Below are 120,453 nucleotides of genomic sequence, written 5' to 3'. Positions count from 1 at the left end.
ATACCATAAACTGGTACTTGATTGAATATAGGGCTGATTTTGTTACTCTTCTTTGTTATATATAGGGCTGTGTACAAAGGTTTTGCTTATTTCATACGTCTTCGGTTGTTTTTTGATGCACACAAGGTTTTGTGTGTGTGTGTGTGTGTGTGTGTGTGTTAAGATGACTTAAATTAGAATAATTAGAAGGATTATAGTGTACGTGAATGAAAAGACAATTTGCATAACCATCATACTTTCAATAGAATGTTTTTTCAAGTTTATAGGCCTTATAAAATGTGTAATGCAGTATTTCAAAGGCATTTTTTTTTTTAAGTTTGTTATTAAATTTGTATTGGAGATGTTTGCCTTTAAGAATCGGTTTTGAATGTTCTTCCTCAAATGCTCTCTTCAGGTTATCATAATTCTTTGCTCGGAAAAATAGAGGCGACTAAAGAAGATAGGAAGAAAGGTGGTAAAGAAGGCAGGAAGAGGTTTTAAAAAATCTTTGGCGGAGGATAACCGCGACAATAGCCGCGACTTGTCGCGGCTAAATAACAGCCACGACAAGTCGTGGCTGTTGCTAAACAGCAACGGGGCAACAGCCACGACATTTGTCGTGGCTGTTGTCGCGGCTGATATGGCAACAGCCACGACTTTTGTCGCAGCTGTTTCCGGTTTTTATTGTAGTGGTAGCAAAACAGATCAAAAACGTAAACAAAGAAATAACTTCCTGCGCAAGCAATCGAGAGAGATTGAGCGCCAAGAACAGACGAAGAAAGAAAACGACGCAGAGGATTTTTCCTGGTTCGGATCAATGCGATCCTACTCCAGCTAGGGCACGAGAACTCAAACTCCACTATGCTTAGAAACAATTACACGCGAGAATCCACACAGAAACTGAATCTCAAAGAATAAACCCTGAGTCCGATCACAATCCGATCGTTCCTCAATACAACAATCACTCAAGTGTTTCCCTAAGAACTGAGATCCCAATCTCGTTCTTCTCTCTCTAGAAAACTCTCACAGGTGATTCTCTCTTATTCTCTCTCTGTTTATTTCTCGTGAATGTATCTGATAGCCATCCAAGTCTTCACCTTCTAGTACTTATAGCTCAGCACCAGATCCGAGACAGTTATTCCTAACTGCCTTGCTGACGTGGCTTCGACTTGAATCGTCCACGTGTGATGTGGCTTGACCATAGATCTCACAAATCTCCACCTTGGTCAATAACATCACTGTTGTATTGTTCTCTTGTTCCCGTGCCCTTTCTTGCTGATCTACTCCTTGATCAACTTCAGCAATTCAAGGGCTTCCTTGAACTTGCTGACTGGTACTGCCTTTGTGAAGATGTCCGCTGGGTTTATCTCAGTTGAGATCTTCTCGATGACGACCCGACCACTGTTTATCACATCCTTGATAAAATGTAGCCTCACATCAATGTGCTTTGTTCTCTCGTGAAAGACACTATTCTTGGATAAGTGTATAGCACTCTGTGAGTCACAATGCACAATAGTTTCACGATCACCCAGCCCTAACTCTTTCACAATGCCTTTTAGCCACATTGCCTCCTTGATAGCTTCTGTCAAGGCCATGTACTCAGCTTCTGTTGTTGACAAAGCTACTACATGTTGAAGAGATGCCTTCCAGCTCACGGTATTACCCCCAACTGTGAAAACATACCCTGAAAGTGATCTTCTTTTGTCCAGATCAGCTGCATAATCTGAATCAGAGTAGCCAACAACCTTGCTCACTTGATTCTCATCACCACTGAACACCATCTTCAAGTTGAGACTTCCCTTGATATACCTCACTAACCATTTAGCAGCTTGCCAGTGTTCTCTACTCGGTCTGCTCATGAATCTGCTAATTAGACTTACACCATGAGCAATGTCAGGCCTTGTGCTGATCATGCACGTACATACAACTCCCCACACAGTTCGAGTAGGGAATGTTCTTCATGTAGCTGTACTCTGTAGATTCTTCCCCTTCTTGAACTGACTTCAGTTTGAACTGAGCTCCAACAGGAGTTGTAACACTCTTTGAATCACTCAGACCAAACAAGTCAACTACCTTTCTGAGATATCCTTCTTGTGATAGAGTGAGCTTCCTCTGACTTCTGTTCCTCTTTATATCCATGCCCATAATTCTTGATGCTGGCCTTAGATCCTTCATCTCAAACTCAGACTTCAGTTGAGCCTTCATTTTCAGTAGCTCATCTTTATCTTTGCAGGCAATTAACATGTCATCTACATAGATCAGCAGATACATGTAGTTGCCACTTCTCAGCTTAGTAATATAGACACAGGTATCATATTTACTCCTTGTGAATCCCTGATTCATCATAAACTCGTCAAATCTGAGATACCATTGTCTTGGGGATTGTTTGAGTCCATATAGAGACCTCTTCAGTAAGCAGACTTTAGATCCATTTGAGAAGCCCTCTGATTGTTGCATAAACACCTCTTCATCTAGTGTCCCATGTAGAAAAGCTGTTTTTACATCCAGTTGCTCCAATTCAAGGTCTTGGATGGCTGTGGCTGAGAGCATGAGTATGATAGAAGTGTGTTTTACCACAGGTGAAAAGACCTCATGGTAATCAACACCCTCCACTTGAGAATACCCTTTTGCCACCAATCTAGCCTTATATATTGGCTTCTCAATTCCAGGAATACCAGGTTTCAGTTTGTAGACCCACTTGCAGCCTATGATTATTTTGTTTGTGGGTCTTTCCACGAAAGTCCAGGTCTGATTCTTCTTGAGAGACTCCATCTCTTCATTCATGGCCTTGAACCACATCTCCTTTTGATTGTTGTGTTGAGCTTCAGTGAAACTTTGAGGTTCTTTTTCAATTGTCTCTGCAATGTTGAGGGCAAAGGCAATGAGATCAGCTTCTGCAAATCTTGTAGGAGGTGTGATTCTTCTTCTGGTTCTATCTCTGGCTAGCAGATAATCACTGAGCTCTTCAGTGTCATTTTGGCATCTTTGGTCTTGAGCTTGAACTTGTTCATCTGTTTCCAAATTTTCCTGATCTTGAGCTTCCTCTGGAGGTTTAGCTCTACCTTGATCTTGAATACCTGGTAAATCTGGAATGACTTCTTGTACCTGTGGAGAGCTTTCATGTCTCTGATCAAGATGTGGGCTTGTTTGAGTTTCAGGGTTAGTGTTATAGAAAACAGTTTCATTAAAGACAACATCTCTACTGATAACAACTTTCTTGTCATCAACTAACCACACTCTAAAACCTTTGACACCATCAGGGTAACTTAGAAAGACACCTTTCTTAGCTCTAGGATTGAGCTTACCTTGACTTATATGAACATAGACAATGCAACCAAAGGGTCTAAGATGACTATACTCAGGTTTCTAACCAGACCACACTTCTTCAGGTACCTTAAAGTCTATGGAGGAGTTTGGAGACCTATTGATGAGATAACAGGCAGTGGCAGCAGCTTCAGCCCAAAAGGACTTTGGAAGGCCAGACTCAGATAACATGCACCTAACCTTATCTATAATGGTTCTATTGAATCTCTCAGCAACTCCATTCTGCTATGGGGTATAGGGACAGGTGTGTTTCCTGGATATACCCCATTTAGCACAGAAGCTGTCAAACTCAGAGTTGCAAAACTCTAACCCATTATCAGTCCTAAGGCGTTTCACTCTCCTATTTGTTTGGTTCTCAACTAGAGTCTTCCAGGTCACAAACTTCTCAAAAGATTCATCCTTTGTCCTAAGAAAGTATATCCAGACTTTCCTAGAACAATCATCAACAAAGGATATGAAATACTGACATTTTGATAAAGAAGTTGGTACCTGTGGAGAACCCCATAGGTCAGAGTGAATGTAATCAAGAGTCTCCTTAGACCTGTGAATTCCTTTCTGAAAGCTTTGCCTGTGAGTCTTGCCTAAAATGCAGCTTTCACAGAATTCCAATGCTGTCAGATTTGAGCTCTTGATTAACCCTTGCTTTGTCAATTCTTGAAGGCCTCTGATGCTCATATGTCCCAATGTTTTGTGCCAAAGGGCAGCATCTGATTGGTGCCTTGTGATTGACTCCACCTCTCCTGTTATGGTCTCTCCCTCAAGAACATACATACCATTTTCCAAGTTTCCTTTCAATGCTTGTAAGATGCCCTTGAAAATCTTGATGACTCCACCTTGAGCTTTGTATGAGTATCCTGCTTTATCAAGAAAACCAAGTGAGATTAAGTTCCGGCCTTTTGAGTTCAGGAATGCACCTCACTTCCTTCATGATTTTGATTGAGCCATCTGGTCTCTTGATTTTCACAGAACCAGCTCCATGGACATCACAGATGTGATTGTTTCCCATGAGCACTTTTCCATTGCTGGGTTGATAGTCAAAGAGCCATTCCCTCCTTGGAGTCATGTGGAAACTGCAACTCGAGTCTAAAATCCATTGATCTTTTGGATCATCATCAGAAACTGTCAGCACTTCTGCATAATCGAGTCCACTTGATACATTTGCTGACTCTTCTGATGTGGTTTTCTCTGGATTCTTCTTTATCTCTGGACATTGACACCTCCAATGACCTTCCTTGTTGCAGTTCCAGCAGACAGTCTTTGACTTGGACTTCGATCTTGATTTTGACTTCTTTCCCTTTCTCTTTTCTCAGTCCTCTCACGTTGAGTCCTTCAGCTCGAGCATTCTTGGGGTTGGCCTTGAGATCAAGCTCCTTAGAGTATGCTGCAGAAACAACCTCATCGAGAGTTAGTGTTTCTCTGCCATACTTGAGTGTATCACATAATTGTTCATAAGCTTTAAGAAGAGAATTGAGTAAGAAGATGGCTTGATCTTCGTCGTCAATCTTGACATCAAGTTCTCAAGATCGGAGATCCGAGCTTGGTGAACTCGTCCACATTTTCATCGATTGACTTCTGATCATTCATCATGAAGCTGTAGAACTTCTGCTTCAGATAGATCCTCGTGGGTAGAGTTTTCGTCATGTACAGTGACTCAAGCTTGAGCCACATTCCCACCGCCGATGCCTCTTTGACCACTTTTCTCAGGATTTGGTCACTGAGACTCAAAATGATCGCATTCTTGGCTTTCTTCATGATTTCTTGTTTTCGATCTGATGTCAGTGTTTGTGACATCTTGGATTCGCCTTTCAGAGCTTCGTCAAGCCCTAGGTTTCCGAGGTGCGCTTCCATCTTTATCTTCCATAAGATGAAATCATTCTTGCCATCAAACTTCTCGATATTGGACTTGGAGTTCGACATTGTTGAATCTTGATCAGGGATTCTTCAAGGTAAAATTCCAGGACCGTCGATGCGAAGAGAAAGCCTTAGATTTCTGAAACTAAGATGAGGAGGGAAGGCTCTGATAACAATTTGTTAGAGTAAACAACACGTAAACCAGAAATCACGCAGCAAAACAGATCAAAACGTAAACAAAGAAATAACTTCCTGCGCAAGCAATCGAGAGAGATTGAGCGCCAAGAGCAGACGAAGAAAGAAAACGACGCAGAGGATTTATCCTGGTTCGGAACAATGCGATCCTACTCCAGCTAGGGCACGAGAACTCAAACTCCACTATGCTCATAAACAATTACACGCGAGAATCCACACAGAAACTGAATCTCAAAGAATAAACCCTGAGTCCGATCACAATCTGATCGTTCCTCAATGCAACAATCACTCAAGTGTTTCCCTAAGAACTGAGATCCCAATCTCGTTCTTCTCTCTCTAGAAAACTCTCACAGGTGATTCTCTCTTATTCTTTATCTGTTTGTTTCTCGTGAATGTATCTGATAGCCATCCAAGTCTTCACCTTCTAGTACTTATAGCTCAACACCAGATCCGAGACAGTTATTCCTAACTGCCTTGCTGACGTGGCTTCGACTTGAACCGTCCACGTGTGATGTGGCTTGACCATAGATCTCACACACACAAACAACCATAATCCAAACATAATCATCCACAACAACAATAGTGCATTGTGGTAATGGAAGCCACACAAACCTTAAATCAAACATAAACATCCACAACACTGTTACACTGGTGATTGAAGGCACACACAAACAACCATAATCCAAACATAATCATCCACAACTGTAGTACATTGTGGTAGTGGAAGCCACGCACAAACCATAAACATCCACAACACTATTATATTGGTAATGGAATAAGTAAAAATATACTATAGATCCAACGGTAGCTAGTAGGAATAAGTTTAAGTGCAAATTTCTTATACAATGAAAGCCCAATTTTCTCTTCCATGTCGATATCATGTTCCTTCATACCGTTAGGCAACTTCCAATCGAAGCAGGACAAGAGATTTGCCAGCGCAAGCTCAACCGTAGCCATTCCTATGAGAGTCCCGGGACAGCTTCTGCGGCCATATCCAAATGGCAAGATCTCGAAGGGGTTCCCTTTGTAGTCGACGGAATTTTTCGCAAACCTGTCTGGAAAGAATTCTTCTGGATTTTCCCAATATTTAGAGTCTCATCCCATCGCCCAAACATTTATTTGAATTAGTGATTTCGGGAGAATTTCATAGTCGAGGAGCTTGAATTGCGACATCGTTTCCCTCAGAATTGGGACAGGAGGGTGTAGCCTTAGAGTCTCATTAAGTACCATCTTGAGATATTGAAGTTGGTGAATATCGCTTTCACTCACTGCTAGTGTTCCTTTAGAAGCCATGTAGCTTCTAACTTTTGCTTTCTTCATCACTTTTGGGTTCCTAGCAAGCTCAGCCATTGCCCAAGTCAAGAAAACGGCACCAGTTTCTACTCCAGCTAATAATATATCCTAATTAATAAGACAAGTAGTTAAACAATTTCAATCGGTCAAATAATTATAGAAAATTTATAGAAAGTGTTTTTAAATAGTGTATTTTTTTTAAATAGGGGCTATTTTAAATCTTTTAAAAAATATTGTTTTTTTCAATTTGAGATTAATTTTCTTATAAACGAAATTATAAACAATAAAAAAAGTTATATAGTTCCCAAAACAATAAACAATTTTTCAAATTAAAGTATGTAAAAAAAATGATAATTTACAACTTGAAAAATACTATTTTCTACAAGAGAATTTCAAATTCTAAACCGCTTTTGTATTTGCTAGATTTATATTAATTAGGAAGTTCAAAGAGATTTAAAAAAAAAAAAAAAAAAACCTGTATTTATAACTATCAATTGGGTGGGCCACTCAGGTCGACCCTTTATTTTTGTTTTGGGTCGGCCCGTCACTCTTCTGAAAAAGTCCGGGTCCAACCAAGCCTGTTGAAAAGCCTATCCTGGGCTTCATGCTAACAGGCGTTCAAAAAAGCCCAACCCAGATCCGGCTCGGACACAATTTGAAATGACTTTTTTAAAATTTATATTTTTATATACACAATGTGTTTTCACGCTTGAATTAAAGATTATTTATATATATATATATATATATATATATATATATATATATTAAAAATATAACTGTTCAAGAAAAGTTAATTTATTATTTTTGTAAAAGGGTCGGGTTTGTGCTTTTTTAGCCCCGGCCCGGTCCTCGATCCCGATGATCAAGGGTTTGGTCTAGAGTTAAGCCTAATTCTATTTCGTAGGCCCGGTCCGGCCTCCAATGAAGGAGTTTTGGTCGGGTCCAAGCGCAGAACTCCCTTGGGCTTCAAAGAAAGAGTTTTGATTGTATTGCTATTCTTAAGCACGGATGAAAATGATTATTCTAAAGAATAACTATTTGTGCATCTTAAATAGATGGAACCCCTCAATAATCAATATTATCTCTTCCCACCTCTTTTTGCTCTTTCAACTTCCTTTTAAAAAAAGAAAAATTATACGAGATAAGCCACTTCAAAAGTGGTAATTGCAATCTAGCCGACGTTTAAACAAACTTTCAAATATAGCCACAAGTGATGACGTGGCCTATATTAATCATGATGAAAATTACATCTTTGTCCATTTTAGAAAAATCAGCTAAAAAAAAGTTGCAGCCCACGTTTGGAATAATTTTTTACAGCCAACGTTTATTATTTTTGAGACTTTAATACACGTCTCTACTATTTGAATTTCTTTCCTTTTTTATAGTACACGTATTTTAACAAAAAATTCTACCATTAAAGGACTAGATATGATTCTCTCTCTCTCTCTCTCTCTCTCTCTCTCTCTCTCTCTCTCTCTCTCTCTCTCTCTTGAAAACAATGCGGCAATTCCAGAAGATTACGAAGCCCATGCTCGCCGCCGTCGAACAAGATTTTAGTTCCTTTATCTTCACCATCGGAGCCGCCCCAAGGAGCCGACCGGCGTCCTCCCTCCATGGCGACGTCCAGGCTGTCGCGTGTGCCGACTGGGACTCCAGCGGGCGTCGGATCTGGTGCGTGGGCACCGGAATCGCGCGGGTCTGCAACGCCAGATGACGACCTCGCCGGAGCGTCTGCTGGGACTCCAGCCCGCGTCGGATCTGGTCCGCTGGCGTCGGGATTGCTCGGACCGACAGCGCCGGTGTGGGGCGAGGTCTTGGCGAGCGTCGAGGCGGGCTTGTGCGTGCTGGGACCGCTCGGATCTGGGGCGTCCGAACGCGCTAGCCGCGCGCCGGTGGGGGGCGAGGCCTTGGCGAGCGTCGAGGCTGGCTTGCGAGCACGGGGATTGGCCGGATCTGCAGCGTCGGGCGCCTCTCTCGCCTAAGAGGACCAGCTCGCCGGCGTTCATGGTGCTAGACTGTCACGCCCCGACGAGTCGTTTATTTAAATGAAAACACGTGGAAATTTTTTTTTTTTTTTAAACATAAACGACACGACGTCGTGACAAACCTTTCGTATCTACACACAACACCATCGTATTGACTTAAAGTCTACATGCATAAACGACATAGTGAAAGAAACAATCTACTTGACCTCTAGGTCTTAGACAGACTTCACAAAACATAACCATTTTCACAAAACATCATTCAAAACAATTTCTTATTAGGCCCATCAGGTCAAAATAGCCCATATACGAAGTCTCGTCTACGTGGAAGCGCTCGCCAGTCAACCCGCTACCGTGTAAACATCTTTTAATCACATCCCTCACCTGTATCACAAAAACGAATGAGCTAACGCCCAATAAGCAGAAACAATGCATATGATATGATTCACTTTAAAAACTCAAGCAAGTTTTTCTCATCTTTTCTTCTTCTTAAATCTCTTCTTAATTGCGCGCAAGGTGTGTGTTGTAAGTAGTTCACTCAGGTCTCTCTCACATACATGTATGACTAACGCCGCAGCTGTAAGGTGCCCAGCACTATACAAACAGCCCGGAGTCGCAACCATAAGGTGCCCAGCACTATTCAAATGGTCCGACGCGACCATAAGGTACCCAGTACTACATATGATTCGCTCCTCGAAGTCATAAGGTTCCCAGAACTATTCAAATGACCCGAGCCTTCGTGAGACCGATCCTATCCCACGGAGTTGTTGCTAACTCCCCGATCCTAGGAGTTAGCCGACCTTTCATGGACGACCCACAACACACATCCTTCTTTAAAAAAAAACCTCATTTCTCGTCAAAACTCTTTTTCTCATTTTTAGATGAGATGCACATGAATGCAAATGCAGTAAATGCAATCATCACATACCCTATCATATAAATGCAAAGCACATAAGCAACACACACAACACATTGTTTTTGTGATACAGTTGAAATGTTTCTACTTACCTGGATACGATTCTTTCGAATCCCGAATCCTTCTCTTCCAACAGAAAGAGTCCTTTCTTTACTTCTCGTAACTTCGTCCACGTAATATCCTTACACTCGCTGCTATCCTTGTAGCAATCTGGACTTATCTATAGAAGAGAAAGATCGAACATGGAGCGTACTCAGTATCTCATCCCTCGACATACTAACGTACATACTTCTACTGGAAAGAAAGCTCATAAGGAACGTATTCAAACGTCCTCTTAGTCACGCTACTCAGAGCATCTCAAACACGAGCAATTAAGAACACATGAGAACATAACAGAGATGCAGAAAAGAATCGATGCCTAAAGATAATAAGATCTTGACATAACTTCTCTGACTTAAGCTAAGAAACGTCTCATACTATACGACCACCTATTCCTTTGACTGGGCAAGACCCACTACTTAGAATAGGTTCCCGAAGTCGAAACTAAAAGAAAAGAACGCAATAAGAAGTTATTACTAACAATCTATAGCATACCGAAGTTATATGAAAATAACTTAAAACGATACTTTTCAAATATGTTCTAGAAAATATTTTTGACTTGTCTCTTTTTATTGACAAGTTATAACCATTTGAGAAAAATGAAGTACATAACGTAAAAATCTTTCATTTAAAATAAACCAAGTCGTTTATTTTAAATATCTAACCATATATAAATGATCTTGGATTCGATTTAATAAAATGTTTATGAAATAACCGAACCCTCGGTTCGTAGTCGAACCGTTCTTTTATTTCTATTTTCGTGCGTAAATAAAACATTTCTCGTTGATATTCTTTTTTTTTCAAATTAAAAGAGTCGAGCTTATAGTCGAACTCGATTTTTAATACTTAAGTAAATAAGAATACTAAATAATTATTTGAATAATCAACGAGTTTAATAATGATAACATACTAATTTCTTTTTCTTAACAACATATATCAAACGGGTTTGACTATAAAACATAATAATAATAACGTACTAACTCGAGCACGAGCACAACTTAATCAAAACTTCGTAACTAACTCGAAAAATAAACTACTTAATAACGTCTTAGACTCGAGTCGGAACTCGGGAAATTTCGACTCGTTAACATTAGGCAGAGACTCCCGTAAACAGCCCCCCGAGAGCCGCCACAGCGTCGCTGCCGTCCCTGGCCCAACAGCTCGCTCCAACCGAGCCGATGAACCACGCTGACCAGCCCCGTTTCGTTGTCGCTCGCGCAGCACCTCCGCCAATCTTCGGACAGCCTCCTCGCCGTCCCGAGCCGCTGCCCCGAGCGCTGTTCAGCCTACCTAAACCGAGCCTAACTCTATAACAAATCTGAAAAAAACATATATCACATTATAACCCATAATTCCTAATAAACACACTTCTCAGATTCTAATCGTCATCACAAACAACTTCACATCATTTCGATCCAAAACACAACAACAAAACGCTTAACAATTCCAGCCAACACAACACTAACAGTCTCGAATCATCAACAATAACTTCAACATACCATCACAAAATCTCCAGCCAACCACACGGCCAACTAACACACCCAAAACCCAGAATTTAATCCAAAATCAAGGTTCTTAGGATCATAAAACACCAATTCGAGCACCAAACCAATTCAAGGAGTATCAAACACGTTCATAATTGAAAAGCCCCAAATTCCAACCCTAACTTCAAAATCAAAACAGGGCAAGAACGAATTCTCACCTTACTTCATGAAATTGGGTCTCCTCAGCGCTCACTCCCTCTTTTCCCGGCGTCTTTCTCGGTCCGGCGTCCTTGGCGTGCTCGCGGTGGCTCACTTCCTCTCGGTCCGAGCGCGCGCGTGAGATTTGGTCTCGGTGGCTTGCTGTCGGCCAAGCTTCTTCTTCCTCCTCAAACTCTCCTCCTTCACTCACTCTCTCGCTCTCTCGCTCGACCTCTCTTTCTCTCCCTCTCTCGGTTCTCTTCTTCTCCTTCTTTTCTTTTTTTTTTTCTTTCGGCCCTTTTTTTTTTTTTTTTTTTTTTTTCCTGGTTGCTGCTGATTCTCTCGGCCAAGTGATATACATCACTTAAGAAGAGGTTTCTAGACACCAATGACGTGGAGAAGATAGGAACAAGTGAAGAAATTTCAAAAATTCTCATTTGACCTTCTTTTCCCCCTTTTTATTTCAAATTGGTCCGAAAACATAACAATTTAGTCCTTCCTTGTTGCACACAAATCCTTTTTAATTTTATTCTTTTCTTGAGAGATGGAAAATATAACGAGAAAATTAGTCCAATAATTTTCTATCGAATTCCTTTAACGTAGAAATTAATTAAGATCGTTAGAATTTATTTTCACGTTCACCATCCTTCTTAAATTCGTGAAAATATTCTAAAACCTTATCGACCTTAATATTCTTAATTTTCCATTCTCGATTGTTTTCTCGTTCCTTCGAGAAATTCCTTAATATTATTCCCGTAACTCTCAAGGACTAAAATTTTCAACGCTCAAGTACTTTCAAAATCCTTTTGTTGACTTTTTATTTATTATTTACATAAATAAAAGTCGGTATCTTACATCCTCTCATCCTTATAAAAATTTCGTCCTCGAAATTTCATTCTTCAAACAGACCTGGATACTTGAGCTTCATTTCATCTTCTCGTTCCCATGTAGCTTCCTCACTTGAATGATTTCTCCAAAGCACTTTCACAAGCTGAATTGTCTTATTCCTTAGTGCCTTCTCCTTCTTATCGAGGATTTTAACTGGGAGTTCCTCATAACTCAAATCCACCTGTAGATCAACAGGTTCCTCCTCCAGCACGTGAGAAACGTCTGACACATACTTCTTTAGCATGGAAACGTGAAACACGTTATGAACAGTTGACAGATTTGGAGGGAGTGCTAACATGTATGCAACCTCTCCAACCCTTTCTAGAATCTCAAAAGGACCTATGAATCTTGGGCTCAACTTTCCCTTTTTCCCAAATCTCATGATACCTTTCGTGGGTGAGACTTTGAGAAATACCTTGTCTCCGACACTGAACTCGAGTTTCCGTCGCCGTTTATCTGCATAGTTCTTTTGACGACTTTGAGCTGTTAACATTCTACCTCGAATTCTTTCAACAGCTTCCCTAGTCTTCTGCACAAGCTCAGGTCCAAGAAACTTTTGTTCTCCAACTTCATCCCAATGGACTGGAGATCTGCACTTCCTTCCGTACAGTGCCTCATACGGCGCCATGCTGATCGTTGAATGGTAGCTGTTATTGTACGCAAACTCTATCAGAGGTAGATATGTATTCCACGACTTCTGGAAGTCCATCACGCACGCTCTCAACATATCTTCCAGGGTTTGGATAGTCCTTTTTGATTGCCCGTCCGTCTGTGGGTGAAAAGCTGTACTAAAAGATAACTTCGTTCCCAAAGCTCTATGAAGACTCTTCCAAAACATCGAGGTAAATCGGGAATCTCTGTCCGATATAATAGATGATGGCACGCCATGGAGCCTTACTATCTCCTTGATGTACAACTCAGCGTACTTATCCATCGTGTACGTTGTCCGAACAGGAAGAAAATGCGCTGATTTCGTGAGTCGATCGACAATAACCCATATAGCATCGTGTCCTTCCCTGGTCTTCGGAAGTCCAACCACGAAATCCATAGTGATTTCCTCCCACTTCCACTGAGGAATCCTTAATGGTTGCAAGGTTCCGGCAGGTCGTTGATGTTCCGCCTTTATTCGCTGACAAGTTAGGCATTGCTCAACAAATTTCACCACATCATTCTTCATTCCAGGCCACCAGTAGTGCAACTTCAAATCCTTATACATCTTTGTCGTACCTGGATGAACAGAATATGGCGTTTTATGAGCTTCGGTAAGAATCTCCTTCTTCAAATCATCGTCCTCTGGAACACAAAGCCTTGTGTGGAACCTTATTACTTCATCCGAGGACACTTGGAAATCCATTCTTTTCTGAGCGCCCACTTCAGTGCGTATCTTTTCCAAATAAGGATCCGAAAACTGTCGCTGCTTAATCATTTCTAGCAATGTAGGTTGCAAAGACATAGCCATTAGTCTTGCAACATTCCCTTCATGAACGATTTCCAACTCAAACCGCTGCATATCCATCCTCAATGGCTTTTGAGTTACGATTAAGGCCGCAACCTCCCCTGTCATTCTTCTACTCAATGCGTCGGCTACGACATTTGCTTTTCCAGGGTGATAGTTAATCACACAATCGTAGTCCTTTACCAGTTCCAGCCATCGCCTTTGTCGCATGTTCAACTCCTTTTGCGTGAAAAAGTACTTCAAACTTTTGTGGTCGGTGTAAATTTCACACTTCTCACCATAGAGATAGTGCCTCCAGAGCTTTAAAGCAAACACTACTGCTGCTAATTCCAAGTCGTGAGTTGGGTAGTTCTGCTCATACTCCTTGAGTTGACGCGAAGCATACGCGATGACTTTGCCTTCTTGCATCAGCACACACCCCAATCCATACTTAGAAGCATCCGTGTATATCACAAATCCTTGCGATGGTACCGGAATGGTAAGTATGGGTGCTGATACTAACCGTTGCTTTAGCTCTTCAAAGCTCTTCTCACAAGCTTCAGACCACTGAAACTTTATGTTCTTGCGAGTCAAACGTGTAAGAGGTGAAGATAACTTCGCAAATCCTTGTACGAATCTCCGATAGTAACCTGCGAGACCCAAGAAACTACGAATTTCGGTAGCGCTTTTAGGTTGAGGCCACTTGCTAACCGCTTCGACTTTAGAGGGATCCACAGAAATCCCTTCCTTTGAGACAACATGTCCAAGAAACGCTACATGCTCAATCCAAAATTCGCATTTCTTAAACTTCGCATAGAGCTGATTCTCTCTCAATCTTTCCAAAACAAGCTTCAAATGCTCTGAGTGTTCTTCCTTCGTGCGAGAATATATAAGGATATCATCAATGAAGACTATGACAAACCTGTCCAAGAACTCCTTGAAGACTCGGTTCATCAGATCCATGAAGGCAGCAGGGGCGTTCGTCAATCCAAACGACATAACTAAGAACTCGTAGTGCCCATATCTTGTCCTAAATGCCGTTTTCGGGACATCTTCTGCCTTGATCTTCAGCTGATGATAGCCACTCCTCAAATCAATCTTTGAAAATAACACAGCTCCTTGCAATTGATCGAACAAATCGTCGATCCTTGGTAGTGGGTACTTGTTCTTAATGGTGACCTTGTTAAGTTCTCTATAGTCCATGCACAGCCGCATCGTTCCGTCTTTCTTCTTGACAAACAAGACCGGAGCTCCCCACGGAGAAAAACTAGGACGAATAAAGCCTTTGTCCAGCAGCTCTTGTAACTGAACCTTGAGTTCCTTTAACTCTACTGGAGCCATCCGGTACGGAGTTTTGGATATAGGAGCAGTTCCGGGAATCAAGTCAATAACGAACTCGATTTCTCTATCCGGTGGTAATCCAGGCAACTCTTCAGGAAAAACGTCCAAGAAATTTCTAACAATAGGAACATCAGCTGGATCAACCTGTGGTTTAGCTTCGGAGTCTACCACACTAGCTAGGAATCCCACACATCCCCCGTCCAACAGCCTACGCGCCTTCATTGCTGAGACGAGAGGCATCCTTACTTTATTAGTGTCCCCGATATACAAGAACTCCTCCTGATTGGGTGGACTAAACGTCACTATCTTCTTTCTACAATCTATGGAGGCATAGTGTTCAGACAACCAATCCATTCCTAGGATCATATCATAGTCTTGCATGTTTAGCACGACCAAATTCACATATAACTCTCTCCCATCCACCATAACAAAGCAATTCTGAAGAAATTCGTTCGAGTTGAGCAACTCTCCTGATGGGGTCGAGACACTATAGCGCACATATAGCTTATCTAATGGGTTTTCTAACTTCCTAGCATACTTCGTTGATATGAATGAATGTGAAGCTCCAGAGTCAAGTAATGTATATGCAAGGATGCCGCATATTAACATCGTACCTGACACAACAGAAGGATTCGCATCAGCTTCCTCTTGGGTCATTGCAAAGACTCTGGCTCTCACATTTTGATCTTCCTTCGGCTTGGTGGTGCAATCCTTTGCAAAATGTCCCATCTTCCCACAGTTGTAGCACGCTCCGGGTCCGTCCATGCAAACTCCAAAATGATACCTTCCACACTTTGGACATTTGGGTTTTGGGGTTGCAGGGGTAAATGACTGGCCTTGGTTATTGCCCTTGAAGCGTTTTGTCTCCCATCTGCCTTGATTCTGCCCTCGCCCTTGAGCTTGAACCTCCTGGTTTCGTTTCTTATTACCAGTATTCCAAGGTTGCTGGCCCCCTCTATTTTGCGAGTAGTTTGGCTTGAAACCCGATCGATTTCCTTTCTCCAGTGCTTCCTTTTCTTTGGCCGCCCTTCTCCTTGCCTCATTTTCTTTCCGCTCTTCTTCGATTTTCTTCAATGATATTTCAGCCTTCGAAGCTCTCAGAACAACTGAAGAATAAGTCATACCTTCAGTTTCGCCAACGTAGACATCTCTAAAAATCTCCGACCTCAGCCCTTCCACGAAGTGCTCAACCTTCAACCCTTCAGTGCAGACCATGTGTGGCGCAAAGCGAGACAACTCCTCAAACTTTCGCACATATTCATCGACTGACATGTCGCGCTGCTTCAGATTCATGAACTCATTTTTCTTGGCTGCTCGAGCTGCTTTAGTGACATACTTAGTCTCGAACAACTCTTTGAATGCGTTCCATGTCATGGCGGTAAGGTCGTGCACCCGGACCATCGTATCCCACCAATAGCCCGCATTATCCCTCAGATAAAAGACCGCGCATGAGACCTTGGCCTCATTAGGAACCCTTGCGTAGTCGAACATTCTTTCCACAGTTCGAATCCAATTTTCAGCCGCCATCGGGTCCGCACCACCTTCAAATGTTGGAGGATTCAACCTCTGGAACCTTTCTCCAGCCGTCTCCAAGGCATCAGGTCTCGGTGGAGGTTCTCGCGCCTCAGCCGCGCGTCTCAGATCCCGCTCCAGAAACCTCTCAACGATTGCAGCGAGTCATTCAACACGATCTCGCTCAGCTGGGCATGTTTCTGCTCCTCCGCCAGAACTAGGTCCTCCACCCTCGGCCATAGTTCTTCAATCAAACCCTATTCACGTATAAGAAGCGTATCTCGAAGTCTTAGACAACAAGGTAAAAAGATTCTTCCAAGCTTCACGCAAGTACAACACTTACTCAAGCTATCACACTAAACTAAAGAGCAAGCTATAATCAAAGTTCATAAACAACTTACATGGTTGACGGCGCGTCTCCATTCGACGGTACTCGTATATGGACAGTCTACAGAATCGATTTATTTTGACCTGGGCTCTGATACCAAACTTTTGTCACGCCCCGACGAGTCGTTTATTTAAATGAAAACACGTGGAAATTTTTTTTTTTTTTAAACATAAACGACACGACGTCGTGACAAACCTTTCGTATCTACACACAACACCATCGTATTGACTTAAAGTCTACATGCATAAACGACATAGTGAAAGAAACAATCTACTTGACCTCTAGGTCTTAGACAGACTTCACAAAACATAACCATTTTCACAAAACATCATTCAAAACAATTTCTTATTAGGCCCATCAGGTCAAAATAGCCCATATACGAAGTCTCGTCTACGTGGAAGCGCTCGCCAGTCAACCCGCTACCGTGTAAACATCTTTTAATCACATCCCTCACCTGTATCACAAAAACGAATGAGCTAACGCCCAATAAGCAGAAACAATGCATATGATATGATTCACTTTAAAAACTCAAGCAAGTTTTTCTCATCTTTTCTTCTTCTTAAATCTCTTCTTAATTGCGCGCAAGGTGTGTGTTGTAAGTAGTTCACTCAGGTCTCTCTCACATACATGTATGACTAACGCCGCAGCTGTAAGGTGCCCAGCACTATACAAACAGCCCGGAGTCGCAACCATAAGGTGCCCAGCACTATTCAAATGGTCCGACGCGACCATAAGGTACCCAGTACTACATATGATTCGCTCCTCGAAGTCATAAGGTTCCCAGAACTATTCAAATGACCCGAGCCTTCGTGAGACCGATCCTATCCCACGGAGTTGTTGCTAACTCCCCGATCCTAGGAGTTAGCCGACCTTTCATGGACGACCCACAACACACATCCTTCTTTAAAAAAAAACCTCATTTCTCGTCAAAACTCTTTTTCTCATTTTTAGATGAGATGCACATGAATGCAAATGCAGTAAATGCAATCATCACATACCCTATCATATAAATGCAAAGCACATAAGCAACACACACAACACATTGTTTTTGTGATACAGTTGAAATGTTTCTACTTACCTGGATACGATTCTTTCGAATCCCGAATCCTTCTCTTCCAACAGAAAGAGTCCTTTCTTTACTTCTCGTAACTTCGTCCACGTAATATCCTTACACTCGCTGCTATCCTTGTAGCAATCTGGACTTATCTATAGAAGAGAAAGATCGAACATGGAGCGTACTCAGTATCTCATCCCTCGACATACTAACGTACATACTTCTACTGGAAAGAAAGCTCATAAGGAACGTATTCAAACGTCCTCTTAGTCACGCTACTCAGAGCATCTCAAACACGAGCAATTAAGAACACATGAGAACATAACAGAGATGCAGAAAAGAATCGATGCCTAAAGATAATAAGATCTTGACATAACTTCTCTGACTTAAGCTAAGAAACGTCTCATACTATACGACCACCTATTCCTTTGACTGGGCAAGACCCACTACTTAGAATAGGTTCCCGAAGTCGAAACTAAAAGAAAAGAACGCAATAAGAAGTTATTACTAACAATCTATAGCATACCGAAGTTATATGAAAATAACTTAAAACGATACTTTTCAAATATGTTCTAGAAAATATTTTTGACTTGTCTCTTTTTATTGACAAGTTATAACCATTTGAGAAAAATGAAGTACATAACGTAAAAATCTTTCATTTAAAATAAACCAAGTCGTTTATTTTAAATATCTAACCATATATAAATGATCTTGGATTCGATTTAATAAAATGTTTATGAAATAACCGAACCCTCGGTTCGTAGTCGAACCGTTCTTTTATTTCTATTTTCGTGCGTAAATAAAACATTTCTCGTTGATATTCTTTTTTTTTCAAATTAAAAGAGTCGAGCTTATAGTCGAACTCGATTTTTAATACTTAAGTAAATAAGAATACTAAATAATTATTTGAATAATCAACGAGTTTAATAATGATAACATACTAATTTCTTTTTCTTAACAACATATATCAAACGGGTTTGACTATAAAACATAATAATAATAACGTACTAACTCGAGCACGAGCACAACTTAATCAAAACTTCGTAACTAACTCGAAAAATAAACTACTTAATAACGTCTTAGACTCGAGTCGGAACTCGGGAAATTTCGACTCGTTAACATTAGGCAGAGACTCCCGTAAACAGCCCCCCGAGAGCCGCCACAGCGTCGCTGCCGTCCCTGGCCCAACAGCTCGCTCCAACCGAGCCGATGAACCACGCTGACCAGCCCCGTTTCGTTGTCGCTCGCGCAGCACCTCCGCCAATCTTCGGACAGCCTCCTCGCCGTCCCGAGCCGCTGCCCCGAGCGCTGTTCAGCCTACCTAAACCGAGCCTAACTCTATAACAAATCTGAAAAAAACATATATCACATTATAACCCATAATTCCTAATAAACACACTTCTCAGATTCTAATCGTCATCACAAACAACTTCACATCATTTCGATCCAAAACACAACAACAAAACGCTTAACAATTCCAGCCAACACAACACTAACAGTCTCGAATCATCAACAATAACTTCAACATACCATCACAAAATCTCCAGCCAACCACACGGCCAACTAACACACCCAAAACCCAGAATTTAATCCAAAATCAAGGTTCTTAGGATCATAAAACACCAATTCGAGCACCAAACCAATTCAAGGAGTATCAAACACGTTCATAATTGAAAAGCCCCAAATTCCAACCCTAACTTCAAAATCAAAACAGGGCAAGAACGAATTCTCACCTTACTTCATGAAATTGGGTCTCCTCAGCGCTCACTCCCTCTTTTCCCGGCGTCTTTCTCGGTCCGGCGTCCTTGGCGTGCTCGCGGTGGCTCACTTCCTCTCGGTCCGAGCGCGCGCGTGAGATTTGGTCTCGGTGGCTTGCTGTCGGCCAAGCTTCTTCTTCCTCCTCAAACTCTCCTCCTTCACTCACTCTCTCGCTCTCTCGCTCGACCTCTCTTTCTCTCCCTCTCTCGGTTCTCTTCTTCTCCTTCTTTTCTTTTTTTTTTTCTTTCGGCCCTTTTTTTTTTTTTTTTTTTTTTTTCCTGGTTGCTGCTGATTCTCTCGGCCAAGTGATATACATCACTTAAGAAGAGGTTTCTAGACACCAATGACGTGGAGAAGATAGGAACAAGTGAAGAAATTTCAAAAATTCTCATTTGACCTTCTTTTCCCCCTTTTTATTTCAAATTGGTCCGAAAACATAACAATTTAGTCCTTCCTTGTTGCACACAAATCCTTTTTAATTTTATTCTTTTCTTGAGAGATGGAAAATATAACGAGAAAATTAGTCCAATAATTTTCTATCGAATTCCTTTAACGTAGAAATTAATTAAGATCGTTAGAATTTATTTTCACGTTCACCATCCTTCTTAAATTCGTGAAAATATTCTAAAACCTTATCGACCTTAATATTCTTAATTTTCCATTCTCGATTGTTTTCTCGTTCCTTCGAGAAATTCCTTAATATTATTCCCGTAACTCTCAAGGACTAAAATTTTCAACGCTCAAGTACTTTCAAAATCCTTTTGTTGACTTTTTATTTATTATTTACATAAATAAAAGTCGGTATCTTACATCCTCTCATCCTTATAAAAATTTCGTCCTCGAAATTTCATTCTTCAAACAGACCTGGATACTTGAGCTTCATTTCATCTTCTCGTTCCCATGTAGCTTCCTCACTTGAATGATTTCTCCAAAGCACTTTCACAAGCTGAATTGTCTTATTCCTTAGTGCCTTCTCCTTCTTATCGAGGATTTTAACTGGGAGTTCCTCATAACTCAAATCCACCTGTAGATCAACAGGTTCCTCCTCCAGCACGTGAGAAACGTCTGACACATACTTCTTTAGCATGGAAACGTGAAACACGTTATGAACAGTTGACAGATTTGGAGGGAGTGCTAACATGTATGCAACCTCTCCAACCCTTTCTAGAATCTCAAAAGGACCTATGAATCTTGGGCTCAACTTTCCCTTTTTCCCAAATCTCATGATACCTTTCGTGGGTGAGACTTTGAGAAATACCTTGTCTCCGACACTGAACTCGAGTTTCCGTCGCCGTTTATCTGCATAGTTCTTTTGACGACTTTGAGCTGTTAACATTCTACCTCGAATTCTTTCAACAGCTTCCCTAGTCTTCTGCACAAGCTCAGGTCCAAGAAACTTTTGTTCTCCAACTTCATCCCAATGGACTGGAGATCTGCACTTCCTTCCGTACAGTGCCTCATACGGCGCCATGCTGATCGTTGAATGGTAGCTGTTATTGTACGCAAACTCTATCAGAGGTAGATATGTATTCCACGACTTCTGGAAGTCCATCACGCACGCTCTCAACATATCTTCCAGGGTTTGGATAGTCCTTTTTGATTGCCCGTCCGTCTGTGGGTGAAAAGCTGTACTAAAAGATAACTTCGTTCCCAAAGCTCTATGAAGACTCTTCCAAAACATCGAGGTAAATCGGGAATCTCTGTCCGATATAATAGATGATGGCACGCCATGGAGCCTTACTATCTCCTTGATGTACAACTCAGCGTACTTATCCATCGTGTACGTTGTCCGAACAGGAAGAAAATGCGCTGATTTCGTGAGTCGATCGACAATAACCCATATAGCATCGTGTCCTTCCCTGGTCTTCGGAAGTCCAACCACGAAATCCATAGTGATTTCCTCCCACTTCCACTGAGGAATCCTTAATGGTTGCAAGGTTCCGGCAGGTCGTTGATGTTCCGCCTTTATTCGCTGACAAGTTAGGCATTGCTCAACAAATTTCACCACATCATTCTTCATTCCAGGCCACCAGTAGTGCAACTTCAAATCCTTATACATCTTTGTCGTACCTGGATGAACAGAATATGGCGTTTTATGAGCTTCGGTAAGAATCTCCTTCTTCAAATCATCGTCCTCTGGAACACAAAGCCTTGTGTGGAACCTTATTACTTCATCCGAGGACACTTGGAAATCCATTCTTTTCTGAGCGCCCACTTCAGTGCGTATCTTTTCCAAATAAGGATCCGAAAACTGTCGCTGCTTAATCATTTCTAGCAATGTAGGTTGCAAAGACATAGCCATTAGTCTTGCAACATTCCCTTCATGAACGATTTCCAACTCAAACCGCTGCATATCCATCCTCAATGGCTTTTGAGTTACGATTAAGGCCGCAACCTCCCCTGTCATTCTTCTACTCAATGCGTCGGCTACGACATTTGCTTTTCCAGGGTGATAGTTAATCACACAATCGTAGTCCTTTACCAGTTCCAGCCATCGCCTTTGTCGCATGTTCAACTCCTTTTGCGTGAAAAAGTACTTCAAACTTTTGTGGTCGGTGTAAATTTCACACTTCTCACCATAGAGATAGTGCCTCCAGAGCTTTAAAGCAAACACTACTGCTGCTAATTCCAAGTCGTGAGTTGGGTAGTTCTGCTCATACTCCTTGAGTTGACGCGAAGCATACGCGATGACTTTGCCTTCTTGCATCAGCACACACCCCAATCCATACTTAGAAGCATCCGTGTATATCACAAATCCTTGCGATGGTACCGGAATGGTAAGTATGGGTGCTGATACTAACCGTTGCTTTAGCTCTTCAAAGCTCTTCTCACAAGCTTCAGACCACTGAAACTTTATGTTCTTGCGAGTCAAACGTGTAAGAGGTGAAGATAACTTCGCAAATCCTTGTACGAATCTCCGATAGTAACCTGCGAGACCCAAGAAACTACGAATTTCGGTAGCGCTTTTAGGTTGAGGCCACTTGCTAACCGCTTCGACTTTAGAGGGATCCACAGAAATCCCTTCCTTTGAGACAACATGTCCAAGAAACGCTACATGCTCAATCCAAAATTCGCATTTCTTAAACTTCGCATAGAGCTGATTCTCTCTCAATCTTTCCAAAACAAGCTTCAAATGCTCTGAGTGTTCTTCCTTCGTGCGAGAATATATAAGGATATCATCAATGAAGACTATGACAAACCTGTCCAAGAACTCCTTGAAGACTCGGTTCATCAGATCCATGAAGGCAGCAGGGGCGTTCGTCAATCCAAACGACATAACTAAGAACTCGTAGTGCCCATATCTTGTCCTAAATGCCGTTTTCGGGACATCTTCTGCCTTGATCTTCAGCTGATGATAGCCACTCCTCAAATCAATCTTTGAAAATAACACAGCTCCTTGCAATTGATCGAACAAATCGTCGATCCTTGGTAGTGGGTACTTGTTCTTAATGGTGACCTTGTTAAGTTCTCTATAGTCCATGCACAGCCGCATCGTTCCGTCTTTCTTCTTGACAAACAAGACCGGAGCTCCCCACGGAGAAAAACTAGGACGAATAAAGCCTTTGTCCAGCAGCTCTTGTAACTGAACCTTGAGTTCCTTTAACTCTACTGGAGCCATCCGGTACGGAGTTTTGGATATAGGAGCAGTTCCGGGAATCAAGTCAATAACGAACTCGATTTCTCTATCCGGTGGTAATCCAGGCAACTCTTCAGGAAAAACGTCCAAGAAATTTCTAACAATAGGAACATCAGCTGGATCAACCTGTGGTTTAGCTTCGGAGTCTACCACACTAGCTAGGAATCCCACACATCCCCCGTCCAACAGCCTACGCGCCTTCATTGCTGAGACGAGAGGCATCCTTACTTTATTAGTGTCCCCGATATACAAGAACTCCTCCTGATTGGGTGGACTAAACGTCACTATCTTCTTTCTACAATCTATGGAGGCATAGTGTTCAGACAACCAATCCATTCCTAGGATCATATCATAGTCTTGCATGTTTAGCACGACCAAATTCACATATAACTCTCTCCCATCCACCATAACAAAGCAATTCTGAAGAAATTCGTTCGAGTTGAGCAACTCTCCTGATGGGGTCGAGACACTATAGCGCACATATAGCTTATCTAATGGGTTTTCTAACTTCCTAGCATACTTCGTTGATATGAATGAATGTGAAGCTCCAGAGTCAAGTAATGTATATGCAAGGATGCCGCATATTAACATCGTACCTGACACAACAGAAGGATTCGCATCAGCTTCCTCTTGGGTCATTGCAAAGACTCTGGCTCTCACATTTTGATCTTCCTTCGGCTTGGTGGTGCAATCCTTTGCAAAATGTCCCATCTTCCCACAGTTGTAGCACGCTCCGGGTCCGTCCATGCAAACTCCAAAATGATACCTTCCACACTTTGGACATTTGGGTTTTGGGGTTGCAGGGGTAAATGACTGGCCTTGGTTATTGCCCTTGAAGCGTTTTGTCTCCCATCTGCCTTGATTCTGCCCTCGCCCTTGAGCTTGAACCTCCTGGTTTCGTTTCTTATTACCAGTATTCCAAGGTTGCTGGCCCCCTCTATTTTGCGAGTAGTTTGGCTTGAAACCCGATCGATTTCCTTTCTCCAGTGCTTCCTTTTCTTTGGCCGCCCTTCTCCTTGCCTCATTTTCTTTCCGCTCTTCTTCGATTTTCTTCAATGATATTTCAGCCTTCGAAGCTCTCAGAACAACTGAAGAATAAGTCATACCTTCAGTTTCGCCAACGTAGACATCTCTAAAAATCTCCGACCTCAGCCCTTCCACGAAGTGCTCAACCTTCAACCCTTCAGTGCAGACCATGTGTGGCGCAAAGCGAGACAACTCCTCAAACTTTCGCACATATTCATCGACTGACATGTCGCGCTGCTTCAGATTCATGAACTCATTTTTCTTGGCTGCTCGAGCTGCTTTAGTGACATACTTAGTCTCGAACAACTCTTTGAATGCGTTCCATGTCATGGCGGTAAGGTCGTGCACCCGGACCATCGTATCCCACCAATAGCCCGCATTATCCCTCAGATAAAAGACCGCGCATGAGACCTTGGCCTCATTAGGAACCCTTGCGTAGTCGAACATTCTTTCCACAGTTCGAATCCAATTTTCAGCCGCCATCGGGTCCGCACCACCTTCAAATGTTGGAGGATTCAACCTCTGGAACCTTTCTCCAGCCGTCTCCAAGGCATCAGGTCTCGGTGGAGGTTCTCGCGCCTCAGCCGCGCGTCTCAGATCCCGCTCCAGAAACCTCTCAACGATTGCAGCGAGTCATTCAACACGATCTCGCTCAGCTGGGCATGTTTCTGCTCCTCCGCCAGAACTAGGTCCTCCACCCTCGGCCATAGTTCTTCAATCAAACCCTATTCACGTATAAGAAGCGTATCTCGAAGTCTTAGACAACAAGGTAAAAAGATTCTTCCAAGCTTCACGCAAGTACAACACTTACTCAAGCTATCACACTAAACTAAAGAGCAAGCTATAATCAAAGTTCATAAACAACTTACATGGTTGACGGCGCGTCTCCATTCGACGGTACTCGTATATGGACAGTCTACAGAATCGATTTATTTTGACCTGGGCTCTGATACCAAACTTTTGTCACGCCCCGACGAGTCGTTTATTTAAATGAAAACACGTGGAAATTTTTTTTTTTTTAAACATAAACGACACGACGTCGTGACAAACCTTTCGTATCTACACACAACACCATCGTATTGACTTAAAGTCTACATGCATAAACGACATAGTGAAAGAAACAATCTACTTGACCTCTAGGTCTTAGACAGACTTCACAAAACATAACCATTTTCACAAAACATCATTCAAAACAATTTCTTATTAGGCCCATCAGGTCAAAATAGCCCATATACGAAGTCTCGTCTACGTGGAAGCGCTCGCCAGTCAACCCGCTACCGTGTAAACATCTTTTAATCACATCCCTCACCTGTATCACAAAAACGAATGAGCTAACGCCCAATAAGCAGAAACAATGCATATGATATGATTCACTTTAAAAACTCAAGCAAGTTTTTCTCATCTTTTCTTCTTCTTAAATCTCTTCTTAATTGCGCGCAAGGTGTGTGTTGTAAGTAGTTCACTCAGGTCTCTCTCACATACATGTATGACTAACGCCGCAGCTGTAAGGTGCCCAGCACTATACAAACAGCCCGGAGTCGCAACCATAAGGTGCCCAGCACTATTCAAATGGTCCGACGCGACCATAAGGTACCCAGTACTACATATGATTCGCTCCTCGAAGTCATAAGGTTCCCAGAACTATTCAAATGACCCGAGCCTTCGTGAGACCGATCCTATCCCACGGAGTTGTTGCTAACTCCCCGATCCTAGGAGTTAGCCGACCTTTCATGGACGACCCACAACACACATCCTTCTTTAAAAAAAAACCTCATTTCTCGTCAAAACTCTTTTTCTCATTTTTAGATGAGATGCACATGAATGCAAATGCAGTAAATGCAATCATCACATACCCTATCATATAAATGCAAAGCACATAAGCAACACACACAACACATTGTTTTTGTGATACAGTTGAAATGTTTCTACTTACCTGGATACGATTCTTTCGAATCCCGAATCCTTCTCTTCCAACAGAAAGAGTCCTTTCTTTACTTCTCGTAACTTCGTCCACGTAATATCCTTACACTCGCTGCTATCCTTGTAGCAATCTGGACTTATCTATAGAAGAGAAAGATCGAACATGGAGCGTACTCAGTATCTCATCCCTCGACATACTAACGTACATACTTCTACTGGAAAGAAAGCTCATAAGGAACGTATTCAAACGTCCTCTTAGTCACGCTACTCAGAGCATCTCAAACACGAGCAATTAAGAACACATGAGAACATAACAGAGATGCAGAAAAGAATCGATGCCTAAAGATAATAAGATCTTGACATAACTTCTCTGACTTAAGCTAAGAAACGTCTCATACTATACGACCACCTATTCCTTTGACTGGGCAAGACCCACTACTTAGAATAGGTTCCCGAAGTCGAAACTAAAAGAAAAGAACGCAATAAGAAGTTATTACTAACAATCTATAGCATACCGAAGTTATATGAAAATAACTTAAAACGATACTTTTCAAATATGTTCTAGAAAATATTTTTGACTTGTCTCTTTTTATTGACAAGTTATAACCATTTGAGAAAAATGAAGTACATAACGTAAAAATCTTTCATTTAAAATAAACCAAGTCGTTTATTTTAAATATCTAACCATATATAAATGATCTTGGATTCGATTTAATAAAATGTTTATGAAATAACCGAACCCTCGGTTCGTAGTCGAACCGTTCTTTTATTTCTATTTTCGTGCGTAAATAAAACATTTCTCGTTGATATTCTTTTTTTTTCAAATTAAAAGAGTCGAGCTTATAGTCGAACTCGATTTTTAATACTTAAGTAAATAAGAATACTAAATAATTATTTGAATAATCAACGAGTTTAATAATGATAACATACTAATTTCTTTTTCTTAACAACATATATCAAACGGGTTTGACTATAAAACATAATAATAATAACGTACTAACTCGAGCACGAGCACAACTTAATCAAAACTTCGTAACTAACTCGAAAAATAAACTACTTAATAACGTCTTAGACTCGAGTCGGAACTCGGGAAATTTCGACTCGTTAACATTAGGCAGAGACTCCCGTAAACAGCCCCCCGAGAGCCGCCACAGCGTCGCTGCCGTCCCTGGCCCAACAGCTCGCTCCAACCGAGCCGATGAACCACGCTGACCAGCCCCGTTTCGTTGTCGCTCGCGCAGCACCTCCGCCAATCTTCGGACAGCCTCCTCGCCGTCCCGAGCCGCTGCCCCGAGCGCTGTTCAGCCTACCTAAACCGAGCCTAACTCTCGACGAGAAACTCGCAACAAAAACGACTTAATAATTCTATAACAAATCTGAAAAAAACATATATCACATTATAACCCATAATTCCTAATAAACACACTTCTCAGATTCTAATCGTCATCACAAACAACTTCACATCATTTCGATCCAAAACACAACAACAAAACGCTTAACAATTCCAGCCAACACAACACTAACAGTCTCGAATCATCAACAATAACTTCAACATACCATCACAAAATCTCCAGCCAACCACACGGCCAACTAACACACCCAAAACCCAGAATTTAATCCAAAATCAAGGTTCTTAGGATCATAAAACACCAATTCGAGCACCAAACCAATTCAAGGAGTATCAAACACGTTCATAATTGAAAAGCCCCAAATTCCAACCCTAACTTCAAAATCAAAACAGGGCAAGAACGAATTCTCACCTTACTTCATGAAATTGGGTCTCCTCAGCGCTCACTCCCTCTTTTCCCGGCGTCTTTCTCGGTCCGGCGTCCTTGGCGTGCTCGCGGTGGCTCACTTCCTCTCGGTCCGAGCGCGCGCGTGAGATTTGGTCTCGGTGGCTTGCTGTCGGCCAAGCTTCTTCTTCCTCCTCAAACTCTCCTCCTTCACTCACTCTCTCGCTCTCTCGCTCGACCTCTCTTTCTCTCCCTCTCTCGGTTCTCTTCTTCTCCTTCTTTTCTTTTTTTTTTTCTTTCGGCCCTTTTTTTTTTTTTTTTTTTTCCTGGTTGCTGCTGATTCTCTCGGCCAAGTGATATACATCACTTAAGAAGAGGTTTCTAGACACCAATGACGTGGAGAAGATAGGAACAAGTGAAGAAATTTCAAAAATTCTCATTTGACCTTCTTTTCCCCCTTTTTATTTCAAATTGGTCCGAAAACATAACAATTTAGTCCTTCCTTGTTGCACACAAATCCTTTTTAATTTTATTCTTTTCTTGAGAGATGGAAAATATAACGAGAAAATTAGTCCAATAATTTTCTATCGAATTCCTTTAACGTAGAAATTAATTAAGATCGTTAGAATTTATTTTCACGTTCACCATCCTTCTTAAATTCGTGAAAATATTCTAAAACCTTATCGACCTTAATATTCTTAATTTTCCATTCTCGATTGTTTTCTCGTTCCTTCGAGAAATTCCTTAATATTATTCCCGTAACTCTCAAGGACTAAAATTTTCAACGCTCAAGTACTTTCAAAATCCTTTTGTTGACTTTTTATTTATTATTTACATAAATAAAAGTCGGTATCTTACATCCTCTCATCCTTATAAAAATTTCGTCCTCGAAATTTCATTCTTCAAACAGACCTGGATACTTGAGCTTCATTTCATCTTCTCGTTCCCATGTAGCTTCCTCACTTGAATGATTTCTCCAAAGCACTTTCACAAGCTGAATTGTCTTATTCCTTAGTGCCTTCTCCTTCTTATCGAGGATTTTAACTGGGAGTTCCTCATAACTCAAATCCACCTGTAGATCAACAGGTTCCTCCTCCAGCACGTGAGAAACGTCTGACACATACTTCTTTAGCATGGAAACGTGAAACACGTTATGAACAGTTGACAGATTTGGAGGGAGTGCTAACATGTATGCAACCTCTCCAACCCTTTCTAGAATCTCAAAAGGACCTATGAATCTTGGGCTCAACTTTCCCTTTTTCCCAAATCTCATGATACCTTTCGTGGGTGAGACTTTGAGAAATACCTTGTCTCCGACACTGAACTCGAGTTTCCGTCGCCGTTTATCTGCATAGTTCTTTTGACGACTTTGAGCTGTTAACATTCTACCTCGAATTCTTTCAACAGCTTCCCTAGTCTTCTGCACAAGCTCAGGTCCAAGAAACTTTTGTTCTCCAACTTCATCCCAATGGACTGGAGATCTGCACTTCCTTCCGTACAGTGCCTCATACGGCGCCATGCTGATCGTTGAATGGTAGCTGTTATTGTACGCAAACTCTATCAGAGGTAGATATGTATTCCACGACTTCTGGAAGTCCATCACGCACGCTCTCAACATATCTTCCAGGGTTTGGATAGTCCTTTCTGATTGCCCGTCCGTCTGTGGGTGAAAAGCTGTACTAAAAGATAACTTCGTTCCCAAAGCTCTATGAAGACTCTTCCAAAACATCGAGGTAAATCGGGAATCTCTGTCCGATATAATAGATGATGGCACGCCATGGAGCCTTACTATCTCCTTGATGTACAACTCAGCGTACTTATCCATCGTGTACGTTGTCCGAACAGGAAGAAAATGCGCTGATTTCGTGAGTCGATCGACAATAACCCATATAGCATCGTGTCCTTCCCTGGTCTTCGGAAGTCCAACCACGAAATCCATAGTGATTTCCTCCCACTTCCACTGAGGAATCCTTAATGGTTGCAAGGTTCCGGCAGGTCGTTGATGTTCCGCCTTTATTCGCTGACAAGTTAGGCATTGCTCAACAAATTTCACCACATCATTCTTCATTCCAGGCCACCAGTAGTGCAACTTCAAATCCTTATACATCTTTGTCGTACCTGGATGAACAGAATATGGCGTTTTATGAGCTTCGGTAAGAATCTCCTTCTTCAAATCATCGTCCTCTGGAACACAAAGCCTTGTGTGGAACCTTATTACTTCATCCGAGGACACTTGGAAATCCATTCTTTTCTGAGCGCCCACTTCAGTGCGTATCTTTTCCAAATAAGGATCCGAAAACTGTCGCTGCTTAATCATTTCTAGCAATGTAGGTTGCAAAGACATAGCCATTAGTCTTGCAACATTCCCTTCATGAACGATTTCCAACTCAAACCGCTGCATATCCATCCTCAATGGCTTTTGAGTTACGATTAAGGCCGCAACCTCCCATGTCATTCTTCTACTCAATGCGTCGGCTACGACATTTGCTTTTCCAGGGTGATAGTTAATCACACAATCGTAGTCCTTTACCAGTTCCAGCCATCGCCTTTGTCGCATGTTCAACTCCTTTTGCGTGAAAAAGTACTTCAAACTTTTGTGGTCGGTGTAAATTTCACACTTCTCACCATAGAGATAGTGCCTCCAGAGCTTTAAAGCAAACACTACTGCTGCTAATTCCAAGTCGTGAGTTGGGTAGTTCTGCTCATACTCCTTGAGTTGACGCGAAGCATACGCGATGACTTTGCCTTCTTGCATCAGCACACACCCCAATCCATACTTAGAAGCATCCGTGTATATCACAAATCCTTGCGATGGTACCGGAATGGTAAGTATGGGTGCTGATACTAACCGTTGCTTTAGCTCTTCAAAGCTCTTCTCACAAGCTTCAGACCACTGAAACTTTATGTTCTTGCGAGTCAAACGTGTAAGAGGTGAAGATAACTTCGCAAATCCTTGTACGAATCTCCGATAGTAACCTGCGAGACCCAAGAAACTACGAATTTCGGTAGCGCTTTTAGGTTGAGGCCACTTGCTAACCGCTTCGACTTTAGAGGGATCCACAGAAATCCCTTCCTTTGAGACAACATGTCCAAGAAACGCTACATGCTCAATCCAAAATTCGCATTTCTTAAACTTCGCATAGAGCTGATTCTCTCTCAATCTTTCCAAAACAAGCTTCAAATGCTCTGAGTGTTCTTCCTTCGTGCGAGAATATATAAGGATATCATCAATGAAGACTATGACAAACCTGTCCAAGAACTCCTTGAAGACTCGGTTCATCAGATCCATGAAGGCAGCAGGGGCGTTCGTCAATCCAAACGACATAACTAAGAACTCGTAGTGCCCATATCTTGTCCTAAATGCCGTTTTCGGGACATCTTCTGCCTTGATCTTCAGCTGATGATAGCCACTCCTCAAATCAATCTTTGAAAATAACACAGCTCCTTGCAATTGATCGAACAAATCGTCGATCCTTGGTAGTGGGTACTTGTTCTTAATGGTGACCTTGTTAAGTTCTCTATAGTCCATGCACAGCCGCATCGTTCCGTCTTTCTTCTTGACAAACAAGACCGGAGCTCCCCACGGAGAAAAACTAGGACGAATAAAGCCTTTGTCCAGCAGCTCTTGTAACTGAACCTTGAGTTCCTTTAACTCTACTGGAGCCATCCGGTACGGAGTTTTGGATATAGGAGCAGTTCCGGGAATCAAGTCAATAACGAACTCGATTTCTCTATCCGGTGGTAATCCAGGCAACTCTTCAGGAAAAACGTCCAAGAAATTTCTAACAATAGGAACATCAGCTGGATCAACCTGTGGTTTAGCTTCGGAGTCTACCACACTAGCTAGGAATCCCACACATCCCCCGTCCAACAGCCTACGCGCCTTCATTGCTGAGACGAGAGGCATCCTTACTTTATTAGTGTCCCCGATATACAAGAACTCCTCCTGATTGGGTGGACTAAACGTCACTATCTTCTTTCTACAATCTATGGAGGCATAGTGTTCAGACAACCAATCCATTCCTAGGATCATATCATAGTCTTGCATGTTTAGCACGACCAAATTCACATATAACTCTCTCCCATCCACCATAACAAAGCAATTCTGAAGTACTTCGTTCGAGTTAAGCAACTCTCCTGATGGGGTCGAGACAGTATAGCGCACATATAGCTTATCTAATGGGTTTTCTAACTTCCTAGCATACTTCGTTGATATGAATGAATGTGAAGCTCCAGAGTCAAGTAATGTATATGCAAGGATGCCGCATATTAACATCGTACCTGACACAACAGAAGGATTCGCATCAGCTTCCTCTTGGGTCATTGCAAAGACTCTGGCTCTCACATTTTGATCTTCCTTCGGCTTGGTGGTGCAATCCTTTGCAAAATGTCCCATCTTCCCACAGTTGTAGCACGCTCCGGGTCCGTCCATGCAAACTCCAAAATGATACCTTCCACACTTTGGACATTTGGGTTTTGGGGTTGCAGGGGTAAATGACTGGCCTTGGTTATTGCCCTTGAAGCGTTTTGTCTCCCATCTGCCTTGATTCTGCCCTCGCCCTTGAGCTTGAACCTCCTGGTTTCGTTTCTTATTACCAGTATTCCAAGGTTGCTGGCCCCCTCTATTTTGCGAGTAGTTTGGCTTGAAACCCGATCGATTTCCTTTCTCCAGTGCTTCCTTTTCTTTGGCCGCCCTTCTCCTTGCCTCATTTTCTTTCCGCTCTTCTTCGATTTTCTTCAATGATATTTCAGCCTTCGAAGCTCTCAGAACAACTGAAGAATAAGTCATACCTTCAGTTTCGCCAACGTAGACATCTCTAAAAATCTCCGACCTCAGCCCTTCCACGAAGTGCTCAACCTTCAACCCTTCAGTGCAGACCATGTGTGGCGCAAAGCGAGACAACTCCTCAAACTTTCGCACATATTCATCGACTGACATGTCGCGCTGCTTCAGATTCATGAACTCATTTTTCTTGGCTGCTCGAGCTGCTTTAGTGACATACTTAGTCTCGAACAACTCTTTGAATGCGTTCCATGTCATGGCGGTAAGGTCGTGCACCCGGACCATCGTATCCCACCAATAGCCCGCATTATCCCTCAGATAAAAGACCGCGCATGAGACCTTGGCCTCATTAGGAACCCTTGCGTAGTCGAACATTCTTTCCACAGTTCGAATCCAATTTTCAGCCGCCATCGGGTCCGCACCACCTTCAAATGTTGGAGGATTCAACCTCTGGAACCTTTCTCCAGCCGTCTCCAAGGCATCAGGTCTCGGTGGAGGTTCTCGCGCCTCAGCCGCGCGTCTCAGATCCCGCTCCAGAAACCTCTCAACGATTGCAGCGAGTCGTTCAACACGATCTCGCTCAGCTGGGCATGTTTCTGCTCCTCCGCCAGAACTAGGTCCTCCACCCTCGGCCATAGTTCTTCAATCAAACCCTATTCACGTATAAGAAGCGTATCTCGAAGTCTTAGACAACAAGGTAAAAAGATTCTTCCAAGCTTCACGCAAGTACAACACTTACTCAAGCTATCACACTAAACTAAAGAGCAAGCTATAATCAAAGTTCATAAACAACTTACATGGTTGACGGCGCGTCTCCATTCGACGGTACTCGTATATGGACAGTCTACAGAATCGATTTATTTTGACCTGGGCTCTGATACCAAACTTTTGTCACGCCCCGACGAGTCGTTTATTTAAATGAAAACACGTGGAAATTTTTTTTTTTTTTTAAACATAAACGACACGACGTCGTGACAAACCTTTCGTATCTACACACAACACCATCGTATTGACTTAAAGTCTACATGCATAAACGACATAGTGAAAGAAACAATCTACTTGACCTCTAGGTCTTAGACAGACTTCACAAAACATAACCATTTTCACAAAACATCATTCAAAACAATTTCTTATTAGGCCCATCAGGTCAAAATAGCCCATATACGAAGTCTCGTCTACGTGGAAGCGCTCGCCAGTCAACCCGCTACCGTGTAAACATCTTTTAATCACATCCCTCACCTGTATCACAAAAACGAATGAGCTAACGCCCAATAAGCAGAAACAATGCATATGATATGATTCACTTTAAAAACTCAAGCAAGTTTTTCTCATCTTTTCTTCTTCTTAAATCTCTTCTTAATTGCGCGCAAGGTGTGTGTTGTAAGTAGTTCACTCAGGTCTCTCTCACATACATGTATGACTAACGCCGCAGCTGTAAGGTGCCCAGCACTATACAAACAGCCCGGAGTCGCAACCATAAGGTGCCCAGCACTATTCAAATGGTCCGACGCGACCATAAGGTACCCAGTACTACATATGATTCGCTCCTCGAAGTCATAAGGTTCCCAGAACTATTCAAATGACCCGAGCCTTCGTGAGACCGATCCTATCCCACGGAGTTGTTGCTAACTCCCCGATCCTAGGAGTTAGCCGACCTTTCATGGACGACCCACAACACACATCCTTCTTTAAAAAAAAACCTCATTTCTCGTCAAAACTCTTTTTCTCATTTTTAGATGAGATGCACATGAATGCAAATGCAGTAAATGCAATCATCACATACCCTATCATATAAATGCAAAGCACATAAGCAACACACACAACACATTGTTTTTGTGATACAGTTGAAATGTTTCTACTTACCTGGATACGATTCTTTCGAATCCCGAATCCTTCTCTTCCAACAGAAAGAGTCCTTTCTTTACTTCTCGTAACTTCGTCCACGTAATATCCTTACACTCGCTGCTATCCTTGTAGCAATCTGGACTTATCTATAGAAGAGAAAGATCGAACATGGAGCGTACTCAGTATCTCATCCCTCGACATACTAACGTACATACTTCTACTGGAAAGAAAGCTCATAAGGAACGTATTCAAACGTCCTCTTAGTCACGCTACTCAGAGCATCTCAAACACGAGCAATTAAGAACACATGAGAACATAACAGAGATGCAGAAAAGAATCGATGCCTAAAGATAATAAGATCTTGACATAACTTCTCTGACTTAAGCTAAGAAACGTCTCATACTATACGACCACCTATTCCTTTGACTGGGCAAGACCCACTACTTAGAATAGGTTCCCGAAGTCGAAACTAAAAGAAAAGAACGCAATAAGAAGTTATTACTAACAATCTATAGCATACCGAAGTTATATGAAAATAACTTAAAACGATACTTTTCAAATATGTTCTAGAAAATATTTTTGACTTGTCTCTTTTTATTGACAAGTTATAACCATTTGAGAAAAATGAAGTACATAACGTAAAAATCTTTCATTTAAAATAAACCAAGTCGTTTATTTTAAATATCTAACCATATATAAATGATCTTGGATTCGATTTAATAAAATGTTTATGAAATAACCGAACCCTCGGTTCGTAGTCGAACCGTTCTTTTATTTCTATTTTCGTGCGTAAATAAAACATTTCTCGTTGATATTCTTTTTTTTTCAAATTAAAAGAGTCGAGCTTATAGTCGAACTCGATTTTTAATACTTAAGTAAATAAGAATACTAAATAATTATTTGAATAATCAACGAGTTTAATAATGATAACATACTAATTTCTTTTTCTTAACAACATATATCAAACGGGTTTGACTATAAAACATAATAATAATAACGTACTAACTCGAGCACGAGCACAACTTAATCAAAACTTCGTAACTAACTCGAAAAATAAACTACTTAATAACGTCTTAGACTCGAGTCGGAACTCGGGAAATTTCGACTCGTTAACATTAGGCAGAGACTCCCGTAAACAGCCCCCCGAGAGCCGCCACAGCGTCGCTGCCGTCCCTGGCCCAACAGCTCGCTCCAACCGAGCCGATGAACCACGCTGACCAGCCCCGTTTCGTTGTCGCTCGCGCAGCACCTCCGCCAATCTTCGGACAGCCTCCTCGCCGTCCCGAGCCGCTGCCCCGAGCGCTGTTCAGCCTACCTAAACCGAGCCTAACTCTATAACAAATCTGAAAAAAACATATATCACATTATAACCCATAATTCCTAATAAACACACTTCTCAGATTCTAATCGTCATCACAAACAACTTCACATCATTTCGATCCAAAACACAACAACAAAACGCTTAACAATTCCAGCCAACACAACACTAACAGTCTCGAATCATCAACAATAACTTCAACATACCATCACAAAATCTCCAGCCAACCACACGGCCAACTAACACACCCAAAACCCAGAATTTAATCCAAAATCAAGGTTCTTAGGATCATAAAACACCAATTCGAGCACCAAACCAATTCAAGGAGTATCAAACACGTTCATAATTGAAAAGCCCCAAATTCCAACCCTAACTTCAAAATCAAAACAGGGCAAGAACGAATTCTCACCTTACTTCATGAAATTGGGTCTCCTCAGCGCTCACTCCCTCTTTTCCCGGCGTCTTTCTCGGTCCGGCGTCCTTGGCGTGCTCGCGGTGGCTCACTTCCTCTCGGTCCGAGCGCGCGCGTGAGATTTGGTCTCGGTGGCTTGCTGTCGGCCAAGCTTCTTCTTCCTCCTCAAACTCTCCTCCTTCACTCACTCTCTCGCTCTCTCGCTCGACCTCTCTTTCTCTCCCTCTCTCGGTTCTCTTCTTCTCCTTCTTTTCTTTTTTTTTTTCTTTCGGCCCTTTTTTTTTTTTTTTTTTTTTTTTCCTGGTTGCTGCTGATTCTCTCGGCCAAGTGATATACATCACTTAAGAAGAGGTTTCTAGACACCAATGACGTGGAGAAGATAGGAACAAGTGAAGAAATTTCAAAAATTCTCATTTGACCTTCTTTTCCCCCTTTTTATTTCAAAAATGATAGGATTAAAAAATTCCCTTATAAAACTATTGCCTTTTAAACATATCTTTTGAATTTGGTCTTCTACAAACGTTGGCTACTACTTTTAAAAAGAAAGCATTATAATTACTTAGGGGTATTTCAGTTATTTTGTACCCGTAAATTTCAAAAATTGGCTAGATTAAAAAATTAACCAAACGTTGGCTAGATCTCAAAAACCACGTTTCAATTTGGCTACGTGGCTAGTTTGCCCTTTAATTAATATACTAAATATCTTGAAGATGATCCTAATTCATTAACGACGAAACTTGAATTCAATGATCCATTAAGTCCCCGTAACAAGGATATTGGCCAAATAATCTCAATTGTGGTGGAGGAGAAGGCTCTATACTTCAGACAACAACCTACTTTTTTTTTAAGACCACCGATATTTGTGGTGCAAAAGTGAATTCACCATTCAAATAATGAAGAAGTCGTTTGCAAGCGGACCAATGATTTGTCGTTGGAGCTTGAAGGAACTTGTTGAGATTGTTCACCGCAAGGCAATCTCAGAATGAGTCATTATGAGGTGTTGGAAAGGCTCGACGGTCCTGCAATTAAAGCTGGCCATATGGAATCCGAGAAATGGGATCCCCTGGTCCCGTCCCATATTTTGCGGGAAATGGGACTCCGGAACCGTAAAAAAATGGTACCGGGAAATCCCGGAACCATTTTCCACGGTATCGGGAATTCCCGGTACCATATTTCGCGGTTCCGGGATTCCCACATTTCCCATATTTTTTTTTATTTTTTTTTATTTTAATCATGAATACATTTAAAAATAAATAAAAATTCATATATTTTCAATTAAAAAAATACAATTTTAAAAATATGGTACTAAATGGTGCTAAACGGGGATCCCAATTCCGTCCAATTTCCCGGATGGTTCTGGGACAAAAGTTCCGGTACTACATTTCCTAATATGGTTTTTTCTCATTTCCCACATGGTACCAAAAATACGGGAAACGGAGTCCCGCGAGATCCCATATGGCCAGCTTTACCTGCAATAGAGCGAGGGATGTTCGAACAGCTCTGTGTCTCCTTTGTACAATAATTAATTGGTCCATTATGAAAGAAAGAAATAAATTCCTATTATTATAGTTTTTTTTTCATACTAACTTAAAAATGAAAAGGTATGTACTCTGTAGTGCCATATTTTGGACCTTTACTTTTCGTGGACCGGGCTTGAGCAGAAGCTGAGAGTGACCAAAAACCCATTTATGCAATGTATTTTAGGAATATAATGAAGCTGATGACTTTAAATAAATAAATAAATTATTATGAATAGAACTAATCTCAATATTTTGAAAAGAAATCTGCTCCATGTGACAAATCATATTCATATTTTATTTAGTTTAATGAATATATCTTTCATGTCAAATTTAAGATTATCATCAAAATCTAATGTTAGTTCCTACCTTCATTATAAATAGCCTTATTTATTTTAATTTAATTATTTTTTGTTGTTTAATTTCAACTTTTTATATTTCATTGATTTTACTATACTTTCAGCACAAATTGATTCTTATTCTATAAATTTTCATTCATGTTGTAATAGGTTTAAAATTAGATTATAAATACCTTTAGATGAAGTAAAAAAAACTCTAAAAGTATGTCATATTTATCCTGACATTTATCATGACAAATGAAATATAATGAATACTTTAGATGATCAATTATCATCAATACACGACAAGCATCCCGGGGCATTTCGCTTGTAAAAAATAAATACATAAATTCTTAATTAGAAGAGTAAGACCCAATTCAATTGGCCCGTTAAAAAATTAATGAATTAATTCAGATAGGCTCAATCCAATTGGCTCATTAGATAATAAATAATTAATATCTAATTTAATTTTTTTAATGTTGGGCCTAGCCCAAAACAATCTGAACCTATCCTTGCGTAGCTGGCAGGGAAGCGGGCCCGAAATAACCCAGTCGAGCCGCGACACTCCAAGGTGTGCTGTCGGCCATTTGTGTAATTGTCACACGGTGGGCCCAACTCCTCGTTTTTGTTCAACACGATGGACACACTGCCAATAGAAAGCCATAAGATATTTTACTCTTCAAATGCTACTTTTTTTTTGGTAATTTTAAAATAACGTCTCTCGTTAATAGTGGGCAATCTTTTGAGAATTCTTTCAACCGACCATATGATGCTTGATACTGAAAAAAACGTATTTACTGTTTCGTGATGTGACTTATTTTGACCAATTTATTTACCAAATTAATGAAACCATTAAAGCTGTAAATTAAAAGACAAAGAGTTGGTACTCCGGTTCGACAAATCGCGCCTACGGTTGGAAGGATGTAATCCCACGGAAAAGAAAATTCATTATATGTAGAATAAGTACAACTTGTCCATTCCTACTTCAAAACTACATCAATGAATTCCGATTCAGGCTCCCCTGAGACCGAGTCCCCTCACTTCCGCTATCAACACCTTTCAGATGCCTATTTCAAAACTACATCAATGAATTCCGACTCTGTACCCCCCCCCCCCCCCCCCCCCCCCCCCCGAGACAGAGCCCCCTCACTCCCGCTATCAACACACTTACCAAGTGGTTGATCAACGTTTATAACAATACGTGATATACAATACCATGATTGCAAAACCTAAATTTGTCAATTGCACTAACAACGACAATAAGGAAAAAGATAAAATTAAACCACACAAAGAACAACGTGTTTTCGCTCAAAAACTCTCACAAAAACTGTAAGTGTGTAAAAAGACTCATATGAGCAGACTTTCTCTTTTATAGGAGTCGAAACCTAGCAATTGACGTCTTGCTAGGGTTTTCCAACATGATCGCCAAGTTTTGATTCAATGGCGAGAAAATCAGAAGCAAATCAAACCAAATAATAAACTTGCATATAATATCCACAAAATCGTATATGTCACGATCTTTGCCAAACAACACATGTAACATATCGATGTTCTAACACCTCATATAACATCTCGAAGTAGTTTTGTCAAAATACAAACAATTCAATGTAGGCAACGTAACAACAATGCCCATAAATTCTAATTTTCCGAAATTCAGTGTAAGTTTTTGTAGTTCAAAGCTACCCTATATAAGAAGACAATTTTTTTAGAATGCTTTCCACAATACGATGTTTACATAATGAACTCCTAAGGCTTACAAAAAATTATAATTTTCGTTATTCAATTAAATTCTATTTTTCAAAGGCTACCGTTTTAAGGAAACTAAGGTTCTGTTTGTTTTTCCTTTTGGAAAGTGTTTTCCACTTTTCTATTTTATACAGTAAAACACAATAATTGAGTTGGCTGTTTGTTTTATCATTCCAAATTCTTAATTTCAGTTGAACTTGAGTTGTATTTTTATTTTCTTCACAAATTTTGAAGAGTCTCAAAACCTGTTTTCACTTTTTTTAACCCCTTTTTTTTTCTAATATGAGAACATCTCTCTCTCTCTCTCTCTCTCTCTCTCTCTCTCTCTCTCTCTCTCTCTCTCTCTCTCTCTCTCTCTCTCTCTCTCTCTCTCTCTGGTTCTTCAACTTCGGCCACAAAAAAGCTTCACTCTCAACTCATCTCTCTCAACCGCCGCGGCGGACCACCGTCTACTCCGATCGGCACTCTACGTCACTAAATCTACCTCCGCCGCACCTCTTCGTGGATCTCCCTATTCGTCAACTTCGGGATCCGCCTCGCAGCCGGACCGGTCGAATCCGGCATTTCCATCTCCATATATCAGCTCCAAAGTCCCAACAACACATGTTTCGCGTCGAGTACCGTGTTTTTTCAATTTTGTCTTCTTCTTGTTTGTGTTTTAAGTTGAATTTATTTCGTGGATTTGAAGGTCTGCAAGATTATTTTATGGCTATGTGAGAGCAACAACCGCCATTGATGAATAAAAAGCTCTGAACTTTTCTGAGGTTTTAAAAAAAAAAAACACTTTCTGAGTTGGAAAAGGGAAAGAAATGTGAGCTGCTAGCAAACAGCTTTTGTAAAACATTTACAAAAATTTATTACGATAAGACTTAAAAAATAAAATGAAAAAACCAAATACAATTTGGATGAAAAGAACTTGAGCAAATTATTAAACTATATTTATGTGGATACCAGAATAAATCCTTGTAATTTGGGCCACCTCTCAAAGGCCCGATTTATATCCTGGGCCCCGATTGATGAATAAAATCTAACCAAGCCCAGCCCGTTCGGATTAGGATTACACCCAAAAACCAGCTCGCAGCATCTGCCCCGTCAGCTCCGAAGAAGCAGTCTCCGAGCTGACCACCCCGCGAGTCCGGAAGAAGCGGTCCCCGAGCTGACCACCCCGCGAGTCCGGAAGAAGCGGTCTCCGAGCTGACCATCCCGCGAAGGAATAGGCCAAACCACTCCGCATGCAGCATCGCAGAACGCTCCAGACCGACCACGTGTCCAACAGATCGACGGAAGAAGAGCAACGATCTCATCTATAAATAAAGGAAACAGCAGATCTCGCAGAGGACATTATTCATCATCATTTTTGTATCTTCAATATTCTGTATTCCCAAAATATATTATGTTGTTCTATGTTCGATCGCGATCAATTATAATAAAAGTTATTTTTTCAATTTATTTTCTATTATTATCTTAGTCGTTCTTCATTATTACTCCGAAATTCAATTCTAGTTACGACGAATCCTTGAGATCCACTTCATATAAATAAGTCGATATATTCAATATAATATATATAATATCGTGATTGTTGAGAAACAGATTTCGACATCAACAATTTGGCGCCGTCTGTGGGAAATACTCGAAATCAAGAATTCTAATCTCGAAGAATTGAGTTAATCTCAAATCACGAAGTATGGCTAACGAAAATGAACAAAATGAGATGAATCGAGAGGTTACCTCCGAGATCAAATCTCTTTTGGAAACTCTGGTCGCTGGATCGACCGAGAATAGAGAATTCCAGCAATCTACCCGGACTGCCTTGGAATCGCTGGCTGCCGAACAGGCCGCGCTCAGAGCCGCGTACGCAGCCGATAAGGCTGCAGCTGAAATCGCGAACTCATCAGTTCGACCTGTCGGCCTGGAGATACGGGATCGAGCTCTCCCGACGGTGACTAGTTTGGATTTCTCTAGGATCCCGGTCACCCCGTCAGGGATAGGATCATCCTACCCAGTGTTTCAGCCAGGGATGTATTCACATCCCGGTGTGATCACCCCGGGATCCTTGCCAAGCTCCAGCAGGATTCCTCCTCCCCCGGGAGGATCGCCACCTCAGCCCGTACCTCGTCCGATTGGCGCTGAAGAGAGGGAAGTCCCATAAGCCCGACTCCCCGTGTCATCTGATCCCCCCGCGAGCTCAGACAAAGCTCCAGCGCAAAACCAGCCAATCACTAGTACTGCTGCTACCGTCGCTTTTGTGACCCCAGGAGGATCCGAGCTCGTGACCACCAGGCCCGAGCTGACCGAAATGGAGTTGTTTCGCAAAATGGTAGACGACAAATTTCGCGCTGTTCACTCCAAGATGCATTTTGCCACTAGCTCGGCCCCTGAAATCGACCATCTAGTAGCCGAAACAGGACGAACCCCCTTTTCAAAAGAGATTAGTAGGGTCAAGATTGGAGATGCGGGAAAGGTCCGACTCCCTAAGTACTCCGGTACGACCAATCCTAAGTCTCACATGACAGCCTTCCGAATTGCCATGGGTCGAGCTCATCTTTATGAACACGAACTCGAGGCAGGATATTGTCAACTGTTTGCCGAAAACCTAACCGGGGCCGCCTTAGATTGGTTCTCCAGGCTTGAGGAAGGCTCGATCAACAGCTTTCAAAAACTGTCTACTGGATTCCTTAAGCATTACTCTATGCTCGTTGAAGACGAGGCCACCATGGCAGACCTGTGGAATACCCAGCAAACCAATTCCGAGTCCCTCAAAGGCTACATGACTCGCTTCAAAAGCATCATGGCAAAAATCCCGAACATCGATAACGATTCGGCTTTGACCGCTCTAAAAAATGGACTGTGGCATGATTCTCGTTTCCGAGAAGAGATGATAGTCAACAGGCCACCTACCATTGAAGACGCAATTCACCGCGCATCGAACTTCGCAAGAGCCGAAGAAGAAAGGAGTTTCCTGGCTAAGAAACATGGTATCAAGAAAAGTACACCGGGAAGTCTAATCCCCGGGAACTCGCAAGGGGTAGGACCCAACAGGAAAAGGGAATACAATCCTAAAGAAAGCGGAGGCCCCACCAGGCTTCGCGTTCAATGTGAACGATGGGAATCGCAGCGAAGCCACTAACAAGAAATGGACTAGAGACCCTAATGCTTATTGCGAATTCCACAAAAGCAATGGCCACAGTACGCTCAATTGCGAAACAATGAGAAAAGTCCTAGCAGAAAAATTCGCTAAAGGGGAGCTGAAAGGAATTGACTTGGGACCCCCTCCGAAGAAAAAGACTTTCAACTCACAACCCCGAGGAAACCCTTCTCCCGGAAAAAGGGGAAGAAATGATGAGCAGGATACTCAACCCGAACCACAAACAAAACCTAGAATCGATTGCATTATTGGAGGTTCGAAGTTCTGTAGGGAATCAATAAACTCCATAAAGGCTCATCAGCGTCAGCTAAAGAACACCTCTACTAGTCTTCCCACGGAAGGTGAAGACGAAGTGTTAATCTCCTTCAAGGGAAGTGAGGTAAAGGGGCTGGTCACGCCGCATGACGATGTATCAAACTGCATTGTGTCTCGGATCCTGATCGATGGAGGAAGCTCAGTGGACACGATCTTCAGAAATACTCTGAACAGGATGAACATCGACGGAATCGACATCGAAAGAGAACTAACAGAGCTGACCGGTTTTAACGGCCTGGTAACGCCCTCTATGGGAGTAATCAAACTCCCTGTTCAAGCAGCCGGAATTAATAAGCTCGTCGAGTTCGTGGTTCTCGACTGTCCATCACCCTTCAATATGATACTTGAGAGGCCGTGGATTCACAGTATGAAAGCCGTCCCGTCCACATACCACCAATGTGTTCGATTTCCCACTCCAAATGGGATCGCGGAAATCCGTGGAAGCCAAGAAGCATCTCGAATGTGTTACATGAGCAACCACAAAATAATGAAAGAACTGTTGAACGGTGCCCCATAGCAATTAACGACTGTCGGAACCACTGTTTCCACCCTGCAAGACACAAAGGGAGGGGATGAACGTGTCGAAGAACAAGATTCCCCTCGTCCCGAGTTAACAACCCAAGTACAGCTCCATGGATCTAACCCAGATCACCATGTTGGGATCGGATCCGAGCTCAAAGGAAAAGTAAGAAGAGATATAATAGCCTTCCTAAAAAGAAATAAAAATACATTCGCATGGTCCACCGAGGACATGCCAGGCATAAGCCTCGACGTGGTGTCTCACCAACTCAACGTTGACCCCAGCTTCAAACCCATCAAACAAAAACGGCGAAAACTCGGCCCGACAGGTCCAAAGTGATCAATGACAAAGTGGAGCGACTACTGAAAGCCGGATCAATCCGAGAAGTAAAATACCCGGATTGGTTAGCGAACACCGTAGTAGTAAAAAAGAAAAACGGTAAGTGGAGAGTGTGCATCGATTTCACTGACCTCAATAAAGCTTGTCCCAAGGACAGCTTCCCTTTACCACACATTGATCAGTTGGTCGAGGCTACAGCTGGGCACAAAATGCTCTCCTTCATGGACGCGTTCTCAGGATACAACCAAATCCTTATGCATCCGGACGATCAGGAAAAAATGGCATTCATCACAGACAGAGAGACTTATTGCTACAAAGTAATGCCCTTTGGCCTAAAAAATGCCAGGGCCACGTATCAACGACTCGTAAACAAAATGTTCTCCAAGAAAATCGGCAAGAATATGGAAGTATACATCGATGATATGTTAGTTAAATCACTCCGAGAGGATGATCACGTCGAACATTTGGAAGAATGTTTCAAGGTATTAAATAAATATCAAATGAAACTGAACCCCGAGAAATGCTCGTTTGGAGTATCTTCCGAAAAATTCCTAGGATATTTGGTCACGCAACGAGGAATCGAGGCGAATCCTGACCAAATCCGCGCATTGCGCGAAATGCCGTCCCCCCGAAATAAGAGAGAGGTACAAAAACTCACAGGCCGTATAGCTGCCCTTAATCGCTTCATCTCTCGGTCGACGGATAAATGTTTACCCTTTTACCAGCTCCTGAAATCAAACAAGGAGTCGAAATGGAACGACGAATGCGAGAAAGCATTCCGTGAGCTGAAAGAATACTTGGCCAAACCCCCAATCCTCGCAAAGCCCGCAATCGGAGAACCACTCTATCTCTACGTGGCTGTGTCGCACGCTGCCATAAGTGGCGTTCTGGTTCGAGAGGATCAAGGAGACCAGAAACCAGTATTTTACATTAGCAAATCCCTTGTCGACGCCGAGACAAGGTACCCTGCTATGGAAAAGCTCGCACTAGCTATCGTCACTTCAGCCAGGAAATTAAGACCGTATTTTCAATCACACACGATCGTTGTAATGACAACCCAGACGCTGCGAACCTTCCTCCACAGTCCAAATCAATCCGGAAGGTTGACTAAATGGGCAGTAGAGTTAAGCGAGTACGACATCGAATTCCGAGCAAGGACGTGTGCAAAATCACAAGTTCTTGCTGATTTCCTTGTGGAATTACCGAGAAATGTGACCGAGACCAACCCCGACGAGGGTGTTTGGACCTTGAACGTAGATAGCGCCTCATCGAAACAAGGATCTGGCGTGGGGATACGTCTGGTATCACCCCATGGCGAGGTAAATGAACAATCATTCCGACTCGACTTTGTCGCGTCAAACAACGAAGCTGAGTACGAGGCTCTAATCGCAGGTATGCAACTAGCTAAAGCCTGCGGGACAAAAAAAGTAAGCGCATATTGCGACTCCCAACTCGTTGCTAACCAATTTAGTGGAGAGTTCGAAACAAGAGACGAACGTATGAAAGCTTACGTGAAGGTAGTACGGGACCTCGCAAAGAACTTCGAAGCTTTCGAACTCACAAGGATCCCGAGAGGAGATAATACATCCGCCGACGCCTTAGCAGCTCTGGCCTCAACATCAGACCCATGACTCACTAGAGTCATTCCGGTCGAATCAATCAAACAACCTTCTATCGCCATTAGCATTAACACAATAATGACAATAGAAGTGGGGGATTGGAGGGACGACATCCTGAAATACATCAAAGAGGGAAACGTGCCCGACGACAAGTCAAAAAGGCAAAAATTAAAACAAATTTGCGCTAGATTTTGCATCATCAACGATGTTCTTTTTAAAAGGAGCTTCGCTGGACCATATCTGAGGTGTATCTCCAAGAGCGAATCAGCCCGCATTATCTCCGAAATCCACGAAGGGGATTGTGGGAACCACGCCGGTGGAAGAGCCTTGGCCATAAAAATCAAAAGGCAAGGATACTATTGGCCAACGATGGTGGAGGACTGCGAAGAACACTCCCGACGTTGTGATAAGTGCCAAAGGCACGCCCCAAACATAAAGCAACCCGCCGAGGCGCTGTCTTCAATCTCGTCCCCATACCCATTCATGAAATGGTCAATGGACATCGTCGGACCAATGCCTACCGCCCCTGGGAGATTAAAGTTTTTATTAGTCCTCACCGACTATTTCTCTAAGTGGATGGAGGCCAAAGCCCTACCCCTAATCAAGGATATCGACGTCCAGACCTTCGTATGGAAGGACATCATCTGCCGACACGGGGTCCCGCAAGAGATCGTCACCGACAATGGTTCCCAATTCATATAAAAAAGGTTTAGACAATTCTGCTCATACCACGGAATAGAACTGAGAATGTCTACACCTAGATATCCACAAGGCAATGGCCATACCGAGGCCGCTAATAAAACTATCGTAAACTCTCTAAAGAAAAGACTTGATGCTAAGAAAGGTCGATGGGCTGACGAGCTTCCGGGAGCCCTTTGGGCCTATCGATCCAGCCCTCGGCGCCCTACTGGAGAAACCCCATTCTCTCTAGTGCACGGTGTCGAATCAGTCATTCCTGTAGAACACGAAATCCAAACCATAAGGACGATGTGTGCACGCGAGAATGAAGACGCCAACAACTTGGCACTCTCCGATTCCCTCGACTTCATCGAGGAAAAAAGAGATCGAGCTATGGTCAGAATGTTGCAATACCAACAGAGCATCGCCAGGCACTACAATAAAAACCTACGCTTCCGCCACTTCATAGTAGGAGATCTCGTTCTCAGGAAAACATTCCAGAACACAGCAGAGCCTAACGCTGGAAAATTGGGAGCAAATTGGGAAGGACCCTACCGCATTACGAAAATGGTCCACCCAGGAGTTTACGAATTAGAAACTCTGAATGGAACACCCGTTCTAAGGTCTTGGAACATCGTAAACCTAAAAAAATACTACGTCTAAACCACGTAGAACCCCGAATCGAACTACGTCACGGCTTGATCCCATTCATTGGGTACGTCTAAAAAAATACTACGTCTAAACCACGTAGAACCCCGAGACAGAGCTCCCTCACTCCCGCTATCAACACACTTACCAAGTGGTTGATCAACGTTTATAACAATACGTGATATACAATACCATGATTGCAAAACCTAAATTTGTCAATTGCACTAACAACGACAATAAGGAAAAAGATAAAATTAAACCACACAAAGAACAACGTGTTTTCGCTCAAAAACTCTCACAAAAACTGTAAGTGTGTAAAAAGACTCATATGAGCAGACTTTCTCTTTTATAGGAGTCGAAACCTAGCAATTGACGTCTTGCTAGGGTTTTCCAACATGATCGCCAAGTTTTGATTCAATGGCGAGAAAATCAGAAGCAAATCAAACCAAATAATAAACTTGCATATAATATCCACAAAATCGTATATGTCACGATCTTTGCCAAACAACACATGTAACATATCGATGTTCTAACACCTCATATAACATCTCGAAGTAGTTTTGTCAAAATACAAACAATTCAATGTAGGCAACGTAACAACAATGCCCATAAATTCTAATTTTCCGAAATTCAGTGTAAGTTTTTGTAGTTCAAAGCTACCCTATATAAGAAGACAATTTTTTTAGAATGCTTTCCACAATACGATGTTTACATAATGAACTCCTAAGGCTTACAAAAAATTATAATTTTCGTTATTCAATTAAATTCTATTTTTCAAAGGCTACCGTTTTAAGGAAACTAAGGTTCTGTTTGTTTTTCCTTTTGGAAAGTGTTTTCCACTTTTCTATTTTATACAGTAAAACACAATAATTGAGTTGGCTGTTTGTTTTATCATTCCAAATTCTTAATTTCAGTTGAACTTGAGTTGTATTTTTATTTTCTTCACAAATTTTGAAGAGTCTCAAAACCTGTTTTCACTTTTTTTAACCCCTTTTTTTTCTAATATGAGAACATCTCTCTCTCTCTCTCTCTCTCTCTCTCTCTCTCTCTGGTTCTTCAACTTCGACCACAAAAAAGCTTCACTCTCAACTCATCTCTCTCAACCGCCGCGGCGGACCACCGTCTACTCCGATCGGCACTCTACGTCACTAAATCTACCTCCGCCGCACCTCTTCGTGGATCTCCCTATTCGTCAACTTCGGGATCCGCCTCGCAGCCGGACCGGTCGAATCCGGCATTTCCATCTCCATATATCAGCTCCAAAGTCCCAACAACACATGTTTCGCGTCGAGTACCGTGTTTTTTCAATTTTGTCTTCTTCTTGTTTGTGTTTTAAGTTGAATTTATTTCGTGGATTTGAAGGTCTGCAAGATTATTTTATGGCTATGTGAGAGCAACAACCGCCATTGATGAATAAAAAAGCTCTGAACTTTTCTGAGGTTTTAAAAAAAAAAAAACACTTTCTGAGTTGGAAAAGGGAAAGAAATGTGAGCTGCTAGCAAACAGCTTTTGTAAAACATTTACAAAAATTTATTACGATAAGACTTAAAAAATAAAATGAAAAAACCAAATACAATTTGGATGAAAAGAACTTGAGCAAATTATTAAACTATATTTATGTGGATACCAGAATAAATCCTTGTAATTTGGGCCACCTCTCAAAGGCCCGATTTATATCCTGGGCCCCGATTGATGAATAAAATCTAACCAAGCCCAGCCCGTTCGGATTAGGATTACACCCAAAAACCAGCTCGCAGCATCTGCCCCGTCAGCTCCGAAGAAGCAGTCTCCGAGCTGACCACCCCGCGAGTCCGGAAGAAGCGGTCCCCGAGCTGACCACCCCGCGAGTCCGGAAGAAGCGGTCTCCGAGCTGACCATCCCGCGAAGGAATAGGCCAAACCACTCCGCATGCAGCATCGCAGAACGCTCCAGACCGACCACGTGTCCAACAGATCGACGGAAGAAGAGCAACGATCTCATCTATAAATAAAGGAAACAGCAGATCTCGCAGAGGACATTATTCATCATCATTTTTGTATCTTCAATATTCTGTATTCCCAAAATATATTATGTTGTTCTATGTTCGATCGCGATCAATTATAATAAAAGTTATTTTTTCAATTTATTTTCTATTATTATCTTAGTCGTTCTTCATTATTACTCCGAAATTCAATTCTAGTTACGACGAATCCTTGAGATCCACTTCATATAAATAAGTCGATATATTCAATATAATATATATAATATCGTGATTGTTGAGAAACAGATTTCGACATCAACAATTTATATAAATGTATATATGTTAGTCCAAAATTTATCAAACGTCGCCTAAAACGAACTTTCAAAATTTCGAAAAGATTATTTTTCCCTAAATCGTTTTAACTTAAATTATATGAATATTATTTTAAACTAAAATATTTTATAGAACAAATAAAATTAGTTTGAACTACACATAAAAAGGATTAAATTTTTTTCAAGTTTGAACAAATAAAAAAAGTCAAAAGTGTACCAAACAGTTTTTCAAGTTTTTTTCAATTTCTCAAAAACAAAAATGAAAACTGTACCAAACAGCTTTTGAAAACAACTACAAAACAGTTTTTCAGTATAACTACAAAAATTAGAAAACAGAAAACAAAAAACAGTTTGAGTTAACTAACAAACACAACCTAAATTTTTTGAGAATTATTTTTTCCACCATATGAATTATAGAACGCTCTCTTAAAAATCTTATAAATTCAAATTTTTCGACAACCAATTTAAATTTTACTGTTTAAAGGCTACTCCGTTTAAAAAAAAATAATGATATTTTTTCCTAATTTTTAGAATTCTTTCTACCGCATGATGTTTATCATACATTAAAATTATAATGTATCATATCCCATCGTATTACATCGTATGACATCGTATATTATCGTACGTTATAATTATAATGTACATTATAATTATAACGTACGATAATGTACGATGGTGTACGATAGGATGAGATACAATACATTATAATTTTAATGTACGATAAATTCATACAAATGAAATTACGTCAAAATGTACGATAATATACGATAGTGTACGATAATGTACGATAATGTACGATAAAATTCATACTTTTTTTGGGCATTTTAAGTGGAAAAAATCAAATTCACATGAAACTTTGTTATTCTAGGTCATCATAGCTTGTCGGATTCTCTCGTTTCTCGTCGAATTTAGTTATATCTCGTTGGAATCGAGCGTGAAAGACCAAATGAGGGATTGAAAAGATAATGAGTGAAAGTGAAATAAGTTTATTTGTTTAAAAGGGTATTTGTGTCCGAAATTGGGATAAAAGTCTTTTTTAGATTTTTTAAAATATGAGATTTAATCTCGACATTTTGTAAATTTATAGGTCCATAAAATGAAATTTCTCTTTGAATAATGCGTATATATAACATAATTATATTAATTTTTTTAAGGTAATTTAGCAAAATAGCCAATTTAAACGTTGAGAATTGCTAAATAGCCAATATTTGATAAATAACCAAGTTTATATATCTACAAACGTGAATGTTAAGTAAATAGCCACTGACATATTAAGCCACATCATCGTTTATGACTATTTACCTAATATTTATTAAACATTGGTTATTTAACAGTATCAAACGTTTAAATTGGCTATTTTTTTAATTATTTGTTTTTTTTATTCAATGGATTGCAGTATAACTTCAACGTCTTCTTTAACAACTTTGCTGAAAATACGGTTATAGAGCGTATGATCAAGTTTCTTGTTCTTTTTCGGACTGAAATAATGTTATTGAAGTCTAATGAGTCATGATCAAGTTTCTTGCAAAAAAAAAAAAAAAAAAAAAACAAACAAACACACACACACACACACATATATATATATATATATATATATATATATAATATTTGATAAAGTAAAATAAAACATATTTGCAACTTCTATTTTAGTGTAATAATATTATAGAAGTTTCATAATCAAGCTTCTTGCTCTTATCCCAAACTAAATTGCGTAAACGTGGCCTAATAATGAGCTAGCGTGGTGCGATTAGTTTTGGATTTTCTTGCTCTAAATCATCGTTGCTATGTGAGTCACATTGCGATTATGTACGAACGCAAGAAAATCAACGTCTTATTTTGTACATTTAATCATAAAAAGGAAAGAAGAAAAAAGAGGACGCTTTTTATGACTACATATATATATATATATATATATATATATATATATATATATATATTTTCAAAGCTACACTACGGTTAAACTTTATTTGTTATGAAGTTGCCGACATTTATCATATGCAGCTAAAATAGAACAAGCCAATTACTGTCACATATTAATTAATTACAACTCGGGGAAATCATTTCAACATATTTCTACTTCAAACAAGTTAATCAAATATTGTATTTCATTTTTAGACGCATTCCGTACTCTGTATCATTCAATTTTTCAAATTAAAGCCGAGAAGAAAAGGTTAAGAAAACGACGGTCACTGGTGATCATGATAACATTTATTTTGTGGGATTTCGACAGACTTGCTTCGTATCTTTAAATGGTATTTTGTCTCATCTAATGTTTATTATCAAACTATTATCCAAATTTAATATTGAATAATATGCAAATGTTTCTTTGCTCGAAATCATGTTTTAATTGTATCGTATTTTTTTTAGTTTTTAATAATTATTTTAAATTATTTTGTATTATAAAATGATATAATTACTGTTAAATTAAATTTTAAAATATTATTCCACATTTTTTTTTTCATCCAACAAGTACTTACGGCGCAAGTGTAATATAACACAAGTTATTTTTTCCGCCAACTAATATCCAACTAATATCGCAAATAACTTCAACTTGTGATTCCAACCAAGGTTCGACATCCTGGGGGTTCCGGTCGGGTTCCGGCCGGGATCCCTTGAATCGGAGGGAACCGGGATGGGAGTTGCAAAAACCGGTCCTGTGAACCAAACCCGATCGAATCCCGGTCGGACTGGACCGGCTCCCGTTTTTTGTTTAAAAGAGTTGGTCCTCATTCCGGGAAACCCTACTCTCCCGAGGAAGAAATTTTCGCAAACCCTCCCGACCGGATCCCGTTGCTGCTCGTCTTCGTTTACTCAAATCCCGGCCAAATCCCGCGAATTCCTTCACTCCCGGTTTGCGTCCCGCCGGATCCCGCACAGCCGCCGCCGATTTTGTCCAGATCCCAGGGAACCCGAGAGGTATCATCCGAGCTTTTCATTTTTTAGGTTTTTTTTTTCAATTTTTCTTATGAATTGATGATTATTGTGATGATATTGTTGAATTTTAATTAATTTCGAGATTAGTTGATTATTGTCATGATGAAATTGAATTAAAATGTTGATTACAATTAATTTGATGATTATTGGAATGGTTATGTTGATTTTGGTGATATGAATTAATGATTATTGTGATGATATTGTAGAATTTTGATTAATTTCGAGATTATTTGATTATTGTCATGATGCTGGTCTTGAAATGTTGAATTAATCTTCATTATATTATGAATTGATGATTATTGTTATGATTAAGTTGAATTACTTGAAGTGTTGATTAAAATGAATTTGATAATTATTGTGATGGTTATATTGAATTGAAATTAATTTGATGATTGTTATGGTGATTTGTGAATATGTGGAATTGAAATGATTATGATTATGAAATATAGCGTCCGACCCGGCATACAAGTATTGCGAGCCCGTCGAAGGACGACCGAATGCAAGCAAATGCAAATTTTACCGGTACATCATTAGCAGCGGTGGAATCACTCGTGTGAAAAATCACTTGGCGAACATAGAGAAGACAAAAAGTGTGAAGATGTGCGACCACGTTCCTCATGAAGTACAGGAGGAAATGCAGAAGTTACTCTACGTATGCTCTCAAAAGAAGAAGGAACGTGAGAGTTTGTGTGAGTCGATGCGAGCAGACCTTCACAAAAGTCTAGGGGACTCTGACGAAGAAATAGACGAAGGTCGCGGTTAATCTTCGGGGTCCTCTGATCCAAGAAGATCGCACTCCGGGATCAAGAGGTTGGCCAAAGTTGTCGACCGATTCTTCATTCACGAGTGACGAGACACTCAACGTCGCAGATCTAGGCGACGCAGATTTCAACGCCCGAGACACTCTACTTATAATTAGTGTATTTTATCGTACGTGTTGTAATAATTTTATACTCTACTTATGGTATTTTTTGTTTAAGAACTCAATTTATGTTTGGTATGAACCTTTGTTTAAAGTATGAACTATGAAAACTATTTTTATTATTGTAAAATATTTGTCTGAATCCCCCTCGGGTTCCTACATTTTTTGTCGGGTTCCTCTCCGATAAACGGGTTCCTACCGGTACCGGTTTTTTTTTTTTTTTTTTCCCTGAATCTCCCTCGGTTTCTTCTTCGGTAAACGGTATCCCCAAAATTGGGGTCCCGGTACGGTAACGGTAACGGTACGGCGATCCTTGATTGCAACAGCTTGTTTTGTAGACGAACAGGGTGATCATTGTTTTATTACAATAAATTAAAGAATGAAATAAAAAGGAACAACAAAATTGCAGCATTAAGTGTGAATCTGGCTGATAAAATATCCCCCCATCCGAAAAATAGCTTGTATTCTGTTTTATACACAACCCACACAAATCTCTCTTTGATCATAATAAGAAGAAAAAAAACAAAGGAAAAGGAAAGAAGAAGCTTTTGCCACAATGTGGATGATTCTTCTGCTTTCCTTACTTCCAATTCTTCTAACCTTTCTGATACGAAGAAAGCTATTAAAGAAAGTGAAAGAGATACCAGGTCCGCCAAGGATTCCGATCACTGGCAATCTTCACCAACTCGGCTCACTCCCTCACAGATCTCTATGGAGTCTCTAAAAAATACGGCCCAGTAATGCTTCTCCGGCTCGGAAGAGTGCCCCTAATCGTAATTGCCTCTGCCGAGGCCGCAATGGAAGTCTTGAAGACCCATGACGCCAAATGTTGTAGTAGACCTTCCCTCACTGGAGGGAAGTGAGAAAGGTATGTGCTTTAAAGCTCTTTAGCTCGAAAATTTGTATAAAATACTTTTGAAAATAGAATTCTACGCATTCACACCCCCATGGCCACTAAATTTCTCTTCAAATAATGTTTATTTTATCTCTATGTAACCCTAATACTCACAGTCTAGTGGTTTTCTCAAATAATCTCCCTAGAAATTATTGTTCTCTTCCGCCACAGGATTGCCAGAGAAGAATTTGACCACATATTGTAGTCTTAATATGTAGTTGAGCTGTCTGAAAGAAATAAACATGTGTGATTTTTTAATTATGTTATGATGACATATCTTTATCTTTATTCACCGCAAATAGTATTATTAATTCTTAACGTGAAATTTTAGTCAAATTCCTATTAATCTCCAAACTAACTTCACCTTGTGACCACACAAATCATTTATTGGTTGGATAATATTATATGCCTCCAACCAAAAAAAGAAGAAAAAAAAAGAAGCAAAGCTACAATGTGGGCTATTTTTCTTCTTTCCCTACTTCCAATACTTCTAATCTTTCTACTACAGAATAAGGTTGCAACAAAGAAGAATGATGAGATCAAGCCTATGAGTGAGCTTCCCGGTCCGCCGAGGATTCCGATCATAGGCAATCTTCACCAACTCGGCTCACTCCCTCACAGATCTCTATGGAGTCTCTCTCAAAAATACGGCCCGGTAATGCTCCTCCAGCTCGGGAACGTGCCCCTTATCGTAATTTCCTCTGCCGAGGCTGCGATGGAAGTCTTGAAGACCCACGACGCCGAATGCTGTAGCAGACCTTCCCTCACTGGCTCGGCAAAACTCAGCTACAACAACAGAGACATTGGCTTCTCGCCTTACGGGGAACACTGGAGGGAAGTGAGAAAAGTGTGTGCTTTAAAGCTCTTTAGCTCGAAAACCGTCACTTCTTTCCGGTCTGTGAGAGAGGACGAGGTCCGGTCTCTGTTGGACTCGGTCCACCGTTCGTCGCTGTCTTCAAGCCCGGTTGATGTCAGCGAAAATATGATGGCTTTGACTGCCAGCATTACTTTCAGGACCGCCTTTGGGAAGCTCTTCTCCAGGAGCGGTCTAGACAGCAAAAGCTTTCAAGAAATTGTTCATCGTGTAGTAAAGGCCCTGGGAAGCTTTTCAGCCTCAGATTTCTTTCGTTCCACTGGCTGGATTATAGATAGACTCTCGGGTTTCCATTCGAGTGTCGAGAGGAGTTTTTCGGAGCTGGACAGTTTCTTTGAACGAGTAATCGACGAACATCTCAGTGGGACGATGCCAGAAGAGCGGCAGGAAGATCTGGTTGATTTGTTGTTGAAGACGGAGAGAGAGCAATCTGAGATCGGTCAAGAGGTTATATTCACCAGAGAAACAACAAAGGCCATTATAATGGTAAATATGCTACAAAACTCAGATGACATGTTTCAAGTTTATAGCTAATATCTTTTGGGAAAATGGCATATATATATATATATATATATATATATATATATATATATATATCATGTGTTTTAGTGAAATATCGAGTTTAACCTGATTGACCAAATTATACCATCAAATAGGTAATAGTGTCACAAATATTCTTTCTATATAATTTTTTTTTATTAATGTTAAGTCTAATATAAAAAAAATTGAACCAAACCCTAAACCAGTACCCCGATCCCCAAATTCCCAATTTTCAAATAAAAATAGTCCTAAATCGAAATAGACGACTAAAACTCATATTTTCCAAGAGATTGATTCCTTCCGTATTCGAACTGCAACTCTAAGTCCTAAATTGGATGCTCAAATCAGTGATAATGTTGACTATCAACTACAACTTTTACTCTTTTCCTCTGTCAGTATTCTCCATGATCTAGTGATTGTTGTTTGTTTGTTTTGTTTTTGTTTTTGTTTTTTCGTTTTAAGTATATATAGATCACGTATCAATAATGATTAAATGCGGTTTGCATATAAATATTAGAGTTAACATCAATAAAAATTCAATAAAAGGAAGGTTCGTAACGCTATTATCTATTTTAGGATATAAATTTGTCATTTTGATCAAACAGGGGGTACAAACTTGACATTTTTTAAAACCAAAGGTTAAAGTCGACATTTCACTAAAACATGAGGTATATATATATATATATATATATATATATATATATATATATATATGTCATTTTCTCATATATTTTCGTTATGAGGTCTTATATTTTGGTGTGTTTTAAAAAAAAATGGTTGTATCCGCTAAAAAAAAAGGGGGTTCCATCCGCTCCGAAAAAAAGGTTGTCCTTAAGTGTTTGTTGGCCCAAATTCTCTTAGACCCATTAAAATTGGGCCGATTCCGCAATAAGCAAGGCCCGCCAGCCTCTTCCCTTTGCCACGCGCTTGCCAACACATTTTTCTTCTCGCCCACATGGAGACTTCCCATCCGTGCACTTCCCAGGGAGATCTTCCCGCCAGCCATTTCAAGCCCAAATGAGCTTTTCCTCCCACCAACCAGGCGCATAGAAGTTTTCTTCTCGCCTTGCTGGGCCAAACTGAGTGGGTACCCCGCCCAAAGACTTTTCTTCCCGGTTGAACTCTCTCTCTCTCTCGCCAAAAAAAGCTCCAAGCTCCCTGCTCACCCATTGATGAATTTCTTCTCGCCCAAGACCAAAGCAACCCGCCCAGATGCTCTTTTTTCACCATTCTACTCGCCCTTGACATATTTTGGGCTAGGTTTAAGCCAAATCTCGGTAAGCCCCCACCAAAATACCATAAACACTCAACACCAACTCAAAAATTCTATAAATTCATCATCACTTCATCATTTCTCTCTTAAGAAAGAAAAATCTTAAGAAAATTCATGCCAAATTTCTCTTTCATTTCTCTCTCTTGATTCTTCTCTCATAAAAATATTTGAGACCAAAAAACAACGAGAAAAACTACTCCACTCACACAATATCACACAAAAAAGAGAAAACCTTCAACATCTCTAAGCTAAAATCACAAAAGAGAAATAATATACTTCTATTCTCTCTAGAATGGAGAAAAAAATGTTCTCTCTCTCTCTCTCACAAACAATGCTAACCAAGCCAAATTATATTCTCTCTCTAAAAGTGTCAAATAGTTTGAAAAACCGATTATCATGTTCTTCACTAATTAATAAGAGAAATATTTCACCCAACACTTCACGTTTTCTCTTTTCTTATGAAACCGCGGCCACGAACTCACTTCCAGTGTGAAGTTGTGCGAAGAGCGATCTCACTCCTGGCGTGGAGCCGAGAGAAGAGTGAACTCACTTTCGGCGCGAAGCAGAGTGAAGAGCGAACTAACTTTAGGCATGAAGTCGAGTGAAGAGGAGCCACCACCACACCATAATCTCTCCTTAGAACTGTGGATTGAGGGATGTTTCGGGTCTAAGCCCCAAAGTGCTCTCTCTTTCTCGGCTTCAAAAGGAGTTTATTCTACCCCTCTTACTCATAATTTAAAGGTCTTCCGGAACTCACGCTTATTTGGGCTCTCGCCCTTATTTCTATTCTACTTCCCGAACCTTAAAAAAAGTAACTTTGGGCCACCAAAACAAGACACGTGATCAAGTCCGCCAACACCACGTGTCTTTGAATGTTAATCGAACAAATGCATTAATAGTGTTTAATTTTAGAACTAATAACATCTACACAGTTTAGCTAGGAATGCAATGCGTAAGAGATTTTAAAGCTAATATAGTAAATAAGAAGTTGCGCTAGTCAATGAATTGGTAGATTGTTTATATAGATAAAATAAAAAAGATATAGAAAAAATCTGAGGGGAAAAATTAAAATCCCTATGATGTTCTTTGTCTATTTAAAATTGTGGAAAATTCGAGGGAGATTTTCTTTGAAAAATAGCGAGGAAAATAAAAATACATAAGATTTCACATGTGTAGTAATTTATTTTCCGTACTCGGCGCACATGTATTCCATTTTTATTTATTTAAATTTTTTTTTTCTGGACACATCAAGAATTGGAAATCGTAGTGACTACATTTTTTCCCTCAAATCCACCAAACTAATTTTTTTTTTTTCTAAATGTTTCTAATTACATACATTTTCCTTTTTTTTTTTTTTTTTTCTTCAGTAAATTATTTAGATTCCAAACCAAGCCCGTGGTGAAATGACTTAGCTAATTTAATTTGTTTAATTCGCATGTCTTTGGTAAACTAGGACATATTCACGGCTGGTGTGAACACTGGCGCCATTGTTTTGACATGGGCAATGGCAGAGCTCGTTCGGAATCCACGAGCAATGAACAAAGCAAAAGACGAGGCTAGAAGTTACGCTTCCTTCAAAGAGAAACTAGCCATAAGTGAGAGCGATGTTCACCAACTCCAATATCTTAAGTTGGTCGTGAAAGAGACTTTGAGGCTACACCCTCCTGCCCCGCTTCTACTCCCAAGAGAAATACTATCTCAATTCACTCTTTCCGGATATGAAGTGTCCCCAAAAACGCTTATTCAAGTCAATGTTTGGGCAATAGGACGAGACCCTAATTATTGGGACAATCCTGAAGAGTTCTTTCCAGAGAGATTTGCGGATAGTTCCATCGACTTCAAAGGCAAACATTTTGAGCTCTTGCCATTTGGATCCGGCCGAAGAAGCTGCCCTGGGATTCGAATGGGGATGGTTACAGTGGAACTCGCGCTTGCGAATCTCTTGTGTTGCTTCGATTGGAAGTTACTTGATGGAATGGAGGAGGCCGATCTCAGCATGGAAGAGGACGCTGGGCTCACTGTGTTTATGAAATCCTCACCTAAACTTGTTCCAATCTACTACAAATTACCATTGGATCAACACTTTGAGGCATAACCACGCAAATTAAAGAGTTTATGGCGGCTCTTGGACCACTTGCATATGTATATTTATGTCAAATTTCAGTAGCTACTTCACTGAACCATCTATGTTTTATGGGGAAAAGACAGCAATAAAATAGAATTTTTGTATCAAGTAGCCAATTTAAACTAATCATTTAGCTAAATAGCCAATGTTTCATATATAGTAGCCACTTATAATATAAAAATACTAATATACCCATTCATGTTTAGGTATATATTATTTCATTTTAAAAAATGAATTCGTGCATGAATTTGAGAGGATATTAACATAATATATTTGTCATTATTATATTTATGTAGAGTAATTTCACTCTTCTCATGTTAAATAAAGTATGGATCCGTGAGTTCAACCACCAAATTAATGTTAAATATAGTCAATTATACACTGTACGAATATATAAACGAAGAAAAATGTAATGCAAAGAATTAACATATCGTGGCTAGTACAAAATTAAAATAATTATAACATGGAAAGAAACGAAAGAATTTTGTTCAAACACTGGGATTGATAAATGTAGGTCTAATAATTGAAGAGAATATATTAATTGAATTTATTTAAAAAAAAATAGGCTTATATATATTGTATCAACGCCTTACAGTTGCATATAATTTAGTACTTAAAAAAAATATAAGTTTGACAACAAATATACAATGGCACATGGATGCCTACGATTTAAAATATGGGACAACGTTTCTAAATCATCCAATAATTCATACCGAGAAAAGTTATATAAAATACTTTTGAAAGTAGAATTCTACGCATTCACACCCCATGGCCACTAAATTTCTCTTCAAATAATGTTTTTATCTCTATGTAACCCTAATACTCACACTCTAGGGTTTTCCTCAAAATAATCTCCCTATAAATTATTGTTCTCTTCCGCCACAGGCTTGCCGGAGAAGTATTTGACCACATATTGTAGTCTTAATATGTAGCTAAGCTGTCTGAAAGAAATAAACATGTGTGATTTTTTAATTATGTTATGATGATATATCTTTATTTTTATTCACCACAAATAGTATTATTAATTCTGAACGTGAAATTTTTGTCAAATTCCTATTAATCTCCAAACTAACTTCACCTTGTGACCACACAAATCATTTATTGGTTGGATAATATTATATGCCTCCAACCAAAAAAAGAAAAAGAAAAGTAAAAAAAAAAAAAAGCAAAGCTACAATGTGGGCTATTTTTCTTCTTTCCCTACTTCCAATAGTCATAATCTTTCTACTACAGAATAAGGTTGCAACAAAGAAGAATGATGAGATCAAGCCTATGAGTGAGCTTCCCAGTCCGCCGAGGATTCCGATCATAGGCAATCTTCACCAACTCGGCTCACTCCCTCACAGATCTCTATGGAGTCTCTCTCGGAAATACGGCCCGGTAATGCTCCTTCAGCTCGGGAAAGTGCCCCTTATCGTAATTTCCTCTGCCGAGGCTGCGATGGAAGTCTTGAAGACCCACGACGCCGAATGCTGTAGCAGACCTTCCCTCACTGGCTCGGCAAAACTCAGCTACAACAACAGAGACATTGGCTTCTCGCCTTACGGGGAACACTGGAGGGAAGTGAGAAAAGTATGTGCTTTAAAGCTCTTTAGCTCGAAAACCGTCACTTCTTTCCGGTCCGTGAGAGAGGACGAGGTCTGGTCTCTGATGGACTCACTTCACCAGTCCTCACTGTCTTTGAGCCCGTTGATATGGGCGAAAAGATGATGGCTTTGTCTGCGAGCATAACTTTCAGGACCGCCTTTGGGAAGCTCTTCTCCGGGAGTGGTCTAGACAGCAAAAGCTTTCAAGAAATTGTTCACCGTGCGGTAAAGGCCTTGGGAAGCTTTTCAGCCTCCGATTTCTTTCGTTCCACGGGCTGGATTATAGATAGACTCTCGGGTCTCCATGCAAGTCTCGAGAGAAGTTTTTCTGAGTTGGACAGTTTCTATGAACGAGTGATCGACGAACACCTCAGTCGGACGATGCCAGAAGAGCAGGAAGATTTGGTCGATTTGTTGTTGAAGACGGAGAGAGAGCAATCTGAGATTGGTCAAGAGGTTGTATTCACAAGAGACACAACGAAGGCCATCATAATGGTACATATGATACAAAACTCAGATGACTTGTTTATAAGTTTATGATTGATATTTTTTCGTTGTCCGATAGATGTATCTTATGATTGTTAACCTCTAAAGAGTAGGGCTAGGAATGCTATGCGTAAGAGATTTTAAAGCTAATGTGCGGGTCAATGAATTGGTAGTTTGTTTATATAGAAAAAAATAGCCTGTTCGAAAAGATACAAGGGAAAAATGAAAAATATCTATTACCTTCTTGGTCTTCTTTGAATTTAGGAAAATTTAAGGGAACTTAGATTGAGGTGTGTATAAACTAAGTGATTCCATTTCTTTTAAAAATAGTGAGGAAAATCAGAATTCATGAGATTTCTACATGTGCAGTGAAATTACAAAAAAAAATGTAATAAGATGGTTGTTCAATTTATAGGTTAAATAAGTAGTTGAAAAACTAATTACTTATGGAAACACGCTCTTTGTCTTCTTTGAATTGAGGAAATTTAAGGGAGAGATTGAGGGGTATATAACCAAGTGATTCTATTTTCTTTTAAAAATACCGAGGAAATCAAAATTCATGAAATTTCACGTGTAGTAAAACTACTAAAAATATAATGATATGGTTGTTCAATTTATAAGCTAAATAACTAGTTGAAAACCTTACTACTTATGAAAGATAAATAAACTAAGCAATCGACAAAGTAAAAAAAAAAAAAACAATAAATGGACAAAGAATTGGTAATGCACTTCAACCTAAATAATTTTCATATTCTCTGCACCAAGTTCCTTTTGATCTCTGTCATTTGTGATCTTGAATAATCTTCTTCTTCTCTTCTGAAAGTTACCCCCTCTTATGTTCAGAAAGTTCAGTGAAGATTGTTGTCCATGATTAAGACATGCGATTCGGCTTGTTCACGAATTTGCCAACTTTTTTTGGCCATGATAACAATTTTCTCAGACATATATTTATCTTTCTCGAAATCACTCGTGATTTCCTCTTTGAGTCCTATACTTCTAACTTTCTTCTCTTGGTCATCATTGTGAAGCTTCATTTCAAACTTTTTCAAAGATACATCTAGCCTCTTTTCCTTCACATCATGTGCATTCACTATAGTATAGAGGGCGATGTTATAGTTCGGTGGTGGAAAGTTATTCACTATAATAATCAGAGGTAAGAACTCATATTTGCAAACTCCCTCTCTAACTGGCATCTCTAATATTAATCTCTGATGGACTGCAATCTAAGCTCTATTTAGATCAGAGATCCATCCCTCTTCCACATGATCTTCTCCCAAAGTTTGTATCGGTGAAATAAACACAAACATTTATTACTTTAAAGTCTCTGCAAGTACTAAACGCACATAGATTAAAAGAAATTCTTTAACTCGTTGTTGATGAAACTAAAAGATAATCCGAAATATTACCATAAAGACTAGACGATTTTTGTTAAATCTAATAACAGAATCTTTTGCGAATGAGTACACCAAGAAACCAACTCCTATCTCCAAATATCTCGGAACATAAAACAATATATTTTTAGTTCGATTCGTGTGGGAAAGAACACGTTGATCTAATAACCCGATTGTGAACAAGTAGTTGAGCAAAGTCCTCAACTACACAATAGATTCCAAATTAGTAAAAGCATGCAACAAAGGACTTAACATGTAATATTTATTTTTCGTACTCCGTACATATGTGTTCCACTTTTCTTCCGTAACTTATTGAAATTTTAATATCAATTAATAATGCCACACAAGTTGTTGCAACACGTCGTGTTACACAACGGTAAAGTTGTAATTTGATACGCAAATTGATAAACACGTAATAAGATCGAATCTGGTGGGATTTGTTCACACCAACTAAAATGTTTCCAGTATGATCTATGACATTTTGAACAACTTGAACACTTTTTGTACTATAAAAATAAGACAATTCAACGTAACAACACTCATAATTTATCATAGTTTTATAAATTAATTTTTCTTGACACATTAAAACAAGAATCGGATATTGTTGGGACTACAATTTTTTCCTCAAAAACTCCAAACATTTTTTTAAATGTGTCTTGGGATATTCATTTTTCTTGGAAATTTTGTTTTCTTCAGTAAAATATAGATATCAAACTAAGCCGATAAGGAAATGAATTAGCTTATTCAGATTGTTTAATTCACATGTATTTGATTATCTAGGACATATTCACGGCTGGAGTGGACACTAGCGCCATTGTTTTGACTTGGGCAATGGCAGAACTCGTTCGGAATCCACGAGCTATGAAGAAAGCAAAAGACGAAGCTAGAAGTCACGCTTCTTTCCAAGAGAAACTAGCGATAAGTGAGAACGATATTCACCAACTCCAGTATCTTAAGTTGGTCGTGAAAGAGACTTTGAGGCTGCACCCTCCCGCCCCGCTGCTTCTCCCAAGAGAAATACTATCTCAATTCACTCTTTCCGGTTATGAAGTGTTCCCTAAAACGCTTATTCAAGTCAATGTTTGGGCGATAGAATGAGACCCTAATTATTGGGACAATCCGGATGATTTCTTTCCGGAGAGATTTGCCAATAGTTCCATTGACTTCAAAGGCAAACATTTTGAGCTCTTGCCATTTGGATCCGGCCGAAGAAGCTGCCCCGGGATTCAAATGGGGATGGCCACGGTGGAACTCGCGCTTGCGAATCTCCTGTGTTGCTTCGATTGGAAGTTGCCTGATGGAATGAAAGGCACCTCCATCAACATGGAAGAGGACGCTGGGCTTGTAGTGTCTATGAAATCCTCTCCGAAACTTGTTCCAATCCGCTACCAATTTCCATTAGATCAACAGTACTTTGGCGTAACCACGTAAAATACTTGTTGTATATGTATATGCGTGTTAAATGTTATTAATGACATTTTTTTCTTTGAGTGTTCATATGTTTGTACAAGTACAATAAACGATTGTATCAATAATTATTATTATTATTATTAGGGTTCATTAATAAAATAGACAACTTAAACGTTTGATATTGCTAAATAGCCAACATTTGGTAACTTAGGTAAATAGCTATTTTTATGTATTTATAGACGTAAATCTTAGATAAATAGTCACCTCCATATATTAGACCACGTCATTATTTACGGTTATTTATCTAAGATTTACCAAACGTTGACTTTTTAACAATGTCAAACGTTTAAATTGACTATTTTTCCTAATTTTTTGTTAGTATTATTATATATAAATGTGTGGGAAAAGACACTAGGTAATAAAATTTTGCGTAATAGATTATGAAATCGGCTCCTTAACTTGTTCCCAATTATCATCTACCATTTCATTAGATCAAGACTGAGTAGGTGTCCTAAACAGAGAAGGAACTCCCCTTTTTTTTTTCCTTCACTTTTTATGTGTTAGTGCTAAGTGAGGTCAATCGCTAACATGAAGTTTAAGAAAACCAGGTTTGATACAAAATCAATTAACTTATGTTAATTTAATTAAATAGAAGTTCATCTCTTATCATTTAAATGTTTACTCTTAATTTTACAAATTTTTATAGTTTTAGCCTAATATTATATCATTTTTTCAGTTATGCCCCTGAATAATTTTTCTTTCTTACACACCCCTTACAAATATTTTTTATTTGAAAATATGGTGATGAAAAGGATAGTGTTCAAAGGAATAGATCACAAGCCGTAGATATTGTAAGTAGGGTGTTTATAGAAGGAGAAACACAAATAAATAGCTAGAATTTGAGTAACCATTTTAATAAATAACAATCCCCAAAACTAACAATGTTAAATTTATTCAATTATAAATTATGTCAATATATGAAGAAAAAAGAAATATAGTAAAGAAAAATATAACATAATGCGACAAATTAACATATCGTGGCTACTACACAATTAACTTAGACGTACGAAACATGGAAAGAAACGACAAAATTTTGTTCAAACATTGGGATTGATATATATAAAAAAAGTCAGCATAATAATTGAAATAATTAATTGTCTTTTAATTTTATAAAGATAGGCTTATATATATTATATATATATATATATATATATATATATCCATATAGGTGGTAAATAGTTATAATATAAAGGGTTATTGGCGGCATAAATACCATAACTTTTTTATTTTATACACTTTTATACCACAACTATTTTTTCGGCGGCAAAAATAATAACGTTAGGTTTTATGACCACCGTTATTCTCATTCCGTTAGAATAACACGTAAACCCTGGCATAAATACCACAACTTTTCAATTTTATGGGTTATTGACGGTATAAATACCACAACTTTTCTATTTTATACACTTTTATACCAAAAGTTTTATAGAAAAATAATTAATAGACTGTGAGCTAATTGTGGGGGCAGAGTTTGACCTCATAAAATAATTTGATATTAGACCGCCAAAGTCCAACATTCATCAAAGCCCATTTCGATAAAAATAATTTAAATAATTAATAAACGGCAATTATTAATTGATTGTTATTAATCATTGTCGTACGAATTTAATAACTCACTTGGGCCCGACCCAAGTCTATTTTACGAGCTCACAATGTGACTACCAAGGTCGTGACGAAGTTGAAGTCAACATAGGAGAAGTGATATCGCCTTGAAATACGGAGAATTGACTATTTCTACCGTATGTTCGTGACGTTTACTTGTTCTTAAGGTAGTTGTTTATAATTGTCCTCTCGTTTCCTTATGACGATTTTCTTCGTAATTGTTGAGGCTCGAAATTGACATCAACAGTCTCTTTTGGGGCATTTTGTCGAACACCTTACGCGCATTTCGGAGATTGCCGGCGTTGACGTAGAGAATAAGGAATGATGTGGCGATAAAAGAGTCGGCGATGACGCTGAGGTGGAGTGCCTGAGCATAGAGCGCCATGTGAGAAGGTTAAGCACGTGAGTGATTTGAGGATGGAAAAAAAAGTGGGATCTTCGGCGTGAGAGAGCGAGTGAGCACATGTCGGCGAATAGAAGGAGGAAATTTTGCCGTTGATCCTAGCTCATGTGAGATCCGATGGGTATAAAAGTGTATAAAATCGAAAAGTTGTGGTATTTATGCCGTAAATTACCCATAAAATTGAAAGTTATGGTATTTATGCCGGGGTCCACGTGTTATTTTAAATGGATTGAGAATAACGGTGGTCCTAAAACTTAACGTTAGGTATTTTTGCCGCCGAAAAAAAAGTTGTGGTATAAAAATGTATAAATCGAAAAGTTATGATATTTATGCCGCCAATAACTGTAATATAAAAGCAGTGGCGGAGCACTCTTAGGCTCAGGAAGGACAAATGACCCCTGAACCTTTAAAAATTACAATTTTTAGTATTTTTTGGTCCAAATTTATATGTTTTTTCAAATTTAAGCACCCTTATGTTCAGGAAGGACAAATGACACCCCAAACTTTTAAAAATTACAATTTTTAGTATTTTTATTTATATTTTTGGTACAAATTTATATTATTTTTTCAAATTTACCTCCCTTAAATTTAGTTCTTCAAATTTGTCCCTCCTGACTTGAATTTTCGGCTCCGCCACCGACTATAAGCCAAACATTGAAACGTGGTATTATATATATGATAAAGCAAAAAAACATATTCGCAACTTCTATTTTAGTGTACTAATATTAATGAAGTTTCATAATCAAGTTTCTTGCTCTTATCCCAAACTAAAATACGTAAACGTGGCCTAATAATGAACTAGTATTAGTTTTGGATTTTCTTGCTCTTAATTATCGTTGCTGTGTGAGTCACATTGCAATTATGTACGAACGCAAGAAAATCAACGTCTTAATCATAAAAAGGAAAGAAGAAAAAAAGAGGAAGCTTTTATATATGAGTCACATTGCAATACGCAAGAAAATCAACGTCTTAATCATAAAAAGGAAAGAAGAAAAAAAGAGGAAGCTTTTATATATGAGTCACATTGCAATACGCAAGAAAATCAACGTCTTAATCATAAAAAGGAAAGAAGAAAAAAAGAGGAAGCTTTCATATATATATATATATATATATATATATATATATATATATATATTTTCAAAGCTACATTACGGTTAAACTTTATTTGTTATGAAGTTTCCGACATTTATCATATGTAGCTAAAATGGAACAAGCGAAAACCTGTCACATATTAATTACAACTCGGATGATATCATTTCAACATATTTCTACTTTAAACAAGTTAATCAGATATTGTATTTCATTTTCAGACGCATTTCGTACTCGTATCATTCAATTTTTCAAATTAAAGCTGAGAAGAAAAGGTCAAGAAAACGACGGTCATTATTGGTGATCTTGATAACATTTATTTTGTGGGATTTCGATAGACTTGCTTCGTATCTTTAAATGGTATTTTGTCTCATCTAATGTTTACTATCAAACTATTTTTGAAAATTTAATATTGAATTATATGAATATGTAGAAAAAAAGAAGTTGTTTGGCAGTTTTTTAAAAATTAGTCTTTGGCATAATTTTCTTGTTTTGTAATTATCTCTCTCTCTCTCTCTCTCTCTCTCTCTCTCTCTCTATATATATATATATATATATATATATATATATGTTTTCTTTCCATAATTCATAGTTCCTGCCTGAATATGTTTGTAATTGTTTATAATAGTTAATAATACTTTTATTCAACATGATTTCATATTTTTTTTAGCAGACTCGTACCACATCTCTCTCTCCCTCCCCTCAAACCTTTATTTATGAATACAATGTTTTTATTTTATTTACTTAATTCTCTCCCTCTTTTCTCTCTCGCCCTCTATTTTTTAATTCTTTAATTCGCAACTCAGTTTTTTTTATCAGTTTATTCCGGTGGATATTACTCTTAGTATAAATTAATTTGTTATCTTTTTTATACCACGAAGATACTTTTCTTTTATACTACAAGTAGTATTATTAAGGGTCAATTAGGAAAATAGTCAACTTAAACGTTTAACATTATTAAATAATTAACGTTTGGTAAATTTTAAGTAAATAGTCATTTGCATGTATTTACATACGTAAATCTTAGATAAATAGCCACCTCCATATATGGGAAAGTGAGTATATTAGCTCAATCAGTCTATCAATATTAGGAGAATAGCTCAAGTTTGAATAAATTAAGGAAATAGTCCAAATGATATTTCACTACCTAAATTACCCTTGTATATAACAAAGCAAAACTCAATCAGTCTTCCAAAATTGCATCGACAAAAATTCCCCAAACCTAAACTTGCCGATCCACTTCACGCCGCCGCGTCGTCGCCGTTCATCGTCCATCGTCACTGTTGATCAACCAGCGCCTCTCTCTCTCGTTCGTCGCCGATCATCGTCCATCGTCGTTGCAGATCATCCCACAGATCAACAAGCTTGAGATCGTCACCACAACAATTAACGTAAGATTTGAGTACATTAAACTCTTCGTCTCTTCGTGTTTGTGATTGTGTTTGTGTTCGTGTTTGTGCATGGTTGATTGTTTTAATTTTCTGATTAGGAATTAGGTTTAAGTAAATTTTTTGTGAACCGAATGCTTGAGTTATGGAATTGCTTTTCTTAATGTAGTGAACTGAATGCTTGCATTAGGTAAATTAATTAACTGAATAGGTTAATGAATAAACTGAATGCTTGAGTTATGGATTTGCTTTGCTTAATGTAATGAATTGAATGCTTGCATTAGGTTAATTAATTAACTAGATGAGTTAATTAATTAACTGAATCCTTGAGTTATAGATTTGCTTTGCTTAATGTAATGAACTGAATGCTTGCTTTAGGTAAATTAATTAACTTAATAGGTTAATTAATTAACTGAATCCTTGAGTTATAGATTTGTTTTGCTTAATGTAATGAACTGAATGCTTACATTAGGTTAATTAATTAACTGGATGAGTTAATTAATTAACTAAATCCTTGAGTTATGGATTTGTTTTGGTTAATGTAATGAACTGAATGCTTGCATTTGGTAAATTAATTAACTGAATGCTTATTGATTTATTAACTGATTTATTATTCATTAGGTACTCAACTGGTGAATCAGCCATAGAAATTATGAATCTGCTTGCATAAATCTGATGGAAAATGGGGGTAAGCAACTGATGGTGTAGTAAGCCAAAGAGTATATATTTTTTTTATTACATGAATATAGTGTACTCATGTATTTTATTAACATTTTGCAGTCCAAATATGAATTCAATTCAAGTAAATGGCTCGTGAATGCAAGAATAAACACACACATAAAGTTGGAGCACTTTGATCAGAACATCTCGAAGCTTAACGAACCACAACGGCAACTGTTTAATATTGAATAAACGAAACCATAAAAAAACCATAAAAAAAAATTACAGCGACTATAAGAAAATATAGCTACGAACAGAAAATCATTAATTCAGTGATGATCGATCGTTACCAGGATAAACGATGTTGCGATGATGATGATCATAAAAGCTTGTTTGATTGTGAAAGTCTCCGAGACAAAAGCCTGTTTGATCGTAAACCACAAAAAGCAAAAAAAAAAAAAAGGATTAATTGAGCTATGAACAGAGAATCAGGAAATTCAGAGATGATCGTTCGTTATCAGGACAAACGATGTTGCGATGATGATGATGATCGTAAAAACTCGTTTGATTGTTGAATTATGGACAGAGAATGATCGCCCAATCTTGTTTGAGCGTGAATTTGTTTGTTCAGTGAATATTATGAGTGAATGTATATTATAAGCGAAGGGTATAATTATCTGCTAAGAAAAATTAGACTATTTCCTTAATTAAATGAAACTTTGGCTATTCCCCTAATAAGAAATGTAAAGTAGGCTAGTGACAACAAATTTCACTCCATATATTAGGCTACATCATTATTTATCTAAAATTTATCGAACATTGGCTATTTAACAATGTCAAACGTTTAAATTGACTATTTTCTTAAATTTAATATTTTATTAATTGCATCTTTGTAGAATTCCCACATTTATCTCCTATTTTCCAAAAGCTTCTATCTTGTTTTGTATACGACCACACAAATCATTATTCGTAGGATATCATAAGATCTGCCTCCAACCAAGAAAAAAAAAAAAAAAAAAAAAAAAAAAAAAAGCAAAGCTAGGATGTGGGTGATTTTTCTGCTTTCCCTTCTTCCAATACTCTTAATCTTTCTACTGCGGAACAACGTTGCAACCAAGAAGAATGATGAGATCAAGCCTATGAGCGAGCTTCCCGGTCCGCCGAGGATTCCGATCATAGGCAATCTTCACCAACTCGGCTCACTCCCTCACAGATCTCTACGGAGTCTCTCTCAAAAATACGGCCCGGTAATGCTCCTTCAGCTCGGGAAAGTGCCCCTTATCGTAATTTCCTCCGCCGAGGCCGCCATGGAAGTCTTGAAGACTCACGACGCCGAGTGCTGTAGCAGACCTTCCCTCGTGGGCTCGGCAAAGCTCAGTTACAACAACAGAGACATTAGCTTCTCGCCTTACGGGGAAAGCTGGAGGGAAGTGAGAAAAGTGTGCGTCTTGAAGCTCTTCACCGCGAAAACAGTCAGATCTTTTCGGTCCGTGAGAGAAGAAGAAGTAAAGTCTCTGATCGACTCGGTCCACCAGTCCTCGCTGTCTTCGAGACCGGTTGATATAAGCGCAAAGATGATGGCTTTGACGGCGAGCATTACGTTCAGGATCGCGTTCGGGAAGCTCTTCTCCGAGAGCGGTCTAGACAACGACAGCTTTCAGGAGATCGTTCACCGAGCCGTGAAGGCGTTGGGAAGCTTTGCGGCCTCTGATTTCTTTCGCTGCACTTGGATCATAGACAGGCTGTCGGGTTTTCATGCGAGGCTCGATAGGAGTTTTTGCGAGTTGGACGGTTTCTTCGAACGGGTGATCGACGAACATCTCGGCCGGACGATGCCAGAAGATCAACAAGATCTGGTCGATTTGCTGCTGAAAATGGAGGAAGAGCAATCTGAGTTTGGTCAAGAGGTTATTTTCACGAGAGAAACAACGAAGGCACTCATAATGGTACACTCCAAACTCTGAACTAGACTTATATATAGATGTAGTTGTATTTCTAGTCTTTTTATTTATTTATTCAGGGCCGGGACTAGAAATAAAATTAGGAAGGAGAGTTTATTTTAAATAAAAAAATGTATTTTAGCGTAGTATATAATAAATAAATTAAATTAAGGTAGACAAATTTTATAATTTTATCACTTGAATAATATTAATTAAAAATCACTACAGAACTTATATAAAATCGGAAGGGGGTATGGGTCATTTTAGTAATTTGACACGATAAGGAGAGAAAGGGCACAGTTGGTTCATAAATGTATCCGATCTTACATTAATGCTACGATTGGTCCAATGGAAGGAAAATAAATCCATCATTTTCTTTGCATTGCGGAAAATTTGAGAGATAATTTGGGGGAGGAAATATATACAAGTATATTTTATTTTATTTTGAAACATTTTAAGCTTTTATTCGTAATTTCTTTCTTCAAAGTATATTTACTCATCACAGCACCAACTAGAAAATAGCATTGACATCTAAGCTTTTCCTTCATATTTTCCAAACCACAATATTTGTTAATATTATTACGACCAAAAATATTTTTTAAAATTTTAATTTTTTGGGGGTATTATATGGATTTCTAGCTAAACATAAGAAATGGAATGATTTGACAAATTAAAATAATTCAATGGGCAATCTAACTACGTAGCCGATCTCAAACTTAGAATTAAAGAAGTAGCCAACGTTTGGTTTATTTTATAATCTAATCATTTACAAAAATAAACGTATAGAAAATATCGGTATTATCCTTATGTAGCAAAATCAAATAAATCAACCACTAGCTAACGTTCTAAGATTTGTTAATTAAAACTCAAACTAAATTAGTTAAATATTGTATAGTTCACGCTTGCGATTAAAATTCAAAACTTTTAAAAGAATATTCATTGTGAAATATAATAAAAGAAATAAATAGAGTATTGATTAGAATCAATTGAAAAATCTGACATGATAATGAACAAAATAAACTAAAATAAAACATGATAAAAATCTTTTTCGATATATTTCTAAAAGCTAATAAACCAAAATAAATCATTCGCTAACATGATAATGAACAAAATAAACCAAAATTAACCAACATCAAGAGAAAACGCGTAAAACAGTAGTTCAAAAATTCGAATTACTTCACGAATAAATATAAACCTGATAACTAAAAGAATAAATTATAAATTTAGAAATAACAAATGATGATCAATTGCATTTTGAACTTTGCTACGTTCAAAATAAAAAAAAACTATAACTAATCCCTAATTAAGGGGATTTATATATTAAATCATATCAAACGTGTGAATTAAAATATATAGTCGATGGCACTCAATTCCACAGTTTAGAGCAACTATTAGACTACAAATTAGGAAAGAGAATAGTAAAGAATAAATGTGTATAACGTGTATTAAAGATTTAGTATTTCGTTGCGTCAAAACGTTGGCTACGTAGGCATTTTCTACCGATTTTCAAACAAAGGATAATCACGTAATTTGTTATAATAAAGCCACATAATCAGTATTTCGTTGCGTCAAAACGTTGGCTGCGCAGGCATTAGTCTGTGCGATTTTTGTAATTTAATTAACAAGTTTTTTTATTAACTAGGACATATTCTTGGCTGGAGTAGACACTGGTGCCATTGCATTAACTTGGGCAATGACGGAGCTCGCTCGAAACCCAAGAGCGATGAAGAAAGCAATAGACGAAGCAAGAAGGTTCGGTGATTTCAAAGAAAAACTAGCCATTAGTGAAAACAATATTCACCAACTTCAGTATCTTAAGATGGTTGTGAAAGAGACTGTTAGAATGCACCCTCCGCTCCCACTTCTTCTCCCAAGAGAAACAATATCCGAATTCAATCTTTGTGGCCACAAAATTTCCCCAAAAACAATGATTCAAATCAATGTTTTGGCGATAGGACGAGACCCTAATTATTGGGATAATCCAGAAGAGTTCTTTCCAGAGAGATTTGCAGATAGCTCAATCGACTACAAAGGTTTACATTTTGAGTTCCTGCCATTTGGCTCCGGCCGTAGAAGCTGCCCTGGGATTCACATGGGAATATCTACCGTGGAGCTTGCACTTGCGAATCTCTTGTGTTGTTTCGATTGGAAGTTGCCCGACAGAATGAAGGAAACTGATATCAACATGGAAGAGGGACCTGACCTTGCAGTACATAAGAAGTTTGCTCTTGAACTTGTTCCAATCAGCTATCAAGAATGGGCTAAATATCAAGATTCTTGGACTTAATTAGCCCCTGTTTAGCAATGAGAACTGACTCGTCACTTTATATCTCACTTTTATATATTTGTACGTTTGTTATATATGGCGATTTTCATGCCGCCCTTTTATTTATATGCAAGGGAAAATGTTTATTTCATAATATGAAAGTAATGTGGTACTTTTTCTTAATACCAGAACAAATGCTAAAATCTAACATAGTTAACAAGTCTTCTTAAGGTATATGTAGTACATAATATGATTAAAAAAAATATAGAACAAAAATTATAAATTGGAATATAATAAGGGAAGTAAGGGCTTTGATGAGCAAGTTGTGATTGAAATGATTAAAATTGAGAATATACTGCAAGACAAGGATAGTGTTCGTAGGATAACATCAGTGGCTTGAGGTTATTTATACTCGGTGTTCAAAGATCATGAATAAGAACAAAACTTAAAATAGAACTAGCATGGTGGTTTGGAAAATTTTTTGCTAAGCGATTACAAAAACTAAACTTTAATACCGTTACTTAAATTTACAATTTTTTTTGTCAATTTTTTTAATTAACAGCTTGGTATTATTTGAGGGTATATATTTGCCACACTTTTTAAGTTCATGTGGGTTAATTATTAGATGTAAAATATATAAAACGTTGACTATTTTTGCCAAACTTAAATTTCCTCCAGGCAATAATGCTACTCTCTGCCCATATATAAAAGCCACATAAACAACCGTAGTCCAAACATAATCATCCACATCAGTAGTACATTGTGGTAATGGAAGCCACACACAAACCATAAACCAAACATAAACATCCACAACACTATTACATTGGTAATGGAAAAAAGTAAAAATATACTATATGGGCTAAGTGTCGGGATCTAGATCCAACGGTAGTTGGTAGCTAGCAGGAATAAGTTTAAGCGCAAATTTCTTATACAATGAAAGCCCAATTTTCTCTTCCATGTCGATATCATGTTCCTTCATACCGTTAGGCAACTTCCAATCGAAGGAGGACAAGAGATTTGCCAGCGCAAGCTCAACCGTAGCCATTCCCATGAGAGTCTCGGGACAGCTTCTACGGCCATATCCAAATGGCAAGAACTCAAAGGGGTTCCCTTTGTAGTCGACGGAATTGTTCGCAAACCTCTCTGGAAAGAATTTTTCTAGATTTTCCCAATATTTAGAGTCTTGTCCCATCGCCCAAACATTTATTTGAATTAGTGATTTCGGGAGAATTTCATAGTTGAGGAGCTTGAATTGCGACATCGTTTCCCTCAGAATTGGGACAGGAGGGTGTAGCCTTAGAGTCTCATACAAGTGGAGGTGTTTGAAATCATCAAGAGATCCTCATCTGGCGAGCTGGGCGAGCTAAGGAGTCGAGCTAAGAAGTCGAGCTGGGCTGAGCGAGCTTCGAGCTAAGCGGAGTGAACTGCGAGCTGCGAGCTAAGTCGAGTTGGGCTGAGCGAGCTGCGAGCTAAGTCGAGCTGCGAACTGCGAGCTGGGTTGGTGCTTGCGTGACTCAAGTAGCTCGAATTCTGAAGACCGTTAGAGCGAGAGTTTGTTTGAAGAACACGTCAGCGTAGCAGGGGTCTTTAAATACGGGCTTGTTGTGATCTTTGTACATAGAACACATTCACAAACTATCTGAGTATACATCTGAGAGAAAAGACTGAGAGAAAACATCGAGTGAGAGATAACTGGGTTGAGATCAGTTTTGGAGGTTTCAGTTTGTATTCCGGTTTGTATTGTTCATCATCGTTGATAGTGGAACTACCCCAAGGCTGGACGTAGGTCATTTAAGACCGAACCAGGATAAAATCCGGTGTGCTCCTACTTTATCTTTTACGTTCTTGTACATTGTGTTTGTATTGATCTGTTTCTTGCATCACAAGGCACTTCAGTCTCGAAGGCTTGTGTGTTTAACAGGGTCGAAAACGTAACAATTGGTATCAGAGCCTACACAATCTCTGCAAGAACTTCAAGATGGGTCTCACGAAGGTTGAGATCGAAAGATTCGATGGCAAAGGCGACTTCAGCCTGTGGCGCATACGTATGAGGGCAATTCTCGTTCAAATGAAGATCGCAAAGGCACTGGAGGGAGAAAAGGGATTCCCGGAGACAATGTCAGCGACTGAGAAGAATGAGACTCTCGAATTAGCGTATAGCACCCTAATTCTTCACCTCGGAGATAAGGTTATGAGGGAAGTCTCGAAGGAAAAAACTGCGGCTGGGATTTGGTCGAAATTGGAATCCCTCTATATGACCAAATCGCTATCCAATCAAATTCACCTCAAAGGCAGACTGTTTGGTTTCAAAATCGCAGAAGACAAACCAATCAGCGACAGTCTCGATGAATTGAATCAGATCGTCATCGATCTGAAAAACATTGATGTGAAGATCGACGACGAAGATCAGGCAGTTATGATCTTGAATGCGCTCCCAAAGAATTACTCGAATTTCGTTGAAGCAATGAAATACGCCAGGGAATCGCTAACCCTAGAAGAGGTTCAAGCTGCGCTGAAATCGAAAGAATTAGACTCAAAGTCTGAGAAGAAACCTGTTAGCGAATGGCTCAACATCAGAGGCAAACCAAGGAAGAATTCGAAGTCGAACTCGAAGAATCAATCCAAGAACAAATCATCAGAGGGAAAGGATCAAAAGAATGGCGAAGAAAAGGAATTTCCGTACAAGTGTTATCATTGCCACAAAGAAGGACATATGAAGAAAGACTGTCCTGATAAAGACAAAACCTTCAGCAAGCCAAAGAAGCAAGCTAATGCCACAGTTGCTGAGAATGGCTATGATTCTGCTGAAGCCCTCAACATTTCTCATCAAGATTCGTCACAATCTTGGGTCCTTGATAGCGGTTGTACCTATCACATGTCACCAAACAAGAGCTGGTTTGAAGACCTCAAGATTGAGCATGGAGGATCAGTTCTACTTGGCAACAACAAGGCATGCAAGGTGATTGATACAGGTAACATACGTATCAAAATGTTCGACGGTATTGAAAGAGTTCTTGATAATGTGAGATTTATCCCTGAATTAAAAAGGAATCTCATTTCCCTTGGTACTTTAGATGAACAAGGTTACAATTTTCATTCTGAAAATGGAAACTTGTTTGTATCTAAGGATTCTGTTAAGGTTATGAAAGGCACTAGGATAAATGACCTTTATTTTCTGGTTGGATCTACTGTGGTTGGTTCTGTAAATGCTGTTGACAGGGAAAACAATTCAAGATTGTGGCATCTAAGGCTTGGCCATGTCAGTGAAAAAGGCATGAATATCCTGGAGAAACATGGATGTTTTGGCCAAGGCAAGCTGGGAAAGCTGAAGTTCTGTGAGGACTGCATATATGGAAAAGCCTCAAGAGCCAGTTTCAACAAGGCTGTGCACAGAACTGAAGCAATTTTGGACTATATACACTCAGACCTCTGGGGACCAGTAAAGGTAACATCACATGGTGGTAACAGGTATTACATGTCTCTCATTGATGACTATTCTAGGCGTGTATGGGTTTATCTGTTGAAACACAAGAGTGATGCTTTTGAAACCTTTAAAGATTGGAAAATCATGGTTGAAAACCAAACTGGTAAACAAATCAAGAGGCTGAGAACATACAATGGTCTTGAATATTGTGCTGATGTTTTCAATGAGTTTTGTAGAAAAACAGGTATTCAAAGACATCACACAGTTGTGCACACACCTCAGCAAAATGGTTTAGCTGAGAGGTTCAACATGACAATAATGGAAATAGTAAGGTGTATGCTTAATCATGCTAGGTTGCCTCACTCTTTCTGGGCTGAAGCTGTCAAAACAGCATGCTATCTCATTAACAGATGTCCTTCCACAACCATAGACCTAAAGACTCCAATGCAGATGTGGTCTGATCACAAAACTGATTACTCAAAACTCAAGGTTTTTGGTTGTACAGCTTATGTTCATATCAAGCATGGAAAGCTAGAGCCAAGAGCCCTCAAATGCATCTTCATTGGATATCCAGATGGTGTCAAGGGCTATAAACTCTGGTGTTTAGAACCAGGTCACAAAAGATGCATGATTAGCAGGGATGTCACTTTCAATGAAAGTGATTTCCAAAACAGGAAACCAGATGACAAAATCTGGCCTCTATCTGAAAATGAGGCCCCTGAAACCACACAAGTCCAGGTGGAGCTTGGTGAAACTTCAACAGGACAAGCACCACAAGAGGATACTGAACCAGGTGGAGTGGTTGAAGACACTGAGGAACCTGCAGATGCTTGCTCCCCACGTCAAGGAGTAGAGGCCCAGACACAGGGTTCTGAAAACATTTCTGACTATAACCTTGTCAGAGATAGAAACAGGAGAGTTCCTAAACCTACTCAACGTTTTGGATATGATCTCACTGCCTATGCCTTTATGACAGGATCAACTCTCTTGGAAGAAGAACCAAGGACCTACACAGAAGCGTGCAAGTCAAGTCACTGCAAACAGTGGAAATCTGCTATGCTTGAAGAAATTGACTCTCTGAAGGAAAACAAGACATGGTCTATCGTTGACAAGCCTGAAGGACACAAGATCATTGGATCCAGGTGGATATTCAAGCTAAAGGATGGAATTCCAGGAGTTGAAGAGCCAAGGTTCAAAGCCAGACTTGTGGCAAAAGGGTACTCTCAGACTGAGGGGATAGATTACAATGAAATCTATTCTCCTGTGGTCAAACACAGATATATCAGGACCATACTAGCTCTGTGTGCACATTTTGATTGGGAATTAGATCAAATGGACGTCAAGACAGCTTTCTTGTATGGAGACCTGGAAGAACAAATTTTTATGCAGCAACCTGAGGGTTTTGAGGTCGGCTCAAAAGGTGAAAAGGTGTGCCTGTTGCACAAGTCCCTATATGGTTTGAAACAGTCACCAAGGCAATGGTATTTAAAATTTGATAAGTTCATGATCAGTCATGGCTATCAAAGAAGTGAGTATGACTGGTGTGTTTATTTCAAGGATCTGAAAAATTCTGGTTTCATTTATCTGCTCCTCTATGTAGATGACATGTTACTTGTGTGCAAGGAAAAATCTGATTTGAACAGGTTAAAGGCACAACTCAAGCAGAGGTTCAAGATGAAGGACTTGGGACCAGCTAAGAAGATCCTTGGCATGGAGATAATTAGAGACAGAAGGAACAAGAAATTGTGCCTCTATCAACAAAGCTATCTTGGAAAAGTCTTAGACAGATATGAGCTGTCTTTATCAAAGACTGTGACAACACCTATACCTCAACACTACAAGCTGTCAAATGCTCAAAGTCCTCAGTCACAAGAAGAAATCTTGGACATGGCCAGGATTCCATATGCAAGTGCAGTAGGTAGTCTCATGTTTGCCATGATATGTTCTAGACCTGATCTTGCATATGCTATTAGTCTTGTGAGCAGGTTTATGTCTAATCCGGGCAAGGAACACTGGAATGCTGTCAAATGGGTTCTGAGATACCTGAAGGGTACTCTTAAACATGGAGTTATGTATGGTTATTGTGATACTAACAAAGTGCAGGTGGAAGGATTTGTTGACTCTGATTATGCAGGAAGCATTGACACAAGGAAGTCATTAACTGGATATGTGTTCACAGTGTGTGGTGGAGCTGTAAGATGGAAATCAACTCTTCAGTCAGTTGTGGCTCTATCCACTACTGAAGCTGAATACATGGAAATCACTGAAGCTGTAAAGGAAGCCTTATGGATGAAGGGAATCTTATCAGAACTAGGTTTCAAGCAGCATCAAGTGATCATTCACAGTAACAGTCAAAGTGCTATTCACTTGGCTAAACATTAGGTGTTTCATGAGCGGTCAAAACACATTGATGTGAAGCTGCATTTTGTCAGAGACATTGTGAGCAAGGTAGAAGTGAAGATCGAGAAGGTATCTACTGAAGAAAACCCAGCTGACATGATGACAAAGCCATTACCAAGCAACAAATTCAGTCATTGCTTGAGGCTGGTCAACATTGGAAGATGTGGTTTTGAGAAGTAGATCAAGACGGGGTTTTTTCCACTAAATGATAAGAGATGATGTTCAATCAGGTGGAGAATTGTTGTATTAAGTAGCATACAAGTGGAGGTGTTTGAAATCATCAAGAGATCCTCATCTGGCGAGCTGGGCGAGCTAAGGAGTCGAGCTGAGAAGTCGAGCTGGGCTGAGCGAGCTTTGAGCTAAGCGGAGTGAACTGCGAGCTGCGAGCTAAGTCGAGCTGGGCTGAGCGAGCTTCGAGCTAAGCGGAGTGAACTGCGAGCTGCGAGCTAAGTCGAGCTGCGAACTGCGAGCTGGGTTGGTGCTTGCGTGACTCAAGTAGCTCGAATTCTGAAGACCGTTAGAGCGAGAGTTTGTTTGAAGAACACGTCAGCGTAGCAGGGGTCTTTAAATACGGGCTTGTTGTGATCTTTGTACATAGAACACATTCACAAACTATCTGAGTATACATCTGAGAGAAAAGACTGAGAGAAAACATCGAGTGAGAGATAACTGGGTTGAGATCAGTTTTGGAGGTTTCAGTTTGTATTCCGGTTTGTATTGTTCATCATCGTTGATAGTGGAACTACCCCAAGGCTGGACGTAGGGTGTGCTCCTACTTTATCTTTTACGTTCTTGTACATTGTGTTTGTATTGATCTGTTTCTTGCATCACAAGGCACTTCAGTCTCGAAGGCTTGTGTGTTTAACAGGGTCGAAAACGTAACATCACTGCTAGTGTTCCTTTAGAAGCCATGTAGCTTCTAACTTCAGTTTTTGCTTTCTTCATCACTTTTGGGTTCCTAGCGAGCTCTGCCATTGCCCAAGTCAAGAAAACGGCACCAGTTTCTACTCCGGCTAATAATATATCCTAATTAATAAGACAAGTTGTTAAACAATTTCAATCGGTCAAATAATTATAGAAAATTTATAGAAATAGTGTTTTTAAATAGTGTAATGTTTTTTTTATTAAATAGTGGCTATTTTAAATCTTTTAAAAAATATTGTTTCTTCAATTTAAGATTAATTTTCTTATAAACGAAATTATAAACAATAAACAATAAACAAAGTTATAAACAATGTTCTAGAAATGTTAATTTATTATTTTTGTAAAAGGGTCAGGTTTGTGCTTTTTTAGGCCCGAGCCCGGTCCTCGATCCCGATGATCAAGGGTTTGGTCTAGAGTTAAGCTTAGTTCTATTTTGTAGGCCTGGTCTGGCCTCCAATGAAGGAGTTTTGGTCGGGTTCAAGCGCAGACCTCCCTTGGGCTTCAAAGAAAGAATTTTGATTGTATTGCTATTCTTAAGCACGGATGAAAATGATTATTCTAAAGAATAACTATTTGTGCATCTTAAATAGATGGAACCCCTCAATAATCAATATTATCACTTCCCTCCTCTTTTTGCTGTTTCAACTTTCTTTAACAAAATAGACAAACTTATTAATATATACTTTTAAGCCATCAACTTCTCAATCTCTGATTCTAATATGTTATCAAGTTTTGAGTAAGGAAAACAAATTAAGACAAAAAAAAAAATTAATTTTAAGCCATCAAATTCTCAATCTCTGATTCTAATATGTTATCAAGTTTTGAATAAGGAAAACAAATTAAGACAAAAAAAAATTAATTTTGTAAAATTTTAAGAGAAGAGTTTGAGTGGCCTACCATTAGGATCGCCTTTATATTTTCTCTAGTGAACAACGCTTGACCAGACTAAGATTTCTCTCTCTCCATATTCAGAAGCAAATCGACCAGATCTTCTTCCTCCTCCACCACCGTCCGATTGAGGTGTTCGCCGATAACGTGCTAAAAAAAACCGTCCAATTTGCAGAAACTTTTCTCAAGCCTCGCGTGAAATCTCGTGAGCCTGTCTATAATCCACCCCGCTGAGCCGAGAATGTCAGAGGCCGCAAAGCTTCCTGCGGTGGAGAGTGCAAGATTAAGAGTTTCTCGAAAGCCTTCCTTGTTTTGGCTTCCGAAGCACTTCCCAAAGGCGATCCTGAAAGTTATACTTGCAGTCAAACCCATCATCCTTTCTCCGATGTCAACAAGACTCGAAGACAGTGACGATTGGTACAACGAGTCCATCAGAGACCTAACCTCGTCCTCTCTCACTGACCGGAAAGATTTGACTATTTTCGCTGTGAAGAGATTGAGAATGCAAAATTTGCGGACTTGTCTCCAGTGTTCCCCGTAAGGCGACAAAGCTATGTCTAGACCATTGTAAGAGAGTTTCGCTCTGGCACTCAAGTAAGGTCTGCTGCAACATTTAGCATCATGGGTCATTAAAACTTCCCTCGCAACCTCGGAGGACGATATTACGATTAGAGGAAGTTTTCCGAGCCGGATGAGCATAATTGGTCCGTACTTCTTCGAAAGCCGCCATAAAGATTGGTGAGGCAGTGAGCCAAGTTGGTGGAAATTGCCTATTATCGGGATCCTCGGTGGACCTGGAGGGTCTCGCATAGGCTTCATCTCATCATCCTTTCTTTGGAATTTCGTTTGTATAATGAAGAAAAGAAGGGTTATAAGCAGGGAAAGTAAGAGAACTGCCCACATTTATCTGCTTATTCTGTACTTGGAGTAAAGGATTACAGAATAAAATAAAAGTTGTCTCAAGTCATTGATGACAGTCATTTTGTTGAAGTTTCCTTCTTATATTCAATTGATGGAGTGCTGGAATAAATTTGGTTGAATGGAATTTAGTTCAAATTTGATTGTTCATTTTATGGAAAATATTTGAGTAACACACACACGTCAAAAGTGTAAGGCTTTAACATTTTATTTATTTATTTAGAAGTTGGACTATCAGTCAAGATTACATGATATATTAACAGTGCAAGCGCAGGTAACACTATTGGTCAAGATTACAAAATTTAGTATATGGGCATTAATTAAGCTGAAAGATGATAAATCCTCCACCAGTAAAGAGGCAGCAGAAGCTTGAACACAAGACCTCTCAACTGAGGTATGTGTGGGATTACCATTTATGCCGAAACTAGGGTGTATTTTCTCGTCGCCAAGCTTCAGAATCTTCACGCAAAACCGCCTCTTCCCGCGGAGTTCGAACACTTCCCGACAGCCAGATGTTGAAAATTTCCTTCTTCCCGACGAGAAGCACGGGTAAGTTCTCAGATTCCGAATTTTTTTGGATTTTGATTAAATCTGATGTTTTTTGTTCAAATTCATATGGACTTTTTTAAGTTAAGGTAATATTCTTAGTTATTCTCATGTTTATTAACACTAAATTGATTTTTGTTTCGAAATATTTATATTTTAAATCCGAAATTAGGTTTTTGAATGTGTTTTGTTGAAATTATAGATTTGTCATGTTTAACTAAATTTATTTGTTTTGAATATGAAGATGAGCTAATGTTATTTAAATCCGAATTTTGATTTTGATTTTTGTTAAATCCCAAATTGAGTTCAACTAATGTTATTTAAATGTTATGTTCATGAGAAATTATGGTTTAATTATATGAGATTAAATTATGAATGTGTGCATATGTGTGTTTATGAAATTAAGAATATGTGCTTATGTGTTTATGTGGTATATGAGATATGTGTTGTCACTTTGTGTTTATGACTTTAAGTGTTATTAGACTTGAAGAATAGTGCCCCCGACCCAGCAAGGAAGTATTGTATAGCCATTCTGGGAAAGGCAAGTGCTAACACTTGTTATTTATGTGGTCATATAATGGGAGGATGGGGATCACTAGAGTGAAAAATCACCTGACACATTTGGACGCTCAGAAGAACGTAAGAATGTGTGATAAAGTCTTTCCTGAGGTGATGGAGGAGATGCAAGCCTTAATCCTTGGTAATGTTGAAAAGAAGAAGCAGAAACATACATTGGACGAAACGATTCGCAAGACCCTCAACAAATCTTTTCACAATGACGATGATAAAGAGGATCCTAAATACGAAGCCCAATTGCGAGCAACGATGATGAGATCACAACAAAAAGCGGCTCGAACAAAACGGGAAGCACGGTTGCAATCGGGTCCCGGGGGAAGCTCAGGTGCAAAACATCCATATGCGGTTCCCTCGTTATATAAGTCTCTCAGTGCGAGGCAACCAAGAGTTGACAAGATGGTGGACCCGAGGAAAAAGATGTAACTCGGAAGAGCTATCACCAAATACATCGTTCACCTAGGCGTGTAAGAAAAAAATATTCAATAGGGACAAAAATAAAATAAAAAATTATATAATTTTAGGTTAAAAATATAAAATATTAATGTAAAAAATTTAGGGGTAAAATTATAATTTTTAAAAATTCAAGGAACATTATTTTTACTTTGGGTCTAAGCTGCCTCCGCCCTTGCATGTACTACATATACCTTGAGAAGACTTATTAAATATGTTAGATTTTAGCACTTGTTCTGGTATTAAGAAAAAGTACTACATTACTTTCATATTATGAAATAAACATTTCCCCTTATATATAAATAAAGGGCGGCACGAAAATCGCCATATATTTACAAACGTACAAATATATAAAAGTGAGATATATAAAGTGACGAGTCAGTTCTCATTGCTCAACAGGGCTAATTAAGTCGTAGAATCTTGATATTTAGCCCATTCTTGATAGCTGATTGGAACAAGTTCAAGAGCAAACTTCTTATGTACTGCAAGGCCAGACCCTTCTTCCATGTTGATATCAGTTTCCTCCGTTCCGTCGGGCAACTTCCAATCAAAGCAACACAAGAGATTCGCAAGTGCAAGCTCCACGGTAGATATTCCCATGTGAATCCCAGGGCAGCTTCTACGGCCGGAGCCAAATGGTAGGAGCTCAAAGTGTAAACCTTTGTAGTCGATGGAGCTATATGCAAATCTCTCTGGAAAGAACTCTTCTGAATTATCCCAATAATTAGGGTCTCGTCCTATCGCCGAAGCATTGATTTGAATCATTGTTTTCGAGGACACTTTGTGGCCACAAAGATTGAATTCAGATATTGTTTCTCTTGGGAGAAGAAGTGGGATCGGAGGGTGCATTCTAACGGTCTCTTTCACAACCATCTTAAGATATTGGAGTTGGTGAATATTGTTTTCACTAATGGCTAGTTTTTCTTTGAAATCACCGAACCTTCTTGCTTCGTCTATTGCTTTCTTCATCACTCTTGGGTTTCGAGCGAGCTCCGTCATTGCCCAAGTTAATGCAATGGCACCAGTGTCTACTCCAACCAAGAATATGTCCTAGTTAATAAAAAAAAACTTGTTAATTAAATTACAAAAATCGCATAGACTAATGCCTACGCAGCCAACGTTTTGACGCAACGAAATACCGATTATGTGGCTTTATTATAACAAATTACGTGATTATCCTTTGTTTGAAAATCTGTAGAAAATGCCTACGTAGCCAACGTTTTGACGCAACGAAATACTCAATCTTTAATACACGTTATACACATTTATTCTTTACTATTCTCTTTCCTAATTTGTAGACTAATAGTTGCTCTAAACCGTGGAATTGAGTGCCATTGACTATCTATTTTAATTTACACGTTTGATATGATTTAATATATAAATCCCCTTAATTAGGGATTAGTTATAGTTTTTTTTTTTATTTTGAACGTAGCAAAGTTCAAAATGCAATTGATCATTATTTTTTATTTCTAAATTTATAATTTATTCTTTTAGTTATCAGGTTTATATTTATTCGTTAAGTAATTCGAATTTTTGAACTATTGTTTTACGCATTTTCTCTTGATGTTGGTTAATTTTGGTTTATTTGTTCATTATCATGTTAGCGAATGATTTATTTTTGTTTATTAGCTTTTAGAAATATATCGAAAAAGATTTTTATCATGTTTTATTTTAGTTTATTTTGTTCATTATCATGTCAGATTTTTCAATTGATTCTAATCAATACTCTATTTATTTCTTTTATTATATTTCATAATGAATTTTCTTTTAAAAGTTTTGAATTTTAATCGCAAGCGTGAACTATACAATATTTAACTAATTTAGTATGAGTTTTAATTAACAAATCTTAGAACGTTAGCTAGTGGTTGATTTATTTGATTTTGCTACATAAGGATAATACCGATATTTTCTATACGTTTATTTTTGTAAATGGTTAGATTATAAAATAAACCAAACGTTGGCTACTTCTTTAATTCTAAGTTTGAGATTGGCTACGTAGCTAGATTGGTCATGAAATTATTTGAATTTGTCAAATCATTCCATTTCTTATGTTTAGTTAGAAATCCATATAATACCCCAAAAAATTAATATTTTAAAAACTATTTTTGGTCATAATAATATTAACAAATATTATGGTTTGGAAAATATGAAGTAAAAGCTTAGATGTCATGCTATTTTCTAGTTGGTGCTGTGATGAGTAAATATACTTTGAAGAAAGAAATTACGAATAAAAGCTTAAAATGTTTCAAAATAAAATAAAATATACTTGTATATATTTCCTCCCCCAAATTATCTCTCAAATTTTCCGCAATGCAAAGAAAATGATGGATTTATTTTCCTTCCATTGGACCAATCGTGGCATTAATGTAAGATTGGATACATTTAGGAACAAACTGTCCTATTTGATCCCATGGGGCCTTGCTCTTCCTCGTGTCAAATTACTAAAATGACCCATACCCCTTCCGATTTAATATATTTTCTGAATTGATTTTTAATTAATATTATTTAAGTTATGGACTTTGAAACAATTCCTTTATTAGCGCATTAATCAGATTTACGTTCTATGTACGTACCATTTAATTTCGTTTTGTAAACACGCTAGAATTAAATGGATTGCTTGTGTAATAAGGCTACCATGACATTCGCTCCGTTCATAAGGCTTATTTATTTTTAAAAATTAAAATAATAATAAAGCTTATAACGGTCCTCGTCAAGCCTCGAAAGGAGCGAGCAATCAAATTTAATAGTATTATAGAAAAACGGAGTAAAAAGTACAAACAAATTTTAAAAGTTGGCCACAAATTAAAAAAAACGAAGAAGTTTTTAGAATTTTGTTAATATCACGTGCAACTACCAAAAACATAATATTGCTTTTTCTTTACAAAAGTAAAATAATTAAGAGTGACTGACTAAACCAATAAATAAATTTTCAAAAGGATTATTACTAATTTATATTATTAAAATGACGAAAGAACAAAAAAATAAAATAAAAAGTCAGATAATTAAAGCAAGATCATTATGGTTTTTAAATAAAAAGTACAGTTATGCAAAGCCGAAAATTGAATCACTTACCACAGCCTCTTAAGCCTCGAAAACTTCATCTGGAATGGGATGGGATTGGGGGCAAAACTCGTCAGGGACAAAATTGTAAAGAACCATCTTGATCAATGTTGCACTCAACATGGGACAAACCTTCAAGGAGTCAATCGAATTTTTAGTTGATTTTGATCTTTAAGTATCCATGATAAATAAATGAAAAATGGAAACTAAAAACGGAAAGCCTTGGAATCGCTTATCGGGTCAGACACCAGATTGGTCGGCATTTCTTCTCCGTTTTCACGAAGAACGGCATTGAACATTGCTACGTCTGGTCTACTCACTAGCTGCTCCATGACCTTAAAAATCAAGAAAGATAAACACACAGAACTCATCAACACACGATGATGTGTTAGATATCGGTGAATCGACTTTGACCCGAACTTCTTTTCAAGCACATTGTATAAATATAGAAATTTAGGGAGAAACGATTATAGAGAGTATCGAATGAGAGAATTTTTCTAGTTGTATATTTTGATGATTCCGTACTACACTTATTTATACTAGTTACATGAGATCTGGAGTTATAAATGTAAGAGAATGCATAGTAAAAAACACATAGGAGCTTCGGAATAATAAATACAATAATACTAATTCCAAAGGTAGTGAGTTGAGCTCTGAGCACGGAGATGAGATTAGCTCTGAGCTCAGATCGTTCGAGCTCGAAATGACTGTCTACAATTTTACTAAGGTTTCTCGGTTTAAGAATTTACCACCAAACTTACGAAGTAGTGAATTTCTCTCCTTCGCCCGCGATTTTTACCCGTCAAGGGTTTTCCAAATCGGTGAGCTGTTTTTGCTCATATCTTTATATTACTATCGAGGGACATGATTTCAGCGAGAAAAATAGGGTAAAAGGTGAAGATAAATATATACGAGGCGCGCCGAAACTGGTAGACAGCCACATTCATGGCCGCTAGCACGCGAAGGACAAAGCCTTTGGTGGGCATCGTTGAAAGCTTTTTTTCCACAGCTCCATAGACATAAAACCTTGATCTTCATCGCTCAAACTGCTCTTTCTTCTGGAAGCTCTCTTGGAATGATCATGTGCTCTTGAAACACTCCAGGGTTAGAATCGACTTGGACAATCTCTTTCATCCATCTCAGTTCCAATCGGTAATTGTCTTCAAATGTAATTCCTAAGGTATTTCATATCTCGCACATGTAATTACTGATCGTTTTTGAAAACTTGGGATCTCGCATCTTGATTTTTGTCGTGTAATCATTAATCTTAAAACGAATTTCCAAATTTTTCAAACTACTTTTTTTTTTTCAAGATTTCTCAAATTTTCCAATATATATAAATATTTAACTTCATAGATCAAGCAAAAAAATTATCAATAACAAAAGTAAATACAAAATAAAATAAAAAGATATATTATAAACATAAAATCTCTCGGTGTCATATACTCATTTAAAATTATAAGAAGAGAAATGGTGTTTGTCATTTTTAGTTCTTTTTGAGAAATTTAAAATTGTTAAAACGAAATGTGTAGGCTCTAGAGGAGGATATTTTTAGTTCGGGTCTTCACTTAAATATTTTTATAAAATCATTTATTTGAAATAAAGACAAAATCATGTAAAAATAAACAACGTATTTTTCAATATAAAAATTAGAGTCTCCAAATAAACTATTTGCGGAGCTTCTCCGTTAAATTTGATTAGTTAAAACCGTATCAGTTTAAAATTGTTGTTAAGTTTATTTTTATATAGTTGGTTCTCATTTTTTTTACATCTAAACTGTTTAGGATATTTCAGTCCGAATAATTTATTAGGTGCTTTGAATTGTTAGTGTTATTAAATGCGAGCAGCTTGTTTCAACTTTCAAGCACATAATTGAATAAAATCCAAAAAAGATATGCTCGTAATTAATTTGGCAATTAATCTTCTCTTATTTATTGAATAGTTCCACTGCTGTTTGGGCCTTCAACGATCGTACTATTCGTACGTGTCTTTTTATAACATGCCTGACTTCAGAACATAAATCAATTCCTTCTTACGAAAAAAAAATAAAATGATTTATCTATTACTTATATTGTTTATTCCGGTGAATATTACGCTTAGTATAAATTAATTTTATCTTTTTTATACCACAAAGATACTTTTCTTTTATACTACAAGTAGTTGTAGAATTCCCATCTATCTCCTATTTACCAAAAGCTTCTATCTTGTCGTATATACGACTAAAACACACAAATCATTATTCGTAGCAGATAATAAGATCTGCTTCCAAGTTCCAACAAGGGAAAAAAAAAAAAGCAAAGCTAGAATGTGCGTGATTTTTCTACTTTCCCTGCTTCCAATACTCCTAATCTTTCTAGTACAGAATAAGGTTGCAACAAAAAAGAATGATGAGATCAAACCTATGAGAGAGCTTCCCGGTCCGCCGAGGATTCCGATCATAGGCAATCTTCACCAACTCGGCTCACTCCCTCACAGATCTCTACGGAGTCTCTCTCAAAAATACGGCCCGGTAATGTTCCTCCAGCTCGGGAAAGTGCCCCTTATCGTAATTTCATCCGCCGAGGCCGCCATGGAAGTCTTGAAGACTCACGACGCCGAGTGCTGTAGCAGACCTTCCCTCGTGGGCTCGGCAAAGCTCAGCTACAACAACAGAGACATTAGCTTCTCGCCTTACGGGGAAAGCTGGAGGGAAGTGAGAAAAGTGTGCGTCTTGAAGCTCTTCACCGCGAAAACAGTCAGATCTTTTCGGTCCGTGAGAGAAGAAGAAGTTAAGTCTCTGATCTTTTCGGTCCACCAGTCCTCGCTGTGTTCGAGACCGGTTGATATAAGCGAAAAGATGATGGCTTTGACGGCGAGCGTTACTTTCAGGATCGCGTTCGGGAAGCTCTTCTCCGAGAGCGGTCTAGACAACGACAGCTTTCAGGAGATCGTTCACCGAGCCGTGAAGGCGTTGGGAAGCTTTGCGGCCTCTGATTTCTTTCGCTGCACTTGGATCATAGACAGGCTGTCGGGTTTTCATGCGAGGCTCGATAGGAGTTTTTGCGAGTTGGACGGTTTCTTCGAACGGGTGATCGACGAACATCTCGGCCGGACGATGCCAGAAGATCAACAAGATCTGGTCGATTTGCTGCTGAAAATGGAGGAAGAGCAATCTGAGTTTGGTCAAGAGGTTATTTTCACGAGAGAGACAACGAAGGCACTCATAATGGTACACTCAAAACTCTGAACTAGACTTATATATATAGATGTAGTTGTATTTCTAGTCTTTTTATTTATTTATTCAGGGCCGGGACTAGAAATAAAATTAGGAAGGAGAGTTTATTTTAAATAAAAAAATGTATTTTAGCGTAGTATATAATAAATAAATTAAATTAAGGTAGACAAATTTTATAATTTTATCACTTGAATAATATTAATTAAAATCACTACAGAACTTATATAAAATCGGAAGGGGTATGGGTCATTTTAGTAATTTGACACGATAAGGAGAGAAAGGGCACAGTTTGTTCATAAATGTATCCGATCTTACATTAATGCTTTGGTCCAATGGAAGGAAAATAAATCCATCATTTTCTTTGCATTGCGGAAAATTTGAGAGATAATTTGGGGGAGGAAATATATACAAGTATATTTTATTTTATTTTGAAACATTTTAAGCTTTATTCGTAATTTCTTTCTTCAAAGTATATTTACTCATCACAGCACCAACTAGAAAATAGCATTGACATCTAAGCTTTTCCTTCATATTTTCCAAACCACAATTTTTGTTAATATTATTACGACCAAAAATATTTTTTAAAATTTTAATTTTTTGGGGTATTATATGGATTTCTAGCTAAACATAAGAAATGGAATGATTTGACAAATTAAAATAATTTAATGGGCAATCTAGCTACGTAGCCGATCTCAAACTTAGAATTAAAGAAGTAGCCAACGTTTGGTTTATTTTATAATCTAATCATTTACAAAAATAAACGTATAGAAAATATCGGTATTATCCTTATGTAGCAAAATCAAATAAATCAACCACTAGCTAACGTTCTAAGATTTGTTAATTAAAACTCAAACTAAATTAGTTAAATATTGTATAGTTCACGCTTGCGATTAAAATTCAAAACTTTTAAAAGAATATTCATTGTGAAATATAATAAAAGAAATAAATAGAGTATTGATTAGAATCAATTGAAAAATCTGACATGATAATGAACAAAATAAACTAAAATAAAACATGATAAAAATCTTTTTCGATATATTTCTAAAAGCTAATAAACCAAAATAAATCATTCGCTAACATGATAATGAACAAAATAAACCAAAATTAACCAACATCAAGAGAAAACGCGTAAAACAGTAGTTCAAAAATTCGAATTACTTAACGAATAAATATAAACCTGATAACTAAAAGAATACATTATAAATTCAGAAATAACAAATGATGATCAATTGCATTTTGAACTTTGCTACGTTCAAAATAAAAAAAACTATAACTAATCCCTAATTAAGGGGATTTATATATTAAATCATATCAAACGTGTGAATTAAAATATAGTCGATGGCACTCAATTCCACGGTTTAGAGCAACTATTAGACTACAAATTAGGAAAGAGAATAGTAAAGAATAAATGTGTATAACGTGTATTAAAGATTTAGTATTTCGTTGCGTCAAAACGTTGGCTACGTAGGCATTTTCTACCGATTTTCAAACAAAGGATAATCACGTAATTTGTTATAATAAAGCCACATAATCAGTATTTCGTTGCGTCAAAACGTTGGCTGCGTAGGCATTAGTCTGTGCGATTTTTGTAATTTAATTAACAAGTTTTTTTATTAACTAGGACATATTCTTGGCTGGAGTAGACACTGGTGCCATTGCATTAACTCTGGCAATGACGGAGCTCGCTCGAAACCCAAGAGTGATGAAGAAAGCAATAGACGAAGCAAGAAGGTTCGGTGATTTCAAAGAAAAACTAGCCATTAGTGAAAACAATATTCACCAACTTCAGTATCTTAAGATGGTTGTGAAAGAGACTGTTAGAATGCACCCTCCGCTCCCACTTCTTCTCCCAAGAGAAACAATATCCGAATTCAATCTTCGTGGCCACAAAATTTCCCCAAAAACAATGATTCAAATCAATGTTTTGGCGATAGGACGAGACCCTAATTATTGGGATAATCCAGAAGAGTTCTTTCCAGAGAGATTTGCAGATAGCTCAATCGACTACAAAGGTTTACATTTTGATTTCCTGCCATTTGGCTCCGGCCGTAGAAGCTGCCCTGGGATTCACATGGGAATATCTACCGTGGAGCTTGCACTTGCGAATCTCTTGTGTTGTTTCGATTGGAAGTTGCCCGACAAAATGAAGGAAACTGATATCAACATGGAAGAGGGACCTGACCTTGCAGTCATAAGAAGTTTGCTCTTGAACTTGTTCCAATCAGCTATCAAGAATGGGCTAAATATCAAGATTCTTGGACTTAATTAGCCCCTGTTTAGCAATGAGAACTGACTCGTCACTTTATATCTCACTTTTATATATTTGTACGTTTGTTATATATGGCGATTTTCATGCCGCCCTTTTATTTATATGCAAGGGAAAATGTTTATTTCATAATATGAAAGTAATGTGGTACTTTTTCTTAATACCAGAACAAATGCTAAAATCTAACATAGTTAACAAGTCTTCTTAAGGTATATGTAGTACATAATATGATTAAAAAATATAGAACAAAAATTATAAATTGGAATATAATAAGGGAAGTAAGGGCTTTGAGGAGCAAGTTGTGATTGAAATGATTAAAATTGAGAATATACTGCTAGACAAGGATAGTGTTCGTAGGATAACATCAGTGGCTTGAGGTTATTTATACTCGGTGTTCAAAGATCATGAATAAGAACAAAACTTAAAATAGAACTAGCATGGTGGTTTGGAAATTTTTTTGCTAAGCGATTACAAAAACTAAACTTTAATACCGTTACTTAAATTTACAATTTTTTTTGTCAATTTTTTTAATTAACAGCTTGGTATTATTTGAGGGTATACATTTGCCACACTTTTTAAGTTCATGTGGGTTAATTATTAGATGTAAAATATATAAAACGTTGACTATTTTTGCCAAACTTAAATTTCCTCCAGGCAATAATGCTACTCTCTGCCCATATATAAAAGCCACATAAACAACCGTAGTCCAAACATAATCATCCACATCAGTAGTACATTGTGGTAATGGAAGCCACGCACAAACCATAAACCAAACATAAACATCCACAACACTATTACATTGGTAATGGAAAAAAGTAAAAATATACTATATGGGCTAAGTGTCGGGATCTAGATCCAACGGTAGTTGGTAGCTAGCAGGAATAAGTTTAAGCGCAAATTTCTTATACAATGAAAGCCCAATTTTCTCTTCCATGTCGATATCATGTTCCTTCATACCGTTAGGCAACTTCCAATCGAAGCAGGACAAGAGATTTGCCAGCGCAAGCTCAACCGTAGCCATTCCCATGAGAGTCCCGGGACAGCTTCTACGGCCATATCCAAATGGCAAGAACTCAAAGGGGTTCCCTTTGTAGTCGACGGAATTTTTCGCAAACCTCTCAGGAAAGAATTCTTCTGGATTTTCCCAATATTTAGAGTCTCGTCCCATCGCCCAAACATTTATTTGAATTAGTGATTTCGGGAGAATTTCATAGTCGAGGAGCTTGAATTGCGACATCGTTTCCCTCAGAATTGGGACAGGAGGGTGTAGCCTTAGAGTCTCATTAAGTACCATCTTGAGATATTGAAGTTGGTGAATATCGCTTTCACTCACTGCTAGTGTTCCTTTAGAAGCCATGTAGCTTCTAACTTCAGTTTTTGCTTTCTTCATCACTTTTGGGTTCCTAGCAAGCTCTGCCATTGCCCAAGTCAAGAAAACGGCACCCGTTTCTACTCCAGCTAATAATATATCCTAATTAATAAGACAAGTAGTTAAACAATTTCAATCGGTCAAATAATTACAGAAAATTTATAGAAATAGTGTTTTTAAATAGTAGCTATTTTAAATCTTTTAAAAAATAGTGTTTTTTCAATTTGAGATTAATTTTCTTATAAACGAAATTATAAACAATAAACAAAGTTATAGAGTTCCCAAAACAATAAACAATTTTTTCAGATTAAAATATGTACAAAAAAATGATTATTTTCAACTTGAAAAATACTATTTTCTACTAAGAGAATTTCAAATTCTAAACCGCTTTTGTATTTGCTAGATTTATATCAAAGGATTATTCCTAAACTATGACCTCCTCAATACTTTTGGACAAAAATCCAATAAGTCAAAATTAATCCAAAAATATGACTTTTTTATATTTGTTGGTACAAAACTACCATCAATAAAATATCATTTTTTCTTTTATATTTTGTTTGTCTAGTTTATTTACATGATCGTCAATAATCTACCGGATTTATTGACATTGTCAACATTACGATTTTTTTTTTTTTTTGGAAAACCTGAAAAATCTGGGGAAAAAAAAATATTCAAGCAAACCAAACGAAAATGAAAAAACTACACATCCGAAATCAATCCCGTTTCGAGCTTCTCTCCATTTACCGGTGATAATTTAGATTTATTTGTTATGGCTTCAACTTTAGGGTTTGAATATGGATTTGGGTTTGGGTTTTGGTGTTTCTTTATCATTTTGGGTGGAGAAGAAGAAGAAGAAGAAGAAGAAGAAGAAGAAGAAGAAGAAGAAGAAGAAGAAGAAGAAGAAGAAGAAGAAAAAGAAGAAGAAGAGGAGGAGGAATTAATGTGGGGCGAAGAGAAAAAGAGAGAGTGATTTATTTCCATATCAACGTGTTTCACGATTCCACCCCCTCCAAAGTCTCTTATATACCTAGTAATTTGATCAATCTAAAAAAAAAATTTTAAAAAAAATTGGTTTTAAGAATCTGGAAATTTCTTTGAAGATTTATTGACAATTTTGTCTTTTTATTGACATCAATGTCAATAAATCTCCAAACGATTCTGGAAAATTCTTTGAAGATTTATTGACATCGATGTCAATAAATTTTCTGGATGTCAATAAATCTTCAAAGAATTTTTTCTGTTGAATATTTATTGACATGCATAAAATTTATTGATAACGATGTCAATAAATCTTCAAAGAGTTTTCCAGAATCTATTGATAACGATGTCAATTTATTGATAAAACGTCAATAAATCTTCAAACGAATTTCCAAATTTTTTACACTTTTTTTTTCTTCAGATTTTCAACTTTTCCATTTTTTTTACTTCACATACCAAACGAAAAATGATATCTAACTTTGATTTTGTGACCATTAAATAAATAACAAAATTAAATACAAAAAAATAGAAAGATATTTCATTAAGGGTTTTTTTTTTGTACTTACACATATATAGAAGTCATATTTTTTTTATTGATTTTGACTTATTAGATTTTGGTCCTAAAAGATTGAAGAGGTCATAGTTTAGGAATAATCGCTTATATTAATTAGGAAGTTCGAAGAGATTTTTTTTAAAAAATATACTTGTATTTATAACTATCAATTGGGTGGTCCACTCACCCTTTATTTATGTTTTGGGTTGGCCCGTCACTCCATAAAAATTCCGGGTCCAACCAAGCCTGTGGAAAAGCCTACCGTGGGTTTCAGGCTATCAGGCGTTCAAAAAAGCCCAACCCAGATCCGGCTCGGACACAATTTTTTTAAATTGAAATGACTTTTTTAAAATTTATGTTTTTATATACACAATGTGTTTTCACGCTTGAATTAAAGATTTAAAAATATAACTGTTTAAGAAATATTAATTTATTATTTTTGTAAAAGGGTCAGGTTTGTGCTTTATTAGGCCCGAGCCCGGTCCTCGATCTCGATGATCAAGGGTTTGGTCTAGAGTTAAGCCTAGTTCTATTTCGTAGGCCCGGTCCGGCCTCCAATGAAGGAGTTTTGGTCAGGTTCAAGCGCATACCTCCCTTGGGCTTCAAAGAAAGAGTTTTGATTGTATTGCTATTCTTAAGCACGGATGAAAATTATTTTTCTAAAGAATAACTATTTGTGCATCGTAAATAGATGGAACCCCTCAATAATCAATATTATCACTTCCCACCTCTTTTTGCTGTTTCAACTTCCTTTAAATAAAAAATAGACAAACTTGTTAATTTTAAGCCGTCAACTTCTCAATCTCTGATTCTAATATGTTATCAAGTTTTTGAACCAAGGAAAACAAATTAAGACAAAAAATATTAATCTTGTAAAATTTCAAGAGAAAGAGTTTGAGTGGCCTACCATTAGGATTGCCTTTATATTTTCTCTAGTGAACAACGCTTGACCAGACTCAGATTTCTCTCTCTCCATATTCAGAAGCAAATCGACCAGATCTTCTTCCTCCTCCATCGCCGTCCGATTGAGGTGTTCGCCGATAACGTGCTAAAAAAAACTGTCCAATTTGCAGAAACTTTTCTCAAGCCTCGCGTGAAATCCCGTGAGCCTGTCTATAATCCACCCCGCTGAGCCGAGAATGTCAGAGGCCGCAAAGCTTCCTGCGGTGGAGAGTGCAAGATTAAGAGTTTCTCGAAAGCCTTCCTTGTTTTGGCTTCCGAAGCACTTCCCAAAGGCGATCCTGAAAGTTATACTTGCAGTCAAACCCATCATCCTTTCTCCGATGTCAACAAGACTCGAAGACAATGACGATTGGTACAACGAGTCCATCAGAGACCTAACCTCGTCCTCTCTCACTGACCGGAAAGATTTGACTATTTTCGCTGTGAAGAGATTGAGAATGCAAAATTTGCGGACTTGTCTCCAGTGTTCCCCGTAAGGCGACAAAGCTATGTCTAGACCATTGTAAGAGAGTTTCGCTCCGGCACTCAAGTAAGGTCTGCTGCAACATTTAGCGTCGTGGGTCACTAAAACTTCCCTCGCAGCCTCGGAGGAGGATATTACGATTAGAGGAAGTTTTCCGAGCCGGATGAGCATAATTGGCCCGTACTTCTTCGAAAGCCGCCAGAAAGATTGGTGAGGCAGTGAGCCAAGTTGGTGGAAATTGCCTATTATTGGGATCCTCGGTGGACCTGGAGGGTCTCGCATAGGCTTCATCTCATTATCCTTTCTTTGGAATTTCGTTTGTATGATGAAGAAAAGAAGGGTTGTAAGCAGGGAAAGTAAGAAAATTGCCCACATTTATCTGCTTATTCTGTACTTGGAGTAAAGGATTACAGAATAAAATCAAAGATATCTCAAGTCACTGATGACAGTCATTTTGTGGAAGTTTTCTTCTTATATTAAATGGAATTCTGTACTTGGAGTAAAGGATTACAGAATAAAATAAAAGATATCTAGTCACTGATGACAGTCATTTTGTGGAAGTTTCCTTCTTATATTAAATGGAATTTTGTTCAAATTTGATTGTTCATTTTATGGAAAATATTTGAGTAGCAGACACACGTCAAAAGTGTAAGGCTTTAACATTTTATTTATTGAAAGCAATAATACAATAATAATAATTCAGAAAATAATTTCTAAGCTCGTGTGTGCAGTTTCTGTTGACTCTGCTGACTCAGCAGCGGGCTCACTCAATGGGCTTTGGGCCTAGCACTTGATGACTTTGGTCTTGGCATCACTGTATCTCCAACAGACACTTGTACTACCGTGGCCAATAAAAAAAAGAGATTTGTAAGTAACTAGACCACTTTGAACATGTGATTTTGGAACTAGCTTATGTTTGACAATTTTTAGGGATATAACCAAATGACTTATGTGGTAATAATTAAGGTCTGATTTGCCCTTATTTATAAACAAATTCGTCACTTTCTCTCTCTTATTTTTTTTCAAATATTTTTTTTTGCATCAAAACTTCAAAAATTCGTATATTTCTCATACGAACTCGAAATTGAGTGATTTCAGATCCTACAAATTCGTGGCGTCGAGATCTTCAAAAATAGACCCATTGTGTTTGATGAAAAATTATGTTTAATGCATCATAGTTACGTTTTCATTTATTTTTTTGATAATTTCAAAAATTTCCAATTATTTCCATATTTAAGGTAGTAACGTGATTTTTCTATATCTATGGTATTAAACATAATTTTTCATCAAACACAATGGATCTATTTTTGAAGATCTCAGCGTCACGAATCCGTAGGATTTAGAAACACTCAATTTCGAGTTCATATGAAATAGATATGGTTTTTTGAAGTTTTTATGTAAAAAAAAGTAGGAGATGGAAAATTACGAATGTGTTAATAAATAAGGGCAAATTAGACCTTAATTATTGACACGTAAACTTGTTGGTTATTTCCCTAAAAATTGTGAAACATAGGCTAAAAACAAATTTCATAGTTTCATTTTGGCTATTTTGCTACACTGCCCTAAAAAAAAGGGGTTAGAATGATAATTTGATTAGAATTTTAAATTAAGTTTGTCAATTTGTTGTGCATATTTAATGGCCCATGGTATATATTCTATAGCATCCACTTGGTCTTAAAGAAGATATAATTCTATTCAACTATTATAATGCCTCTAACGTACGAGTATTATTTGTCTAATACGTATGGTACCAGTGTCATAAATGATAGTGACCTATTTGTTTTCTGTCCCTCCGGCCTCCAATAGTTGTTACATAAAAGAGATTTATATCTATGTATCTGACGTAATTTGAACAAAGAGTGGCTAATATTTCAAAAAGTACGTATACTTTGTGAGAATCTCGCTATATTAAGTTATGTTATAATTATTGTTAGATGTAAATAGTTTTTAAAATACTGTAGTAATATAATTAGTATAAGTTGCAACTTCTATACTTACCATCGCCCAATTCTAGCTAGTTGAGTTTACACTTAGAAGAAAAAAGGGACGTATATAAAAAAAGAAGGAAAAAATTAAAGAATAGACAAATAAAAGATAATAACCCCAAAACAATGGGACTAAGCTTCCCCTTTACATTCATATTACGGGATCAATTCTGGGCCTAGTTCGATCTCGACAAGTCGACTCAAGCTCAATCGCACTTTTCAGCTCTTCTGAGGATTCCATCTCGACCACGCCTACCTGGCTAAAAGAATCGGTCAGTCAATGTTCTTCAGTAAATCAGTAGCATGGTGGATCATTGGTGTATAGTCCTTGTTCTGGTGGTTATCTTGATGCAGGTACATCAGCTGTGCAGGTCTCACACTCCCCTTTATGTAGTCCACAAGCTGAAACCCAGGACCCACTCCATGACCCTTCAGATCAAAACACTAACACCACTGCTGACCAAACAGACCAAAATACTGTCTTTGACCCTGAACCAGCAAATGAACCACTGGATACACTTACAAACTGCCACAGCAACCACAAACTAACCGGAGTACTACCCTTCTCACGACCAAATCCCAATGAACCACAAAACACCAATGAAACACAGAACACTAATGAACCACAAAACACCTATCAACCACAAATACCTTCAGTAGTCACAAACACTCACCCTATGACTACCAGATCAAAGTTAGGTGTCCACAAACCAAAACTCTTCAATGTCACTAAACATCCAATGTCTATTGATTTGGGACCAACTGAGCCAGACACAGTGGCAAAGGCACTTGCTGATCAACAATGGCTGGCTGCAATGAGAGCAGAGTTACAAGCCTTAGCATCAAATCAAACATGGGATCTTGTTCCCGCTGACAAGTCACAGAATCTAGTTGAAAATAAATGGGTTTTTAAACTCAAGTACAACCCTGATGGGTCACTACAAAGACACAAAGCTCAGTTAGTGGCACAGGGCTTCTCTCAAACACCTGGTGTAGATTTTTCAGAGACCTTCAGTCCAGTCATCAAGCCTTGTACATTCAAGATTGTGCTCACTCTTGCCATGCACAAAGGTTGGGATATCAAGCAGCTTGACGTCAATAATGCCTTTCTCAATGGTATACTGACTGAAGATGTGTTTATGCACCAACCTGTGGGCTTCACTGACTCTCAACATCCACATCATGTCTGCAAGTTGAGGAAAGCTCTGTATGGTTTAAAACAGGCACCACGAGCTTGGTTTGAGAGACTGTCTGTGGCTCTTATGTCTTGGGGTTTTGTTGGATCCAAGGCTGACTCTTCACTGTTTATATATGAAAAAGGCTCAGTCTATCTTCTACTGTTGGTCTACGTGGATGACATACTTCTTACAGGCAATGACGAGTTAGCCATGGAGAAGCTCACCACTGATCTCAACTCACAATTTGCTCTCAAGCGTCTTGGCTCGTTGCATTACTTTCTTGGTGTGGAGGTCTTCAGAGACAAGTCAGCAATGTACCTCTCCCAGGCCAAGTACATTGGCGATATGCTCAAGAAACTGAACCTGTGTGGGGCTAAACCCTACTCAAGTCCAGCTGCTCCAAGCATCACTTTGTCCAAGGAAAAGGGGGAGCCAATGAAAGATCCATTCCAGTACAGAAGTGCTGTAGGAGCGCTACAGTATGTTACAATCACCAGACCAGATATTGCCTACATAGTCAATAAATTGAGTCAGTTTCTGCAATGTCCAACTGAGACTCACTGGCTAGCATGCAAAAGAGTGCTACGATACCTTAAAGGCACAATCACTCATGGAATCACTTTTAGGCCAACGAGACAGATGAATCTTGTGAGCTTTGCTGATGCAGATTGGGCAAGTTGTCCAGACAATAGAAGGTCAACAAGCGCCTATTGTGTATTCCTGGCTGGATGTTTGGTTTCTTGGAGCTCAAGAAAACAAGGTATAGTTGCTCGTTCAAGTACAGAAGCTGAATACAGAGCATTGGCACATGTCTCGGCTGAGCTGTTGTGGATCCAGTCACTGCTTGGTGAGCTCAGAGTGCCACAGAGTCAAACCCCTGTGATATGGTGTGACAACCTTGGAGCTGCAGCGATGGCAGCCAATCCAGTCTTCCATGCAAGAACCAAGCATGTAGAAATTGATTTGCACTTTGTGAGAGATCTGGTACTCGGCAAGAAACTAGAAATCAGATATGTACCAACTCTTGATCAAACAGCTGACCTTTTGACCAAGGGTCTATCTGTAAATCGATTCCTCAAGCTGAAGAGCAAGTTACACGTGGAAGAATCCCCGTTTCACTTGAGAGGGGGTGTTAGAGATAAGTAGCCACGTCAGCTGATCAAGTGGATCACTAGTTAGTTAGACGGTTAGAATATGATTGGCTAATGTAAATGGTATATATGCTTGTAAATCAAGTTAGTTAAACAATTAATGAGAATTCATTCAGAGAAGGTTTTCTCTCTGCAAATCCAAACACATTCCCAATCTCTATCTGTCAAAGAGAAGACCATGCCGCGAAGACCGGATCCGAGACGACTTCAACCCTCAGTGTCGAGTCGCCTACTAGACTTCGGCACTTCGCCCTCTTGTAATTCAATTTCGCGATCAATGAAGTTTATTCTCAACTTCTTCTTATTATAGCTTCTCATTTCTATATTGTTTTTTATATGACGTCTTTTGAGACATTTATAAAATAAAAATCAAATCTAAACATATTATTATTTGTGATTATTGAACGATCTAGAAATCTACATCAACATTTTCCTAAAATTATGAATGTAATTACTTTTTTTTTTTTGCATGTACTCTTCAATGCCTATATATAGCACTATTTCAATATAAAGGAAATAAGTAGTCGAAGATACCATTCTATTCCTTCTTTTTCATGGTGACAGAGGACGAAAATTTTAACGAGAAGATACGATAGATTACATCGATCATACTTAATATACCACCCTTTTGGTCCACATGCGGTCATAAGATCCGATCATGAATCGAACTACTTGGGAGATATTGATGTTGATCCAAAAATATATATATTAAGAGCAGGTAAAATCAGCTTATCTAATATTAACTCATTTAAATGACCCAAAGAAAATATATAATAAGACAAAGGATCATATATTTTATCTTTTATCCAAAGATTAGCATACCTTTTACCGCTATTGTATCGCGAATTCAATTTTACTAGATTATCGCTTATCTTTTTGGTATATCGTGGTAAGTGTTTAAAGCTTTCCACGATATATTATGCAATAAATTCATAAATATAAATAAAATATGCGATATCTGCAAAATTTGCGGAAAAAAAAGTTGCGGTATCTATGAAATTTTATAAAATATTTGCAGTATTTGTGAAATATTTTGCGAAATTTGCAAAATTTTTTGTGATATTAGCGGAAAGACATTTGCGAAATATATTTAAAATTTTATCGTGGGCCTGCGAAATGTGGAACTTCGTGCGGTATCCGCGGAATTTTAAACTCTGGTTTGAAAAAAAATTCTAAAAACTTTCTTCGTTTTTTTAATTTGTGGCCAAGTTTTAAAATTTGTTTGTACTTTTACTCCGTTTTTCTATAATACTAGAATAAATGTTACTTTTGCCTGGTGCTGAGAATACAGTACTTGTACTATAAAAACTCAGTTTTTAGTCCTTAATATCATCTGTTATAATAGAATTAGGCCTTCCGTGTACTATTTCGAGCAGACGTCAGTTAAGTTTACCATTATTCCAGAAGTTACGAATATACCCTTAAGGGCATGTTTGGTTACTTAGATAAAATTGAATGGGAATAAGAATGGTTATAGAATGAAAATGAGTATTCTTTTCTTTTGTTTGCTATATAATTTTAAAAAGCGGGAATCAATCAGCAAATTTACCTAACTAACCTTATCCCTACCAAACCAGATCGTAAGTTTAAGAAACCCCATCAATGGAGTCTGATAACATTTGTTCTACAGAAAAATTAGAAAAAAAAACTTAAAAACTTCATCTCTTTGTATATTAAAATTAAAAAGTTATAATTTACTGGTATAATCATCAAATCATAAATCTATATTGATAAATAAGTTTTCAGCAACAAAAATAATAATCGATGACTACCCATCAGCATGAACTTTCGTCTCACCACCCAACAGCCTGAACCTTCATCTCCACCGCCTCCATTCGCCACGGCGCCGCTCCCTGGACTCCGGCGACACTCCACCATCAAGGCTTGTCGATGGCGACGAGGGTGCGGTCGGAGACGACATCGTTGGTGGAGGCGGTCCGGAGATTTTAATGCTGAACCAAAAGTTTTGTTCTTCAACTGCGGAGAAGAACGTGTCGGAGCAACATTTCCAGGCGATGTCGCCATTTTCGATTTGGATTATATGGTTTTTAGGTTTCTATCTGAAATAAAATGAGGTATCGGCAGTTTGTGTGACATTTCATTTAAGTTTTATTCTTTTTCTTTTACTTCTTTAATTCTTTTTTTTTTTGTTATTAATGGAATTATCCATAACACCCTTCTCTCAAATAGCACGTGAGACCCATGTGCTATTTTAACTACCAACTTAACAGAATATTAGACGGAAGGACGTAAATGAAATTAATTCACACATCAAAGGGAAAACATCGAGTTTTAAAAGTTTGGGGGGGGGGGGGGGGGGGGGGGGGGATTTCAGTACCACCATAATTCAGGGGGGAAAGTAACATTTACTATTACTCCTCTTAAATTTGATTGCTGGCTCCTTTCCAGGCTGAACGAGGACTGTTATAAGCTTTATTATTATTTTAATTTTTAAAAATAAATAAGCCTTATGAACAGAGCGAATGTCATGGTAGCCTTATTACACAAGCAATCCATTTAATTCTAGCGTGTTTACAAAAACGAAATTAAATGGTACGTACATAGTACGTAAATCTAATTAATGCGCTAATAAAGGAATTGTTTCAAAGTCCATATGGTCAAGGGCGGAGGCAGCTTAGACCCAAAGTAAAAACAATGTTCCTTGAATTTTAAAAAATGCCCTTAAATTTTTTATATTAATATTTTATATTTTTAATCTAAAATTATATAATTTTTTAATTTTGTCCCTATTGAATTTTTTTTTTCTTACACGCCTAAAAGGTGAACGATGAATTTGATGATAGCTCTTCCGAGCTACATCTTCTTCTTCGGGTCCACCATCTCGTCAACTCTTGGTTGTCTCGCACTGGGAGACATATATAACGAGGGAGCCACAGATGGACGTTTTGCACCCGAGCTTCCCCCGGAACCCGATTGCAACCGTGCTTCCCATTCTGTTCGAGCCGCTTCTTTGTCGTGACCTCATCATCGTTGCTCGTAATTGGGTTTCGTATTCAGGATCCTCTTTATCATCGTCATTGTGAAAGGATTTGTTGAAGGACTTGTGAATCGTTTCGTCCAATGTATATATGTTTCTACTTCTTCTTTTCAACATTATCAAGGATTAAGGCTTGCATCTCCTCCATCACCTCGGGATAACTTTATCACACATTCTTACGTTCTTCTAAGCGTCCAAATGTGTCAGGTTATTTTTCACTCTAGTGATCCTCATCCTCTCATTATATGATCACATAAATTACAAGTGTTAGTACTTGCCTTTCCCAGAATGGGTGTACAATACTTCATTGCTGGGTTAGGGGCACTATTCTTCAAGTATACAAATAACACTTAAAGTCATAAACACAAAGTGACAACACATATCTCATATACCACATAAACACATAAGAACATATTCTTGATTTCATAAACACACATATGCACATATTCATAATTTAATATCATATAACTAAACCATAATTTCTCATGAACATAACATTTAAATAACATTAGTTGAACTCAATTCGGGATTTAACAAAAATCAAAATCAAAATTCGGATTTAAATAACATTAGCTCATCTTCATGTTCAAAACAAATAAATTTAGTTAAACATGACAAATCTATAAGGAATTTCAACAAAACACATCCAAAAACCTAATTTCGGATTTAAAATATAAATATTTCGAAACAAAAATCAGTTTAGTGTTAATAAACATGAGAATAACTAATAATATTATCTTAACTTAAAAAAGTCCATATGAATTTGAACAAAAAACATCATATTTAATCAAAATCCAAAAAATTTCGGAATATGAGAAGTTACCCGTGCTTCTCGTCGGGAAGAAGGAAAATTTTCAACATCTGGCTGCCGGGAAGTGGTCAAACTCCACAGGAAGAGGCGGTTTTGCATGAAGATTCTGAAGCTTGGCGACGAGAAAATAAACCCTAGTTTTCGGCGTAAATGGTAATCCCACACATACCTCGGTTGAGAGGTCTTGTGTTCGAGCTTCTGCTGCTTCTTTACAGGTGGATGATTTATCATCTTTCAGCTTAATTAATGCCCATGTACTAAATCTTGTAATCTTGACAAATAATGCTATCTCCGCTTGTATTGTTAATATATCATGTAATCTTGACTGATAGTTCAACTTATTTCCAATCTGACATTCACCACAAATTCTTCCTTCAACAATCTTTAGATCATGGGCACCAACTATGGCCTTCTCAGATACAATTTTTTGCATGCTTCTGAGATTCAAATGATCAAGCTTTTGATGCCATACCTTGGCTTCATCTACCTTGGACAAAAGGCACTTGGTGACCTGAGTATTTGTGATAGGAGACCACATGTAGCAATTGTCTCGAGATCTGGTTCCTTTCATAAGCTCATCCTGTTTCTCATTTATCACAACACACTTATCACTAGTAAAATTGACACGTAAGTTCAAGTCACAGAGTTGGCTGATATTGATAACATTAGCAGTAAAACCTTCCACTAGCAAATCCTCAGTTAAACAAGATAAACCAGGATAGTTGAGCTGATCTTTACCAATAATCTTGGCTTTCACTCCATCACCGTAGGTAACATGGAAATTAAAGTAAGGTTTTATGTTGGTCAGGAAAGCATGAACACCAGTCATGTAGCGAGAACAACCACTATCAAAATACTAGTCGTTACCGGTGGAGGCACTCAGAGATGTGTATGCAATATTGGCACGATATGATGCATCTTTCACTCTCCATTCCATCCGAGAATAGGGTTGAAGGCGAGGTAGAGCATGCTTGTGGGAGGTTTGATGCTGAAGAATATTCCTCCCATATAGGCGATAGCAGAAAGGCCGAATATGACCTCTTTCGACCACAATGATGGAAGACCCAACGATGTCTGTTGACAAGAGAACTGGTTGGTCCATGAGGATGTCACTGATGTTGATTCTGAAACTTGTCACCACCAGATGTTTGAGACATTTTGCGCGGCATCTGGCCGGCAGACTTTTGGGGAACAAAGGTAGTTTGTGACGTGGAAGCACCATGAGTATAACCAAGCCCCTTCATGTTCTTTGCAGGTTTTCCAATAGTCATGATTTTATCAAGGCTGTCGGTGCTAGAGTTCAACATCCTGACGGATTTAGTCATCTGTTCTAGCTCCCCATTTAAGCGGCTGACTTCGCGCTTTAGATCAACAATGGTTTCTAAGAGCCTTGCCTTGTCTTCAGTAAGAGAGAGGATGAATGCACTCTGCTTGTCAAGAACCTGAGACTCTTCAACCCATTTAGTATGTAAAACATTATAAGCATCACTTATAGCGTCATCAGATAGTTCATCATCATTAACAAATTTCTTTGAGGATCCAGTAGATTCATCAATATGTTCAAGATTATAGGTAGGAATAGAGGCCGAAAAAGCAACAAAATTGCTTATCTGATCAGAGTCACTATCTTCTTCTTACTCATCAGAGAGAGTGGTGTTGTATCCATTTTTCTGCTTTTTCAGGAAGTTTGGACACACCTTCTGAGTGTGCCCAAAACCTTCACACTCATAATACTGAATGCCTTTGCCTTTTCGTGAGCGTTCACCACTTCTGCCGTTTCTGTTAGAATTTCCATTCTTCTGGAACCTTTGCTGAAAGTTGTCTTTGACATCTTGCGAGACATTCTTCCCAGTCATCTGGTTGAATCTCTTCATAACCCTGCTATAGTTTTTGTCCAACATAGCAATAGTTTCATCAATTTCGTTATCAAAATCAGAGTATACCTGCTCCTTCTGATCATGAATAGAGCTTTTGATGGCATCAATGATGCGCTACCCATATCATAAACCTTATAGTTCAAGCTGGAGCCGCTAGTAATGACCCTTCCATCAACAAAATTAGGTATTACATTAGTTGGATCAATAGTTTAACCTCTAGAATAGACGAGCTTAAGAGACGTTTTAGACACAACGGTCTCCAAGAGCGCACCTTTCATCTAGATAACAAAATTAGGTGGAATTCTACCTTTCTTATGTTGACCAACTTTTTATCTGAGCATTATGTCAATGTTATTATTTCTTATTGATAGGCGCGTGTCGTACGTAGAAAACTCCTATTATCCCAACTAAATCTGAGCTTGTTCTTGGGTAGTTTTGAGGTTTTTCATGTGTTTTGAAGGTTTTTAGGTCAAAAATGGGATTTCTATGATACTCTGGGAAAATCCGTACAAATCGAGGCATTCGGGATCGAAAACGAGGCAAGAATGAAGAAGGAGTCAAGAAGACTCCATACCTCGCGCCGCGACCTCCCTAGCGCGCGCCGCGAGGTTTGAAAAAGCTTCCTGAGTCATCTCCGAGCAGCTGGCGCGTTCCGCGAGGGTGTGAGATTGTTTACCTCGCGCCGTGACCCCCAGACCGCGCGCCGCGAGGTCGAAGAATTTCAGCGTCGAAAATCCCCGAGCGTCAAGCGCGGAACGCGACCTCCCGAGAAATACTACCTCGCGCCGCGACCCTAGTACCGCGCGCCGCGAGGTGCGCGAATCCAAAAAAAGGAAACGCGTTTTCTGGAGCGATCTGGGCCGTCGGATCAAGTTTTGTTACCCAGTCTACTCCGAAAATTAGAGGAAACACCCTAATTTCGACCTAAGCCTATAAATACACTTCTCAAACTTTTGTTTAGGACTTTTGGCATTTTTTTATTGTTTTCTTAGTGTTTGGGAGAGATAGAAGAGAAGAGGAGACCCGTTCTTCATCGATTTGGCGCTAATCACAGTTTTATTCTTTTCTTTTCTCTTGAACTCCCTTATTTTAATTTTCAATTTAGTTTTTCAAGGATGTTTTCTTGTTCTTCCTTTTCTTTTCTTTTATTTTTGTTTTCTCGCTACGCCATGAACTAATTCCATTAAGGACTATGGCGTAGCGGGTTTAGGATTCAGTTATGGATATTATTTAATATATTGAAATTCAATTCTCACTCTCTACTACTTTGCTTAATTCAAATCCATTTTTAATGCTTGTGCAAGCTTAGCTACCTTGTTCATGATTTTATACTTCAACTTGATGCTTGAGAAAGATTAGGTTGTTAGCGATTTGGTTTGAATTACTATGATGCATGCCTAGGCTAGAGATAGTTAGGTCGCCATAGAATCGTGTGAATGCTCTTGTCATGAATGCATGTTTTTATTAGGGATTGAGATCGAGAGAAGATTTTCCTAATTTTGACATAGGTTGTTAGATGCTCGAGAGAGATTTAGCAATATCATTCTGTGAGTGTGATTAGCATATAGTAGTGAGTGATTATTGATTGTGGGTGAAAGTCATATATACAAACCGTTGAATAAACCCGTGAAGCCTTGGTCCTTAGCCTCTCTTTCTGCCTGCAACTTCTGCTTAAGTATTTTGTTATTTAATTGCTTTAAAACTTGTCATTAATTTGTGACATCTTTCCATCTTTCCTTTACGTTCAATTCGTGCTAGTGATTTGTTTGTTAATTAAGCTTGTTCCTCGTGGGATCGACACTCGTACTTAAATTCACTATATTACTTGGGCGACACGTGCACTTGCGCGCGTAAAATTCGCAACAAGTTTTTGGCGCCGTTGCCGGGGAACAAGTTTTTAATTGCAATTCAATCGACTAGATTTCAATTTGAACATTCTTTTATTTTTTGTGTCTCACCTGTTTTTGCGTTATCTTTCTCTTTTGAAGGTTGATGCGAAAAGGCGGTGATTCGAGTCTCCTTCCGATAGATTCCGAAATCGAGAAAACGTGCAAGAGAAATCGAAAGGAAAAGAAGAAAGACATAGACGAGGAAGACATTGAGGAAGAGATCATGGCCAACGAAGAGAGACCACTCATCGACTATGTGTTACCCACCACTCAAGGGTACCGCCCGGCCATTGTCAACCCGGCCATCGGAGGGAACCAAAGTTTCGAGATCAAGACGGGGACGATCAACATGATCCAGCAGAATCAATTCTCTGGAGCCCCGAATGAAGATCCGAACGAGCACATCTCCAACTTCAACGAGTTGTGCGGGACATTCCAGATCCACAACATCAACGCGGACGCCATCCGACTCCGACTGTTCCCATTCTCTCTCCGTGATCGGGCAAAAGCATGGCTTAACTCGCTGCCTCCCGACTCCATCACCACATGGGAGGGGCTGTGCAACACCTTCCTCGCCAAGTTTTTCCCTTTCGAGAAGACGGCCCGCCTAAGAAACGCCATCCACAGCTTCGCGCAAATGGACGGCGAGTCCCTCCACGAAGCATGGGCACGCTTCAAGGAGATGCTCCGGAAATGTCCAAACCACGGGGTCTCGTTGCCGGTCCAACTTCAAACGTTCTACTACGGACTCCTCACCTCGACAAAGACCTTAGTCAACACCGCCGCGGGAGGCACGGTGCTAAGTAAGACGCCATCGGAATTCCAAGCTCTCCTTGAGGAGTTAGCGCGATCCAACGATCAATGCCCGATAGAGAGAAGAATCATGAAGGCCGGCCCCGCCACTGCTCAAGCCGCGATGACCTCGATTGATCCGGAGACAATGCTGCAGATGACATTAGAGATGGCAAACCTCCGAAAGGAGATGCGGGAGATGAAATAGATGAAAGCTGCGGTGAACTCCACGCAAACGACTTGGGAGCCGTGCTTCTGGTGTCAAGGGAGTCATTTCACCGACGATTGCCCGCACGCGAATGATGGCCATGCGGAGAATGCGAACTATGTGGGGAATTACAACCGGCCCACATTCCAAAACTCCAACAACTACAACACCGGAGCGAGGAACAACCACCCCAACTTCGCATGGAGGGCGCAACAACAACAAGGCTTCCTACAAAACCGACCACCGGGGATGCCGCACCAACATCAACAACAGGTGGGAGGCCAGAATCGTCCACAACAAGTTCAGCCCGCACCAAAGCCAAACATAGAGGAGCTCTTGGCCTCCTACATAACCGAGTCTCGAACGAGAATGACGAATCAAGAGGCACAAATCCGGAACCTCGAGACGACGGTGGGGCAGCTAGCTCGGGACTTCCATGCACGACCTCAGGGCGCTCTACCAAGCAACACCGAGGTCAACCCGAGAGATCAGTGCAACTCCATCACACTAAGAAGCGGGCTCGAGCTTAAAAGCGCCGACAAGGGGAAAGAGAAAGAGAAAGAAGAGGACAAGCCATCTTCCTCAACGGTCGCAACTCCAACGACCACGCCTCCCCCTCCCGAGGCCACAATCAAGACGGTGCCGGTGCCATTCCCGCAGAGACTGAAGAATGCGAAGCTCGACAAGCAATATAGCAAGTTCATGGAGCTCTTCAAGCAACTTCGCATCAACATCGCCTTCGCCGATGTCATTGAGCAGATGCCCGCCTACGCGAAATTCCTAAAGGACATCGTCACGCACAAGCGCAAGATCGAAGATTGTAGCACCATTACACTCTCGGAGGAGTGTAGTGCTATAATTCAACGAAAGCTCCCACCGAAGCTCAAAGATCCGGGAAGCTTCACCGTTCCATGTGCAATTGGCGAGTTCTCCTTCGACAAGGCACTCTGCGACTTGGGGGCAAGCATCAATCTCATGCCCTACTCCATTTTTCGACGGCTAGGAATCGGCGAAGTGAAGCCCACGCGGGTGACACTTCAAATGGCGGACAGGTCGATCAAGCATCCCCGAGGCATCATCGAGGACATACTCGTGAAGGTCGACAAGTTCATCTTCCCCGCTGACTTTGTGGTACTTGACATGGAGGAAGACCGCGACATTCCCATCATCCTGGGAAGACCGTTCCTAGCCACCGGAGGAGCCCTAATCGACGTGCGGAAAGGCGAGCTGAAACTGAGGGTAAATGACGAAGAGGTCACTTTCAACGTCTTCAAAGCCATGAAGTACCCAAAAGCAAGTGATGACATATTCCGGGTAGACGTGTGCGAGGCAGCCATCCACGACCACTCATTTCGCTCGGAGGAGCCCCTCGAGGTATGTCTCTTAAACAACTCTGATTTCACTAATGCGTTTGTCACATGCGCAGCCCTAGAATATGCAAATCACATGAATGGCCCAGAGGCAAACACGAGAAGATATTTTGAGGAGCTCGGAGAAAGCAAAAGACGAGCCAAACCATCGGTGGAGGAGCCACCGGAGATCGAGCTCAAGGAATTGCCCGGTCATCTCCGCTACGCATTCCTAGGTGAAAAGAAGACACTGCCGGTCATCATCTCTGCACAACTCAACGCCGAGGAAGAAGAAAAGTTGTTGCGAGTGTTGCGAAGTCATATGCCCGCAATAGGATGGACTCTTTCCGACATCAAGGGAATATATCCATCCTACTGCGAGCATCGCATCCTCATGGAAGACAACTCTCGGCCGTCCGTGGAGCACCAAAGGCGACTAAATCCAGCCATGAAGGAGGTGGTGCGCAAAGAAATATTGAAGTGGTTTGACGCGGGGGTGATCTACCCAATCTCCAACAGCGCATGGGTGAGCCCGGTTCAATGTGTCCCGAAGAAAGGAGGCATCACGGTGATCAAGAACGACAACAACGAGCTTATCTCAACGCGCACCGTCACAGGGTACCGGATTTGCATGGACTATCGCAAGCTCAACAATGCGACCCGAAAGGATCACTTTCCCCTCCCATTCATCGACCAAATGCTCGATCGGCTCACCGGCCACGAGTATTACTGCTTCCTTGACGGATACTCGGGGTATAACCAAATAGCCATCGCCCCCGAAGACCAAGAGAAGACCACGTTTACATGTCCGTACGGCACCTTCGCGTTCCGGCGAATGCCCTTCGGCTTGTGCAACGCCCCGGCCACTTTTCAACGATGCATGATGGCAATCTTCTCAGACATGATCGAGAAAACCATTGAGGTATTTATGGATGACTTTTCTGTTTTTGGTTCCACTTACGATGCTTGTCTCGAGAATTTGTCTAAGGCATTAGGGCGGTGCGTGGAGACGAATCTGGTGCTTAATTGGGAGAAGTGTCATTTCATGGTCAAAGAATGGATCGTTCTGGGACATCGAGTGTCACCGCAAGGGCTGGAGGTGGATCGGGCAAAGATAGCAACGATCGAGAAATTGCCACCCCCGGTCTAGGTCAAGGGCGTGAGAAGCTTCCTCGGGCACGCAGGCTTCTATCGGCGATTCATCAAGGACTTCTCAAAGATCACGAAGCCCCTCTGCGGCCTGCTCGAAAAGGACACAAAGTTCGTCTTCACCGACGAATGCATGAAAGCGTTCACCATCCTCAAAGAGAAGCTAAGCACGGCTCCCGTAATCACCGCCCCCGATTGGGCTCTACCATTCGAGATCATGACGGACGCGAGTGATTACGCCGTGGGTGCGGTCCTTGGACAACGTCGAGACAAGTCATTCCACACGATATATTATGCGAGCCGCACTCTCAACGACGCCCAAGTCAACTACACCACCACCGAAAAGGAGCTTCTGGCCGTGGTTTTCGCCTTTGACAAATTCCGGCCCTATGTCATCGGCAACAAAACCATCGTCTACACCGACCACGCTGCCATCCGGTATTTGATGAACAAGAAGGACACAAAACCTCGACTTATCCGGTGGGTGCTCCTCCTCCAAGAGTTTGACGTGGAAATCAGAGACAAGAAGGGATCGGAGAACCTCGTCGCCGACCATCTCTCGCGCTTAGAAGATCTCTCTCATGTCCCCGACCATCGCATGCACATCAACGACGATTTCAGGGACGAGAAAGTGCTAGCCTCGGAGGGAATCTCACCGCCATGGTATGCCGACTTTGTCAACTACTTGGTGTGCAACAAAATCCCTCCGGATTTCAATCATCAACACCGAAAGAGGTTCCTCTCCGACGTGCGCCACTACTATTGGGAAGAGCCTATCTTGTATCGCCATTGTGCAGATTCGGTGATTCGTCGATGTGTGCCTGACGATGAAATACTCCCTGTGCTCTATCATTGCCACACTTTGGAGTGCGGAGGACATTACGGGCCCGATCGCACGGCAGCCAAGGTACTCCAATGTGGTTTCTTTTGGCCTAATCTAATCCGCGATAGCCGGAAATTTGTCGAATCATGCGACAGGTGCCAAAGAACGGGAAATATCTCAAAGCGAGATGAGATGCCATTGAAGAATGTCATGGAGATAGAGCCTTTTGACGTATGGGGGATCGACTTCATGGGACCCTTCCCATCCTCGTACGGCAACAAATACATTCTTCTTGCGGTCGACTACGTGACACGGTGGGTCGAAGCAAAGGCATGCCCGACGAACGATGGCAAAGTGGTGCTTGAAATTCTGATTAGTTGCAAGGGCAAGATGTCGCACACAATGTGTTGACAATGTGTCCGACAACTTGCTTGAACACAGATATGGATAAACAACAAAGGTGCAGAAATAAAGTACACAGGATATGGTTACCCAGTTCGGTGAAACACACCTACGTCTGGGGGCACGCTGCCAGTGGAAAGGATTTTCACTATCTTGTAGTCAATAGTACACACAAGGTTATATCTGATTACAATCAACAAATCAATAAAACCTAGAGACTATTACTACCAGTGATCACCTAGACAGGGACTCCCCCTGAATTTGAGCTCCGTCTCAATTCCACCCTTCGAGCAACCTCCTGGCTCGGTTGACCTTCAGTCTTCAGAAGCACGTGAACCTTCAATCACGAAAAGCACAAGAACCCAAAACTCACATACACTCAATCTGTAGAATAGTGTTTGAGAGAGTACACCACTTAAAACCAAAACACACAGCCTCCCAGTCCGCCGGTCTTGCACGTCTAAGAGCTCTGAGTGTTTGATCAAAAGTGTCGAAGCTGCTAAGGGAGAGCACACGGCTTTTATAGCAGCTGGACAATCCTGGAAGATATCTCGGGTTTCCTTACCCGGCCTCAAGCGAATATCTCAATGTAAAGACTCCATCAAAGAGAATATTCGAGCAATGAAGATAGCAGCGGAGAATATCTTGCAATGAAGGCTCCAGCGAGGCAGATATCTTGTAATGAAGACAGCAGCAAGGCAATAACTCAGCAAAATTTCACCAGCGAAGCAATCTGTCGAAACTGGAAACTTGCCTGAAATACTGTCTGCACACACGAGGAAAGATGTCAAACCAGAAGATGAAACATAACATCCGACATCTTTCCATACTACTTGCGCTAAAAAATAGAGCCAACAAAACAACGTAATAACAATCTCCCCCTTTGGCTATTTTTTAGGCAAGCACTTCCAGGACCAGTTCTCATACAAGCGTCAAAACCAGAAAGAGAGTCAAAATAAATGACCTCATGACGCCTCTCCCCCTGATTGCCTTAAAAAGATACCAAAGGCAAGGATCGACCAACACAGAGGGAGGAACAAAAAGCCTGAAAAGGAAATGAGAACTAGGAAAACAGCATATCATTCAGCAGAAAAAGTACGATAGAGCTGTCTTACAAACATCCAAAACGAAACATATCAGTCTGAAGCACAAAAGAAAAAGTAGCAAACGATGTCTAGAACAGAGAATATTACAGACCAGAACCGAATCAACCAATAGTATCCTGATCATCCTCATACACATACACATCCTCTTCAGAGTCAGAGTCTTCAGTGGCTTCAGAGATATGAGACCCAGCGGCAGGACCTGGTTGAGACGAGGTGGCAGAGCTCGGGGCAATAAGATCTTTGAGAAGAGCTTCACACATGACTTTCCTGGATGAGAGAGTCTCGATTGTCTTTTTCAGAATCTCAACCTCTTCAAGGAGTTCCTTCACCACTTTTCTCTGAACACCTTCAGTCATGGAACTCAAGTGAAGATTGCTCGCAGGCGCGTCAGATGTCTCGCCAGAAGGTCTGACAAGATCCTGAACATGTTTCCCTTCAAATAATTTGGGACTGAAGGAAAGGGCACCAGGACGCTTACCCACCATATCAGAGCTCCTCAGGATGTTCTTGTGTTGATCAAGCAGAATCCCAGTGATAAGAGAGGGAAAGCCAATGGGAAGCTTTACTGCAAAAGACTTGGCATGCTTTGCCAAGTGATCAAAAACAAAATCACCAAAGTCGAAAGAGGAGCGAGTACCTATCTGAAAAATGAGCCGAGCGAGATCTGCGGTGATGCTGGACCCATGAGAGGAGGGAGCCCAGTTGGCGATGCCAATGCGATATAGGACAGAGTACTTGACGGTGAGCTCGGCAGAGGGCAAAGTTCCCTTAGAGGGCCAGACCTTGGTCTCATTACCAGTAATTTCTTGCACGATGACGTCTAGAGAGGGAACACGATCAGCAGTGATGATCTTCCCTCGACCCAAAAACTTGTTGAGCACATCAGGAGAGATCTCAAAACAATGACCTCTGACAAAAACCTTCCTGAACTCTGGGTCTTCTGGAGAATCAAAGGAAGAGGAGAGATTAACAATGAACTCTTTGACCAGCGCCGGATAGAATGCTCCAATGCCAGTGACAGTCTTCAGCATCTCGGCGTCGTGAAGAAGCTCCATAATGGCATCAATTTTCAGTGCCTCAGTGGACAGTTCCTTTTCAGGAAAAATGGCGCGATGATAGACATATCTCCATTTGAGAACACCGTCTTCTTTGTGGAAGGAGACATTATCCATGGGAGCAGCAGGAATATTCTTTGGCAGCTTTTGTCCTCCTACGGACCTTTTGTTTCCCAACCCGAGAGGAATAACAGAGTCTTCTTCTTCAATCACTTGATCCTCAACAACTGGGGACAAGGGAGTCTGAGCCGGTTTCTTCACACGTTTCTTGATCATGCCCATCTTTTTCTTTTTCTTCTTCTGAGCCGGGATGGGAACAACTGGAGAGCTTTCTTCCGAAGACTTCATCTTCTTCCTCTTTTCAGACAGAAGAGTAGCCAAGCACACATCATCATCTCTCTGAGTCTTCTTCTTCAGGGAAGCCAGGATGTCTTCTGCAGCTTCCTGAACCTGATCACCTTTCCTCTTTTCCCTTTGGGAAGATGTGGGCACATCTTTCGTGACATCTTTGTTCAAGCCCATCATGCCACCAATGACATCCTCAGGTGTAGGCTCATGATCATCAGGGCGCGAAATCTCATCTCTAGAACTAACATCAGGAGCATTAGGAGCTTTGGGGTTACCTCGAACAATCTTATGAGGGCTCTCGATAGGAGACTCTCCAGACCTGACTTCTTCTTCGCGATCAGCAATGTCTTGTCCCTTTTCCGAGGAGGAACTGCTGGAGCTTGGTTCTCCTGTGATGTCGGCGATGGAAAGAGCAGCTTTCTTCAAAATAGCACTTCTGGCGGCAGAGAGAGATGGGTTCTTAGGAGGGACCGTCAACCCAGCGTTCGCACCTCCGGCCTGACCATCGGCGCGTATGCTGGGGTTTAGACCTCGAACCCGGACACCATGCATGTTACTCTCAGCCCCAGGTTTCTTTGAGGCGACATGTTTCTTCTTCATCTTGGCTTTCTCAGAAGGAGTGGTAGTGCTGATTCCACTTCTCGTCCCAACCATTTTGAATAAAAATTTAGGGAAACTGCCACAAGGGTAACTGTCAAAATGGGTAAGAAAGCAAAATCGGGAAACAAATCTTAGGAGTACTGAAGAAGAATAGGAAATTTCGAAATTCAAACAGGAAATAACTTCCCCTTCTTTCTCGGAAGAGCAACCGTCTGCATGGGTGAGATCATGGCAAGAAAAACGACGTCGCAACTTCAAGTGGGCCTTGAACGTTCCTGGGCCCTGAGAGACAACACTTGGCAATATAGCCCGGCAAATCAGTCGAATGGGCCAACCAGAAACATGGGCCCATGAGAGAAATAACACACCAGTAACACGAACAAGAGTCAGCGAAGGATTAGCGCAAAAGTTAAGACCAAAAAATCCTTCGATAAACAATAATTGCTATTGATCAATAACACATAACCCAAGAGAGGATCTGAGATTTTCAAACCGGTTAGCATCCAAAGCCTTGGTGAAAATGTCTGCAAGCTGTTTCTCGGTGTGAATGTATTCGAGTTTGATCTTCTTTTCTTCCACGAGATCTCGAATAAAATGATGTCTGATCTCAATATGCTTGGTCTTACTGTGTTGAACAGGATTCTTTGAGATGTTGATGGCGCTAATGTTGTCGCAGAATAATGTCATGACATCTTGTCCAACATCATACTCGGCGAGCATCTGCTTCATCCAGAGAAGCTGAGTGCAACTGCTCCCAGCAGCGATGTATTCAGCCTCAGCTGTGGACAGGGAAACACAGTTTTGCTTCTTGCTGAACCAGGAGATGAGATTGTTTCCAAGATAGAAACATCCACCAGAAGTACTCTTTCTATCAATCGTGCTACCTGCCCAGTCAGCATCACAGTATCCCACAAGCGTAGAAGAAGTATCATAGGTATATAGTAAACCGAAATCAGCAGTGCCTGAGATGTACCTTATGATTCGCTTAGCTTGAGCCAGATGGCTGGCTTTGGGATTGGCTTGATAGCGCACACAAACACCTACAGAGTAGGCTATATCTGGTCGGCTGGCAGTGAGATAAAGAAGACTGCCAATGATGCTCCTGTAGAGACTTTGATCAACAGATTCTCCATGCTCATCCTTAGTGAGTTTGATGTGAGTAGCGGCCGGGGTCCGCTTGTGAGAGGATTTCTCCAGGCCAAACTTTTTCACCAAGTTTTTGGCATACTTACTTTGGGAAAGGAAGATACCATCATTCATCTGTTTGATCTGAAAGCCCAGAAAGTAGTTTAATTCGCCGACCATACTCATCTCAAATTCTGACTGCATTTTTCGAACAAAAAGATCCACCATCTTGCTCGACATTCCTCCAAAGACGATGTCGTCAACATAAATCTGAGCTATCATGAGATTGCCATTCTCCTTTTTCACGAACAAAGTCTTGTCAAGGCCACCTCGAGTATACCCATTCTGCACAAGAAATTGGGTAAGTCTTTCATACCAAGCACGAGGGGCCTGCTTAAGGCCGTAGAGAGCTTTTCTGAGTTTGTAGACATGTTGTGGAGAGCTGGGATCTGTAAACCCTTTTGGTTGAGCTACATAAACTTCCTCATTCAGGTACCCATTGAGGAAAGCACTCTTAACGTCCATCTGATAGAGCTTGAATTGCAGGTGACACGAGATGCCAAGCAAAAGTCTGATAGCTTCTAGTCTCGCAACAGGGGCAAAGGTTTCATCAAAATCAACACCTTCCACCTGTGAATAGCCCTGCGCCACAAGTCTAGCTTTGTTGCGAGTTATATTACCATGTTCATCAGATTTATTCTTAAAAATCCATTTAGTCCCAATGACATTTACATTGTTAGGCTTGGGGACCAGCTCCCAGACTTGGTTTCTTTCAAACTGAACCAGTTCTTCTTGCATAGCATTAACCCAATATTCATCATCAATAGCCTCGTTAACATTTTTTGGTTCAATCTTAGAGACGAAGCAGAGATTACCAATCATTTCCCGGTAGTTAACAGAAGGTTTTGGACGAGTCTTTATTCCTTCACTGATTTCGCCAATCACCTCATGAGCAGGATGATTTTTCTGAATTCTTCGAGAGGGGACTCTTTGTTCAGTCTCAGGAGGGGAGCCTTCATCTGGAACAATGTCGCTAACTTTGTCATCAGCATCAGTCCTGACATTCGGATTTCCAGTGGAGATGTCGTCCAAGGAGTTAGCAACATCTGTCCTGTCATCTGGGTTACTGGGAAAAACTTCATCCTCATCATTAGGACTGTTAGTAGCATCATGATTATCATCATTTATCACCACGTTTATTGATTCCATTATAGTCTTAGTGCGTTTGTTAAAAACACGGTATGCACGACTATTTCTAGAGTATCCAAGGAATATACCTTCATCACTTTTCGGGTCAAATTTACGCCGTGGATACCTGTCAGCAAGAATATAACACACCGAACCAAAAACATGGAAGTATTTCACATTTGGTTTTCTCCCCCTCCATATTTCATAATGAGTGCTGGAAGTACCTGGACGAATAGTAACTCGATTGTGAATATGGCAGGCAGTATTTAAAGCTTCAGCCCAGAAATGTGGTGGAATATTCTTGGCCAACATCATTACTCTAGCCATCTCCTGAAGGGTTCGATTTTTTCGTTCAACAATTCCATTTTGTTGAGGTGTGATAGGAGCTGAGAACTCATGTGCTATCCCTTCTTCAGTACAAAACTTAGCAAAGCTTATGTTCTCAAATTCCCTCCCATGATCACTCCGAATTCTGATCACTTTGCCTATGCTCTCTCCTTTTTCTCTCTGAACCTTCTTACAAAGAGCTTCAAAAACAGCAAAAGTGTCAGACTTTTCACGAATAAAATCAACCCAAGTGTACCTGGAGTAGTCATCCACACAGACGAACACATATCTCTTCCCTCCAAGACTCTCGACCTGCATCGGTCCCATCAGGTCCATGTGAAGAAGTTCCAGAACCCGAGACGTGGTAAGATGTTGCACCATCTTGTGGGACTTCTTGACCTGTTTCCCAATCTGGCACTCACCACAAATTTTACCTTCAACAATCTTCAGGTTTGGGACACCGATGATAGCATTCTCAGAGACAATTTTCTGCATACTTCTGAGATTTAGATGACCGAGCTTTTCATGCCACAGCTTGGTTTCATCTGCTTTGGTCAAGAGACACTTGCTGGTTGGTGCGGGGTTCCACATGTAGCAGTTGTCACGTGATCTGTTTCCTCGCATAAGTTCATCCTGATCTTCATTAATCACCACACACTTATCACGAGTAAAGTTGACATGCAAATTCAGATCACAAAGTTGACTAATACTAATGAGATTAGCAGTGAGTCCTTCTACCAACAAAGCCTCAGTCAAACAAGACATACCAGGATAGTTTAATTGACCTTTACCCACAATTTTGGCTTTGACTCCATCTCCAAAGGTAACATGGCAGTTTGAGTAAGGTTTTATGTTGGTCAGAAAGGTGTGATCCCCAGTCATATGACGAGAACAGCCACTGTCGAAGTACCAGTCATTCCCGGTGGAGGCGCTCAGAGAGGTGTAGGCAATATTGGCACGATAGGAGGTATTCTTCACTCTCCATTCCAGCCGAGTAGCAGGTTGTTGATGAGAAGAGACATTTCTGTGGATGGACCTGTGTTGACGGACATTTCTCCCATACAAACGATAGCAGAAAGGACGAATATGTCCCTTTCTTCCACAATAATGGCATACCCAGCGAGGTCTGTTGACAGGAGACCTGTTTGGTCCAGATTGATGATATCGAGAAATGTCATGAAATTTGTTATTACCAGATGGTTGAGGCAAGTTTCGTGACATCTGGCTAGTCTGCTTTTGAGGAACGAACGTAGTCTGGGATGACGAAGCGCCATGGGTATATCCAAGTCCCTTCATGTTCTTCGCGGGTTTGCCGATGGTGAGGATTTTGTCAAGACTGTCAGTCCCAGAGTTCAGCATTCTAACAGTTTTAGTCATGTGCTCGAGTTCGCCGTTCAAACGACTGACTTCCTTCTTTAGATCCACAATAGTCTCGAGAAGTCTAGCTTTATCTTCAGTCAGGGTAAGGATGAGAGCACCCTGTTTGTCTAGAATCTGAGATTCCTCAACCCATTTGGTATGAAGGGTATTGTAGGCTTCATTCATAGCATCGTCAGATAGTTCATCATCAAGAACATATTTCTGAGAGCACTCACCAAATTCATTAGTAGACTCATGAGTATGAACAGAAGCAGTAAAGGCTACAAAATTACTTATCTGATCTGAGTCGCTCTCTTCATCTTCTTCATCTGAAAGAGTAGCGTTGTATCCCTTTTTCTGTCTCTTGAG

The 120,453-nt window shown here is 39.4% G+C and overlaps 3 protein-coding genes, 2 long non-coding RNA genes and 4 pseudogenes across 8 annotated transcripts; 4 read left to right on the top strand and 5 right to left on the bottom strand.

The window, feature by feature from the left end:
* Window positions 1-6,108: 6,108 nt before the first annotated feature.
* LOC149403212 (cytochrome P450 71B34-like) lies at window positions 6,109-81,922 on the bottom strand (annotated as a pseudogene).
* LOC149403217 (uncharacterized) lies at window positions 8,656-11,822 on the bottom strand. The gene is made up of 3 exons (XR_016296147.1): window positions 11,342-11,822; window positions 9,633-9,760; window positions 8,656-9,008 (listed from the first exon to the last, which is right to left on the bottom strand). It is a non-coding gene; the product is annotated as an uncharacterized LOC149403217 (long non-coding RNA).
* LOC149403216 (uncharacterized) lies at window positions 16,787-20,155 on the bottom strand. Its single transcript, XR_016296146.1, has 3 exons — window positions 19,673-20,155; window positions 17,964-18,091; window positions 16,787-17,339 (listed from the first exon to the last, which is right to left on the bottom strand). It is a non-coding gene; the product is annotated as an uncharacterized LOC149403216 (long non-coding RNA).
* Window positions 53,806-59,199, top strand: LOC149403215 (cytochrome P450 71B34-like). 2 transcript variants are annotated; one of them, XM_089609814.1, is made up of 3 exons: window positions 53,806-54,252; window positions 54,788-55,639; window positions 58,420-59,199. In XM_089609814.1, exons 2-3 carry the CDS (start codon window positions 54,827-54,829, stop codon window positions 59,059-59,061), a joined length of 1,455 nt encoding a protein of 484 aa, XP_089465940.1. In that variant the 5' UTR covers window positions 53,806-54,252; window positions 54,788-54,826; the 3' UTR covers window positions 59,062-59,199. The 2 variants fall into 2 exon arrangements, with proteins under 2 accessions (XP_089465940.1, XP_089465939.1); XM_089609813.1 differs by lacking the exon at window positions 53,806-54,252 and having other exon boundaries at window positions 54,610-55,639.
* Window positions 60,268-64,022, top strand: LOC149403214 (cytochrome P450 71B34-like; annotated as a pseudogene).
* LOC149403213 (cytochrome P450 71B34-like) lies at window positions 69,746-73,584 on the top strand. Its single transcript, XM_089609815.1, has 2 exons — window positions 69,746-71,112; window positions 72,749-73,584. The coding sequence occupies exons 1-2, from the start codon at window positions 70,210-70,212 to the stop codon at window positions 73,391-73,393; spliced, it is 1,548 nt and encodes a 515-aa protein (XP_089465941.1). The 5' UTR covers window positions 69,746-70,209; the 3' UTR covers window positions 73,394-73,584.
* A 1,890-nt stretch (window positions 81,923-83,812) lies between the features above and the next one.
* Window positions 83,813-86,890, bottom strand: LOC149403211 (cytochrome P450 71B22 pseudogene; annotated as a pseudogene). Its single transcript, XR_016296011.1, has 3 exons — window positions 86,807-86,890; window positions 86,595-86,690; window positions 83,813-84,548 (listed from the first exon to the last, which is right to left on the bottom strand). The product of XR_016296011.1 is annotated as a cytochrome P450 71B22 pseudogene (transcript).
* Window positions 86,891-88,712: 1,822 nt separating this feature from the next.
* On the top strand, window positions 88,713-92,228 carry LOC149403210 (cytochrome P450 71B2-like). The gene is made up of 2 exons (XM_089609724.1): window positions 88,713-89,766; window positions 91,394-92,228. Exons 1-2 carry the CDS (start codon window positions 88,864-88,866, stop codon window positions 92,039-92,041), a joined length of 1,551 nt encoding a protein of 516 aa, XP_089465850.1. The 5' UTR covers window positions 88,713-88,863; the 3' UTR covers window positions 92,042-92,228.
* Window positions 92,229-92,873: 645 nt separating this feature from the next.
* Window positions 92,874-96,655, bottom strand: LOC149403209 (cytochrome P450 71B34 pseudogene; annotated as a pseudogene). The gene is made up of 2 exons (XR_016296124.1): window positions 95,846-96,655; window positions 92,874-93,509 (listed from the first exon to the last, which is right to left on the bottom strand). The product of XR_016296124.1 is annotated as a cytochrome P450 71B34 pseudogene (transcript).
* Window positions 96,656-120,453: the final 23,798 nt, after the last annotated feature.

The sequence above is a fragment of the Urtica dioica genome, chromosome 3, assembly GCF_054948205.1.
Source record: "Urtica dioica subsp. dioica isolate 48M chromosome 3, U.dioica_male_clone48M_v1_H2, whole genome shotgun sequence".
Lineage (NCBI taxonomy): Eukaryota > Viridiplantae > Streptophyta > Magnoliopsida > Rosales > Urticaceae > Urtica > Urtica dioica.
The sequence above is the reverse complement of the archived record's forward strand: the minus strand, read 5'-3'. Positions and strand labels throughout refer to the sequence as shown.

Excerpts from the sequence above, each read along its gene's own strand:
- LOC149403215 (XM_089609813.1), top strand. The coding sequence starts at position 54,731 with ATGTGGGCTATTTTTCTTCTTTCCCTACTTCCAATACTTCTAATCTTT. Across the intron at positions 55,640-58,419 it reads CAACAAAGGCCATTATAATG|GACATATTCACGGCTGGTGT; the intron begins GTAAATATGCTA and ends TTGGTAAACTAG.
- LOC149403213 (XM_089609815.1), top strand. The coding sequence starts at position 70,210 with ATGTGGGTGATTTTTCTGCTTTCCCTTCTTCCAATACTCTTAATCTTT. Across the intron at positions 71,113-72,748 it reads CAACGAAGGCACTCATAATG|GACATATTCTTGGCTGGAGT; the intron begins GTACACTCCAAA and ends TTTATTAACTAG.
- LOC149403210 (XM_089609724.1), top strand. The coding sequence starts at position 88,864 with ATGTGCGTGATTTTTCTACTTTCCCTGCTTCCAATACTCCTAATCTTT. Across the intron at positions 89,767-91,393 it reads CAACGAAGGCACTCATAATG|GACATATTCTTGGCTGGAGT; the intron begins GTACACTCAAAA and ends TTTATTAACTAG.